We start from the raw sequence: 101,322 nt of genomic DNA, 5'->3' as shown, positions 1-101,322 counted from the left end.
CTATCTTTCTTTCTTACTAATCTATCTATCTTTCAAACTAACTTCTCTACTAATCTATCTTTCTTTTTAACTAATCTATCTATCTTTCTAACTAACTTCTCTACTAATCTATCTTTCTTTCTTTCTTTTTAACTATTCTATCTATCTTTCTAACTAACTTATCTATCTTTCTTTCATTTTAATCTATCTTTCAAACTAACTTCTTTACTAATCTATATTTCTTTCTTTCTTTTTAACTAATCTATCTATCTTTCTAACTTCTCTATCTTTCTTTCTTCTTAATCTATCTATCTTTCATACTAATCTATCTTTCAAACTAACTTCTCTACTAATCTATATTTCTTTCTTTCTTTTTAACTAATCTATCTATCCTTCTAACTAACTTATCTATCTTTCTTTCTTTTTAATTGATCTATCTTTCAAACTAACTTATCTATCTTTCTTTTTAATCTATCTATCTTTCAAACTAACTTATCTATCTTTCTTTCTTTTTAATCTATCTATCTTTCAAACTAACTTATCTATCTTTCTTTTTAATCTATCTTTCAAACTAACTTCTCTACTAATCTATATTTCTTTCTTTTTAACTAATCTATCTATCTTTCTAACTAACTTATCTATCTTTCTTTCTTTTTAATCTATCTATCTTTCAAACTAACTTATCTATCTTTCTTTTTAATCTATCTTTCAAACTAACTTCTCTACTAATCTATATTTCTTTCTTTCTTTTTAACTAATCTATCTATCTTTCTAACTAACTTATCTATCTTTCTTTCTTTTTAATCTATCTATCTTTCAAACTAACTTCTCTACTAATCTATATTTATTTATTTCTTTTTAACTAATCTATCTTTCTAACTAACTTATCTATCTTTCTTTCTTTTTAATCTATCTATCTTTCATACTAATCTATCTATCTTTCAAACTAACTTCTCTACTAATCTATATATCTATCTTTCTTTCTTTGTAATCTATCTATCTTTCATACTAATCTATCTATCTTTCAAACTAACTTCTCTACTAATCTATATTTCTTTCTTTTTAACTAATCTATCCTTCTAACTAACTTATCTATCTTTCTTTCTTTTTAATTGATCTATCTTTCAAACTAACTTATCTATCTTTCTTTCTTTTTAATCTATCTATCTTTCAAACTAACTTATCTATCTTTCTTTCTTTTTAATCTATCTATCTTTCAAACTAACTTATCTATCTTTCTTTTTAATCTATCTTTCAAACTAACTTCTCTACTAATCTATATTTCTTTCTTTCTTTTTAACTAATCTATCTATCTTTCTAACTAACTTATCTATCTTTCTTTCTTTTTAATCTATCTATCTTTCAAACTAACTTCTCTACTAATCTATATTTATTTATTTCTTTTTAACTAATCTATCTATCTTTCTAACTAACTTATCTATCTTTCTTTCTTTCTTTCTTTCTTTTTAACTAATCTATCTATCATTCTTTCTTTTTAACTAATCAATCTTTCTTTCTTTTTTTAACTAATCTATCTTCTTTCTTTCTTTCTTTCTTTCTTTCTTTCTTTCTAACTAATCCACCATTCTTCCTTTCTTCCTTCCAACTAATCAGTCTTTCTTTCTTTCTTTCTTTCTTTCTTTCTTTTTCAACTTTGTTTCTTTCTTTGTAATCCACAAGTCCTTTCTTTCTTTCTTTCTTTCTTTCTTTCCTTCCAACTATCAGTCTTTCTTTCATTCTTTCTTTCATTCTTTCTTTCTAACTAATCTTTCTTTTAATCTATCTTTCTAACTAATCTTTCTTTCTAACTAATCTATCTTTTTCTTTCTAACTAATATTTTTTCTTTCTTTATAACTAATTTATCAATCAAAATTTAAACTACTTTAAACTTCAAACTACTTCAAACTCCTAACTACTTTTATTTCTTTCAAACTATCTGGTCCGGCTTTCTCAAGCCAACTTAAAGTTTGTCTCAAACTTTTTTTCTAGTTATTCTTCTTCTTACTTCTTTTTCTGACCGCAAATTTTGGGACACTAACTCCTCCTAGACCGTTCAAGCTACATACTCCAAACTCGGGTCAGACCTTCATACTGTTCTGACTTGGTGTGCTATATCTTTTCAGACTGGTTTGACTTACGGTTTTCTTAAAAATTAATATTCAAAATCATAAAAATCCCATAGACTTTCATTGCAGACTGCTCAAATTGAGCCAAGACTACGGTAGCCCATTAGTGTACAAGCCAAAATCTCAAATCTAAATTCTCTGAAGCCCTAGACTCAATTAAACTACCATTCTATATCTATCTATCTATCTATCTATCTATCTATCTATCTTCAAACCTTATCTATCCATCTATCTATCTATCTATCTTCAAACCTTATCTATCTATCTATCTATCTATCTATCTATCTATCTATCTATCTATCTTCAAACCATATCTATCTATCTATCTATCTATCTATCTATCTATCTATCTATCTATCTATCTTCAAACGTTTTCTATCTATCTATCTATCTATCTATCTATCTATCAATCTGTCTTTCTTTCTAACTAATCTATCTATCTTTCTAACTAACTTATCGATCTATCTTTCTTTCTTTCTTTCTTTCTTTCTTACTAATCTATCTATCTTTCTAACTAACTTATCTATCTTTCTTTCTTTCTAACTAATCTATCTTTCTAACTAACCTATCTTTCTTTCTTTCTTTCTTTCTTTCTTTCTTACTAATCTTTCTATCTTTCTAACTAACTTATCTATCTTTCTTTCATTCTAACTAATCTATCTTTCTAACTAACTTATATTTCTTTCTAACTAATCTATATATCTTTCTAACTAACTTATCTATCTTTTTTCTTTCTTTCTTACTAATCTATCTATCTTTCTAACTAACATATCTATTTTTCTTTCTTACTAATCTATCTATCTTTCTAACTAACTTATCTATCTTTCTTTCTTACTAATCCATCTTTCTTTTTAACCCTCTGAGGTCTAAGGTGTTTTTGGGGCCCTTGGGATGTTTTGACATGCCCTGACATTAGTGCTTTTTTCAGTTATTTATAAACATGTTAATGGCAAAGGTGTAAATTCACTCTATATAGCACAAACAGGGCTAGCATAATATGTGAGCAACAAGTATGTAGATGTTTGTATTTTTAAGAGAATAATGTTTATGCGTGGTTATTGAACAAAATAAAAATGAAAGTTGCTGAAACAAGATCACAAAACTCATACTAAATATGCGTCAATAAGACTTTTGACAAATGGATGTTATCGCTTCGGGTTCTGGCTTCAAAATTATGTGAAAATAGTCTTGCTTTATCGTTCACAGAAAACAGTACATTGATTTAAATTGTGTAAGACAGGTTTTGCTTGCAAAGCCAATATGCGAGGTGGGCGTGAAGGAGGAGTGGTTTACACCTTAAAATACACCCACTTTGCATAATTAGCCATTCATTCAGGTGTGACACTGACTGAGCCACAATGCAATGACAAAAGATATATTTAGAAGAAGGCTTTTATTGACCATTTAAGATTTTGCTTACATCTATCTTGTAAATATGTTTTGCTATTTTATTAAAAAGGTTACAATTACAACAATAATTACAATTTCAACAATATTTCAAGTGTACTCTTTCTTTGTAAAAAAATGATTATAGGCCTACATTTTATCATATGTATTCATTAGTTTGAATATAGCCAACATTGGAACAGCTAACATCTTAGTTGATGACTTTATTTTTGACAAAAATTGTATTTTATATATATATATATATATATATATATATATATATATAGAACATATGAGCAGAAATTGCTAAACAAAAGCTTATTTGATGTGGCTGTATATTCTACAGTAAATAAAAAAAATAATCAGTCGGCTATAAACAAAGCAATTGTGAGCGATAAATAAACAAAAGTAAAGGCAGGTATCTCACAGTAAATGCTTATGCCCCGTTGATGCGGGCTCTAAGCGAATCAAATGTGAGCAAAAAAAACAACAAAAAAACATATCAGAATGATTTCTGAACTCTGATGGTTAGTGGAAGGTGGTCAGCAGAGCACACACATCTGAACACAGTCACACATCTTTATGCCACTCTTGAAAACAGTTCCTGTTCAGTTGAAGACATAAGTGAACATTGCATGCCTGGCATTTCCATGGTGTTAATTGCTTTTTACCACGCACTGCTTTGCAATGCACACATGAGCGGCGACCAACTGTGGCAACATCCCTGTCATCTGAAGTCAGCTCAGCTCCTGGAACCGGTACATGGTCACTATCGGTCCGTTTTGGTGCCGTTTTCTGTGACACACCACAGAGCTCTGTGATAAGTTGCTCCATAAACTCTTTATGGGACAAGTTACCATGTAGCTCTTTGTGCACAATGAAAGAGTTGGTGGAAGCAATGTCCAAGAAGTGTAGAAAAATCTTTCTGTACCACTTCATGGTTTTGTGCTGTGTTGTGTAATACTGTATCAGCTGATCAGACAGGTCAACGCCCCCCATGTGCTTGTTGTATTCAGTCACAGGTGCAGGACATGGAAATGTCTTTGTCCTCCATGTATCTTGCGTTTTCACCCTCCTCTGCGCAGTGTTTCCTGTATAAGCAGGATGGATGGTAGAACAGACAGATACCTCTCGTGTGTCCATCCACTTCACAAATACAAGAGGGCCATCGCGAATCCACCTGATGGATCCCCTGGCAGATTTTTTAGAGAGTGAATTAGCTGCATTCCGAGGGCAGTCCTTCCTGTTGTCCCTGTAAGTCCCACATGCACCAAACTTCATTGCAAACAAGTCTTTGAGGAGCTTTGGACTTGTATAAAAATTGTCCATGTACACATGGTACCCAGAACCTAAAAATGTGTGGTCTAAAAGAGATGTTACAGCATCATATGACAGTCCATGGCCTGTGGGAAAGTTGTTCTTTCCTGTGTACACAGAAAAGTCCACAGTGTATCCATTCGATGAGTCTGCAAGAACAAACAACTTGAAACCCCATCTGGTTGGCTTGGCTTTCATGTACTGCGTCATACCTGTGTGTGCTTTGCATGCCACCATTCTTTCATCCACAGCTAAGTTTCTTTTAGGATGATAGATGGATTTACAAGCCTGACGGATCGTGTCCATGAGAGGTTTGACCCTGCAAAGACGGTCATGTTCAGGTGTGCCCCTCTTTCTGTCATTATCCATATCTGCATCTGGGTGACTCATGTGCACATTCCATGAAATGATGCGGTATCTGTCCCGGGACATAACTGTAGCTGGAAAGGGTACGGAGAAAACACTGCTTTGCCGCCAGTAGTCGCTGATGGAGCTGACCTTCACCATGGCCATGTAAAATAGCAACCCAATGTAGCGATACATCTCACTGATGCTGACATCTGTCCATTTATATTTGCTGCCCTTTGCAGTTGCCTTGGCAGCCTGGGCATTGGTGTTGTGGCACAGAGTTGAGACAGCACTTTCTGAAAAAAATTGTTTGAATAGACTCATGGGTGAATGTGAGTCAACAGGGCTCAGTTGTGGTCCAGTTTCCCGTGCAGGACGGAAGCGCACAGTCTGTGGAACCATGTCAACATCAGTCTCTGTTTTCCATGCCAGAGTGGACTGCCTGTTGCTTGCCTGCTTGTTTGCCTTGGCTCTCTTCGGGACAGGTGCTTGGACATGTTCATTGTCACATCTGTAAAAAAAAAACACAAAAAAAAACAAAACAAAACACGTGAGCATGCTGATAACACAATCAAAGAAATTGTATTATCATTATCGATCACTAATGGCCATGGATAAAAAAAGACAACGTTTTTTTGTCATTTCACACAAGAATAGGTAGGCTACTTTTATATTATGACGCTGTAAACACAATCAGGCTACATTTCATCTGTAAAATATTACGTCTATGCACTTACTCAGTATGATTCTCCATCGCACTGAGAACTGAACGACACCTGCGTGGCCCTCTGCGGGGTGCTGGAGAAGGAGAGCTTGACACATTCCTAAAAAAACAACAACAAAGTAAAACTGTTAGCATACATTATTCAAAGTAAACTGATGAGCAATTGATGGTTATGGACACACAATGTTTTGTTGATAGGCCATAGGATGGAGAAATATCTATTTATGGGCCATAGACCGCGTCACCGCGAGTATCTGTTGATGGGCTATATACACCGCATGCATTTAGTGACGCACGCAATGAACGGATCGTTCGCGAACGATCACTACACTACATTTAAAAAATTTACACCTGTATTCACAAACATATGTGCATAAGGCAGTATTGAAGCATGATAAACTGTCATAGGCTAACCAAAACCGAACATTTATATAAAAATATAATGTATTTAGACAGTATCACATATTTTACCAGAGGCTGAAATATATTTGCACTAAATCACATTATATAAACTAAGTAGATATTCACAAACATGCTACATTACGCATAAGGCAGTATTGAAGCATGATAAACACTGTCATAGGCTAACCAAAACCGAACATTTATATAAAAATATAATGTATTTAGACAGTAGCCTATCACATATTTTACCAGAGGCTGAAATATATTTGCACTAAATCACATTACACCTAAGCAGATATTCACAAACATGCTACATTACGCATAAGGCAGTATTTTAGCATTTTAACCAGTGTCATAAGCTAATCAAAACTGAGTGAAATATATTTCATATACAAATATGTTTAAAGAGCAATATTACATTTAAAAAAGTTTACACTTGAGCGTATACACGAATGTTAGGGATATTGTAAGGCAATCGTTCCTGTAAGATGTCAAAAGCTAGCCAAAACTAGGCAAAATATAGTCTGAAAATTCATATGAGTTCTATATTATCAGAAAAATAATTATATAACAGTAAACAACTTACTCAGAACATGTATCCTCGGCGGGATCAATTCGCTCTTGAAAATGCACCCGTTCATCGTCCGAATTGCAATCTTCCTCTGAGGAAAAGGTGAATTCTTCCTCGCTGTCCAGAATCATCTGAAGGGCGTCTTTACCGGAGAAACGTGCCATCCTCGGAGCGCGATGAACTATCAGTGAATCGGATGAAGAGACTGTGTTTTTATGGCATTGATCGGGGGGCGTGTGCGATGCAAATAGATTACCTAAACTATTTACCATTTGAATAGCGCCGGGGGCGGGGCGGCCTCAGCTCATTATAGAGATAATGAAGCAGAAGGAAAAACGGTACCTCTCCTTGCTTTCAAACGGATTACATAAGCTGAGAATATTTGTTTTTTATATAAATTACTTCGTTTAAAAGAAGAGATTTCAAGCTTCATAAAGACATATATCACGTGTCTGTGTGAGAAGGATTCGCGGAGTTATTGTTCATTTTCGGACGCGTTTCAGAATGGACTACACTGGCAGAGAGAAGGCAGAACTCGCTTCGTGTTTATTTTTCTTTATTTGTCAAAAAGCAAAACACTTTGTTTTTATTGTGAGTATACACAAAAATAATACACATTTAACAGAATCGATTGATGTATGACACGTGTTTGTAATATCAAAGTCAACAGAGCAAAATTAATCTCTTTTGAACTGATAAAAAAAAAAGCGAGCTGGTATCGCCGGCGAGACAGCCGACTTCAGGGGGTTAACTAATCTATCTATCTTTCTAACTAACTTATCTATCTTTCTTTCTTTTTAATCTATCTATCTTTCAAACTAACTTCTCTACTAATCTATATTTATTTATTTATTTTTAACTAATCTATCTATCTTTCTAACTAACTTATCTATCTTTCTTTCTTTTTTAATCTATCTATCTTTCATACTAATCTATCTATCTTTCAAACTAACTTCTCTACTAATCTATATATCTATCTTTCTTTCTTTTTAATCTATCTATCTTTCAAACTAACTTCTCTACTAATCTATATATCTATCTTTCTTTCTTTTTAATCTATCTATCTTTCATACTAATCTATCTATCTTTCAAACTAACTTCTCTACTAATCTATATTTCTTTCTTTTTAACTAATCTATCCTTCTAACTAACTTATCTATCTTTCTTTCTTTTTAATTGATCTATCTTTCAAACTAACTTATCTATCTTTCTTTCTTTTTAATCTATCTATCTTTCAAACTAACTTATCTATCTTTCTTTCTTTTTAATCTATCTATCTTTCAAACTAACTTATCTATCTTTCTTTTTAATCTATCTTTCAAACTAACTTCTCTACTAATCTATATTTCTTTCTTTCTTTTTAACTAATCTATCTATCTTTCTAACTAACTTATCTATCTTTCTTTCTTTTTAATCTATCTATCTTTCAAACTAACTTCTCTACTAATCTATATTTATTTATTTCTTTTTAACTAATCTATCTATCTTTCTAACTAACTTATCTATCTTTCTTTCTTTCTTTCTTTTTAACTAATCTATCTATCATTCTTTCTTTTTAACTAATCAATCTTTCTTTCTTTTTTTAACTAATCTATCTTCTTTCTTTCTTTCTTTCTTTCTAACTAATCCACCATTCTTCCTTTCTTCCTTCCAACTAATCAGTTTCTTTCTTTCTTTCTTTCTTTCTTTCTTTCTTTCTTTCTTTCTTTCTTTCTTTCTTTTTCAACTTTGTTTCTTTCTTTGTAATCCACAAGTCCTTTCTTTCTTTCTTTCTTTCTTTCTTTCTTTCTTTCTTTCTTTCTTTCTTTCTTTCTTTCTTTCTTTCTTTCTTTCTTTCCTTCCAACTATCAGTCTTTCTTTCATTCTTTCATTCTTTCTTTCATTCTTTCTTTCTAACTAATCTTTCTTTTAATCTATCTTTCTAACTAATCTTTCTTTCTAACTAATCTATCTTTTTCTTTCTAACTAATATTTTTTCTTTCTTTATAACTAATTTATCAATCAAAATTTAAACTACTTTAAACTTCAAACTACTTCAAACTCCTAACTACTTTTATTTCTTTCAAACTATCTGGTCCGGCTTTCTCAAGCCAACTCAAACTTTTTTTCTAGTTAAGTTGGCTTGAGAAAGCCAACTTACTGAAATCCTATTTAAACTTATTAAGTTGGCTTGAGAAAGCCAACTTACTGAAATCCTATTTAAACTTATTATTAAGTTGGCTTGAGAAAGCCAACTTACTGAAATCCTATTTAAACTTATTCTTCTTCTTCTTCTTCTTCTTCTTCTTCTTATTCTTCTGACCCAAAAATGTTCAACTCTAACTCCTCCTAGACCGTTCAAGCTACATACTCCAAACTCGGGTCAGACCTTCATACTGTTCTGACTTGGTGTGCTATATCTTTTCAGACTGGTTTGAGTTATGGTTTTCTTAAAAATTAATATTAAAAATCATAAAAATCCCATAGACTTTCATTGACCAAAAGTCCATGTCTGTTTGAACTATGTTTAATGTAAACCATTGATACTCAATTAAGCTTTAAGCTATTTCTGTCTAACTAATAACTTATCTATCTATCTATCTATCTATCTATCTATCTATCTTCAAACCTTTTCTATCTATCTATCTATCTATCTATCTATCTATCTATCTATCTATCTTCAAACCTTTTCTATCTATCTATCTATCTATCTACAAACCTTATCTATCTATCTATCTATCTATCTATCTATCTATCTATCTATCTATCTATCTACAAACCTTATCTATCTATCTATCTATCTATCTATCTACAAACCTTATCTATCTATCTATCTATCTATCTATCTATCTATCTATCTATCTATCTATCTACAAACCTTATCTATCTATCTATCTATCTATCTACAAACCTTATCTATCTATCTATCTATCTATCTATCTATCTATCTATCTATCTTCAAACCTTTTCTATCTATCTATCTATCTATCTATCTATCTTCAAACCTTATCTATCTATCTATCTATCTATCTATCTATCTATCTATCTATCTATCTATCTATTTTCAAACCTTTTCTATCTATCTATCTATCTGTCTATCTATCTATCTATCTATCTATCTATCTATCTATCTATCTTACAACCTTTTCTATCTGTCTATCTATCTATCTATCTATCTATCTATCTATCTATCTATCTTCAAACAGTTTTTATCTATCTATCTATCTATCTATCTATCTATCTATCTATCTATCTATCTTCAAACCTTATCTATCTATCTATCTATCTATCTATCTATCTATCTATCTACCTATCTATCTATCTTCAAACCTTATCTATCTATCTATCTATCTATCTATCTATCTTCAAACAATTTTTATCTATCTATCTATCTATCTATCTATCTATCTATCTATCTATCTATCTATCTTCAAACAGTTTTTATCTATCTATCTATCTATCTATCTATCTATCTATCTATCTATCTATCTATCTATCTATCTATCTATCTATCTTCAAACCTTATCTATCTATCTATCTATCTATCTATCTATCTATCTATCTATCTTCAAACCTTATCTATCTATCTATCTATCTATCTATCTATCTATCTATCTACAAACAATTTTTATCTATCTATCTATCTATCTATCTATCTATCTATCTATCTATCTATCTATCTATCTATCTATCTATCTATCTATCTATCTATCTATCTATCTACAAACAGTTTTTATCTATCTATCTATCTATCTATCTATCTATCTATCTTCAAACCTTATCTATCTATCTATCTATCTATCTATCTATCTATCTACAAACCTTATCTATCTATCTATCTATCTATCTATCTTTCTAATCCATCTTTCTGTCTTTCATTTCTTTGTTTCTTTCTTTTTCTTTCTTTCTTTCTTTCTAATTAATCTTTCTTTCTTTCTTTCTTTCTTTCTTTCTTTCTTTCTTTCTTTCTTTCTTACTAGTCTATCTTTCCTTCTTTCTAAATAACCTCTTTCTTTCTTTCTTTCTTTTTTCTACCTACTCAATCTTTCTGTCTTTCTTTCTTTCTTTCTTTCTTTCTTTCTTTCTTTCTTTCTTTCTTTCTTTCTTTTTAACTAATCTATCTTTCTTTCTTTTTAACTAATCTATATTTCTTTCTTTCTAACTAATTAAACTTTCTTTCTTTCTTTCTTTTTAACTAATCTATATTTTTCTTTCTATTTAACTAATCAATCTTTCTTTCTTTTTAACTAATCTATCTATCTTCAAACCTTTTCTATCTATCTATCTATCTATCTATCTATCTATCTATCTATCTTCAAACTATTTTTATCTATCTATCTATCTATCTATCTATCTATCTATCTATCTATCTATCTATCTTCAAACTATTTTTATCTATCTATCTATCTATATATCTATCTATCTATCTATCTATCTATCTTTCTTTCTTTCTAATCCATCTTTCTCTTTCATTTCTTCGTTTCTTTCTTTCTTTCTAATTAATCTTTCTTTCTTTCTTTCTTACTAGTCTATCTTTCCTTCTTTCTAAATAACCTCTTTCTTTCTTTCTTTCTTTCTTTCTTTCTTTCTTTCTTTCTTTCTACTCAATCTTTCTTTCTTTCTTTCTTTCTTTCTTTTTAACTAATCTATCTTTCTTTCTTTCTTTCTTTTTAACTAATCTGTATTTCTTTCTTTCTAACTAATTAATCTTTCTTTCTATCTATCTATCCATCTATCTATCTATCTATCTATCTATCTATCTATCTATCTATCTATCTTCAAACTATTTTTATCTATCTATCTATCTTCAAACCTTATCTATCTATCTATCTATCTATCTATCTATCTATCTATCTATCTATCTTCAAACCTTTTCTATCTATCTATCTATCTATCTATCTATCTTCAAACAATTTTTATCTATCTATCTATCTATCTATCTATCTATCTATCTATCTATCTATCTATCTATCTTCAAACCTTTTCTATCTATCTATCTATCTATCTATCTATCTTCAAACTGTTTTATCTATCTATCTTTCTTTCTTTCTAATCCATCTTTGTCTTTCATTTCTTTGTTTCTTTCTTTTTCTTTCTATCTTTCTAATTAATCTTTCTTTCTTTCTTTCTTACTAGTCTATCTTTCCTTCTTTCTAAATAACCTCTGTCTTTCTTTCTTTCTTTCTTTTTTTCTACATACTCAATCTTTCTGTCTTTCTGTCTTTCTTTCTTTCTTTCTTTCTTTCTTTTTAACTAATCTATCTTTCTTTCTTTCCTTTTAACTAATCTATATTTCTTTCTAACTAATTAATCTTTCTTTCTTTCTTTCTTTCTTTCTTTCTTTCTTTCTTTCTTTCTTTCTTTCTTTCTTTCTTTCTTTCTTTCTTTCTTTCTTTTTAGGGCCCGAGCACCGATGGTGTGAGGACCCTCTTGGAATTGCTCTGTTTATTATTAGGGCCCGAGCACCGATGGTGTGAGGACCCTCTTGGAATTGCTCTGTTTATTATTATTATTATTATTATTAGGGCCCGAGCACCGATGGTGTGAGGACCCTCTTGGAATTGCTCTGTTTATTATTATTATTATTATTATTATTATTATTATTATTATTCTCCGCATTTAATCACATTTTTGAGGGCCTAAACATGCTCGAAAACTCACGAAACTTTGCACACGCGTCAGAACTGGCGAAAATTTACATCTGATATAGGTTTCAGAATTGGGCGGGGCAAAATGGCTCGATAGCGCCACCTATAAAAGTTCAACGGAGTGCGCCTCCCGCTATGTTCCACGTACGTTTACGAAATTCGGTACATACATGTAAGGACCTAATACCTACAAAAAAGTCTCTTGGAGCGTAGCCCTAAACACAACAGGAAGTCAGCCATTTTCAACTTCCTCTCAGATTTTTGTGCAGTTTTTGCCATTTTCATGCCTCGTACTTTAACGAACTCCTCCTACAGTTTTAATCTGATCATCTTCAAATTTGGTGAGTGTAATCTTAAGGCCTTTGCGACGTTAAATTGCGAAGATCTTGAGTTTTCGTCGAAGGGCGGGTCCTCGGCGGCCTGACAAATTTCGATGTTTCGCCATGAAACAGGAAGTTGCTGAAACTCAGGCATGGAATGTCCAATCTGCGCCAAACTTCACACGTTTGATAAGCGTTCTGTCCTGAACACATGACCATGCTCATATTCAGTTACAGTCATAGCGCCACCTGCTGGCAACAGGAAGTGACATGTTTAACACTGTTGTGAACTCCTGATAACATATAAAAAAGTGCCAGCAAGTGCTAAGCATGCTAACAACATACTAGACACATGCTAAAACATGCTAGCAAACACTTAGCTAATTGCTAAAGCATGCTATTACTGCAATTAAATAGGAATTTGCTGTAACTCAGGCACGGAATGTCCAATCTGCCCCAAACGTCACACGTTTGATAAGAGTCATGGCCTGAACACATCTACATGAGAATATTCAGTTATAGTAATAGCGCCACCTACTGGTAACAGGAAGTGTCATGTTTAACACGTTGATGCCGTTCTAGCAACATGTTAAAAATGCCATTGACTTCTAAACATGCTAGAAACATGTTAAAACATGCTAGCAAAACTTAGCTAAGTGCTAAAGCATGTTAATTCAATGAAACAGGATGTTGTTGTTATTCAAGAAGGCAATGTCCAATCTGCGCCAAACTTCACACTTTTGATAAGCGTTCTGTCCTGAACACATGACCATGCTCATATTCAGTTACAGTCATAGCGCCACCTGCTGGCAACAGGAAGTGACATGTTAAACACTGTTGTGGACTCCTAATAACATATAAAAAAGTTCCAGCATGTGCTAAACATGCTAACAACATACTAGAAACATGTTAAAACATGCTAGCAAACACTTAGCTTAGTGCTAAAGCATGCTAATACTGCAATTAAATAGGAATTTGCTGAAACACAGGCACGGAATGTCCAGTCTGCCCCAAACGTCACACGTTTGATAAGAGTCATGGCCTGAACACATCTACATGAGAATATTCAGTTATAGTAATAGCGCCACCTACTGGTAACAGGAAGTGTCATGTTTAACACGTTGATGCCGTTCTAGCAACATGTTAAAAATGCCATTGACTTCTAAACATGCTAGAAACATGTTAAAACATGCTAGCAAAACTTAGCTAAGTGCTAAAGCATGTTAATTCAATGAAACAGGATGTTGTTGTTACTCAAGAAGGCAATGTCCAATCTGCGCCAAACTTCACTCTTTTGATAAGCGTTCTGTCCTGAACACATGACCATGCTCATATTCAGTTACAGTCATAGCGCCACCTGCTGGCAACAGGAAGTGACATGTTAAACACTGTTGTGGACTCCTAATAACATATAAAAAAGTTCCAGCATGTGCTAAACATGCTAACAACATACTAGAAACATGTTAAAACATGCTAGCAAACACTTAGCTTAGTGCTAAAGCATGCTAATACTGCAATTAAATAGGAATTTGCTGTAACACAGGCACGGAATGTCCAGTCTGCCCCAAACTTCACACGTTTGATAAGAGTCATGGCCTGAACACATCTACATGAGAATATTCAGTTATAGTAATAGCGCCACCTACTGGTAACAGGAAGTGTCATGTTTAACACGTTGATGCCGTTCTAGCAACATGTTAAAAATACCATTGACTTCTAAACATGCTAGAAACATGTTAAAACATGCTAGCAATACTAAGCTAAGTGCTAAAGCATGCTAATATAATGAAACAGGATGTTGTTGTTACTCAAGAAGGCAATGTCCAATCTGCGCCAAACTTCACACTTTTGATAAGCGTTCTGTCTTGAACACATGACAATGCTCATATTCAGTTACAGTCAAAGCGCCACCTGCTGGCAACAGGAAGTGACATGTTAAACACTGTTGTGGACTCCTAATAACATATAAAAAAAATGCCAGTAGGTGCTTAACATCCTACCAACATACTAGAAACATGCTAAAACATACTAGTAAACACTATAAGTACTAAACCATACTATTACTGCAATTAAATATGAATTTGCTGTAACTCAAACATACAATATCCAATCTGCCCCAAACTTCACATACTTGATAAAAGTCCTGCACTGAACACATCTACAAAGCAATATTCAGATATATAACCCCACCTACTGCCAACAGAAACTGAACTGGTTAACACAGTAATGCAGTACTAACCACATACCTATTGTGTACTAAGCATGCTAAAAACATACTAAACATGCTAGCAACTACTATATACTGTATACCTCCTTAAATGCACATTGCCCAACCATGCTCTGTCTTCCTAAAGCCAACGAGTGACGATGGCACGGGTGCGAGGGCCCTTTCATCGCTGCTTGCAGCTTTAATTATTATTATTATTATTCTTCTCCGCATTGAATCGCATTTTTGAGGGCCTAAACATGCCCGAAAACTCACGAAACTTTGCACACGCGTCAGAACTGGCGAAAATTTACATCTGATATAGGTTTTCAGAATTGGACGGGGCAAAATGGCTCGATAGCGCCACCTATAAAAGTTCAACAGAGTGCGCCTCCCGCAACGTTCCACGTACGTGCACAAAATTCGGTACATACGTGTAATGACCTAATACCTACAAAAAAGTCTCTTGGAGCATAGCCCTAAACACAACAGGAAGTCAGCCATTTTGAACTTCCTCTCAGATTTTTGTGCAGTTTTTGCCATTTTCAGGCCTCGTACTTTAACGAACTCCTCCTACAGTTTTAATCTGATCATCTTCAAATTTGGTGAGTGTAATCTTAAGGCCTTTGCGACGTTAAATTGCGAAGATCTTGAGTTTTCGTCGAAGGGCGGGTCCTCGGCGGCCTGACAAATTTCGATGTTTCGCCATGAAACAGGAAGTTGCTGTAACTCAGGCATGGAATGTCCAATCTGCCCCAAACTTCACACGTTTAATAAGAGTTCTGTCCTAAACACATGACCATGCTCATATTCAGTTATAGTCATAGCGCCACCTGCTGGCAACAGGAAGTGACATGTTTAACACTGTTATGGACTCCTAATAACATATAAAAAAGTGCCAGCAAGTGCTAAACATGCTAACAACATACTAGAAGCATGCTAAAACATGCTAGCAAACTCTTAGCTAAGTGCTAAAGCATGCTATTATTACAATTAAATAGGAATTTGCTGTAACTCAGGCATGGAATGTCCAATCTGCCCCAAACTTCACACTTTTGATAAGTGTTCTGTCCTGAACACATCTACATGAGAATATTCAGTTATAGTAATATCGCCACCTACTGGCAACAGGAAGTGTCATGTTTAACACGTTGATGCCATTCTAGCAACATGTTAAAAATGCCATTGAGGTCTAAACATGCTAGAAACATGTTAAAACATGCTAGCAATACTTAGCTAAGTGCTAAAGCATGCCAATTCAATGAAACAGGATGTTGTTGTTACTCAAGAAGGCAATGTACAATCTGCGCCAAACTTCACACTTTTAATGAACGTTCTGTCCTGAACACATGACCATGCTCATATTCAGTTACAGTCATAGTGCCACCTGCTGGCAACAGGAAGTGACATGTTAAACACTGTTGTGGACATATAAAAACATATAAAAAAAAGTGCCAGCAAGTGCTAAACATGCTAACAACATACTAGAAACATGCTAAAACATGCTAGCAAACACTTAGCTAAGTGCTAAAGCATGCTATTACTGCAATTAAATAGGAATTTGCTGTAACTCAGGCATGGAATGTCCAATCTGCCCCAAACTTCACACGTTTGATAAGAATCATGGCCTGAACACATGTCCATGCTCATCGCAGTCGCTGCGATGGCGCATGCGCACGCAGCGACTGGCAGTGAATGAGTGTTCGGCGTCCTCGTGTATGTTTGATGACGTTTCTTTTGTTTTAGTGTCTTAAAAGTTTTTATCCGTTTTTATGTTTCTACTGAAGGAGTGCTCTTAAAGTTTTACATTTAGTCGAAATGGATGCTTTTTATCTTTTTGCGTTATGGCTTGTGATGTACTGAATGGCCGCCGGTAAAACTTGCGGGGCTTTATGCCAAGGGAGGACAACATATACGAGAGAGACATTGTTGCAGCTCAAGAACAGTAACCCAGCTCGGGAAAATCTAATGTTGAATGTACCAAATTCGATTCGAAGGGATTACCAGGAAGCAAGGGACACGGTAAAGAAAAGGAAAAGGGGCAAACGAGGCGGCGTAAAAACTCGCCTAAAGAAACAGCGTTTCAACCGGGCTCCATTGCCTTCGATGATTATGGGAAATGTACAATCACTGAGGAACAAAGTGGATGAGCTTCAAGGAAATGTCCGCTACCAAAAGGATTTTATGAACTGTTGTATTATGGCATTTACTGAAACATGGCTCACAGAGAGTGACCGGGACGTCGATTTGTGTATGGATGGATTCGGAGCCCCTTTTCGTTTGGATCGACTATCAAAGGTGACGGGGAAAACCCAAGGAGGAGGGGTATGTTTGTATGTCAACAAGCGATATTGCTCATGTGTTACTGTCAGAGAGCGTATTTGTACGCCTGATATAGAACTTTTATCGGTGTCCCTGAGACCGTTTTATCTACCTCGAGAGTTCCCTCAGATTTTTATTACAACAGTTTACATTCATCCGAAGGCGAACTCCGCGTCGGCTACTAGTACAGTATTTGATGTTGTACAGAGGTTACAGTCAATCTCACCGGAGGCACCAAATTTCATCCTTGGTGACTTTAATCATGTCTCCCTAAAACAGACTCTTAAAACTTTCCATCAGTATGTCTCCTGTCCGACCAGACGGGGAAAGACTTTAGATTTGTGTTATGGATCGGTGAGAGGTGCATACAAATCTATTCCTCTGGCCCCCTTGGGCTCGTCAGATCACAATTGTGTCCATTTGTTGCCTACATATAAGACTGTTTTAAAAAGGGAGAAAACAGTGACTAAGGACATCAGAGTGTGGTCAGAAGATGATGTGTCCTGTCTACAAGACTGTTACAGCTGTACAGATTGGGATATTTTTAAACAGGCCTGTGGTGACGATTTGGACTTAATGGTGGATGTTACATGCTCATATATGGCTTTTTGCAGGGACATGATAATCCCATGTAAAAAGGTCAAAATCTATTCCAACAATAAGCCCTGGGTTACTAAATCAGTAAAGTCCTGTTTACAAAGGAAAAAATTTGCATTTAAACACGGAACAACTATGGACTTACATGTGGCTACTAAGGATTTGAAGACTGAAATCCTTAAAGCTAAACAAAGCTATAAGGAAAAATTAGAAAATAAGATGGCATCCAAAAATCCTGGCTCAGCATGGGCAAATATGAAAACCATAGTAGGCCTTCAGAACTCAAACTGTAGCAATCAGGTTATTTTAAATGGTTTTAATTCTGATTTTGAACTGGCAAATGCACTAAACTACTTTTACTGTCGTTTTGACAATTTGGATTTCAGTAAAGAAATTCAGGAGTTGAATTTTAAATTAATGGATGATCAGCATTTTAACATCGACCTTCAGGAGGTTGAAAAAGCTTTTAGACTTGTAAAGGCAAATAAAAGCCCAGGTCCTGATGGCATCTGTGGCAGGCTATTAAAGTCATGTGCAAAAGAACTGAGCCCTGTATTTCATGAGATTTATAATAAGTCTCTGAAGACACAACATGTACCGATCCTCTGGAAGGATGCGGTGGTCATCCCTGTCCCTAAATGCAGTGGCCCTAAGATGATTAATGATTTTAGGCCGGTTGCTTTGACTTCCGTTTTAATGAAAATCTTTGAGAATATAGTGAGGTCTGAGATCCTAAGGTTGACCGAAAATAAATTGGACCCTATGCAGTTTGCATATAGACCTCACAGAGGAGTACATGACGCTACAGTCACAATGCTAAATTTGCTATTAAGACATTTGGATGGCCAGAGGACACATGCTAGACTTTTATTTGTTGATTTTTCTTCAGCTTTTAATACAATTCAACCACACATTTTAATCAAGAGGCTCTTAGATCAGTTTGCGTTAAGCAATAATTTGATGGGTTGGATTTTGGATTTCTTAACTAACAGAACACAGAGAGTCAGAGTTAATGGTGTCTTATCTGAACAGAGGAGTTCCTCTACAGGGTCTCCTCAAGGATGTGTGCTGTCTCCACTTTTATTTATTTTATATACAAATATGTGTCAAAGCATGTATGATAACAGAATTATCATAAAGTATGCGGATGACTCAGTTATTTTGAGTTTACTTAAGGAGAATGAGACCTCACATGGCCCAATTATTGAGGATTTTGTCAATTGGTGTGAGGAATCTTACTTACAGCTTAATATATCAAAGACCAAGGATATGATCATTGATTTTAGGAAAAGTACTCATCCAAGTGAACCTACCTCAATTAAAGGCCAAACAATAGAGTATGTACAATCATACAAATACCTTGGGACTATTATTGATGAGAAACTGAATTTTGAAAAGAATTGTGAGGCTCTGTGCAAAAAGGGGCACCAGCGTTTGTATTGCCTAAGGAAATTATCTGTGTTTAATCTTGACCGAACAATAATGAAAATGTTTTATCATGCTTTTATTGAATCTGTGTTGTCCTTCTCCACTGTAGTATGGTATGGTCATATATCCATAAAGGCAAAAAATCAGTTAGACCAGATAGTAAAATGGTCTGGTCGTTTGATAGGTGAGTCTAAACCAGGAGTGGCATCCCTGTATACCAAACAGTTACAAAGGATGGCCTTCTCAATCTTAGATGATGACTCTCACCCCCTGCACAGTGAGTTTCAGTTATTGCCGTCTGCGAGGAGGTATAAAGTCCCAAGGTGTAGAACGAAAAGATATAAGAGCAGCTTCGTACCAAATGCGATTAATATGATTAACAAAGTGTAGAGGTGGTTCTCAGAAATGTTGTACTAGGGTTTTATGATTTTGATCTGTTTTTAGTTTAAATTGGGTTTTTTTTTATTTTTATTTTTTTATTTTTTTTTATTTTTAAGTTGTTTGTTTTTAGGTTCTTTTTTAGGTTCTTTTACAAAGACCACATTTAATGTTTTGAGAGCACTTTACTCAGTATGAGTATTTACTTATTTGTCCCTATGTGTTGTGGAGTGTTCTGTGTTTGTGTGTTTTTGTATTGGATGCCATAGTCATTGCACTGTAAAACAAATTTACCTACGGGTACAATAAAAGTAACCTAACCTAACCTAACCTAACCTAACCTAAATTCAGTTATAGTTATAGCGCCACCTACTGGCAACAGGAAGTGACATGTTTAACACGTTGATGCCGTTCTAGCAACATGTTAAAAATGCCATTGAGTTCTAAACATGCTAGAAACATGTTAAAACATGCTAGCAATACTTAGCTAAGTGCTAAAGCATGCTAATTCAATGAAACAGGACTTTGTTGCTACTCAAGAAGGCAATGTACAATCTACCCCAAACTTCACACGTTTGATAAGAGTTATCTCTTGAACACATGTCCATGCTCATAATTAGTTATAGTCATAGCGCCACCTGCTGGCAACAGGAAGTGACGTTTAACACTGTTATGGACTCCTAATAACATATAAAAAAGTGCCAGCAAGTGTTAAACATGCTAACAACATACTAGAAACATGCTAAAACATGCTAGCAAACTCTTAGCTAAGTGCTAAAGCATGCTATTATTGCAATTAAATAGGAATTTGCTGTAACTCAGGCATGGAATGTCCAATCTGCCCCAAACTTCACACTTTTGATAAGAGTCATGGCCTGAACACATCTACATGAAAATGTTCAGTTATAGTAATAGCGCCACCTACTGGCAACAGGAAGTGACATGTTTAACACGTTGATGCCGTTCTAGCAACATGTTAAAAATGCCATTGAGTTCTAAACATGCTAGAAACATGTTAAAACATGCTAACAATGCTTAGCTAAGTGCTAAAGAACGCTAATTCAATGAAACATGACTTTGTTGTTACTCAAGAAGGCAATGTCCAATTTGCACCAAACTTCACACGTATGATAAGAGTTCTGTCCTGAACACACATCCATGCTCATATTCAGTTATAGTCATAACGCCACCTACTGGCAACAGAAACTGACATGGTTAACACAGTAATGCAGTACTAACCACATAATTATTGTGTACTAAGCATGCTAGAAACAGACTAAAAATGCTAGCAACACTTAGCTGAATCATGAAGCATGCTATTATCACCATTATACAAAACATTTTGTAACTGACTTTGACATACTCTTACTATATATACCTCCTTAAATGTACATTTCCCAACCATGCTCTGTCTTCCTAAAGCCACCGAGTGTTGATGGCACGGGTGCGAGGGCCCTTTCATCGCTGCTTGCAGCTTTAATTAGGGCCCAAGCCCTGAAAGGGCGAAGGCCCTATTGTTTTCGGTAGGATTATTAGGGCCCAAGCCCTGAAAGGGCGAAGGCCCTATTGTTTTCGGTAGGATTATTTATTAGGGCCCAAGCCCTGAAAGGGCGAAGGCCCTATTGTTTTCGGTAGGATTATTTATTAGGGCCCAAGCCCTGAAAGGGCGAAGGCCCTATTGTTTTCGGTAGGATTATTTATTATTATTAGGGCCCAAGCCCTGAAAGGGCGAAGGCCCTATTGTTTTCGGTAGGATTATTTATTATTATTCTTATTTTTCTGTCAACCTTTCGGGCACTTTTGAGACCCTTAACGTGCTCGAAAACTCTTGAAACTTTGCACACGGGTCAGAACCCGCGGCCATCAGGGCCGGGCTGAAGCTGGTACCCGGGCGTGGCAGGGGGGCTCGACAGCGCCCCCTTGAACGGGGTCCGAAAACTTGGTCCATAATTCAGACACGCTTGCATGTAATAATATGAAACTTGGTACACATATAGATCTCATCGGGCCGAACAACTTTCGTACTTTTACTTTTTACGCCAGCCCAACAGGAAGTCGGCTATTATGGGTTGTTTGGAAACGCATGCTGTGGAATTTAATGTACTCCTCCTAGGGAATTCATCCATTCGCCTCCAAACTCAGTCAGCATGAAGTCAAGACATTGAGGATGCTAAATTGCGGACAGATTTTTGATATCTCAAACGGTTTGGCCGTGGCGAGGACACGAATTGATGGCGAATAATGGAAACAGGAAGTGTGTTATAACTTCTGCATACATTAACTGATCTTGATTAAACTTCAGCAGTGTGTTCGTTGTAAGAGGCCGATCACATGGATGTGACTATTGTGAGTCAAAGTTATAGCGCCACCAACTGGCAGCAGGAAGTGTGTCCCTTTCAAAATGCTTTGAAATCACCCTCTTATTTTTACCCGATTTGCTTCAAACTGTATGTGTATAATGTAAACACACAGCAGATGTAGACCTGTGAAAGGATTTTTGATATCTTTAATACTGTTGCCATGGCAACGCTTCAAACTTTAATATTCTTTTTTGATGCTTTTGAGACTCTTAACATACTTGAAATTGGATGAAACTCGACAGACACATCACATTTATTAGCCCGTAGACATGTGCAAAGTTTCAGAAACGGGCGTGGTGAGGGGCTCAGTAGCGCCACCTTTAGTCATAAGTGGGGGCTTAGTTTTAAGTAGAGTCACAAAAATCGTTATGTATATTGTTCTCATCAAGCCGGACAACTTTCTAATTTATAGTCATAAGCTGTGACCAACAGGAAGTGAGATATTTTGGTTTGAATGTGATTTTTTGGAGAATTCTCTCCCTCTCTCTCTCTGCCTCTGCGTCTCTGTGTGTGTGAGGGGTGGGGGGATTTGTCTTTTGAGTGAGATTTGTTTAAAATTCCTGTTTTTCAAGGTTTCAGGGGCTTTTGGGGCCTTAAACGTGCTCGAAAACTCTTGAAACTTTGCACACAGGTCAGAACGTGCGGCCAACAGGGCCGGGCTGAAGCTGGTACCCGGGCGTGGCAGGGGGGCTCAACAGCGCCCCCTGGAACGGGATCCGAACACTTGTCCATAAATCAAACACACTTGCATGTAATGATATGAAACTCGGTACACATATAGATCTCATCGGGCCGAACAACTTTCGTGCTCTAAGTTTTACGCCAGCCCAACAGGAAGTCGGCTATTATGGGTTGTTTGGAAAACGCTTGCTGTGGAATGCGAAGTACTCCTCCTAGAGAATTCATCCAATCCCCACCAAACTCGGTGTGCATGAAGTCAAGACATTGAGGATTCTAAATTGCGGACGGATTTTTGATATCTCGAACGGTTTGGCCGTGGCGAGGAAACGAATTTATGGCGAGAAAAGAGAAACACAAAGTGGAATAACTTCTGCATACATTAACTGATCTTGATGAAACTTCAGCAGTGTGTTCGTGGTAAGAGGCCGATCAGATGGATGTAACTATTGTGAGTCAAAGTTATAGCGCCACCAACTGGCAGCAGGAAGTGTGTCACTTTCAACATGCTTTTGACAAAAGTGGGCGGGTTAGTTTTAACTACAGTAAAAAAAAAATAGTTTGTATATTGTACTCATCAAGCCGGACAACTTTCTAATTTACATTCATTAGCTCCGGCCATCAGGAAGTCAGATATTTTGGTTTGAATGTGGATTTCTTTGCAAAATCAGCCTCTGAATTTTTACCCAGTCCTGCTAAGTGGTTTATTTTATTCACACCAAACTTTTTCAACATGATGAAAATACATTAAAGATGCTAAATTGTGAACGGATATTGAATATCTCAAACGGTTTTGATATGGCGAGGGATTAAAGTAATGTCAAAAAAGGAATCAGAAAACATCTCATATCTTCTACAAATGTAATTATACACCGTTTATTTTTATATAAAATTATACAAATATTAGAACTAAACCCATTTTATTCTGTTTTTGCAATTCAAGAAGTATAAAAAAAGTTAAAAACAGGCTATTTAGTGCTATTTGGTTCAACAAAAAAGCAAACATAGGGCTATTCTGCCCTCTTGTGTCCAAAAGGATATACAAATAGTATATTAAACTTTTTACTAGGTAGGCCTATATTGTATTTAAATATAAATGTATTAGGTATATGACTGTGAGGATATTTTCCCATCGGTTAATCGACGTGTGACACGAGCGGGTGCTTTTAAATCGCTAATATAAAAGTGAAAGTAAAATTCGGACGTCCGCACGGACATTGATAATGGTGCACACACGTTGGAAAGAATGATACTTTTAAACATAACACTAAACCGCCATTAGGTGTCGCCAGGCGACCGTCTTAATGAGCGAGTCATTGATTCATTCATTCAAACGATTCGTTCGAATGACTGAGTCATTCATGATTGAGACAGATGTTTATGGATTGATCATTGAATCTTTGAGTCAACCGATTCGTTCAAAATGCTGAATCATTCAGTAATGAGAAAACAAGTTGCCGTGAGATGCGCGCACATATATATATATATATATATATATATATATATATATATATATATATATATATATATATATAGCTGCGAGCAGCGATGGAGGGCCAAAGCCGGCGGCACCGCCACCCCGGTGCCTTTAGGTAACTAAAGGCACCGGGGTTGCGGTGCCACCGGCTTGGGCCCGCAATCGCTGCTCGCAGCTATATTTATATATATCTATATTTATTCTTATTTTTCTGTCAACCTTTCGGGCACTTTTGAGACCCTTAACGTGCTCGAAAACTCTTGAAACTTTGCACACGGGTCAGAACCCGCGGCCATCAGGGCCGGGCTGAAGCTGGTACCCGGGCGTGGCAGGGGGGCTCAACAGCGCCCCCTTGAAAGGGGTCCGAAAACTTGGTCCATAAATCAGACACGTTTGCATGTAATAATATGAAACTCGGTACATATATAGATCTCATCGGGCCGAACAACTTTCCTACTTTTACTTTTTACGCCAGCCCAACAGGAAGTCGGCTATTATGGGTTGTTTGGAAACGCATGCTGTGGAATTAGATGTACTCCTCCTAGAGAATTCATCCAATCGCCTCCAAACTCGGTGTGCATGAAGACAAGACATTGAAGATGCTAAATTGCGGACGGATTTTTGATATCTTGAACGGTTTGGCCGTGGCGAGGACACGAATTGATGGCGAATAAGGGACACAGGAAGTGTATTATAACTTCAGCATACATTAACTGATCTTGATTAAACTTCAGCAGTGTGTTCGTTGTAAGAGGCCGATCACATGGATGTGACTATTGTGAGTCAAAGTTATAGCGCCACCAACTGGCAGCAGGAAGTGTGTCCCTTTCAAAATGCTTTGAAATCACCCTCTTATTTTTACCCGATTTGCTTCAAAGTTTATGTGTATAATGTAAACACACGGCAGATGTAGACCTGTGAAAGGATTTTTGATATCTTTAATACTGTTGCCATGGCAACGCTTCAAACTTTAATATTCTTTTTTGATGCTTTTGAGACTCTTAACATACTTGAAATTGGATGAAACTCGACAGACACATCACATTTATTAGCCCGTAGACATGTGCAAAGTTTCAGAAACGGGCGTGGTGAGGGGCTCAGTAGCGCCACCTTTAGTCATAAGTGGGGGGGTTAGTTTTATCAACACCAAACAAAACTTGGTATGTGTATTGTTCTCATCAAGACGGACAACTTTCTAATTTACATTAACGATCTCCGACCAACAGGAAGAGAGATATTTTGGTTTGAATGTGGATTTTCTGAAGAATTTTCTCTACCTCTCTCTGTGTCTCTGTGTGTGTGAGGGGAGGGGGGATTTGACTATTGCTTTTATATTGTTAAATCAAGGTTTCAGGGGCTTTTGGGGTCCTTAACGTGCTCAAAAACTCTTGAAACTTTACATACAAGTCGGAACCCCCTGCCATCAGGGACGGGTTGAAGCTGGTACCCGGGCGTGGCAGGGGGGCTCAACAGCGCCCCCTGGAATGGGGTCCGAAAACTTGGTCCATAGATCAAACTAGCTTGCATGAATTAATATGAAACTCAGCACACATATAGATCTCATCGGGCCGAACAACTTTCGTGCTCTAAGTTTTGCGCCAGCCCAACAGGAAGTCGGCTATTATGGGTTGTTTGGAAAACGCTTGCTGTGGAATGTGAAATACTCCTCCTAGAGAATTCGTCCAATCCCCACAAAACTCGGTCAGCATGAAGTCAAGACATTGAGGATGCTAAATTGCGGACGGATTTTTGATATCTCGAACGGTTTGGCCATGGCGAGGAAACGAATTTATGGCGAGAAAAGAGAAACACGAAGTGTTATAACTTCTGCACACATTAACTGATCTTGATGAAACTTCAGCAGTGTGTTCGTGGTAAGAGGCCGATCAGATGGATGTAACTATTGTGAGTCAAAGTTATAGCGCCACCAATTGGTAGCAGGAAGTGTGTCACTTTCAAAATGCTTTTGACAAAAGTGGGGGGGTTAGTTTTACCCACAGTTATAAAAATCAGTACGTATATTGGTCTCATCAAGCCGGACAACTTTCTAATTTACAGTCATTAGCTCAGACCAACAGGAAGTCAGATATTTTGGTTTGAATGTGGATTTCTTTGCTCAATCAGCCTCTGAATTTTTACCCAGTCCTCTTAAGTGGTTTATTTTATTCCCACAACACTTTTTCAACATGATGAAAATACATTAAAGATGCTAAATTGTAAACGCATAATAAATATCTCAAACGGTTTTGCTATGGCGAGGGATTAAAGTAATGTCAAAAAAGGAAACACTAAAAACCTCCTATCTTCTTAAAATGTAATTATACACCATGTATTTCTATATAAAATTATACAAATATCAGAACTAAACCCATTTTATTCTTTTTTTTTTCTATTTAATAATTGTTTAAGTTTAAAAACATCCAGAATGTTTTTTTTGTCCAAATTTTCTTTTTAAAATATGTCATTCATAGTGCTATACTGCCCTCTTGTGTTCAAAGTCAGGTAGGCCTATTGTATCTATATAAAATATACTAGGTACCGGTATGTGACGGTGAGGAATATTTTACCATCGGTTAATCAACGTGTGACACTGCTGGGGGCTTTTGAATTGCTAACTTAAAAATGAAAGTAAAATATGTTTGTCCGCACTGACATGGATAATGGTGCAGAGCGAGCGTTTTCAATTAATTCCTATGGAAGTAGGAATGAACTAAAAAACGTTCGCTCTTCTCTGCCCGTTCCTCGCCGTGGATGCACACCATATTTACAGTATATATATATATATATATATATATATATATATATATATATATATATATATATATATATATATATATATATATTTATTTATTTATTTATTTATTGTTACATATATATAATGTATATATTTTTTGTTACATTTATTTATATATATATATATATGAAGAGTTCAGATGCAAAAGCCTCTAAGTGCCATCTGAAATTTTCTTCTAGAATGATCATTTTTATCAAGCTTGTATATTTAAGTTCAGTAATTTCACTTAAATGACGATTAATAGGTAATTTTCATTGCCATTTAAGTGAAATTACTGAACTTAAATATACGAGCTTGATAAAAATGATCATTCTAGAAGAAAATTTCAGATGGCACTTAGAGGCTTTTGCATCTGAACTCTTCATATATATATATATATATATATATATATATATATATATATAAATATAGCTGCGAGCAGCGATGGAGGGCCCAAGCCGGTGACACCGCCACCCCGGTGGCTTTAGTGTAACTAAAGGCACCAGGGTGGCGGTGCCACCGGCTTGGGCCCGCAATCGCTGCTCGCAGCTATATTTATATATATCTATATTTATTCTTATTTTTCTGTCAACCTTTCGGGCACTTTTGAGACCCTTAACGTGCTCGAAAACTCTTGAAACTTTGCACACGGGTCAGAACCCGCGGCCATCAGGGCCGGGCTGAAGCTGGTACCCGGGCGTGGCAGGGGGGCTCGACAGCGCCCCCTTGAACGGGGTCCGAAAACTTGGTCCATAAATCAGACACGCTTGCATGTAATAATATGAAACTCGGTACACATATAGATCTCATCGGGCCGAACAACTTTCGTACTTTTACTTTTTACGCCAGCCCAACAGGAAGTCGGCTATTATGGGTTGTTTGGAAACGCATGCTGTGGAATTTAATGTACTCCTCCTAGGGAATTCATCCATTCGCCTCCAAACTCAGTCAGCATGAAGTCAAGACATTGAGGATGCTAAATTGCGGACAGATTTTTGATATCTCGAACGGTTTGGCCGTGGCGAGGACACGAATTGATGGCGAATAATGGAAACAGGAAGTGTGTTATAACTTCTGCATACATTAACTGATCTTGATTAAACTTCAGCAGTGTGTTCGTTGTAAGAGGCCGATCACATGGATGTGACTATTGTGAGTCAAAGTTATAGCGCCACCAACTGGCAGCAGGAAGTGTGTCCCTTTCAAAATGCTTTGAAATCACCCTCTTATTTTTACCCGATTTGCTTCAAAGTTTATGTGTATAATGTAAACACACGGCAGATGTAGACCTGTGAAAGGATTTTTTATATCTTTAATACTGTTGCCATGGCAACGCTTCAAACTTTAATATTCTTTTTTGATGCTTTTGAGACTCTTAATATACTTGAAATTGGATGAAACTCGACAGACACATCACATTTATTAGCCCGTAGACATGTGCAAAGTTTCAGAAACGGGCGTGGTGAGGGGCTCAGTAGCGCCACCTTTAGTCATAAGTGGGGGGGTTAGTTTTATCAACAACAACAAAACTTGGTATGTGTATTGTTCTCATCAAGACGGACAACTTTCTAATTTACATTAACGATATCCGACCAACAGGAAGAGAGATATTTTGGTTTGAATGTGGATTTTCTGAAGAATTTTCTCTCCCTCTCTCTGTGTCTCTGTGTGTGTGAGGGGAGGGGGGATTTGACTATTGCTTTTATATTGTTAATCAAGGTTTCAGGGGCTTTTGGGGTCCTTAACGTGCTCAAAAACTCTTGAAACTTTACATACAAGTCGGAACCCCCTGCCATCAGGGACGGGTTGAAGCTGGTACCCGGGCGTGGCAGGGGGGCTCAACAGCGCCCCCTTGAACGGGGTCCCAAAACTTGGTCCATAGATCAAACAGGCTTGCATGAATTAATTTGAAACTCGGTACACATATAGATATCATCGGGCCGAACAACTTTCCCCCGGTCAAGTTTTACGCCAGCCCAACAGGAAGTCGGCTATTATGGGTTGTTTGGAAAACGCTTGCTGTGGAATGCGAAGTACTCCTCCTAGAGAATTCATCCAATCCCCACCAAACTCGGTGTGCATGAAGTCAAGACATTGAGGATTCTAAATTGCGGACGGATTTTTGATATCTCGAACGGTTTGGCCGTGGCGAGGAAACGAATTTATGGCGAGAAAAGAGAAACACGAAGTGGAATAACTTCTGCATACATTAACTGATCTTGATGAAACTTCAGCAGTGTGTTCGTGGTAAGAGGCCAATCAGATGGATGTAACTATTGTGAGTCAAAGTTATAGCGCCACCAACTGGCAGCAGGAAGTGTGTCACTTTCAACATGCTTTTGACAAAAGTGGGCGGGTTAGTTTTAACTACAGTAAAAAAAAATTTGTTTGTATATTGTACTCACCAAGCCGGACAACTTTCTAATTTACATTCATTAGCTCCGGCCATCAGGAAGTCAGATATTTTGGTCTGAATGTGGATTTTTTTGCAAAATCATCCTCTGAATTTTTAGCCACTCCTCTTAAACTATTTATTTTATTCCCACCAAACTTTTTCAACATGATGAAAATACCTTAAAGATTCTAAATTATGAACGGATATTGAATATCTCAAACGGTTTTGATATGGCGAGGGATTAAAGTAATGTCAAAAAAGGAATCAGTAAACATCTCATATCTTCTACAAATGTAATTATACACCGTTTATTTTTATATCAAATTATACAAATATTAGAACTAAACCCATTTTATTCTGTTATTCTGTTTTTGCAATTCAAGAAGTATAAAAAAAGTTAAAAACAGGCTATTTAGTGCTATTTGGTTCAACAAAAAAGCAAACATAGGGCTATACTGCCCTCTTGTGTCCAAAAGGATATCAAAATAGTATATAAAACGTTTTACTAGGTAGGCCTATTGTATTTAAATATAAATGTATTAGGTATATGACTGTGAGGATATTTTCCCATCGGTTAATCGACGTGTGACACGAGCGGGTGCTTTTAAATCGCTAATATAAAAGTGAAAGTAAAAAACGGACGTCCGCACTGACATTGATAATGGTGCACGTTGGAAAGAATGATACTTTTAAACATAACACTAAACCGCCATTAGGTGTCGCCAGGCGACCATCTTAATGAGCGAGTCATTGATTCATTCGTTCAAACGATTCATTCGAATGACTGAGTCATTCATGATTGAGACAGATGTTTATGGATTGACCATTGAATCTTTGAGTCAACCGATTCGTTTCAAAATGCTGAATCATTCAGTAATGAGAAAACAAGTTGCTGTGAGATGCGCGATGGTTCGGCTGTGATCTTTGTTTAACTATTTATGCTGCTGAAACAGAACAAAAACAGTCAATATTGCATCTAAAATGTAAGTGACTTAATTGTAACTGTTTATTAACCTGTTGTATGAAATCAATGTCACAGTTTCAATCGTGATTGTATTCAGGAAATAGTAGCCTACTCGTCAAGTGAGGTTGCTTAACTCTGTTATAAAATATATAAAAACTCCATATTTGTAATTTTTATAGTCAGTATGTTGTTAACTGGGTTGCTTTTTTGTGTGCTGCGCACATTTGTTTACATTTCTCCTGGAGAAGCTGCATGAGCCTCAGCAGGGCAACCTTGTTACCATTGATCAGTAATACATTTTATTATTAACTGCTGATTGGAACTTAAAATGAATGTAATGAAATTAGAATAATCTCTCGTTTTAGTGATTCCCAAGTTATTTTTTTTTGTTCTTGACGTTCTAATCAGGCTATACTCTGGTCGGGCAAGTACAATTCTCTTTCAGGTAGGCCTATTGTATTTATATATAAATATATTAGGGATGTGACTGTGATAACATTTTCCCACCTATGGAAGTAGGAATAAACTAATACATTTTATTTATGTTTTTATGTGTCCACTGTTCAACTGCAACCGCGTCACACACACACACACACATTCCAGAATTGCAATCTTGTCATCGCAGCCTGTTCATTATAGCCCTAATACAATATAATAATAAAAATAGTCAACATAACATATACGAATTACACTGCTCTGTTTAAATAGTAAGTAGTACAATTTGTACCATTCACAGTAAGCAGAGCTCCACTGTGATGTTTCCAAGCACATTTTTGCGCGTGTGAAGAGGATGATTTTTTCCATCGATATTGGAACACGAGTGAAGTACAAAGCCTATAATAAAGAATAGTTTAGCATCCAAATACATCACAACTGTTGAAACGTTTTGATTCTAATGATAGGGTTACGTGAGCCCAACACTTACTTTCGTTTTCCGTGTGTGTGTGTGTGTGTATATATATATATAGAGAGATATAGATATAGATAGATAGATATTTATATATATATATATATATATATATATATATATATATATATATATATAAATATATATGTGTGTGTGTGTGTGTGTGTGTATATATATATATATAAATATAGCTGCGAGCAGCGATGGAGGGCCAAAGCCGGCGGCACCGCCACCCCGGTGCCTTTAGGTAACTAAAGGCACCGGGGTTGCGGTGCCACCGGCTTGGGCCCGCAATCGCTGCTCGCAGCTATATTTATTATTATTCTTCTTATTCTTATTTTTCTGTCAACCTTTCGGGCACTTTTGAGACCCTTAACGTGCTCGAAAACTCTTGAAACTTTGCACACAGGTCAGAACCCGCGGCCATCAGGGCCGGGCTGAAGCTGGTACCCGGGCTTGGCAGGGGGGCTCGACAGCGCCCCCTTGAACGGGGTCCGAAAACTTGGTCCATAAATCAGACACGCTTGCATGTAATAATATGAAACTCGGTACATATATAGATCTCATCGGGCCGAACAACTTTCGTACTTTTACTTTTTACGCCAGCCCAACAGGAAGTCGGCTATTATGGGTTGTTTGGAAACGCATGCTGTGGAATTTAATGTACTCCTCCTAGGGAATTCATCCATTCGCCTCCAAACTCAGTCAGCATGAAGTCAAGACATTGAGGATGCTAAATTGCGGACAGATTTTTGATATCTCGAACGGTTTGGCCGTGGCGAGGACACGAATTGATGGCGAATAATGGAAACAGGAAGTGTGTTATAACTTCTGCATACATTAACTGATCTTGATTAAACTTCAGCAGTGTGTTCGTTGTAAGAGGCCGATCACATGGATGTGACTATTGTGAGTCAAAGTTATAGCGCCACCAACTGGCAGCAGGAAGTGTGTCCCTTTCAAAATGCTTTGAAATCACCCTCTTATTTTTACCCGATTTGCTTCAAAGTTTATGTGTATAATGTAAACACACGGCAGATGTAGACCTGTGAAAGGATTTTTGATATCTTTAATACTGTTGCCATGGCAACGCTTCAAACTTTAATGTTCTTTTTTGATGCTTTTGAGACTCTTAACATACTTGAAATTGGATGAAACTCGACAGACACATCACATTTATTAGCCCGTAGACATGTGCAAAGTTTCAGAAACGGGCGTGGTGAGGGGCTCAGTAGCGCCACCTTTAGTCATAAGTGGGGGGGTTAGTTTTATCAACAACAACAAAACTTGGTATGTGTATTGTTCTCATCAAGACGGACAACTTTCTAATTTACAATAACGATCTCCGACCAACAGGAAGAGAGATATTTTGGTTTGAATGTGGATTTTCTGAAGAATTTTCTCTCCTTCTCTCTGTGTCTCTGTGTGTGTGAGGGGAGGGGGGATTTGACTATTGCTTTTATATTGTTAATCAAGGTTTCAGGGGCTTTTGGGGTCCTTAACGTGCTCAAAAACTCTTGAAACTTTACATACAAGTCGGAACCCCCTGCCATCAGGGACGGGTTGAAGCTGGTACCCGGGCGTGGCAGGGGGGCTCAACAGCGCCCCCTGGAACGGGGTCCGAAAACTTGGTCCATAAATCAAACACGCTTGCATGTAATAATATGAAACTCGGTTCACATAAAGATCTCATCGGGCCGAACAACTTTCGTGCTCTAAGTTTTACGCCAGCCCAACAGGAAGTCGGCTATTATGGGTTGTTTGGAAAACGCTTGCTGTGGAATGCGAAGTACTCCTCCTAGAGAATTCATCCAATCCCCACCAAACTCGGTGTGCATGAAGTCAAGACATTGAGGATTCTAAATTGCGGACGGATTTTTGATATCTCGAACGGTTTGGCCGTGGCGAGGAAACGAATTTATGGCGAGAAAAGAGAAACATGAAGTGGAATAACTTCTGCATACATTAACTGATCTTGATGAAACTTCAGCAGTGTGTTCGTGGTAAAAGGCCGATCAGATGGATGTAACTATTGTGAGTCAAAGTTATAGCGCCACCAACTGGCAGCAGGAAGTGTGTCACTTTCAACATGCTTTTGACAAAAGTGGGCGGGTTAGTTTTAACTAGAGTAAAAAAAAAATAGTTTGTATATTGTACTCATCAAGCCGGACAACTTTCTAATTTACATTCATTAGCTCCGGCCATCAGGAAGTCATATATTTTGGTCTGAATGTGGATTTTTTTGCAAAATCAGCCTCTTAATTTTTAGCCACTCCTCTTAAACTATTTATTTTATTCCCACCAAACTTTTTCAACATGATGAAAATACATTAAAGATGCTAAATTGTGAACGGATATTGAATATCTCAAACGGTTTTGATATGGCGAGGGATTAAAGTAATGTCAAAAAAGGAATCAGAAAACATCTCATATCTTCTACAAATGTAATTATACACCGTTTATTTTTATATAAAATTATACAAATATTAGAACTAAACCCATTTTATTCTGTTTTTGCAATTCAAGAAGTATAAAAAAAGTTAAAAACAGGCTATTTAGTGCTATTTGGTTCAACAAAAAAGCAAACATAGGGCTATACTGCCCTCTTGTGTCCAAAAGGATATAAAAATAGTATATAAAACTTTTTACTAGGTAGGCCTATATTGTATTTAAATATAAATGTATTAGGTATATGACTGTGAGGATATTTTCCCATCGACGTGTGACACGAGCGGGTGCTTTTAAATCCCTAATATAAAAGTGAAAGTAAAATTCGGACGTCCGCACGGACATTGATAATGGTGCACACACGTTGGAAAGAATGATACTTTTAAACATAACACTAAACCGCCATTAGGTGTCGCCAGGCGACCGTCTTAATGAGCGAGTCATTGATTCATTCGTTCAAACGATTCGTTCGAATGACTGAGTCATTCATGATTGAGACAGATGTTTATGGATTGACCATTGAATCTTTGAGTCAACATGCTGTTTCGTTTCAAAATGCTGAATCATTCAGTAATGAGAAAACAAGTTGCTGTGAGATGCGCGATGGTTCTGCTGTGATATTTAACTATTTTTGCTGCTGAAACAGAACAAAAACAGTCAATATTGCATCTAAAATGTAAGTGACTTAATTATAACTGTTTATTAACCTGTTGTATGAAATCAATGTCACAGTTTCAATCGTGATTGTATTCAGGAAATAGTAGCCTACTCGTCAAGCGAGGTTGCTTAACTCTATGTTATAAAATATATAAAAACTCCATATTTGTAATTGTTATAGTCAGTATGTTGTTAACTGGGTTTCTTTTTTGTGTGCTGCGCTCATTTGTTTACGTTTCTCCTGGAGAAGCTGCACGAGCTCAGCAGCGCAACCTTGTTACCATTGATCAGTAATACATTTATTATCTGACGTTCGTTGATTGCAACTTAAAATGAATGTAATAAAATTAGAATAATCTCTCGTTTTAGTGATTCCCAAGTTATTTTTTGTCATTGACGTTCAAATCAGGCTACTCTGGTTGGGCAAGCCAAATTCTCTTTCAGGTAGGCCTATTGTATATATATAGAAATATATTAGGGATGTCGGTTAATCGACGTGTGACACCGCTGGGGGCTTTTAAATCGCTAACTTAAAGTAAAATACAGATCGTCTGCACAGACTTTAATAATGGTGCTGAGTAGAGCGGCTTTATGCACAGCTACACTACTTCCTGAACTTCAGCCAGCTCTTTGTTTCCTGTCTGTCATTATTGGACAAACTGATTAATCCAGGTGTGCCTGACCTCAGTAACAATAATCAGACACACCTGGATTAATCAGTTTTTCCAATAATGACAGACAGGAAACAAAGAGCTGGCTGAAGTTCAGGAAGTAGTGTAGCTGTGCATAAAGCCCATTCCTATGGAAGTAGGAATTAACTAAAAAAACGTTCGCTCTGTTCTGCTTGTTCCTCGCCGTGGGCGCTCACAGTTATGAATGCCTGTTTAGCCAAGAGCTTTTAGTTTAATTTTAAAATGAACGCAATTTCGGGGGGTGGATTACTTGAATTTATTTTACAAAAGCACAATGTTGTGTTTTATTGCGAGTGTATATAAATATAAGTAAACACTTTGCAGTTTGAATGATGTCCTGTATGAACAAAATGATGTACCAATTATGTTTTTATGTGTCTACTGTTAAATCACACACACATTCCAGCATTGCAAACTTGACATCGCAGCCTGTTCATTATAGCCTTAATAAAATATTATAAAATAGTAAACCTAACATATACACACTGCTCCACACACACACACACACACACACACACACACACACACACACACACACACACACACACACACACACACACACACACACCAACAACAACAACAACAACATATTGTGCATTCCAGCATTGCAATCTTGACATCGCAGCCTGTTCATTATAGCCTTAATAATAAAATAGTCAACCTAACATATAAAAACACTGCTCTGTTTAAATATTCAGTAGTACAATTCATACTATTCACAGTAATCACCGCTCAACTGTGATGTTTCCAAGCACATTTTTGCGCATGTGAAGAGGATAATTTTTCCCTTCAATATTGGAACGTGAGTGAAGTACAAAGCCTATAATAAACAATAGTTTAGCATCCAAAAAAATTAATTATATATATATATATATATATATATATATATATAATTATTATATGTATAATAATAATATATATTAAAAATAGGGGAAAAAAGAATATACATATACATACATATATATATATATATATATATATATACACACACTTAAAAAAAATATATATATATATATATATATTATATATATATGTTCATTAATTTATCTATCTATCTATCTATCTATCTATCTATCTATATTTTTTTTTTAAGTGACAAGACAGAGAATACTACTTGTCTGATATATATATATATATATATATATATATATATATATATATATGTATATATTTTTTTAATATATATATATATATATATATATATATATATATATATATATATATAAATATAGCTGCGAGCAGCGATGGAGGGCCCAAGCCGGTGACACCGCCACCCCGGTGCCTTTAGTGTAACTAAAGGCACCAGGGTGGCGGTGCCACCGGCTTGGGCCCGCAATCGCTGCTCGCAGCTATATTTATATATATATATATATATATATATATATATATATATATTTTATTATTATTATTCTTCTTATTCTTATTTTTCTGTCAACCTTTCGGGCACTTTTGAGACCCTTAACGTGCTCGAAAACTCTTGAAACTTTGCACACGGGTCAGAACCCGCGGCCATCAGGGCCGGGCTGAAGCTGGTACCCGGGCGTGGCAGGGGGGCTCGACAGCGCCCCCTTGAACGGGGTCCGAAAACTTGGTCCATACATCAGACACGCTTGCATGTAATAATATGAAACTCGGTACACATATAGATCTCATCGGGCCGAACAACTTTCGTACTTTTACTTTTTACGCCAGCCCAACAGGAAGTCGGCTATTATGGGTTGTTTGGAAACGCATGCTGTGGAATTTAATGTACTCCTCCTAGGTAATTCATCCATTCGCCTCCAAACTCGGTCAGCATGAAGTCAAGACATTGAGGATGATAAATTGCGGACGGATTTTTGATATCTCAAACGGTTTGGCTGTGGCGAGGAAGCAAATTTATGGCGAATAATGGAAACAGGAAGTGTGTTATAATTTCTGCATACATTAACTGATCTTGATTAAACTTCAGCAGTGTGTTCGTTGTAAGAGGCCGATCACATGGATGTGACTATTGTGAGTCAAAGTTATAGCGCCACCAACTGGCAGTAGGAAGTGTGTCCCTTTCAAAATGCTTTGAAATCACCCTCTTATTTTTACCCGATTTGCTTCAAACTTTATGTGTATAATGTAAACACACGGCAGATGTAGACCTGTGAAAGGATTTTTGATATCTTTAATACTGTTGCCATGGCAACGCTTCAAACTTTAATATTCTTTTTTGATGCTTTTGAGACTCTTAACATACTTGAAATTGGATGAAACTCGACAGACACATCACATTTATTAGCCCGTAGACATGTGCAAAGTTTCAGAAACGGGCGTGGTGAGGGGCTCAGTAGCGCCACCTTTAGTCATAAGTGGGGGCTTAGTTTTAAGTAGAGTCACAAAAATCGTTATGTATATTGTTCTCATCAAGCCGGACAACTTTCTAATTTATAGTCATAAGCTGTGACCAACAGGAAGTGAGATATTTTGGTTTGAATGTGATTTTTTGGAGAATTCTCTCCCTCTCTCTCTCTGCCTCTGCGTCTCTGTGTGTGTGAGGGGTGGGGGGACTTGTCTTTTGAGTGAGATTTGTTTAAAATTCCTGTTTTTCAAGGTTTCAGGGGCTTTTGGGGCCTTAAACGTGCTCGAAAACTCTTGAAACTTTGCACACAGGTCAGAACGTGCGGCCATCAGGGCCGGGCTGAAGCTGGTACCCGGGCGTGGCAGGGGGGCTCAACAGCGCCCCCTGGAACGGGATCCGAACACTTGTCCATAAATCAAACACACTTGCATGTAATGATATGAAACTCGGTACACATATAGATCTCATGGGGCCGAACAACTTTCGTGCTCTAAGTTTTACGCCAGCCCAACAGGAAGTCGGCTATTATGGGTTGTTTGGAAAACGCTTGCTGTGGAATGCGAAGTACTCCTCCTAGAGAATTCATCCAATCCCCACCAAACTCGGTGTGCATGAAGTCAAGACATTGAGGATTCTAAATTGCGGACGGATTTTTGATATCTCGAACGGTTTGGCCGTGGCGAGGAAACGAATTTATGGCGAGAAAAGAGAAACACGAAGTGGAATAACTTCTGCATACATTAACTGATCTTGATGAAACTTCAGCAGTGTGTTCGTGGTAAGAGGCTGATCAGATGGATGTAACTATTGTGAGTCAAAGTTATAGCGCCACCAAGTGGCAGCAGGAAGTGTGTCACTTTCAAAATGCTTTTGACAAAAGTGGGCGGGTTAGTTTTAACTACAGTAAAAAAAAAATAGTTTGTATATTGTACTCATCTAGCCGGACAACTTTCTAATTTACATTCATTAGCTCCGGCCATCAGGAAGTCAGATATTTTGGTCTGAATGTGGATTTTTTTGCAAAATCAGCCTCTGAATGTTTAGCCACTCCTCTTAAACTATTTATTTTATTCCCACCAAACTTTTTCAACATGATGAAAATACATTAAATATGCTAAATTGTGAACGGATAATAAATATCTCAAACGGTTTTGATATGGCGAGGGATTAAAGTAATGTCAAAAAAGGAATCAGAAAACATCTCATATCTTCTACAAATGTAATTATACACCGTTTATTTTTATAGAAAATTATACAAATATTAGAACTAAACCCATTTTATTCTGTTTTTGCAATTCAAGAAGTATAAAAAAAGTTAAAAACAGGCTATTTAGTGCTATTTGGTTCAACAAAAAAGCAAACATAGGGCTATACTGCCCTCTTGTGTCCAAAAGGATATAAAACTAGTATATTAAACTTTTTACTAGGTAGGCCTATATTGTATTTAAATATAAATGTATTAGGTATATGACTGTGAGGATATTTTCCCATTGATTAATCGACGTGTGACACGAGCGGGTGCTTTTAAATCGCTAATATAAAAGTGAAAGTAAAATTCGGACGTCCGCACGGACATTGATAACGGACATTGATAAATATAGCTGCGAGCAGCGATGGAGGGCCCAAGCCGGTGGAACCGCCACCCCGGTGCCTTTAGTGTAACTAAAGGCACCAGGGTGGCGGTGCCACCGGCTTGGGCCCGCAATCGCTGCTCGCAGCTATATTTATTATTATTATTCTTCTTATTCTTATTTTTCTGTCAACCTTTCGGGCACTTTTGAGACCCTTAACGTGCTCGAAAACTCTTGAAACTTTGCACACGGGTCAGAACCCGCGGCCATCAGGGCCGGGCTGAAGCTGGTACCCGGGCGTGGCAGGGGGGCTCGACAGGGTCCGAAAACTTGGTCCATACATCAGACACGCTTGCATGTAATAATATGAAACTCGGTACACATATAGATCTCATCGGGCCGAACAACTTTCGTGCTTTTACTTTTTACGCCAGCCCAACAGGAAGTCGGCTATTATGGGTTGTTTGGAAACGCATGCTGTGGATTTTAATGTACTCCTCCTAGGGAATTCATCCATTCGCCTCCAAACTCGGTCAGCATGAAGTCAAGACATTGAGGATGATAAATTGCGGACGGATTTTTGATATCTCAAACGGTTTGGCTGTGGCGAGGAAGCAAATTTATGGCGAATAATGGAAACAGGAAGTGTGTTATAACTTACATTTACATTTACATTTACATTTATTCATTTAGCTGACGCTTTTTATCCAAAGCGACTTACAATTGCTATATATGTCAGAGGTCGCACGCCTCTGGAGCAACTAGGGGTTAAGTGTCTTGCTCAGGGACACATTGGTGTCTCACAGTGGATTCGAACCCGGGTCTCTCACACCAAAGGCATGTGTCTTATCCATTGCGCCACTACCACCCCTCACAATAGTCACATCCATGTGATCACATCCATGTATGCATAGTCACATCCATGTATGCATAACTTCTGCATACATTAACTGATCTTGATTAAACTTCAGCAGTGTGTTCGTTGTAAGAGGCCGATCACATGGATGTGACTATTGTGAGTCAAAGTTATAGCGCCACCAACTGGCAGTAGGAAGTGTGTCCCTTTCAAAATGCTTTGAAATCACCCTCTTATTTTTACCCGATTTGCTTCAAACTTTATGTGTATAATGTAAACACACGGCAGATGTAGACCTGTGAAAGGATTTTTGATATCTTTAATACTGTTGCCATGGCAACGCTTCAAACTTTAATATTCTTTTTTGATGCTTTTGAGACTCTTAACATACTTGAAATTGGATGAAACTCGACAGACACATCACATTTATTAGCCCGTAGACATGTGCAAAGTTTCAGAAACGGGCGTGGTGAGGGGCTCAGTAGCGCCACCTTTAGTCATAAGTGGGGGCTTAGTTTTAAGTAGAGTCACAAAAATCGTTATGTATATTGTTCTCATCAAGCCGGACAACTTTCTAATTTATAGTCATAAGCTGTGACCAACAGGAAGTGAGATATTTTGGTTTGAATGTGATTTTTTGGAGAATTCTCTCCCTCTCTCTCTCTGCCTCTGCGTCTCTGTGTGTGTGAGGGGTGGGGGGATTTGTCTTTTGAGTGAGATTTGTTTAAAATTCCTGTTTTTCAAGGTTTCAGGGGCTTTTGGGGCCTTAAACGTGCTCGAAAACTCTTGAAACTTTGCACACAGGTCAGAACGTGCGGCCATCAGGGCCGGGCTGAAGCTGGTACCCGGGCGTGGCAGGGGGGCTCAACAGCGCCCCCTGGAACGGGATCCTAACACTTGTCCATAAATCAAACACACTTGCATGTAATGATATGAAACTCGGTACACATATAGATCTCATCGGGCCGAACAACTTTCGTGCTCTAAGTTTTACGCCAGCCCAACAGGAAGTCGGCTATTATGGGTTGTTTGGAAAACGCTTGCTGTGGAATGCGAAGTACTCCTCCTACAGAATTCATCCAATACCCACCAAACTCGGTGTGCATGAAGTCAAGACATTGAGGGTTCTAAATTGCGGACGGATTTTTGATATCTCGAACGGTTTGGCCGTGGCGAGGAAACGAATTTATGGCGAGAAAAGAGAAACACGAAGTGGAATAACTTCTGCATACAAAAACTGATCTTGATGAAACTTCAGCAGTGTGTTCGTGGTAAGAGGCCGATCAGATGGATGTAACTATTGTGAGTCAAAGTTATAGCGCCACCAACTGGCAGCAGGAAGTGTGTCACTTTCAACATGCTTTTGACAAAAGTGGGGGGGTTAGTTTTAACTACAGTAAAAAAAAAATAGTTTGTATATTGTACTCATCAAGCCGGACAACTTTCTAATTTACATTCATTAGCTCCGGCCATCAGGAAGTCAGATATTTTGGTCTGAATGTGGATTTTTTTGCTAAATCAGCCTCTGAAGTTTTAGCCACTCCTCTTAAACTATTTATTTTATTCCAACCAAACTTTTTCAACATGATGAAAATACATTAAATATGCTAAATTGTGAACGGATAATAAATATCTCAAACGGTTTTGCTATGGCGAGGGATTAAAGTCCAAAAAGGAAACACTAAAAAGCCTCAAATCTTCTAAAAATGTAATTATATACCATTTATTTCTATATAAAAGTATACAAATATTACAACTAAACCCATTTTTTTCTGTTTTTAAAAAGAATTTTATTCTAATTTTATTCTAAAATTAAAAACAGTAAAGTAAAAAAAAAAAAAAAAGTCATGCATAGGGCTATTCTGCCCTCTTGTGTCCAAAAGGACATCAAAATAGTATATACAACTTTTTACTAGGTAGGCCAATATTGTATTTAAATATACATTTATTAAGTATGTGTCTGAGGATATTTTCCCACCGGTTAATCGACGTGTGACACGAGCGGGTGCTTTTAAATTGCTAATATAAATGTGAAAGAAAAATACGGACGTCAGCACGGACATTGATAATGTTGCACACACAAATCACACACACGTTGGAAAGAATGATACTTTTAAACATAACACTAAACCACCATTAAGTGTCGCCAGGCGACCGTCTTAATGAGTGAGTCATTGATTCATTCGTTCAAACGATTCGTTTGAATGACTGAGTCATTCATGATTAAGACATATGTTTATAGATTGATCATTCAATCGGGCAAGTAAAATTCTCTTTCAGGTTGGCCTATTGTATTTATATATAAATATATTAGGGATGTGACTGTGGGAAAATTTTCCCACCGGTTAATCGATGTGTGACATCGCTGGGGGCTTTTGAATCGGTAACTTAAAAACGAAAGTAAAATATGTTCGTCCGCACGGACATTGATAATGGTGCAGAGCGAGCGCATTGCAATCTTGATATCGCAGTCTGTTCATTATAGCCTTTATAAAATATAATAATAAAATAGTCAACCTAACATATAAAAATTACACTGCTCTGAATAGTATGAATTGTACTGACTATTTAAACACAGTAATCACCGCTAAACTGTGATGTTTCCAAGCACATATTTGCGCATGTTAAGAGGATAATTTTTCCCTTCAATAGTGGAACGTGAGTGAAGTACAAAGCCTATAATAAACAAATGTTTAGCATCCAAAAAATTTAATATATATATATATATATATAACAACAACAACAACAACAACAAAAAAAAAATATATATATATATATATATATATATATATATATATATATATAAACACACTTAAAAAATATATATATATATATATATATATATTTTGTTTTTGTTTTTGTTGTTATATATATATATATATATATATATATATATATATATATAAATATAGCTGCGAGCAGCGATGGAGGGCCCAAGCCGGTGAAACCGCCACCCCGGTGCCTTTAGTGTAACTAAAGGCACCAGGGTGGCGGTGCCACCGGCTTGGGCCCGCAATCGCTGCTCGCAGCTATATTTATTATTATTATTATTCTTATTCTTATTTTTCTGTCAACCTTTCGGGCACTTTTGAGACCCTTAACGTGCTCGAAAACTCTTGAAACTTTGCACACGGGTCAGAACCCGCGGCCATCAGGGCCGGGCTGAAGCTGGTACCCGGGCGTGGCAGGGGGGCTCGACAGCGCCCCCTTGAACGGGGTCCGAAAACTTGGTCCATAAATCAGACACGCTTGCATGTAATAATATGAAACTCGGTACACATATAGATCTCATCGGGCCGAACAACTTTCGTACTTTTACTTTTTACGCCAGCCCAACAGGAAGTCGGCTATTATGGGTTGTTTGGAAACGCATGCTGTGGAATTTAATGTACTCCTCCTAGGGAATTCATCCATTCGCCTCCAAACTCAGTCAGCATGAAGTCAATACATTGAGGATGCTAAATTGCGGACAGATTTTTGATATCTCGAACGGTTTGGCCGTGGCGAGGACACGAATTGATGGCGAATAATGGAAACAGGAAGTGTGTTATAACTTCTGCATACATTAACTGATCTTGATTAAACTTCAGCAGTGTGTTCGTTGTAAGAGGCCGATCACATGGATGTGACTATTGTGAGTCAAAGTTATAGCGCCACCAACTGGCAGCAGGAAGTGTGTCCCTTTCAAAATGCTTTGAAATCACCCTCTTATTTTTACCCGATTTGCTTCAAACTTTATGTGTATAATGTAAACACACGGCAGATGTAGACCTGTGAAAGGATTTTTGATATCTTTAATACTGTTGCCATGGCAACGCTTCAAACTTTAATATTCTTTTTTGATGCTTTTTAGACTCTTAACATACTTGAAATTGGATGAAACTCGACAGACACATCACATTTATTAGCCCGTAGACATGTGCAAAGTTTCAGAAACGGGCGTGGTGAGGGGCTCAGTAGCGCCACCTTTAGTCATAAGTGGGGGGGTTAGTTTTATCAACAACAACAAAACTTGGTATGTGTATTGTTCTCATCAAGACGGACAACTTTCTAATTTACATTAACGATCTCCGACCAACAGGAAGAGAGATATTTTGGTTTGAATGTGGATTTTCTGAAGAATTTTCTCTCCCTCTCTCTGTGTCTCTGTGTGTGTGAGGGGAGGGGGGATTTGACTATTGCTTTTATATTGTTAATCAAGTTTTCAGGGGCTTTTGGGGTCCTTAACGTGCTCAAAAACTCTTGAAACTTTACATACAAGTCGGAACCCCCTGCCATCAGGGACGGGTTGAAGCTGGTACCCGGGCGTGGCAGGGGGGCTCAACAGCGCCCCCTTGAACGGGGTCCCAAAACTTGGTCCATAGATCAAACAAGCTTGCATGAATTAATTTGAAACTGGGTACACATATAGATATCATCGGGCCGAACAACTTTCCCCTGGTCAAGTTTTACGCCAGCCCAACAGGAAGTCGGCTATTATGGGTTGTTTGGAAAACGCTTGCTGTGGAATGCGAAGTACTCCTCCTAGAGAATTCATCCAATCCCCACCAACCTCGGTGTGCATGAAGTCAAGACATTGAGGATTCTAAATTGCGGACGGATTTTTGATATCTCGAACGGTTTGGCCGTGGCGAGGAAACGAATTTATGGCGAGAAAAGAGAAACACGAAGTGGAATAACTTCTGCATACATTAACTGATCTTGATGAAACTTCAGCAGTGTGTTCGTGGTAAGAGGCCGATCAGATGGATGTAACTATTGTGAGTCAAAGTTATAGCGCCACCAACTGGCAGCAGGAAGTGTGTCACTTTCAACATGCTTTTGACAAAAGTGGGGGGGTTAGTTTTAACTACAGTAAAAAAAAAATAGTTTGTATATTGTACTCATCAAGCCGGACAACTTTCTAATTTACATTCATTAGCTCCGGCCATCAGGAAGTCAGATATTTTGGTCTGAATGTGGATTTTTTTGCAAAATCAGCCTCTGAATTTTTAGCCACTCCTCTTAAACTATTTATTTTATTCCCACCAAACTTTTTCAACATGATACAAATATATGAATGATGCTAAATTGTAAACGGATATTGAATATCTCAAACGGTTTTGTTATGGCGAGGGATTAAATTAATGTCAAAAAGGAAGCAGGAAACATCTCATAACTTCTAAAAATGTAATTATACACCATTTATTTTTATATAAAATTATACAAATATTAGAACTAAACCCATTTTATTCTGTTTTTGCTATTCAAGGAGTATGAAAAAGTTAAAAACAGGCTATTTAGTGCTATTTGGTTCAACAAAAAAGCAAACATAGGGCTATACTGCCCTCTTGTGTCCAAAAGGAAATCAAAATAGTATATAAAACGTTTTACTAGGTAGGCCTATTGTATTTAAATATAAATGTATTAGGTATGACTGTGAGGATATTTGCCCTTCGGTTAATCGACGTGTGACACGAGCGGGTGCTTTTAAATCGCTAATATAAAAGTGAAAGTAAAAAACGGACGTCCGCACTGACATTGATAATGGTGCACGTTGGAAAGAATGATACTTTTAAACACTAAACCACCATTAGGTGTCGCCAGGCGACCATCTTAATGAGCGAGTCATTGATTCATTCGTTCAAACGATTCGTTCGAATGACTGAGTCATTCATGATTGAGACAGATGTTTATGGATTGACCATTGAATCTTTGAGTCAACCGATTCGTTTCAAAATGCTGAATCATTCAGTAATGAGAAAACAAGTTGCTGTGAGATGCGCGATGGTTCTGCTGTGATCTTTGTTTAACTATTTTTGCTGCTGAAACAGAACAAAAACAGTCAATATTGCATCTAAAATGTAAGTGACTTAATTGTAACTGTTTATTAACCTGTTGTATGAAATCAATGTCACAGTTTCAATCGTGATTGTATTCAGGAAATAGTAGCCTACTCGTCAAGTGAGGTTGCTTATATGTTATAAAATATATAAAAACTCCATATTTGTCATTTTTATAGTCAGTATGTTGTTAACTGGGTTGCTTTTTTGTGTGCTGCGCTCATTTGTTTACAATTCTCCTGGAGAAGCTGCATGAGCCTCAGCAGGGCAACCTTGTTACCATTGATCAGTAAGACATTTATTATTAACTGCTGATTGCAACTTAAAATGAATGTAATGAAATTAGAATATTCTCTCATTTTAGTGATTCCCAAGTAATTTGTTTTGTTATTGACGTTCTAATCAGGCTATACTCTGGTCGGGCAAGTAAAATTCTCTTTCAGGTAGGCCTATTGTATTTATATATTAGGGATGTGACTGTGATAACATTTTCCCACCGGTTAATCGACGTGTGACACCGCTGAGGGCTTTTAAATCGCTAACTTAAAAGCGAAAATAAAATACAGATGTCCGCACAGACATTGATAATGGTGCGGAGTAGAGCGAGCATTTTCAATGTATTCCTATGGAAGTAGGAATAAACTAATACATTTTATTTATGTTTTTATGTGTCCACTGTTCAACCGCAACCGCGTCACACACACACACACACACACACACACACACACACACACACACACACACACACACACATTCCAGAATTGCAATCTTGACATCGCAGCCTGTTCATTATAGCCCTAATACAATATAATAATACAAATAGTCAACATAACATATACGAATTACACTGCTCTGTTTAAATAGTCAGTAGTACAATTTGTACCATTCACAGTAAGCAGAGCTCCACTGTGATGTTTCCAAGCACATTTTTGCGCGTGTGAAGAGGATGATTTTTTCCATCGATATTGGAACACGAGTGAAGTACAAAGCCTATAATAAAGAATAGTTTAGCATCCAAATACATAGCAAATATTGAAACATTTTGATTCTAATGAGAGGGTTACGTGAGACCAACACGGCTTACTTTCGTTTTTATTTTTACATTAAATTTAAAGGATTTGTTGTGGAATATTTTGAGTGTATCATAAAATCAGAATAAGGTAAGACAAGTAAAATTTCCCGTCTTTATTATATATATATATATATATATATATATATATATATATATATGTGTATATATATATATATATATATATATATATATATATAAATATAGCTGCGAGCAGCGATGGAGGGCCCAAGCCGGTGACACCGCCACCGGCTTGGGCCCGCAATCGCTGCTCGCAGCTATATTTATTATTATTTTTCTTACGACTATTCAGGCACTTTTGGGGCCCTTAACATGCTCAAAAACTCTTGAAACTTTGCACACGAGTCAGAACCCGCGGCCATCAGGGCCGGGCTGAAGCTGGTACCCGGGCGTGGCAGGGGGGCTCGACAGCGCCCCCTTGAACGGCGTCCGAAAACTTGGTCCATATATCAAACACGCTTGCATGAATTAGTATGAAACTCGGTACACATATAGATCTTATCGGGCCAAACAATATTCGTGCTTTAAGTTTTACGCCAGCCCAACAGGAAGTCAGCTATTATGCGTTGTTTGAAAAACGTACGCTCTGGAATTTAAAATACTCCTCCTAGGAAAATCATCCATTCGCCTCCAAACTCGGTCAGCATAAAGTCAAGACATTGAGGATGCTAAATTGCGGACGGATTTTTGATATCTCGAACGGTTTGGCCGTGGCGAGGAAACGAATTTATGGCGAGAAAAGAGAAACAGGAAGTGCTTTATAACTTCTGCATACATTAACTGATCTTGATGAAACTTCAGCAGTGTGTTCGTTGTAAGAGGCCGATCACATGGATGTGACTATTGTGAGTCAAAGTTATAGCGCCACCAACTGGCAACAGGAAGTGTGTCACTTTCAAAATGCTTTGAAATCATCCTCTTATTTTTACCCGATTTGCTTAAAACTTTATGTGTATAATGTAGACACACGGCAGATGTAGACCTGTGAAAGGATTATTGATATCTTAGATACTGTTGCCGTGGCAACGAATCAAACTTTAAGATTCTTTTCGGATGCTTTTGAGACTCTTCACATAATTGAAATTGCATGAAACTCGACAGACACATCACATTTATTATCCAGTAGACATGTGCAAAGTTTCAGAAACGAGCGTGGTGGAATGGCTCAGTAGCGCCACCTTTAGTCAAAAATGGGGGCTTAGTTTTTCCTAAAATCACAAAACTTGGTACGTATATTGTTCTCATCAAGCCGGACAACTTTCTAATTTACAGTCATTAGCTCAGACCAGCAGGAAGTCAGATATTTTGGTTTGAATGTGGACTTTCTGGAGAATTTTCTCTCTCTCTCTGTGTGTCTGTGTGTGTGTGTGTGTGTGGGGGGGGGGGGGGGGGGGGTTGTCTATTCCACATAATCTTTGTTTTTCAAGGTTTCAGGGGCTTTTGGGGCCCTTAACGTGCTCAAAAACTCTTGAAACTTTTCACACAGGTCAGAACCCAAGGTCATCAGGGCCGGGCTGAAGCTGGTACCCGGGCGTGGCAGGGGGGCTCAACAGCGCCCCCTTGAACACGGTCTGAAAACTTGGTCCATATATCAAACACGCTTGCATGAATTAATATGAAACTCGGTACACATATAGATCTCTTCGGGCCGAACAACTTCTGCACTCTAAGTTATTAGCTCCGCCCAACAGGAAGTCGGCTATTATGGGTTGTTTGGAAAACGCTTGCTGTGGAATTTGAAACACTCCTCCTAGAGAATTAATTCAGTCGCCTCCAAACTCGGGCAGCATGAAGTCAAGACATTGAGGATGCTAAATTGCGGACGGATTTTTGATATCTCAAACGGTTTGGCCGTGGCGAGGAAACGAATTTATGGCGAGAAAAGAGAAAAACGAAGTGTTATAACTTCTGCATACATTAACTGATCTTGATGAAACTTCAGCAGTGTGTTTGTGGTAAGAGGCCGATCAGATGGATGTAACTATTGTGAGTCAAAGTTGTAGCGCCACCAACTGGCAGCAGGAAGTGTGTCACTTTCTAAATGCTTTTGACAAAAGTGGGCGGGTTAGTTTTACCCACAGTTATAAAAATCAGTACGTATATTGGTCTCATCGAGCCGGACAACTTTCTAATTTACAGTCATTATCTCCGACCAACAGGAAGTCAGATATTTTGGTTTGAAGTGGGTTTTTTGGAGAATTTTCTCTCTCTCTCACACAGTGTTTTTTAAATAAGTTAGATTTTTTATATATATATTTTTATATTATATTATGCCTAAACATACCCAGTCACAAAAAAAATATTAAAGCTATTCTATGGCTTTATATCACCTTAACACGTTAAAGGGCTCATACTGTAGGCCTACATTTTGGCTAATTATTTCCAATGCTATCACGGATCATAACCTCATCATATAGAAACTGCCACTCAGAATACATACATAGGACATAAAGACATCATAGGGGATTGTGAACATATTTCACCATATTTCAACTTCATCTTCATTACATATATATATATATAAATATATATATATATATATGAAGAGTTCAGATGCAAAAGCCTCTAAATGCCATCTGAAATTTTCTTATAGAATGATCATTTTTATCAAGCTCGTATATTTAAATCCAATAATTTCACTTAAATGGCAATGAAGATTACCTATTAATTGTCATTTAAGTGAAATTACTGAACTTAAATATACAAGCTTGATAAAAATGATCATTCTATAAGAAAATTTCAGATGGCATTTAGAGGCTTTTGCATCTGAACTCTTCATATATATATATATATATATTTTTTTTTTTGTTACATTTTTTTATATATATATATATATATATATATATATATATATAAATATAGCTGCGAGCAGCGATGGAGGGCACAAGCCGGTGACACCGCCACCCCGGTGCCTTTAGTGTAACTAAAGGCACCAGGGTGGCGGTGCCACCGGCTTGGGCCCGCAATCGCTGCTCGCAGCTATATTTAGGGGCCAAGCACCGAAGGTGCGGAGGCACCTATTGTATCTGTTCCCGTTCTTATTAGGGGCCAAGCACCGAAGGTGCGGGCACCTATTGTATCTGTTCCCGTTCTTATTATTATTATTATTAGGGGCCAAGCACCGAAGGTGCGGGCACCTATTGTATCTGTTCCCGTTCTTATTATTATTATTATTAGGGGCCAAGCACCGAAGGTGCGGAGGCACCTATTGTATCTGTTCCCGTTCTTATTAGGGGCCAAGCACCGAAGGTGCGGAGGCACCTATTGTGTTTGTTCCGGTTCTTATTATTAGGGGCCAAGCACCGAAGGTGCGTAGGCACCTATTGTATCTGTTCCCGTTCCTATTATTAGGGGCCAAGCACCGAAGGTGCGTAGGCACCTATTGTATCTGTTCCCGTTCCTATTATTAGGGGCCAAGCACCGAAGGTGCGTAGGCACCTATTGTATCTGTTCCCGTTCTTATTAGGGGCCAAGCACCGAAGGTGCGGAGGCACCTATTGTATTTGTTCCGGTTCTTATTAGGGGCCAAGCACCGAAGGTGCGGAGGCACCTATTGTATTTGTTCCGGTTCTTATTAGGGGCCAAGCACCGAAGGTGCTAGGCACCTATTGTATCTGTTCCCGTTCCTATTATTATTATTCTTCCTTCTTCCGACTGGGAGTCTATGGCAGCCCATAGAACCGATTGCGGGAAAGTTGTTTTGGTTTGACATTCTGATAGAGGACAGTCCCAACATTAAATACACCAATTTTGGTGTTTCTAAGTCATTCCCTCTAGCGCCACCACCTGTCCAAATTTTCACTTTTATTTTGCTAATAACTTTTTAACCGTAAAGTCAAACAACAAAATTCCTTTTTCCTCTGATTCGTGAGCTCATGACTGTTCGATTGCACCCTATGACGTAATTTTCCGTCATAAAATATGGCCACCATCTTGAATTTTCCAAAACAGCTACTTTTTTGAACTCCTCCTAGGCCGTTGCTCCAATTTCCACGAAAATTGAATCAGATCATCTTCATACCATGCCGACAAAAAGTTATGGAATTCGTGTTGATTCATCAAACCGTTCTCGAATACAGCGCAAACAAATTTTACGTAGCGCTTGCGAAAATAGACACAAGCCTGTATCTCCGCAACGCTTTGTCGTATTCAGACCAAACTTGGTACATATCATCACAAGCATGACTTGAGGCTACATGCTGCGTTTCGGCGCAGTGCCACCTACTGGTCCGGAGATATGAAAAATGGCTGTTTTTGCTTATAACTTCTGAATGGTTTGTCCAAAAATCATAAAAGTGGTCTCGTTAGATTCAGGGCGTCATGCTGAGTCGACTGATATCCAATCTTCCCAGATCAGTCATTTTGGCTGTCGGCCATTTTGAATTATGTGCTAAAATGCTGTATTTTATGAACGCATGAACGGATTGTTACGAAACTCAGTATGGGTCATCAGCACGATGTCCTGAAGGAGCCTGAGAAGTTTCGAAACAGCGCCACCTAGTTGGGAATTTTTTTCCCCAAATGCTTATAACTTTGGGTGTGGTCGACTTATTTTCACAACAGTCATCTCTTTAGACTCCTGAATCGTTGCCGAGTCCAACGATACCAAACATTCTAGGTTTTGCCTTACGGTTTGTGTAGCGTTGTGATTTAGCGCTTAAAAAACATTTGGCTATATCTTCGAAACCGCTAGTCCGATCGAGACGAAACCACCGTCAGAAGTTTGGAAACATAGGTCGATAGCTAAATGCCAATGCCCAAATGCGAAAATATTGATAGTAAGGGGTAGTAAAATCCAATCAAAGTCATGTGTCAGTCATTTTTTACATGTTTTTTCATATAAATGTCTATAACTCCGAAGTGAATTGAGATATTTTGACCAAAATTGACACACATATGCATGGGCTCACTCTGAGGACACATAAAAAAAATGGTGGGACTGAGTCTCTTGGTGGCGCTATAACAGAACAAAACATGAAATTCCCATTGACTTCAATACAGTTTTGTGAATTAAAATTATATACTTAACAAATGCATTGGTGTAATATTATGAAACTCAGAATATGCCATCAGCACCATCCCCTGAAGGTACCCAAACTATTTCGAGACAGCGCCACCTAGTGATCAATTGTTATGACAAATTTTCCAAAAAGGCTAATAACTTTTGAATAAATCTGGCTTTTGAAATGCCACTGGTCTTAATAGATTCCTTGGGTCAAGCCGAGAACATAGATACCAAGTTTTCCTTATTTGGCTGAACTTCCTGTCCGCCATCTTGATTTTCAGTCAAAACCTACTTTTTCGAACTCCTCCTAGACCGTTTGTCCGATTTTCACCAAAATCGAATCGTATCATCTCCAGACTTTGCCAACTAAAAGTTATGGATTTCGTGTCGATAGACGAAACCGTTTTCGTATAGCATAGCAGCAAAGTTGAGGCATGATGCCAAAAGGACTATTCAGGCTTTATCTCTGCAATGCCTTGACATATTGACACCAAACTTTGTATGTGTCATTGTCACTTCACTCTAACCACATCACATCAGTTTTGTAACTACGCCACCTATTGGTCGAAAGTGATAATCGTATTTTGAATGACTTTTTATACGATTTTTCAGCCATTTCGCCTAAAATCCTCTTTAAATGTATTTAATTGCTCATTGTTGCAGTTGGTCTGACACCTTCAGCCATGTTGGCATATGCTGTCATCTGCTTGCGCTTGGCCCCGATAATTGCTGCTTGCAGCTATATTTATTATTATTATTCTGTTATTTCTTCCGACTAGGCGTCTATGGCAGCCCATAGAACCGCTTGCGGGAAAGTTATGAAATTTGGCACACTGGTAGATGACCATCTGAAAAGTCACCATAGCAAATTTGGTGTCTTAAAACCAATCCCTCTAGCGCCACCAACTGTCCAAAGTTTCACTTTTATTATGCTAATAACTTTTGAACCATTTGGCCAATCAACAAAAATTTTTTTCCCTCTGATTCCTGAGCTCATGACGATTCGATTGCACCCTATGACGTCATTTTCTGGCTTATAAATATGGCCGCCATTTTGAATGTGCTGAAAAAGCTACTTTTTCGAACTCGTCCTAGACGGTTTGTCCGATTTGCACGAAAATTGAACCAGATCATCTTCAGGCAGTGCTGACCAAAAGTTATGGAATTCAAATTGATTCGTCAAACCGTTTTCGAATAACGCTCGAACACATTTTACGTAGCGCTTGCGAAAACAGTCGTAGGGCTGTATCTCCGCAACGTTTTATCGGATTCAGACCAAAATTGGTACAGGTCATCACAAGCATGACCTGAGGCTACATGCTGCGTTTTGGCGCAGTGCCACCTACTGGTCCGGAGATATGAAAAAGGGCTATTTTTGCTTATAACTTCTGAACAATTTGTCCAAAAATCATAAAATTGGTCTCGTTAGATTCAGGGCAACATGCCGAGTCGACTGATATCAAATTTTACCATATCGGCCATTTTGACTGTCGGCCATTTTGAATTTTGTGCTAAAATGCTGTATTTTAAGAACGCATGAACGGATTGTTACGAAACTTGGTATGGGTCATCAACACGATGTTCTGAAGGAGCGTGAGAAGTTTCGAAACAGCGCCACCTAGTGGTGAATTTTTTTTTTCAAATGCTTATAACTTTGGGTGTGGTTGACTTATTTTCACCAAACTCATCTCATTAGACTCCTGAATCCTTGCCGAGTCCAACGATACCAAACATGCTAGGTTTCGCCTCACGGTTTGTGTAGCGTTGTGATTTAGCGCTTAAAAAACATTTGGCTATATCTTCGAAACCGTTTGTCCGATCGAGACGAAACCACCGTCAGAAGTTTGGAAACATAGGTCGATAGTTATATGCCAATGCCCAAATGCGAAAATATTGATGTTTAGGGGTAGTAAATTCCAATCAAAGTCATGTGTCAGTCATTTTTTACGTGTTTTTTCATATAAATGTCTATAACTCTGAAGCGAATTGAGATATTTTCATCAAAATCGACACACATATGTATGGGCTCACTCTGAGGACACATAAAAAAAATTGTGGGACTGAGCCTCTTGGTGGCGCTATAATAGAACAAAACATGAAATTCCCATTGACTTCAATACAGTTTTGTGAAATAAAGTGCTATACTAAACAAATGCATTAGTGTAATATTACAAAACTCAGAATGTGCCATCAGCATCATCCCCTAAAGGTATTCAAAATATTTCGAAACAGCGCCACCTAGTGGTCAAAACTTATAACAACATTTACAAAAAGGCTAATAACTTTTGAATAAATCTGGCTACTGAAATGCCACTGGTCTTAATAGATTCCTTGGGTCAAGCCGAGAACATAGATACCAAGTTTACCTTATTTGGCCAAACTTCCTGTCCGCCATCTTGATTTTCATTCAAAACCTACTTTTTCGAACTCCTCCTAGACCGTTTGTCCGATTTTCACCAAAATCGAATCGTATCATCTCCAGACTGTGCCGACTCAAAGTTATGGATTTCGTGTGGGTAGACCAAACCGTTTTCGTATAGCGCAGCAGCAAAGTTGAGGCATGATGCTAATAGCACTATTCAGGCTTTATCTCTGCAATGCCTTGACATATTGACACCAAACTTTGTATGTGTCATTGTCACTTCACTCTGACCACATCACATCAGTTTTGTAACTGCGCCACCTATTGGTCAAAAGTGATAATGCATTAAATCATATTTTTATTGACTGTTTCTATGATTTTTCAGCCATTTCGTCTAAAATCCTCTTTAAATGTCTTTAATTGCTCATTGTTGCAGTTGGTCTGACACTTTCAGACATGTTGGCATGTCTTGTCGTCTGATTGTGCTTGGCCCCGGTAATGGCTGCTTGCAGCTATATTTATTAGGGGCCAAGCACCGAAGGTGCTAGGCACCTATTGTTTTCGTTCGCGTTCTTATTATTATTATTATTAGGGGCCAAGCACCGAAGGTGCGTAGGCACCTATTGTATCTGTTCCCGTTCCTATTATTAGGGGCCAAGCACCGAAGGTGCTAGGCACCTATTGTTTTCGTTCGCGTTCTTATTATTAGGGGCCAAGCACCGAAGGTGCGTAGGCACCTATTGTATCTGTTCCCGTTCTTATTAGGGGCCAAGCACCGAAGGTGCGGGCACCTATTGTATCTGTTCCCGTTCTTATTATTATTATTAGGGGCCAAGCACCGAAGGTGCGGAGGCACCTATTGTATCTGTTCCCGTTCTTATTAGGGGCCAAGCACCGAAGGTGCGGGCACCTATTGTATCTGTTCCCGTTCTTATTATTATTATTAGGGGCCAAGCACCGAAGGTGCGGAGGCACCTATTGTATCTGTTCCCGTTCTTATTATTATTATTATTATTATTATTATTAGGGGCCAAGCACCGAAGGTGCGGGCACCTATTGTATCTGTTCCCGTTCTTATTATTATTATTATTATTATTATTATTATTCTTCTTCCGCTCTTGGAGTCTATGGCAGCCCATAGAACCGATTGCGGGAAAGTTGTTTTGGTTTGACATTCTGATAGAGGACATTCCCAACATTAAATACACCAATTTTGGTGTTTCTAAGTCATTCCCTCTAGCGCCACCACCTGTCCAAAATTTCACTTTTGTTTTGCTAATAACTTTTGAACCGTAAGGCCAATCAACAAAATTCTTTTTTCCTCTGATTCCTGAGCTCATGACGATTCGATTGCACCCTATGACGTCATTTGCCGTCATGAAAACATGGCCGCCATTTTGAATTATTCTCAAAACCTACTTTTTCGAACTCGTCCTAGACGGTTTGTCCGATTTGCACGAAAATTGAACCAGATCATCTTCAGGCAGTTCTGACAAAAAGTTATTAAAATCTAGTTGATTTGTCAAACCGTTTTCAATAAACGCTCGAACAAATTTTACGTAGCGCTTGCGAAAACAGTCGTAAGGCTGTATCTTCGCAACGCTTTATTGTATTCAGACCAAACTTTGTACATGTCATCACAACCATGACCTGAGGCTACATGCTGCGTTTCGGCCCAGCGCCACCTACTGGTCCAGAGATATGAAAAATGGCTATTTTTGCTTATAACTTCTGAACAGTTTGTCCAAAAATCATAAAATTGGTCTCGTTAGATTCAGGGCGACATGCTGAGTCGACTGATATCCAATTTAACCATATTGGCCATTTTGACTGTCGGCCATTTTGAATTTTGTGCTAAAATGCTGTATTTTAAGAACGCATGAACGGATTGTTACGAAACTTGGTATGGGTCATCAGCACGATGTCCTGAAGGAGCCTGAGAAGTTTCGAAACAGCGCCACCTAGTGGTTAATCTTTTTATTCAAATGCTTATAACTTTGGGTGTGGTCGACATATTTTCACGAAACTCATCTAATTAGACTCCTGAATCCTTGCCGAGTCCTACGATACCAAACATGCTAGGTTTCGCCTTACGGTTTGTGTAGCGTTGTGATTTAGCGCTTAAAAAACATTTGGCTATATCTTCGAAACCGCTAGTCTGATCAAGACGAAACCACCGTCAGAAGTTTGGAAACATAGGTCGATAGCTATACGCCAATGCCCAAATGCGAAAATATTGATAGTAAGGGGTAGTAAAATCCAATCAAAGTCATGTGTCAGTCATTTTTTACGTGTTTTTTCATACAAATGTCTATAACTCCGAAGCGAATTGAGATATTTTCACCAAAATTGACACACATATGTATGGGCTCACTCTGAGGACATGTAAAAAAAATGGTGTGACTGAGCCTCTTGGTGGCGCTATAATAGAACAAAACATGAAATTCCCATTGACTTCAATACAGTTTTGTGAAATAAAATGCTATACTAAACAAATGCATTGGTGTTATTTAATGAAACTCAGAAAGTGCCTTCAGCACCATTTCCTGAAAGTACCCAACATATTTCAAGACAGCGCCACCTAGTGGTCAAAAGTTATAACAAAACTTCTAAAAATGCTAATAACTTTTGAATAAATCTGCCTATTGAAATGCCACTGGTATTAATAGATTCCTTGGGTCAAGCCGAGAACATAGAAACCAAGTTTTCCTTATTTGGCCTAATTTTCTGTCCGCCATCTTGATTTTCATTCAAAACATACATTTTCGAACTCCTCCTACACCGTTTGTCCGATTTTCACCAAAATCGAATCGTATCATCTCCAGACCGTGCCGACTAAAAGTTATCGATTTCGTCTCGATTGACGAAACCATTTTCGTATAGCGCAGCAGCAAAGTTGAGGCATGATGCTATAAACACTATTCAGGCTTTATCTCTGCAATGCCTTGACATATTGACACCAAACTTTGTATGTGTCATTGTCACTTCACTCTGACCACATCACATCAGTTTTGTAACTGCGCCACCTATTGGTAGAAAGTGATAATGCATTACATCATATTTTTATTTACTCTTTCTATGAATTTTCAGGCATTTTGCCTAAAATCCTCTTTAATGTCTTTAATTGCTCATTGTTGCAGTTGGTCTGACACTTTCAGCAATGTTGGCATGTCTTGTCATCTGATTGTGCTTGGCCCCGCTAAATGCTGCTTGCAGCTTTAATTAGGGGCCAAGCACCGAAGGTGCGGGCACCTATTGTTTTCGTTCGCGTTCTTATTATTATTATTCTTCTTCCGCTCTTGGAGTCTATGGCAGCCCATAGAACCGATTGCGGGAAAGTTGTTTTGGTTTGACATTCTGATAGAGGACAGTCCCAACATTAAATACACCAATTTTGGTGTTTCTAAGTCATTCCCTCTAGCGCCACCACCTGTCCAAAATTTCACTTTTATTTTGCTAATAACTTTTGAACCGTAAGGCCAATCAACAAACTTCTTTTTTCCTCTGATTCCTGAGCTCATGACGATTCGATTGCATCCTATGACGTCATTTTCCGTCATTAAAATATGGCCGCCATTTTGAATTACTCTCAAAACCTACTTTTTCGAACTCGTCCTAGACGGTTTGTCCGATTTGCACGAAAATTGAACCAGATCATCTTCAGGCAGTGCTGACAAAAAGTTATTAGAATCTAGTTGATTCGTCAAACCGTTTTCGATAAACGCTCGAACAAATTTTACGTAGCGCTTGCGAAAACAGTCGTAAGGCTGTATCTTCGCAAAGCTTTATCGTATTCAGACCAAACTTGGTATATGTCATCACAAGCATGACCTGAGGCTACATGCTGCGTTTCGGCGCAGCGCCACCTACTGGTCCGGAGATATGAAAAATGGCTATTTTTGCTTATAACTTCTGAACAGTTTGTCCAAAAATCATAAAATTGGTCTCGTTAGATTCAGGGCGACATGCTGAGTCGACTGATATCCAATTTTACCATATCGGCCATTTTGACTGTCGGCCATTTTGAATTTTGTGCTAAAATGCTGTATTTTAAGAACGCATGAACGGATTGTTACGAAACTTGGTATGGGTCATCAGCACGATGTCCTGAAGGAGCCTGAGAAGTTTCGAAACAGCGCCACCTAGTGGTTAATCTTTTTATTCAAATGCTTATAACTTTGGGTGTGGTCGACATATTTTCACGAAACTCATCTAATTAGACTCCTGAATCCTTGCCGAGTCCTACGATACCAAACATGCTAGGTTTCGCCTTACGGTTTGTGTAGCGTTGTGATTTAGCGCTTAAAAAACATTTGGCTATATCTTCGAAACCGCTAGTCTGATCGAGACGAAACCACCGTCAGAAGTTTGGAAACATAGGTCGATAGCTATACGCCAATGCCCAAATGCGAAAATATTGATAGTAAGGGGTAGTAAAATCCAATCAAAGTCATGTGTCAGTCATTTTTTACGTGTTTTTTCATACAAATGTCTATAACTCTGAAGCGAATTGAGATATTTTCACCAAAATTAACACACATATGTATGGGCTCACTCTGAGGACACATAAAAAAAATGGTGTGACTGAGCCTCTTGGTGGCGCTATAATAGAACAAAACATGAAATTCCCATTGACTTCAATACAGTTTTGTGAAATAAAATGCTATACTAAACAAATGCATTGGTGTTATTTAATGAAACTCAGAAAGTGCCTTCAGCACCATTTCCTGAAAGTACCCAACATATTTCAAGACAGCGCCACCTAGTGGTCAAAAGTTATAACAAAACTTCTAAAAATGCTAATAACTTTTGAATAAATCTGCCTATTGAAATGCCACTGGTATTAATAGATTCCTTGGCTCAAGCCGAGAACATAGAAACCAAGTTTTCCTTATTTGGCCTAACTTCCTGTCCGCCATCTTGATTTTCATTCAAAACATAAATTTTCGAACTCCTCCTACACCGTTTGTCCGATTTTCACCAAAATCGAATCGTATCATCTCCAGACCGTGCCGACTAAAAGTTATCGATTTCGTCTCGATTGACGAAACCGTTTTCGTATAGCGCAGCAGCAAATTTGAGGCATGATGCTAAAAGCACTATTCAGGCTTTATCTCTGCAATGCCTTGACATATTGACACCAAACTTTGTATGTGTCATTGTCACATCACTCTGACCACATCACATCAGTTTTGTAACTGCGCCACCTATTGGTAGAAAGTGATAATGCATTACATCATATTTTTATTTACTGTTTCTATGAATTTTCAGGCATTTTGCCTAAAATCCTCTTTAATGTCTTTAATTGCTCATTGTTGCAGTTGGTCTGACACTTTCAGCAATGTTGGCATGTCTTGTCATCTGATTGTGCTTGGCCCCGCTAAATGCTGCTTGCAGCTTTATTATTATTATTATTCTTCTTCCGCCATGGGAGTCTATGGCAGCCCATAGAACCGATTGCGGGAAAGTTGTTTTGGTTTGACATTCTGATAGAGGACAGTCCCAACATTAAATACACCAATTTTGGTGTTTCTAAGTCACTCCCTCTAGCGCCACCACCTGTCCAAAGTTTCACTTTTATTATGCTAATAACTTTTGAAGCGTAAGGCCAATCAACAAAATTCTTTTTTCCTCTGATTCCTGAGCTCATGCCGATTCGATTGCACCCTATGACGTCATTTTCCGGCTTATAAATATGGTCGCCATTTTGAATGTGCTGAAAAAGCTACTTTTTCGAACTCGTCCTAGACGGTTTGTCCGATTTGCACGAAAATTGAACCAGATCATCTTCAGGCAGTGCTGACCAAAAGTTATGGAATTCAAATTGATTCGTCAAACCGTTTTCGAATAACGCTCGAACACATTTTACGTAGCGCTTGCGAAAACAGTCGTAGGGCTGTATCTCCGCAACGCTTTATCGGATTCAGACCAAAATTGGTACAGGTCATCACAAGCATGACCTGAGGCTACATGCTGCGTTTCGGCGCAGCGCCACCTACTGGTCCGGAGATATGAAAAAGGGCTATTTTTGCTTATAACTTCTGAACAATTTGTCCAAAAATCATAAAATTGGTCTCGTTAGATTCAGGGCAACATGCCGAGTCGACTGATATCAAATTTGACCATATCGGCCATTTTGACTGTCGGCCATTTTGAATTTTGTGCTAAAATGCTGTATTTTAAGAACGCATGAACGGATTGTTACGAAACTTGGTATGGGTCATCAGCACGATGTTCTGAAGGAGCGTGAGAAGTTTCGAAACAGCGCCACCTAGTGGTGAATTTTTTTTTTCAAATGCTTATAACTTTGGGTGTGGTTGACTTATTTTCACCAAACTCATCTCATTAGACTCCTGAATCCTTGCCGAGTCCAACGATACCAAACATGCTAGGTTTCGCCTCACGGTTTGTGTAGCGTTGTGATTTAGCGCTTAAAAAACATTTGGCTATATCTTCGAAACCGTTTGTCCGATCGAGACGAAACCACCGTCAGAAGTTTGGAAACATAGGTCGATAGCTATACGCCAATGCCCAAATGCGAAAATATTGATGTTTAGGGGTAGTAAATTCCAATCAAAGTCATGTGTCAGTCATTTTTTACGTGTTTTTTCACATAAATGTCTATAACTCTGAAACGAATTGAGATATTTTCACCAAAATCGACACACATATGTATGGGCTCACTCTGAGGACACGTAAAAAAATTGCGGGACTTGAGCCTCTTGGTGGCGCTATAACAGAACAAAACATGAAATTCCCATTGACTTCAATACAGTTTTGTGAAATAAAATGCTATACTGAACTAATGCATTGGTGTAATATTACAAAACTCAGAATGTGCCATCAGCACCATCCCCTGAAGGTACCCAAAATATTTTGAGACAGCGCCACCTAATGGTCAAAAGTGACAATCAATTAAATCATATTTTTAATTACTCTTTCTATGATTTTTCAGCCATTTCGCCTAAAATCCTCTTTAAATGTCTTTAATTGCTCATTGTTGCAGTTGATCTGACACTTTCAGCCATGTCTTGTCGTCTTATTCTGCTTGGCCCCGGTAATGGCTGCTTGCAGCTATATTTATTATTATTCTTCTTCCGCTCTTGGAGTCTATGGCAGCCCATAGAACCGATTGCGGGAAAGTTGTTTTGGTTTGACATTCTGATAGAGGACAGTCCCAACATTAAATACACCAATTTTGGTGTTTCTAAGTCATTCCCTCTAGCGCCACCACCTGTCCAAAATTTCACTTTTATTTTGCTAATAACTTTTGAACCGTAAGGCCAATCAACAAACTTCTTTTTTCCTCTGATTCCTGAGCTCATGACTATTCGATTGCATCCTATGACGTCATTTTCCGTCATTAAAATATGGCCGCCATTTTGAATTATTCTCAAAACCTACTTTTTCGAACTCGTCCTAGACGGTTTGTCCGATTTGCACGAAAATTGAACCAGATCATCTTCAGGCAGTGCTGACAAAAAGTTATTAGAATCTAGTTGATTTGTCAAACCGTTTTCGATAAACGCTCGAACAAATTTTACGTAGCGCTTGCGAAAACAGTCGTAAGGCTGTATCTTCGCAACGGTTTATCGTATTCAGACCAAACTTGGTATATGTCATCACAAGCATGACCTGAGGCTACATGCTGCGTTTCGGCGCAGCGCCACCTACTGGTCCGGAGATATGAAAAATGGCTATTTTTGCTTATAACTTCTGAACATTTTGTCCAAAAATCATAAAATTGGTCTCGTTAGATTCAGGGCGACATGCTGAGTCGACTGATATCCAATTTGACCATATAGGCCATTTTGACTGTCGGCCATTTTGAATTTTGTGCTAAAATGCTGTATTTTAAGAACGCATGAACGGATTGTTACGAAACTTGGTATGGGTCATAGGCACAATGTCCTGAAGGAGCCTGAGAAGTTTCGAAACAGCGCCACCTAGTGGTTAATCTTTTTATTCAAATGCTTATAACTTTGGGTGTGGTCGACTTATTTTCACGAGACTCATCTAATTAGACTCCTGAATCCTTGCCGAGTCCTACGATACCAAACATGCTAGGTTTCGCCTTACGGTTTGTGTAGCGTTGTGATTTAGCGCTTAAAAAACATTTGGCTATATCTGCGAAACCGCTAGTCTGATCGAGACGAAACCACCGTCAGAAGTTTGGAAACATAGGTCGATAGCTATATGCCAATGCCCAAATGCGAAAATATTGATAGTAAGGGGTAGTAAAATTCAATCAAAGTCATGTGTCAGTCATTTTTTACGTGTTTTTTCATATAAATGTCTATAACTCCGAAGCGAATTGAGATATTTTCACCAAAATTGACACACATATGTATGGGCTCACTCTGAGGACACGTAAAAAAAATGGTGTGACTGAGCCTCTTGGTGGCGCTATAATAGAACAAAACATGAAATTCCCATTGACTTCAATACAGTTTTGTGAAATAAAATGCTATACTAAACAAATGCATTGGTGTTATTTAATGAAACTCAGAAAGTGCCTTCAGCACCATTTCCTGAAAGTACCCAACATATTTCAAGACAGCGCCACCTAGTGGTCAAAAGTCATAACAAAACTTCTAAAAATGCTAATAACTTTTGAATAAATCTGCCTATTGAAATGCCACTGATATTAATAGATTCCTTGGGTCAAGCCGAGAACATAGAAACCAAGTTTTCCTTATTTGGCCTAACTTCCTGTCCGCCATCTTGATTTTCATTCAAAACATACATTTTCGAACTCCTCCTACACCGTTTGTCCGATTTTCACCAAAATCGAATCGTATCATCTCCAGACCGTGCCGACTAAAACTTATCGATTTCGTCTCGATTGACGAAACCGTTTTCGTATAGCGCAGCAGCAAAGTTGAGGCATGATGCTAATTGCACTATTCAGGCTTTATCTCTGCAATGCCTTGACATATTGACACCAAACTTTGTATGTGTCATTGTCACTTCACTCTGACCACATCACATCAGTTTTGTAACTGCGCCACCTATTGGTAGAAAGTGATAATGCATTACATCATATTTTTATTTACTGTTTCTATGTATTTTCAGGCATTTTGCCTAAAATCCTCTTTAATGTCTTTAATTGCTCATTGTTGCAGTTGGTCTGACACTTTCAGCAATGTTGGCATGTGTTGTCATCTGATTGTGCTTGGCCCCGCTAAATGCTGCTTGCAGCTTTAATTATTATTATTATTATTCTTCTTCCGCTCTGGGAGTCTATGGCAGCCCATAGAACCGATTGCGGGAAAGTTGTAATGGTTTGACATTCTGATAGAGGACAGTCCCAACATTAAATACACCAATTTTGGTGTGTCTAAGTCATTCCCTCTAGCGCCACCACCTGTCCAAAATTTCACTTTTGTTTTGCTAATAACTTTTGAACCGTAAGGCCAATCAACAAAATTATTTTTTCCTCTGATTCCTGAGCTCATGCCGATTCGATTGCACCCTATGTCGTCATTTTCCGTCATAAAAACATGGCCGCCATTTTGAATTATTCTCAAAACCTACTTTTTCGAACTCGTCCTAGACAGTTTGTCCGATTTGCACGAAAATTGAACCAGATCATCTTCAGGCAGTGCTGACAAAAAGTTATTAAAATCTAGTTGATTTGTCAAACCGTTTTCAATAAACGCTCGAACAAATTTTACTTAGCGCTTGCGAAAACAGTCGTAAGGCTGTATCTTCGCAACGCTTTATCGTATTCAGACCAAACTTGGTACATGTCATCACAACCATGACCTGAGGCTACATGCTGCGTTTCGGCGCAGCGCCACCTACTGGTCCAGAGATATGAAAAATGGCTATTTTTGCTTATAACTTCTGAACAGTTTGTCCAAAAATCATAAAATTGGTCTTGTTAGATTCAGGGCAAAATGCCGAGTCGACTGATATCCAATTTTACCATATCAGCCATTTTGACTGTCGGCCATTTTGAATTTTGTGCTAAAATGCTGTATTTTAAGAACGCATGAACGGATTGTTACGAAACTTGGTATTGGTCATCAGCACGATGTCCTGAAGGAGCCTGAGAAGTTTCGAAACAGCGCCACCTAGTGGTTAATCTTTTTATTCAAATGCTTATAACTTTGGGTGTGGTCGACTTATTTTCACGAGACTCATCTAATTAGACTCCTGAATCCTTGCCGAGTCCTACGATACCAAACATGCTAGGTTTCGCCTTACGGTTTGTGTAGCGTTGTGATTTAGCGCTTAAAAAACATTTGGCTATATCTGCGAAACCGCTAGTCTGATCGAGACGAAACCACCGTCAGAAGTTTGGAAACATAGGTCGATAGCTATACGCCAATGCCCAAATGCGAAAATATTGATAGTAAGGGGTAGTAAAATTCAATCAAAGTCATGTGTCAGTCATTTTTTACGTGTTTTTTCATATAAATGTCTATAACTCCGAAGCGAATTGAGATATTTTCACCAAAATTGACACACATATGTATGGGCTCACTCTGAGGACACGTAAAAAAAATGGTGTGACTGAGCCTCTTGGTGGCGCTATAATAGAACAAAACATGAAATTCCCATTGACTTCAATACAGTTTTGTGAAATAAAATGCTATACTAAACAAATGCATTGGTGTTATTTAATGAAACTCAGAAAGTGCCTTCAGCACCATTTCCTGAAAGTACCCAACATATTTCAAGACAGCGCCACCTAGTGGTCAAAAGTTATAACCAAACTTCTAAAAATGCTAATAACTTTTGAATAAATCTGCCTATTGAAATGCCACTGGTCTTAATAGATTCATTGGCTCAAGCCGAGAACATAGAAACCAAGTTTTCCTTATTTGGCCTAACTTCCTGTCCGCCATCTTGATTTTCATTCAAAACATACATTTTCGAACTCCTCCTACACCGTTTGTCCGATTTTCACCAAAATCGAATCGTATCATTTCCAGACCGTGCCGACTAAAAGTTATCGATTTCGTCTCGATTGACGAAACCGTTTTTGTATAGCGCAGCAGCAAAGTTGAGGCATGATGCTAAAAGCACTATTCAGGCTTTATCTCTGCAATGCCTTGACATATTGACACCAAACTTTGTATGTGTCATTGTCACTTCACTCTGACCACATCACATCAGTTTTGTAACTGCGCCACCTATTGGTAGAAAGTGATAATGCATTACATCATATTTTTATTTACTGTTTCTATGAATTTTCAGGCATTTTGCCTAAAATCCTCTTTAATGTCTTTAATTGCTCATTGTTGCAGTTGGTCTGACATTTTCAACAATGTTGGCATGTCTTGTCATCTGATTGTGCTTGGCCCCGCTAAATGCTGCTTGCAGCTTTAATTATTATTATTATTATTATTATTATTATTATTCTTCTTCCACTCTGGGAGTCTATGGCAGCCCATAGAACCGATTGCGGGAAAGTTGTAATGGTTTGACATTCTGATAGAGGACAGTCCCAACATTAAATACACCAATTTTGGTGTGTCTAAGTCATTCCCTCTAGCGCCACCACCTGTCCAAAATGTCACTTTTGTTTTGCTAATAACTTTTGAACCGTAAGGCCAATCAACAAAATTCTTATTTCCTCTGATTCCTGAGCTCATGCCGATTCGATTGCACCCTATGTCGTCATTTTCCGTCATAGAAACATGGCCGCCATTTTGAATTATTCTCAAAACCTACTTTTTCGAACTCGTCCTAGACGGTTTGTCCGATTTGCACGAAAATTGAACCAGATCATCTTCAGGCAGTGCTGACAAAAAGTTATTAAAATCTAGTTGATTTGTCAAACCGTTTTCAATAAACGCTCGAACAAATTTTACGTAGCGCTTGCGAAAACAGTCGTAAGGCTGTATCTTCGCAACGCTTTATCGTATTCAGACCAAACTTGGTACATGTCATCACAAGCATGACCTGAGGCTACATGCTGCGTTTCGGCGCAGCGCCACCTACTGGTCCAGAGATATGAAAAATGGCTATTTTTGCTTATAACTTCTGAACAGTTTGTCCAAAAATCATAAAATTGGTCTTGTTAGATTCAGGGCAAAATGCCAAGTCGACTGATATCCAATTTTACCATATCGGCCATTTTGACTGTCGGCCATTTTTAATTTTGTGCTAAAATGCTGTATTTTAAGAACGCATGAACGGATTGTTACGAAACTTGGTATGGGTCATCAGCACGATGTCCTGAAGGAGCCTGAGAAGTTTCGAAACAGCGCCACCTAGTGGTTAATCTTTTTATTCAAATGCTTATAACTTTGGGTGTGGTCGACTTATTTTCACGAGACTCATCTAATTAGACTCCTGAATCCTTGCCGAGTCCTAAGATACCAAACATGCTAGGTTTCGCCTTACGGTTTGTGTAGCGTTGTGATTTAGCGCTTAAAAAACATTTGGCTATATCTGCGAAACCGCTAGTCTGATCGAGACGAAACCACCGTCAGAAGTTTGGAAACATAGGTCGATAGCTAAACGCCAATGCCCAAATGCGAAAATATTGATAGTAAGGGGTAGTAAAATCCAATCAAAGTCATGTGTCAGTCATTTTTTACGTGTTTTTTCATATAAATGTCTATAACTCCGAAGCGAATTGAGATATTTTCACCAAAATTGACACACATATGTATGGGCTCACTCTGAGGACACATAAAAAAAATGGTGTGACTGAGCCTCTTGGTGGCGCTATAATAGAACAAAACATGAAATTCCCATTGACTTCAATACAGTTTTGTGAAATAAAATGCTATACTAAACAAATGCATTGGTGTTATTTAATGAAACTCAAAGCGCCTTCAGCACCATTTCCTGAAAGTACCCAACATATTTCAAGACAGCGCCACCTAGTGGTCAAAAGTTATAACAAAACTTCTAAAAATGCTAATAACTTTTGAATAAATCTGCCTATTGAAATGCCACTGGTATTAATAGATTCCTTGGGTCAAGCCGAGAACATAGAAACCAAGTTTTCCTTATTTGGCCTAACTTCCTGTCCGCCATCTTGATTTTCATTCAAAACATACATTTTCGAACTCCTCCTACACCGTTTGTCCGATTTTCACCAAAATCGAATCGTATCATCTCCAGACCGTGCCGACTAAAAATTATCGATTTTGTCTCGATTGACGAAACCGTTTTCGTATAGCGCAGCAGCAAAGTTGAGGCATGATGCTAAAAACATTATTCAGGCTTTATCTCTGCAATGCCTTGACATATTGACACCAAACTTTGTATGTGTCATTGTCACTTCACTCTGACCACATCACATCAGTTTTGTAACTGCGCCACCTATTGGTAGAAAGTGATAATGCATTACATCATATTTTTATTTACTCTTTCTATGAATTTTCAGGCATTTTGCCTAAAATCCTCTTTAATGTCTTTAATTGCTCATTGTTGCAGTTGGTCTGACACTTTCAGCAATGTTGGCATGTCTTGTCATCTGATTGTGCTTGGCCCCGCTAAATGCTGCTTGCAGCTTTAATTATTATTATTATTATTATTCTTCTTCCGCCATGGGAGTCTATGGCAGCCCATAGAACCGAGCGCGGGAAAGTTGTTTTGGTTTGACATTCTGATAGAGGACAGTCCCAACATTAAATACACCAATTTTGGTGTTTCTAAGTCATTCCCTCTAGCGCCACCACCTGTCCAAAATTTCACTTTTATTTTGCTAATAACTTTTGAACCGTAAGGCCAATCAGCTAAATTCTTGTTTCCTCTGATTTCTGAGCTCATGGCAATTCGATTGCACCCTATGACGTAATTTTACGTCATTAAAATATGGCCGCCATTTTGAATTTTTCTAAAAACCTACTTTTTCGAACTCGTCCTAGACGGTTTGTCCGATTTGCACGAAAATTGAACCAGATCATCTTCAGGTAGTGCTGACAAAAAGTTATGGAATTCAAATTGATTCGTCAAACCGTTTTCGATAAACGCACGAATACATTTTACGTAGCGCTAGCAAAAACGGTCGTAAGGCCGTATCTCCGCAACGGTTTATCGTATTCAGACCAAACTTGGTACTTGTACTCACAAGCATGACCTGAGGCTACATGCTGTGTTTCGGCGCAGCGCCACCTACTGGTCCGGAGATATGAAAAATGGCTATTTTTGCTTATAACTTCTGAACAGTTTGTCCAAAAATCATAAAATTGGTCTCGTTAGATTCAGGGCAACATGCCGAGTCGACTGATGTCCAATTTGACCATATCGGTCATTTTGGCTGTCGGCCATTTTGAATTTTGTGCTAAAATTCTGTATTTTATGACTGCATGAACGGATTGTTACGAAACGTGGTATGGGTCATCAGCACAATGCCCTGAATGAGCCTGAGAAGTTTCGAAACAGCGCCACCTAGTGGTGAATTTTTTTTTTCAAATGCTTATAACTTTGGGTGTGGTCAACTTATTTTCACGAAACTCATCTTTTTAGACTCCTGAATCGTTGCCGAGTCCTACGATACCAAACATGCTAGGTTTCGCCTTACGGTTTGTGTAGCGTTGTGATTTAGCGCTTAAAAAACATTTGGCTATATCTTCGAAACCGTTTGTCCGATCGAGACGAAACCACCGTCAGAAGTTTGGAAACATAGGTCGATAGCTATACGCCAATGCCCAAATGCGAAAATATTGATGTTTAGGGGTAGTAAATTCCAATCAAAGTCATGTGTCAGTCATTTTTTACGTGTTTTTTCATATAAATGTCTATAACTCTGAAGCGAATTGAGATATTTTCACCAAAATCGACACACATATGTATGGGCTCACTCTGAGGACACATAAAAAAAATTGTGGGACTGAGCCTCTTGGTGGCGCTATAATAGAACAAAACATGAAATTCCCATTGACTTCAATACAGTTTTGTGAAATAAAGTGCTATACTAAACAAATGCATTGGTGTAATATTACGAAACTCAGAATGTGCCATCAGCACCATCCCCTGAAGGTACCCAAAATATTTTGAGACAGCGCCACCTAATGGTCAAAAGTGACAATCAATTAAATCATATTTTTAATTACTCTTTCTATGATTTTTCAGCCATTTCGCCTAAAATCCTCTTTAAATGTCTTTAATTGCTCATTGTTGCAGTTGATCTGACACTTTCAGCCATGTCTTGTCGTCTTATTCTGCTTGGCCCCGGTAATGGCTGCTTGCAGCTATATTTATTATTATTATTATTATTATTATTCTTCTTCCACTCTGGGAGTCTATGGCAGCCCATAGAACCGATTGCGGGAAAGTTGTAATGGTTTGACATTCTGATAGAGGACAGTCCCAACATTAAATACACCAATTTTGGTGTGTCTAAGTCATTCCCTCTAGCGCCACCACCTGTCCAAAATTTCACTTTTGTTTTGCTAATAACTTTTGAACCGTAAGGCCAATCAACAAAATTCTTATTTCCTCTGATTCCTGAGCTCATGCCGATTCGATTGCACCCTATGTCGTCATTTTCCGTCATAAAAACATGGCCGCCATGTTGAATTATTCTCAAAACCTACTTTTTCGAACTCGTCCTAGACAGTTTCTCCGATTTGCACGAAAATTGAACCAGATCATCTTCAGGCAGTGCTGACAAAAAGTTATTAAAATCTAGTTGATTTGTCAAACCGTTTTCAATAAACGCTCGAACAAATTTTACGTAGCGCTTGCGAAAACAGTCGTAAGGCTGTATCTTCGCAACGCTTTATCGTATTCAGACCAAACTTGGTACATGTCATCACAAGCATGACCTGAGGCTACATGCTGCGTTTCGGCGCAGCGCCACCTACTGGTCCAGAGATATGAAAAATGGCTATTTTTGCTTATAACTTCTGAACAGTTTGTCCAAAAATCATAAAATTGGTCTTGTTAGATTCAGGGCAAAATGCCGAGTCGACTGATATCCAATTTTACAGTATCGGCATTTTGACTGTCGGCCATTTTGAATTTTGTGCTAAAATGCTGTATTTTAAGAACGCATGAACGGATTGTTACGAAACTTGGTATGGGTCATCAGCACGATGTCCTGAAGGAGCCTGAGAAGTTTTGAAACAGCGCCACCTAGTGGTTAATCTTTTTATTCAAATGCTTATAACTTTGGGTGTGGTCGACTTATTTTCACGAGACTCATCTAATTAGACTCCTGAATCCTTGCCGAGTCCTACGATACCAAACATGCTAGGTTTCGCCTTACGGTTTGTGTAGCGTTGTGATTTAGCGCTTAAAAAACATTTGGCTATATCTGCGAAACCGCTAGTCTGATCGAGACGAAACCACCGTCAGAAGTTTGGAAACATAGGTCGATAGCTATACGCCAATGCCCAAATGCGAAAATATTGATAGTAAGGGGTAGTAAAATTCAATCAAAGTCATGTGTCAGTCATTTTTTACGTGTTTTTTCATATAAATGTCTATAACTCTGAAGCGAATTGAGATATTTTCACCAAAATTGACAGAGATATGTATGGGCTCACTCTGAGGACACGTAAAAAAAATGGTGTGACTGAGCCTCTTGGTGGCGCTATAATAGAACAAAACATGAAATTCCCATTGACTTCAATACAGTTTTGTGAAATAAAATGCTATACTAAACAAATGCATTGGTGTTATTTAATGAAACTCAGAAAGTGCCTTCAGCACCATTTCCTGAAAGTACCCAACATATTTCAAGACAGCGCCACCTTTTGGTCAAAAGTTATAACAAAACTTCTAAAAATGCTAATAACTGTTGAATAAATCTGCCCATTGAAATGCCACTGGTATTAATAGATTCCTTGGGTCAAGCCGAGAACATAGAAACAGAGGCTGCGTTCCAAACCGCATACTCAATGAGTAGGTACTCAATTTCAATAAGTACTTACTTAACGAGCGCTAAAAGAGTAGGTACTTTATAGCCAGATCTCGTTGAGTATGAATGTGAACCGGACATCTGCCATGTTGACGTTATCATGTGACCTACGACGCGTTATCACACGCGCAACAACTTAAAAGATTTGAACGACACGTTTAATTCATCTATCTGTAAATATCTTGATATTGATTAAACTTGCTCATTTTGTGGTCTTTTTGAAGAAACTGCTGCCCATTTATTTTGTGAGTACATTTAGGGTTGATTTAAGTTCTTATATTTAACCCTACTAATGTGACCCACCGTTTTATCCTTAACGATATTTATTTTTATAACGAAATCCCAAAATTGTCATCTCTTGACTATGTTGTTGATTTCTTTATTTTATATCCAAACATTTTCATCCATAAGCAAAAGTGGCTTACTGCTTTGTTTTCCTCTTTTTCCTGTTAAATTTAACTCTCGTTTCATCCCTCAGGCTTATAAATAACAAAAAATGCATTTTTTAAATGTATTATATCATTAATTAAGAAAATATGTATTAAGATATTCAACCTTATAGGTTACTTTTTCTTGTGTATAAAATCTCATATTATGTTTGCAAACCCATGATATATATATATATATATATATATATATATATATATACATGCATATATATATATATACCTCATAACATCAGTAACTGGACAGCCCTACCTAGGACGGTTTTCCTCAGCGTTTGTAATGTCTGCACAAAGGAGACGTTGGGCAGCTGTGTGAAGATTCGCCTTTGGAGAAAACTGTTGATTTTATACTCGAAAAATTTAGGCTAAGTATCATTATTAAAAATTAATTTTACCCCAGAATGAATTGCATTGCTATCCCACCCCAAAACATACAATAACAACTTGTGCTGACCAATTAATTATATTACTTTTTACTGAAAATGATATAATTCAATAAAACAAACTAAATGTAATGTATGTCATTTGAAATAGCTATGTATGAATACACTCTAGATGTGTACGTGAACATATCTACATTTTCATTCAAACAATAAATAAAGCATTAATTAAATAATTATATTTTATTTACTGACAACAATGAGAAATATTACCGTAATAAATTAGTCAAAGAATGCATATACAAGTCAACACATGAAACAAAGCTTTATTCAAACTACAATCATGTATGTATATAGGCTACAGGCGCTGAACCCCACATCCTTCTGCCATCTCAACACAGCGGTTCCCATTCTGCGGCTTTATTCTGATGAATCAGCTGACCGCCAGAGGTGAGCCGTGCCTTTGTGTCGGAGGTTGTTGCGTGATGTGTTGTGCTTCACAATCTGAGGCAATAAGGGCAGGTGGAGTGATGGAGGGTCTCGTAAGGGCTGGTGGAGTGATGGAGGCTCTCGTCCATGGCACCATCTCCAGGATTCAGCTCTGGGCTCCTCATCCTCAGTGCTCACACCAGCCTGCTGACATTTCAGATCCTACAAAAATGCACAAACATAACACAAAAGCAGTCATTTAACCGCACAATGTCATTTGATTTCAGTATTATTTAGAAGACAAAAACGCTTTTTTTCCACAAATGTCGCCATCATCTTTCTTTGCAGGTCCTGCTCCACCACAAAAGATCTGCAGCAAATGCACAGAAATCAAGAATCAGAAAAGTGCTGTAATAGCTCTGTTTGAAATTACAATAATTAAAATAAACTACAACTTAAGATTTAAATATTTATTCATTTCTGTAATGTCACAAAGCCTTTGATGGCAGCATTCAGCTTCATGAGCCACTCTCCACCGGATAAACACACTGTTCATCTGTCCCTGTAACATCCAGACGAGATTCACATTACCTCTGTGATTTATGAACTCAACACTACATTTACATGTTGAGGTTGTTTTAACTTTTTATCCAACATAAATGTTCCTCAATTTATCAACAGTAATGGACAAATAAAATAGATAACTTATGTTTAGTTATAGATTTGTTCTACATAATAGCACACATCACTCAGATGCCTATTTCATATCTATTAGACGTAGTAATCTGCAATTCTTATAGAAGATTTTCTTGCCAGATATTAAATAGACATTTAGTAATTGTATTTAAGATGTATACGGTTTAAAATGTATGCAAATCCACTTTGGTGACGTATGTGTCCTTGCTGGAGCTCCTCTGTTAGCTACATAATAAAATGTGATTTACAGCAAAATCACAAATATAGCGTCTTTACATCTTCAACAATTCAACAGTTTACTGTACAGTAGTTCAACACATGCGATCATTTGTTTTAATACTCACATTTGAAAACAGTCTCGTCCGTCATCCTTTCCGTCACGTTCGAGTATGACCTATCCTTCTTCTTCTTTTTTATGACGTATCCTCTCGCGTGGCCTCCTGGGATAGAAGAGTATCCACGGATCAGCACTCAAAAATCTGGGCGGAAGCAGTAAGCCATCCGGGAACTTCTCGCCTACTCTTTTATGAATACTGATGTTTCGAACGTACTGCTTCCTTCACGTACTGTTTTCGCCTACTATATAGTAGGAAAGTAGGCATATTCGAACGCACTTAAGTCCGAATCTCGCGATAATTAGTACGTCACCCAGGTAATTCTCGCCTACTCTTTTGGATTCATACATACTTTTTCGCTCGCCTACTCTTTTTCCCATACTAAATAGTAGGGAAGTATGCGGTTTGGAACGCAGCCATAGTTTTCCTTATTTGGCCTAACTTCCTGTCCGCCATCTTGATTTTCATTCAAAACATACATTTTCGAACTCCTCCTACACCGTTTGTCCGATTTTCACCAAAATCGAATCGTATCATCTAGAATCACCAGACCGTGCCGACTAAAAGTTATCGATTTCGTCTCGATTGACGAAACCGTTTTCGTGTAGCGCAACAGCAAAGTTGAGGCATGATGCTAAAAGCACTATTCAGGCTTTATCTCTGCAATGCCTTGACATATTGACACCAAACTTTGTATGTGTCATTGTCACTTCACTCTGACCACATCACATCAGTTTTGTAACTGCGCCACCTCTTGGTCGAAAGTGATAATGCATTAAATCGTATTTTTATTTACTGTTTCTATGAATTTTCAGGCATTTTGCCTAAAATCCTCTTTAATGTCTTTAATTGCTCATTGTTGCAGTTGGTCTGACACTTTCAGCAATGTTGGCATGTCTTGTCATCTGATTGTGCTTGGCCCCGCTAAATGCTGCTTGCAGCTTTAATTATTATTATTCTTCCGTTTCTTCCGACTGGGCGTCTATGGCAGCCCATAGAACCGATTGCGGGAAAGTTGTTTTGATTTGACATTCTGATAGAGGACAGTCCCAACATTAAATACACCAATTTTGGTGTTTCTAAGTCATTCCCTCTAGCGCCACCACCTGTCCAAAATTTCACTTTTATTTTGCTAATAACTTTTGAACAGTAAGGCCAATCAACAAAATTCTTTTTTCCTCTGATTCCTGAGCTCTTGTCGATTCGAGTGCACCCTATGATGTCATTTTCCGGCATATAAATATGGCCGCCATTTTGAATGACCTGAAAAAGCTACTTTTTCGAACTCGTCCTAGACGGTTTGTCCGATTTGCACGAAAATTGAACCAGATCATCTTCAGGTAGTGCTGATAAAAAGTTATGGAATTCAAATTGATTCGTCAAACCGTTTTCGAATAACGCTCGAACAAATTTTACGTAGCGCTTGCGAAAACAGTCGTAGGGCTGTATCTCCGCAACGCTTTATCGGATTCAGACCAAAATTGGTACATGTCATCACAAGCATGAACTGAGGCTACATGCTGTGTTTCGGCGCAGCGCCACCTACTGGTCCAGAGATATGAAAAATGGCTATTTTTGCTTATAACTTCTGAACAGTTTGTCCAAAAATCATAAAATTGGTCTTGTTAGATTCAGGGCAACATGCCGAGTCGACTGATATCCAATTTTACCATTTCGGCCATTTTGACTGTCGGCCATTTTGAATTATGTGCTAAAATGCTGTATTTTAAGAACGCATGAACGAATTGTTACGAAACTTGGTATGGGTCATCAGCACGATGTCCTGAAGAAGCGTGAGAAGTTTCGAAACAGCGCCACCTAGTGGTGACATTTTTTTTCCAAATGCTTATAACTTTGGTTGTGATCGACTTATTTTCACGAAACTCATCTCATTAGACTCCTGAATCATTGCCGAGTCCCAAGATACCAAACATGCTAGGTTTCGCCTTATGGTTTGTGTAGCGTTGTGATTTAGCGCTTAAAAAACATTTGGCTATATCTTTGAAACCGCTTGTCCGATCGAGACGAAACCACCTTCAGAAGTTTGGAAACATAGGTCGATAGCTATACGCCAATGCCCAAATGCGAAAATATTGATGTTTAGGGGTAGTAAATTCCAAACAAAGTCATGTGTCAGTCATTTTTTACGTGTTTTTTCATATAAATGTCTATAACTCCGAAGCGAATTGAGATATTTTCACCAAAATTGACACAAATATGCATGGGCTCACTCTGAGGACACATTAAAAAAATGGTGTGACTGAGCCTCTTGGTGGCGCTATAACAGAACAAAACATGAAATTCCCATTGACTTCAATACAGTTTTGTGAAATAAAATGCTATACTAAACAAATGCATTGGTGTAATATTACGAAACTCAGAATGTGCCATCAGCTCCATCCCCTAAAGGTACCCAAAATATTTCGAGACAGCGCCACCTAGTGGTCAAAAGTTATAACAAAATTTCCAAAAAGGCTAATAACTTTTGAATAAATCTGGCTATTGAAATACCACTGGTCTTAATAGATTCCCTGGGTCAAGCTGAGAACATAGATACCAAGTTTTCCTTATTTGGCCAAACTTCCTGTCCGCCATCTTGATTTTCATTCAAAACCTACTTTTTCGAACTCCTCCTAGACTGTTTGTCCGATTTTCACCAAAATCGAATCGTATCATCTCCAGACTGTGCCGACTAAAAGTTATGGATTTCGTGTCGATAGACGAAACCGTTTTCGTATAGCGCAGCAGCAAAGTTGAGGCATGATGCCAAAAGCACTATTCAGGCTTTATCTCTGCAATCCCTTGAAATATTGACACCAAACTTTGTATGTGTCATTGTCACTTCACTCTGACCACATCACATCAGTTTTGTAACTGCTCCACCTATTGGTCGAAAGTGATAATCCATTAAATCATATTCTGAATTACTTTTTATATGATTTTTCAGCCATTTCGCCTAAAATCCTCTCTAAATGTCTTTAATTGCTCATTGTTGCAGTTGGTCTGACACCTTCAGCCATGTTGGCATATCCTGTCATCTGCTTGCGCTTGGCCCCGATAATTGCTGCTTGCAGCTATATTTATTATTATTATTATTATTCTTCTTTTTCTTCCGACTTGGTGTCTATGGCAGCCCATAGAACCGCTTGCGGGAAAGTTATGAAATTTGGCACCGTGATAGAGGACAGGCCAATCTGTCACCATAGCAAATTTGGTGTCTTAAAACCAATCCCTCTAGCGCCACCAACTGTCCAAACTTGCACTCATGTTTATGCTAATAACTTTTGAACCACAAGGGCTAGAAACAAAATTCTTTTTTCCTCTGATTCCTGAGCTCATGACAATTCGAAAGCACCCTATGACGTCATTTTCCGTCATAATATTTTTCCGCCATTTTGAATTTTCCGAAAAACCTACTTTTCCGAACTCCTCCTAGGCCGTTGCTCCAATTTCCACGAAAATTGAATCAGATCATCTTCAGACCATGCCGACAAAAAGTTATGGAATTGGTGTTGATTTGTCAAACCGTTCTCGAATACCACGCAAACAAATTTTACGTAGCGCTTGCGAAAACAGACACAAGCCTGTATCTCCGCAACGCTTTATCGTATTCAGACCAAACTTGGTACATATCACCACAAGCATGACCTGAGGCTAAATGCTGCGTTTCGGTGTAGTGCCACCTACTGGTCCGGAGATATGAAAAATGGCTGTTTTTGCTTATAACTTCTGAATGGTTTGTTCAAAAATCATAAAAGTGGTCTCGTTAGATTCAGGGTGACATGCTGAGTCGACTGATATCCAATTTTCCCTGATCAGCCATTTTGGCTGTCGGCCATTTTGAATTATGTGCTAAAATGCTATATTTTATGAACGCATGAACGGATTGTTACGAAACTCAGTATGGGTCATCAGCACGATGTCCTGAAGGAGCCTGAGAAGTTTCGAAACAGCGCCACCTAGTGGTTAATCTTTTTTCCCAAATGCTTATAACTCTGGGTGTGGTCGACTTATTTTCACAAGAGTCATCTCTTTAGACTCCTGAATCGTTGCCGAGTCCAACGATACCAAACATGCTCGGTTTCGCCTTACGGTTTGTGTAGCGTTGTGATTTAGCGCTTAAAAAACATTTGGCTATATCTTCGAAACCGCTAGTCCGATCGAGACGAAACCACCGTCAGAAGTTTGGAAACATAGGTCGATAGCTATACGCCAATGCCCAAATGCAAAAATATTGATAGTAAGGGGTAGTAAAATCCAATCAAAGTCATGTGTCAGTCATTTTTTACGTGTTTTTTCATATAAATGTCTATAACTCCAAAGCAAATTGAGATATTTTCACCAAAATTGAAAAACATATGTATGGGCTCACTCTGAGGACACATAAAAAAAATGGTGGGACTGAGCCTCTTGGTGGCGATATAATAGAACAAAACATGAAATTCCCATTGACTTCAATACAGTTTTGTGAAAGAAAATGCTTTACTAAACAAATGCATTGGTGTAATATTACGAAACTCAGAATGTGCCATCAACACCATAGCCTGAAGGTTCCCAAAATATTTCAAGACAGCGCCACCTAGTGGTCAAAATTTATAAACATTTCTCCAAAAAGGCTAATAACTTTTGAATAAATCGGCCTATCGAAATGCCACTGGTCTTAATAGATTCCTTGGGTCAAGCCGACAACATAGATACCAAGTTTTCCTTATTTGGCCGAACTTCCTGTCCACCATCTTGATTTTCATTCAAAACCTACTTTTTCGAACTCCTCCTAGACCGTTTGTCCGATTTTCACCAAAATCGAATCATATCATCTCCAGACTGTGCCGCCTAAAAGTTATGGATTTCGTGTCGATAGACGAAACCGTTTTCGTATAGTGCAGCAGCAAAGTTGAGTCATGATGCCAAAAGCACTATTCAGGCTTTATCTCTGTAATGCCTTGACATATTGACACCAAATTTTGTATGTATCATTGTCACTTCACTCTGACCACATCACATCAGTTTTGTAACTGCTCCACCTATTGGTCGAAAGTGATAATCCATTAAATCATATTTTGAATGACTTTTTATATGATTTGTCAGCCATTTCACCTAAAATCCTCTTTAAATGTCTTTAATTGCTCATTGTTGCAGTTGGTCTGACACCTTCAGCCATGTTGGCATATCCTGTCATCTGCTTGCGCTTGGCCCCGATAATTGCTGCTTGCAGCTATATTTATTATTATTCTTCATTTTTCCGACTGGGAGTCTATGGCAGCCCATAGAACCACTTGCGGGAAAGTTTTCAAATTTGGCACACTGATAGAGGAGAGTCTGAACTATCAGCATAGCAAATTTGGAGTCTCCAATTCATTCCCTCTAGCGCCACCAGCTGTCCAAAGTTGCACTCATGTTTATGCTAATAACATTTGAACCACAAGGGCTAGAAACAAAATTCTTTTTTCCTCTGATTCCTTAGTTCAAGACGATTCGAATGCACCATATGACGTCATTTTCCGTCATAATAATTTTTCCGCCATTTTGAATTTTCCGAAAAACCTACTTTTTCGAACTCCTCCTAGGCCGTTGCTCCAATTTCCACAAAAATTGAATCAGATCATCTTCAGACCATGACGACAAAAAGTTATGGAATTCGTATTGATTCGTCAAACCGTTCTCGAATACAGCGCAAACAAATTATACGTAGCGCTTGCGAAAACAGACACAAGCCTCTATCTGCTCAACACTTTATCATATTCAGACCAAACTTGGTACATATCATCACAAGCATGACCTGAGGCTACATGCTGCGTTTCGGCGCAGTGCCACCTACTGGTCCGGAGATATGAAAAATGGCTGTTTTTGCTTATAACTTCTGAATGGTTTGTCCAAAAATCATAAAAGTGGTCTCGTTAGATTCAGGGCATCATGCCGAATCGACTGATATCCAATCTTCCCAGATCAGTCATTTTGGCTGTCGGCCATTTTTAATTATGTGCTAAAATGCTGTATTTTATGAACGCATGTACGGATTGTTACGAAACTCGGTATGGGTCATCAGCACGATGTCCTGAAAGAGCCTGGGAAGTTTCGAAACAGCGCCACCTAGTGGTAAATTTTTTTCCCCAAATGCTTATAACTTTGGGTGTGGTCAACTTATTTTCACAAAAGTCATCTCTTTAGACTCCTGAGTCGTTGCCGAGTCCAACGATACCAAACATGCTAGGTTTCGCCTTACGGTTTGTGTAGCGTTGAGATTTAGCGCTTAAAAAGCATTTGGCTATATCTTCGAAACCGCTAGTCCGATCGAGACGAAACCACCGTCAGAAGTTTGGAAACATAGGTCGATAGCTATACGCCAATGCCCAAATGCGAAAATATTGATAGTAAGGGGTAGTAAAATCCAATCAAAGTCATGTGTCAGTCATTTTTAACGTGTTGTTTCATATAAATGTCTATAACTCCGAAGCAAATTGAGATATTTTCACCAAAATTGACACACATTTGTATGGGCTCACTCTGAGGACACACAAAAAAAATGGTGGGACTGAGCCTCTTGGTGGCGCTATAATAGAACAAAACATGAAATTCCCATTGACTTCAATACAGTTTTGTGAAATAAAATGCTTTACTAAACAAATGCATTGGTGTGATATTACGAAACTCAGAATGTGCCATCAACACCATCCCCTGAAGGTACCCAAAAAATTTCGAGACAGCGCCACCTAGTGGTCAAAAATTATATAAACATTTCCAAAAAGGATAATAACATTTGATTAAATCTGGCTATTGAAATGCCACTGGTCTTAATAGATTCCTTGGGTCAAGCCGAGAACAAAGATACCAAGTTTTTCTTATTTGGCCGAACTTCCTGTCCGCCATCTTGATTTTCATTCAAAACCTACTTTTTCGAACTCCTCCTAGGCTGTTGCTCCAATCTTCACCAAAATTGAATCGTATCATCTCCAGACTGTGCTGACTAAAAGTTATGGTTTTCGTGTCGATAGACGAAACCGTTTTCGTATAGCGCAGCAGCAAAGTTGAGGCATGATGGTAAAAGCACTATTCAGGCTTTATCTCTGCAATGCCTTGACATATTGACACCAAACTTTGTATGTGTCATTGTCACTTCACTCTGACCACATCACATCAGTTTTGTAACAGCGCCACCTATTGGTCGAAAGTGATAATCCATTAAATCATATTTTGAATGACTTTTTATATGATTTTTCAGCCATTTCGCTTAAAATCCTCTTTAAATGTATTTAATTGCTCATTGTTGCAGTTGGTCTGACACCTTCAGCCATGTTGGCATATCCTGTCATCTGCTTGCGCTTGGCCCCGATAATTGCTGCTTGCAGCTATATTTATTATTATTCTTCTTTTTCTTCCGACTTGGTGTCTATGGCAGCCCATAGAACCGCTTGCGGGAAAGTTATGAAATTTGGCACCGTGATAGAGGACAGGCCAATCTGTCACCATAGCAAATTTGGTGTCTTAAAACCAATCCCTCTAGCGCCACCAACTGTCCAAAGTTGCACTCATGTTTATGCTAATAACTTTTGAACCACAAGGGCGGCTAGAAACAAAATTCTTTTTTCCTCTGATTCCTGAGCTCATGACAATTCGAAAGCACCCTATGACGTCATTTTCCGTCATAATATTTTTCCGCCATTTTGAATTTTCCGAAAAACCTACTTTTCCGAACTCCTCCTAGGCCGTTGCTCCAATTTCCACGAAAATTGAATCAGATCATCTTCAGACCATGCCGACAAAAAGTTATGGAATTGGTGTTGATTTGTCAAACCGTTCTCGAATACCACGCAAACAAATTTTACGTAGCGCTTGCGAAAACAGACACAAGCCTGTATCTCCGCAACGCTTTATCGTATTCAGACCAAACTTGGTACATATCACCACAAGCATGACCTGAGGCTAAATGCTGCGTTTCGGTGTAGTGCCACCTACTGGTCCGGAGATATGAAAAATGGCTGTTTTTGCTTATAACTTCTGAATGGTTTGTTCAAAAATCATAAAAGTGGTCTCGTTAGATTCAGGGTGACATGCTGAGTCGACTGATATCCAATTTTCCCTGATCAGCCATTTTGGCTGTCGGCCATTTTGAATTATGTGCTAAAATGCTATATTTTATGAACGCATGAACGGATTGTTACGAAACTCAGTATGGGTCATCAGCACGATGTCCTGAAGGAGCCTGAGAAGTTTCGAAACAGCGCCACCTAGTGGTTAATCTTTTTTTCCCAAATGCTTATAACTCTGGGTGTGGTCGACTTATTTTCACAAGAGTCATCTCTTTAGACTCCTGAATCGTTGCCGAGTCCAACGATACCAAACATGCTCGGTTTCGCCTTACGGTTTGTGTAGCGTTGTGATTTAGCGCTTAAAAAACATTTGGCTATATCTTCGAAACCGCTAGTCCGATCGAGACGAAACCACCGTCAGAAGTTTGGAAACATAGGTCGATAGCTATACGCCAATGCCCAAATGCAAAAATATTGATAGTAAGGGGTAGTAAAATCCAATCAAAGTCATGTGTCAGTCATTTTTTACGTGTTTTTTCATATAAATGTCTATAACTCCAAAGCAAATTGAGATATTTTCACCAAAATTGAAAAACATATGTATGGGCTCACTCTGAGGACACATAAAAAAAATGGTGGGACTGAGCCTCTTGGTGGCGATATAATAGAACAAAACATGAAATTCCCATTGACTTCAATACAGTTTTGTGAAAGAAAATGCTTTACTAAACAAATGCATTGGTGTAATATTACGAAACTCAGAATGTGCCATCAACACCATAGCCTGAAGGTTCCCAAAATATTTCAAGACAGCGCCACCTAGTGGTCAAAATTTATAAACATTTCTCCAAAAAGGCTAATAACTTTTGAATAAATCGGCCTATCGAAATGCCACTGGTCTTAATAGATTCCTTGGGTCAAGCCGACAACATAGATACCAAGTTTTCCTTATTTGGCCGAACTTCCTGTCCACCATCTTGATTTTCATTCAAAACCTACTTTTTCGAACTCCTCCTAGACCGTTTGTCCGATTTTCACCAAAATCGAATCATATCATCTCCAGACTGTGCCGCCTAAAAGTTATGGATTTCGTGTCGATAGACGAAACCGTTTTCGTATAGTGCAGCAGCAAAGTTGAGTCATGATGCCAAAAGCACTATTCAGGCTTTATCTCTGTAATGCCTTGACATATTGACACCAAATTTTGTATGTATCATTGTCACTTCACTCTGACCACATCACATCAGTTTTGTAACTGCTCCACCTATTGGTCGAAAGTGATAATCCATTAAATCATATTTTGAATGACTTTTTATATGATTTGTCAGCCATTTCACCTAAAATCCTCTTTAAATGTCTTTAATTGCTCATTGTTGCAGTTGGTCTGACACCTTCAGCCATGTTGGCATATCCTGTCATCTGCTTGCGCTTGGCCCCGATAATTGCTGCTTGCAGCTATATTTATTATTATTATTATTCTGTTATTTCTTCCGACTAGGCGTCTATGGCAGCCCATAGAACCGCTTGCGGGAAAGTTATGAAATTTGGCACACTGGTAGATGACCATCTGAAAAGTCACCATAGCAAATTTGGTGTCTTAAAACCAATCCCTCTAGCGCCACCAACTGTCCAAAGTTTCACTTTTATTATGCTAATAACTTTTGAACCATTTGGCCAATCAACAAAATTCTTTATTCCTCTGATTCCTGAGCTCATGACGATTCGATTGCACCCTATCACGTCATTTTCTGGCTTATAAATATGGCCGCCATTTTGAATGAGCTGAAAAAGCTACTTTTTCAAACTCGTCCTAGACGGTTTGTCCGATTTGCACGAAAATTGAACCAGATCATCTTCAGGCAGTGCTGACCAAAAGTTATGGAATTCAAATTGATTCGTCAAACCGTTTTCGAATAACGCTCGAACACATTTTACGTAGCGCTTGCGAAAACAGTCGTAGGGCTGTATCTCCGCAACGCTTTATCGGATTCAGACCAAAATTGGTACAGGTCATCACAAGCATGACCTGAGGCTACATGCTGCGTTTCGGCGCAGCGCCACCTACTGGTCCGGAGATATGAAAAAGGGCTATTTTTGCTTATAACTTCTGAACAATTTGTCCAAAAATCATAAAATTGGTCTCGTTAGATTCAGGGCAACATGCCGAGTCGACTGATATCAAATTTTACCATATCGGCCATTTTGACTGTCGGCCATTTTGAATTTTGTGCTAAAATGCTGTATTTTAAGAACGCATGAACGGATTGTTACGAAACTTGGTATGGGTCATCAGCACGATGTTCTGAAGGAGCGTGAGAAGTTTCGAAACAGCGCCACCTAGTGGTGAATTTTTTTTTTCAAATGCTTATAACTTTGGGTGTGGTTGACTTATTTTCACCAAACTCATCTCATTAGACTCCTGAATCCTTGCCGAGTCCAACGATGCCAAACATGCTAGGTTTCGCCTCACGGTTTGTGTAGCGTTGTGATTTAGCGCTTAAAAAACATTTGGCTATATCTTCGAAACCGTTTGTCCGATCGAGACGAAACCACCGTCAGAAGTTTGGAAACATAGGTCGATAGCTGTATGCCAATGCCCAAATGCGAAAATATTGATGTTTAGGGGTAGTAAATTCCAATCAAAGTCATGTGTCAGTCATTTTTTACGTGTTTTTTCATATAAATGTCTATAACTCTGAAGCGAATTGAGATATTTTCACCAAAATCGACACACATATGAATGGGCTCACTCTGAGGACACATAAAAAAAATTGTGGGACTGAGCCTCTTGGTGGCGCTATAATAGAACAAAACATGAAATTCCCATTGACTTCAATACAGTTTTGTGAAATAAAGTGCTATACTAAACAAATGCATTAGTGTAATATTACAAAACTCAGAATGTGCCATCAGCATCATCCCCTAAAGGTATTCAAAATATTTCGAAACAGCGCCACCTAGTGGTCAAAACTTATAACAACATTTACAAAAAGGCTAATAACTTTTGAATAAATCTGGCTACTGAAATGCCACTGGTCTTAATAGATTCCTTGGGTCAAGCCGAGAACATAGATACCAAGTTTACCTTATTTGGCCAAACTTCCTGTCCGCCATCTTGATTTTCATTCAAAACCTACTTTTTCGAACTCCTCCTAGACCGTTTGTCCGATTTTCACCAAAATCGAATCGTATCATCTCCAGACTGTGCCGACTCAAAGTTATGGATTTCGTGTGGGTAGACCAAACCGTTTTCGTATAGCGCAGCAGCAAAGTTGAGGCATGATGCTAATAGCACTATTCAGGCTTTATCTCTGCAATGCCTTGACATATTGACACCAAACTTTGTATGTGTCATTGTCACTTCACTCTGACCACATCACATCAGTTTTGTAACTGCGCCACCTATTGGTCAAAAGTGATAATGCATTAAATCATATTTTTATTGACTGTTTCTATGATTTTTCAGCCATTTCGTCTAAAATCCTCTTTAAATGTCTTTAATTGCTCATTGTTGCAGTTGGTCTGACACTTTCAGACATTTTGGCATGTCTTGTCGTCTTATTCTGCTTGGCCCCGGTAATTGCTGCTTGCAGCTATATTTATTATTATTCTTCCGTTTCTTCCGACTGGGCGTCTATGGCAGCCCATAGAACCGATTGCGGGAAAGTTGTTTTGATTTGACATTCTGATAGAGGACAGTCCCAACATTAAATACACCAATTTTGGTGTTTCTAAGTCACTCCCTCTAGCGCCACCACCTGTCCAAAGTTTCACTTTTATTATGCTAATAACTTTTGAAGCGTAAGGCCAATCAACAAAATTCTTTTTTCCTCTGATTCCTGAGCTCATGCCGATTCGATTGCACCCTATGACGTCATTTTCCGGCTTATAAATATGGTCGCCATTTTGAATGTGCTGAAAAAGCTACTTTTTCGAACTCGTCCTAGACGGTTTGTCCGATTTGCACGAAAATTGAACCAGATCATCTTCAGGCAGTGCTGACAAAAAGTTATGGAATTCAAATTGATTCGTCAAACCGTTTTTGAATAACGCTCGAACACATTTTACATAGCGCTTGCAAAAACAGTCGTAGGGCTGTATCTCCGCAACGCTTTATCGGATTCAGACCAAATTTGGTACATGTCATCACAAGCATGACCTGAGGCTACATGCTGCGTTTCGGCGCAGCGCCACCTACTGGTCCGGAGATATGAAAAATGGCTATTTTTGCTTATAACTTCTGAATGGTTTGTCCAAAAATCATAAAATTGGTCTCGTTAGATTCAGGTCAACATGCCGAGTCGACTGATATACAATTTTACCATATCGGCCATTTTGACTGTCGGCCATTTTGAATTTTGTGCTAAAATGCTGTATTTTAAGAACGCATGAACGGATTGTTACGAAACTTGGTATGGGTCATCAGCACGATGTTCTGAAGGAGCGTGAGAAGTTTCGAAACAGCGCCACCTAGTGGTGAATTTTTTTTTTCAAATGCTTATAACTTTGGGTGTGGTTGACTTATTTTCACCAAACTCATCTCATTAGACTCCTGAATCCTTGCCGAGTCCAACGATACCAAACATGCTAGGTTTCGCCTCACGGTTTGTGTAGCGTTGTGATTTAGCGCTTAAAAAACATTTGGCTATATCTTCGAAACCGTTTGTCCGATCGAGACGAAACCACCGTCAGAAGTTTGGAAACATAGGTCGATAGCTATATGCCAATGCTCAAATGCGAAAATATTGATGTTTAGGGGTAGTAAATTCCAATCAAAGTCATGTGTCAGTCATTTTTTACGTGTTTTTTCATATAAATGTCTATAACTCTGAAGCGAATTGAGATATTTTCACCAAAATCGACACACATATGTATGGGCTCACTCTGAGGACACATAAAAAAAATTGTGGGACTGAGCCTCTTGGTGGCGCTATAATAGAACAAAACATGAAATTCCCATTGACTTCAATACAGTTTTGTGAAATAAAGTGCTATACTAAACAAATGCATTAGTGTAATATTACAAAACTCAGAATGTGCCATCAGCATCATCCCCTAAAGGTATTCAAAATATTTCGAAACAGCGTCACCTAGTGGTCAAAACTTATAACAACATTTACAAAAAGGCTAATAACTTTTGAATAAATCTGGCTACTGAAATGCCACTGGTCTTAATAGATTCCTTGGGTCAAGCCGAGAACATAGATACCAAGTTTACCTTATTTGGCCAAACTTCCTGTCCGCCATCTTGATTTTCATTCAAAACCTACTTTTTCGAACTCCTCCTAGACCGTTTGTCCGATTTTCACCAAAATCGAATCGTATCATCTCCAGACTGTGCCGACTCAAAGTTATGGATTTCGTGTGGGTAGACCAAACCGTTTTCGTATAGCGCAGCAGCAAAGTTGAGGCATGATGCTAATAGCACTATTCAGGCTTTATCTCTGCAATGCCTTGACATATTGACACCAAACTTTGTATGTGTCATTGTCACTTCACTCTGACCACATCACATCAGTTTTGTAACTGCGCCACCTATTGGTCAAAAGTGATAATGCATTAAATCATATTTTTATTGACTGTTTCTATGATTTTTCAGCCATTTCGTCTAAAATCCTCTTTAAATGTCTTTAATTGCTCATTGTTGCAGTTGGTCTGACACTTTCAGACATTTTGGCATGTCTTGTCGTCTTATTCTGCTTGGCCCCGGTAATTGCTGCTTGCAGCTATATTTATTATTCTTCCTTCTTCCGACTGGGTGTCTATGGCAGCCCATAGAACCGATTGCGGGAAAGTTGTAATGGTTTGACATTCTGATAGAGGACAGTCCCAACATTAAATACACCAATTTTGGTGTGTCTAAGTCATTCCCTCTAGCGCCACCACCTGTCCAAAGTTTCACTCATATTTTGCTAATAACTTTTGAACCGTAAGGCCAATCCACAAAATTCTTTTTCCCTCTGATTCCTGAGCTCATGACGATTCGATTGCACCCTATTTCGTCATTTTCCGTCATAAAAATATGGCCGCCATTTTGAATTTTCCAAAAATGCTACTTTTTCGAACTCCTCCTAGGCCGTTGCTCCGATTTTCACGAAAATTGAACCAGATCATCTCCAGACCATGCCGACAAAAAGTTATGGAATTCAAGTTGATTCGCTTAACCGTTTTTGATAAAGCCACGAACAAATTTTACGTAGCGCTTGCGAAAACAGACGTAAGGCTGTATCTCCGCAACGCTTTATCGGATTCAGACCAAACTAGGTACATGTCATCCCAAGCATAACCTGAGGCTACGTGCTGCGTTTTGGCGCAGCGCCACCTACTGGTCCGGAGATATGAAAAATGGCTATTTTTGCTTATAACTTCTGAACAGTTTGTCCAAAAATCATAAAATTGGTGTCGTTAGATTCAGGGCAACATGCCGAGTCGACTGATATCACATTTTACCATATCGGCCATTTTGACTGTCGGCCATTTTGAATTTTGTGCTAAAATGCTGTATTTTAGGAACGCATGAACGGATTGTTACGAAACTTGGTATGGGTCATCAGCACGATGTCCTGAAGGAGCGTGAGAAGTTTCGAAACAGCGCCACCTAGTGCTAATTTGTTTTTTTCAAATGCTTATAACTTTGGGTTTGGTCGACTTATTTTCACGAGACTCATCTAATTAGACTCCTGAAACCTTGCCGAGTCCTACGATACCAAACATGCTAGGTTTCGCCTTACAGTTTGTGTAGCGTTGTGATTTAGCGCTTAAAAAACATTTGGCTATATCTTCGAAACCGCTTGTCCGATCAAGACGAAACCACCTTCAGAAGTTTGGAAACATAGGTCGATAGCTATACGCCAATGCCCAAATGTGAAAATATTGATAGTAAGGGCTAGTAAAATCCAATCAAAGTCATGTGTCAGTCATTTTTTACGTGTTTTTTCATATAAATGTCTATAACTCCGAAGCAAATTGAGATATTTTCACCAAAATTGACACACATATGTATTGGCTCACTCTGAGGACACATCAAAAAAATTGTGGGACTGAGCCTCTTGTTGGCGCTATAATAGAACAAAATATGAAATTCCCATTGACTTCAATACAGTTGTGTGAAATAAAATGCTATATTGAACAAATGCATTGGTGTAATATTACGAAACTCAGAATGTGCCAACAACACCATCCCCTGAAGGTACTCAAAATATTTCAAAACAGCGCCACCTAGTGGTCAAAAGTTATAACAAAATTTCCAAAAAGGCTAATAACTTTTGAATAAATCTGGCTATTGAAATGCCACTGGTCTTAATCGATTCCTTGGGTCAAGCCGAGAACATAGATGGCAAGTTGTCCTTATTTGGCCGAACTTCCTGTCCGCATCTTGATTTTCAGTCAAAACCTACTTTTTCGAACTCCTCCATGACCGTTTGTCCGATTTTCACCAAAATCGAATCGTATCATCTCCAGATTGTGCCAACTAAAAGTTATGGATTTCGTGTCGACAGACGAAACCGTTTTCGTATAGCGCAGCAGCAAAGTTGAGGCATGATGCCAAAAGGACTATTCAGGCTTTATCTCTGCAATGCCTTGACATATTGACACCAAACTTTGTATGTGTCATTGTCACTTCACTCTGAACACATTACATCAGTTACGTAACTGCGTCACCTATTGGTCGAAAGTGATAATGAAATCATATTTTTTATTACTGTTAATGTGATTTTACAGGCATTTTGCCTAAAATCCTCTTTAAATGTCTTTAATTGCTCATTGTTGCAGTTGGTCTGACACCTTCAGCCATGTTGGCACATCCTGTCATATGCTTGCGCTTGGCCCCGATAATTGCTGCTTGCAGCTATATTTATTATTAGGGGCCAAGCACCGAAGGTGCTAGGCACCTATTGTTTTCGTTCGCGTTCTTATTATTAGGGGCCAAGCACCGAAGGTGCTAGGCACCTATTGTTTTCGTTCGCGTTCTTATTATTAGGGGCCAAGCACCGAAGGTGCTAGGCACCTATTGTTTTCGTTCGCGTTCTTATTATTATTATTATTATTATTCTTTTTCTTCCGACTTGGTGTCTATGGCAGCCCATAGAACCGCTTGCGGGAAAGTTATGAAATTTGGCACCGTGATAGAGGACAGGCCAATCTGTCACCATAGCAAATTTGGTGTCTTAAAACCAATCCCTCTAGCGCCACCAACTGTCCAAAGTTGCACTCGTGTTTATGCTAATAACTTTTGAACCACAAGGGCTAGAAACAAAATTCTTTTTTCCTCTGATTCCTGAGCTCATGACAATTCGATAGCACCCTATGACGTCATTTTTCGTCATAATATTTTTCCGCCATTTTGAATTTTCCGAAAAACCTACTTTTTCAAACTCCTCCTAGGCCGTTGCTCCAATTTCCACGAAAATTGAATCAGATCATCTTCATACCATGCCGACAAAAAGTTATGGAATTGGTGTTGATTTGTCAAACCGTTCTCGAATACCACGCAAACAAATTTTACGTAGCGCTTGCGAAAACAGACACAAGCCTGTATCTCCTCAACACTTTATCATATTCAGACCAAACTTGGTACATATCATCACAAGCATGACCTGAGGTTACATGCTGCGTTTCGGCGTAGTGCCACCTACTGGTCCGGAGATATGAAAAATGGCTGTTTTTGCTTATAACTTCTGAATGGTTTGTTCAAAAATCATAAAAGTCGTCTCGTTAGATTCAGGGTGACATGCTGAGTCGACTGATATCCAATTTTCCCTGATCAGCCATTTTGGCTGTCGGCCATTTTGAATTATGTGCTAAAATGCTATATTTTATGAACGCATGAACGGATTGTTACGAAACTCAGTATGGGTCATCAGCACGATGTCCTGAAGGAGACTGAGAAGTTTCGAAACAGCGCCACCTTGTGGTGAATGTTTTTTCCCAAATGCTTATAACTTTGGGTGTGGTCGACTTATTTTCACAAGAGTCATCTCTTTAGACTCCTGAATCGTTGCCGAGTCCAACGATACCAAACATGCTAGGTTTTGCCTTACAGTTTGTGTAGCGTTGTGATTTAGTGCTTAAAAAACATTTGGCTATATCTTCGAAACCGCTTGTCCGATCGAGACGAAACCACCGTCAGAAGTTTGGAAAAATAGGTCGATAGCCATACATCAATGCCCAAATGCGAAAATATTGATAGTAAGGGGTAGTAAAATCCAATCAAAGTCATGTGTCAGTCATTTTTTACATGTTTTTTCATATAAATGTCTATAACTCCGAAGTGAATTGAGATATTTTCACCAAAATTGACACACATATGCATTGGCTCACTCTGAGGACACATAAAAAAAATGGTGGGACTGAGCCTCTTGGTGGCGCTATAATAGAACAAAACATGAAATTCCCATTGACTTCAATACAGTTTTGTGAATTAAAATGATATACTAAACAAATGCATTGGTGTAATATTATGAAACTCAATTTGTGCCATCAGCACCATCCCCTGAAGGTACCCAAAATATTTCGAGACAGCGCCACCTAGTGATCAAATATTATGACAAAATTTCCAAAAAGGCTAATAACTTTTGAATAAATATGGCTTTTGAAATACCACTGATCTTAATAGATTCCTTGGGTCAAGCCGAGAACATAGATAGCAAGTTGTCCTTATTTGGCCGAACTTCCTGTCCGCATCTTGATTTTCAGTCAAAACCTACTTTTTCGAACTCCTCCAAGACCGTTTGTCCGATTTTCACCAAAATCGAATCGTATCATCTCCAGACTTTGCCAACTAAAAGTTATGGATTTCGTGTCGACAGACGGAACCGTTTTCGTATAGCGCAGCAGCAAAGTTGAGGCATGATGCCAAAAGGACTATTCAGGCTTTATCTCTGCAATGCCTTGACACATTGACACCAAACTTTGTATGTTTCATTGTCACTTCACTCTGAACACATTACATCAGTTTCGTAACTGCGCCACCTATTGGTCGAAAGTGATAATCAATCAAATCATATTTTTTATCACTGTTTATATGATTTTACAGGCATTTTGCCTAAAATCCTCTTTAAATGTCTTTAATTGCTCATTGTTGCAGTTGGTCTGACACCTTCAGCCATGTTGGCACATCCTGTCATATGCTTGCGCTTGGCCCCGATAATTGCTGCTTGCAGCTATATTTAGGGGCCAAGCACCGAAGGTGCGGAGGCACCTATTGTTTTTGTTCCGGTTCTTATTATTAGGGGCCAAGCACCGAAGGTGCGGAGGCACCTATTGTATCTGTTCCCGTTCTTATTATTAGGGGCCAAGCACCGAAGGTGCTAGGCACCTATTGTTTTCGTTCGCGTTCTTATTATTATTATTAGGGGCCAAGCACCGAAGGTGCGGAGGCACCTATTGTATTTGTTCCGGTTCTTATTATTATTATTATTAGGGGCCAAGCACCGAAGGTGCGTAGGCACCTATTGTATCTGTTCCCGTTCCTATTATTAGGGGCCAAGCACCGAAGGTGCGTAGGCACCTATTGTATCTGTTCCCGTTCCTATTATTATTATTATTCTTCATTTTTCCGACTGGGAGTCTATGGCAGCCCATAGAACCACTTGCGGGAAAGTTTTCAAATTTGGCACACTGATAGAGGAGAGTCTGAACTATCAGCATAGCAAATTTGGAGTCTCCAATTCATTCCCTCTAGCGCCACCAGCTGTCCAAAGTTGCACTCATGTTTATGCTAATAACATTTGAACCACAAGGGCTAGAAACAAAATTCTTTTTTCCTCTGATTCCTTAGTTCAAGACGATTCGAATGCACCATATGACGTCATTTTCCGTCATAATAATTTTTCCGCCATTTTGAATTTTCCGAAAAACCTACTTTTTCGAACTCCTCCTAGGCCGTTGCTCCAATTTCCACAAAAATTGAATCAGATCATCTTCAGACCATGACGACAAAAAGTTATGGAATTCGTATTGATTCGTCAAACCGTTCTCGAATACAGCGCAAACAAATTATACGTAGCGCTTGCGAAAACAGACACAAGCCTCTATCTGCTCAACACTTTATCATATTCAGACCAAACTTGGTACATATCATCACAAGCATGACCTGAGGCTACATGCTGCGTTTCGGCGCAGTGCCACCTACTGGTCCGGAGATATGAAAAATGGCTGTTTTTGCTTATAACTTCTGAATGGTTTGTCCAAAAATCATAAAAGTGGTCTCGTTAGATTCAGGGCATCATGCCGAATCGACTGATATCCAATCTTCCCAGATCAGTCATTTTGGCTGTCGGCCATTTTTAATTATGTGCTAAAATGCTGTATTTTATGAACGCATGTACGGATTGTTACGAAACTCGGTATGGGTCATCAGCACGATGTCCTGAAAGAGCCTGGGAAGTTTCGAAACAGCGCCACCTAGTGGTAAATTTTTTTCCCCAAATGCTTATAACTTTGGGTGTGGTCAACTTATTTTCACAAAAGTCATCTCTTTAGACTCCTGAGTCGTTGCCGAGTCCAACGATACCAAACATGCTAGGTTTCGCCTTACGGTTTGTGTAGCGTTGAGATTTAGCGCTTAAAAAGCATTTGGCTATATCTTCGAAACCGCTAGTCCGATCGAGACGAAACCACCGTCAGAAGTTTGGAAACATAGGTCGATAGCTATACGCCAATGCCCAAATGCGAAAATATTGATAGTAAGGGGTAGTAAAATCCAATCAAAGTCATGTGTCAGTCATTTTTAACGTGTTGTTTCATATAAATGTCTATAACTCCGAAGCAAATTGAGATATTTTCACCAAAATTGACACACATTTGTATGGGCTCACTCTGAGGACACACAAAAAAAATGGTGGGACTGAGCCTCTTGGTGGCGCTATAATAGAACAAAACATGAAATTCCCATTGACTTCAATACAGTTTTGTGAAATAAAATGCTTTACTAAACAAATGCATTGGTGTGATATTACGAAACTCAGAATGTGCCATCAACACCATCCCCTGAAGGTACCCAAAAAATTTCGAGACAGCGCCACCTAGTGGTCAAAAATTATAAAAACATTTCCAAAAAGGATAATAACATTTGATTAAATCTGGCTATTGAAATGCCACTGGTCTTAATAGATTCCTTGGGTCAAGCCGAGAACAAAGATACCAAGTTTTTCTTATTTGGCCGAACTTCCTGTCCGCCATCTTGATTTTCATTCAAAACCTACTTTTTCGAACTCCTCCTAGGCTGTTGCTCCAATCTTCACCAAAATTGAATCGTATCATCTCCAGACTGTGCTGACTAAAAGTTATGGTTTTCGTGTCGATAGACGAAACCGTTTTCGTATAGCGCAGCAGCAAAGTTGAGGCATGATGGTAAAAGCACTATTCAGGCTTTATCTCTGCAATGCCTTGACATATTGACACCAAACTTTGTATGTGTCATTGTCACTTCACTCTGACCACATCACATCAGTTTTGTAACAGCGCCACCTATTGGTCGAAAGTGATAATCCATTAAATCATATTTTGAATGACTTTTTATATGATTTTTCAGCCATTTCGCTTAAAATCCTCTTTAAATGTATTTAATTGCTCATTGTTGCAGTTGGTCTGACACCTTCAGCCATGTTGGCATATCCTGTCATCTGCTTGCGCTTGGCCCCGATAATTGCTGCTTGCAGCTATATTTATTATTATTCTTCATTTTTCCGACTGGGAGTCTATGGCAGCCCATAGAACCACTTGCGGGAAAGTTTTCAAATTTGGCACACTGATAGAGGAGAGTCTGAACTATCAGCATAGCAAATTTGGAGTCTCCAATTCATTCCCTCTAGCGCCACCAGCTGTCCAAAGTTGCACTCATGTTTATGCTAATAACATTTGAACCAAAAGGGCTAGAAACTAAATTCTTTTTTCCTCTGATTCCTTAGTTCAAGACGATTCGAATGCACCATATGACGTCATTTTCCGTCATAATAATTTTTCCGCCATTTTGAATTTTCCGAAAAACCTACTTTTTCGAACTCCTCCTAGGCCGTTGCTCCAATTTCCACAAAAATTGAATCAGATCATCTTCAGACCATGTCGACAAAAAGTTATGGAATTCGTATTGATTCGTCAAACCGTTCTCGAATACAGCGCAAACAAATTATACGTAGCGCTTGCGAAAACAGACACAAGCCTCTATCTGCTCAACACTTTATCATATTCAGACCAAACTTGGTACATATCATCACAAGCATGACCTGAGGCTACATGCTGCGTTTCGGCGCAGTGCCACCTACTGGTCCGGAGATATGAAAAATGGCTGTTTTTTTCTGAATGGTTTGTCCAAAAATCATAAAAGTGGTCTCGTTAGTTTCAGGGCATCATGCCGAGTCGACTGATATCCAATCTTCCCAGATCAGTCATTTTGGCTGTCGGCCATTTTTAATTATGTGCTAAAATGCTGTATTTTATGAACGCATGTACGGATTGTTACGAAACTCGGTATGGGTCATCAGCACGATGTCCTGAAAGAGCCTGAGAAGTTTCGAAACAGCGCCACCTAGTGGTAATTTTTTTTCCCCAAATGCTTATAACTTTGGGTGTGTTCAACTTATTTTCACAAAAGTCATCTCTTTAGACTCCTGAGTCGTTGCCGAGTCCAACGATACCAAACATGCTAGGTTTCGCCTTACGGTTTGTGTAGCGTTGAGATTTAGCGCTTAAAAAGCATTTGGCTATATCTTCGAAACCGCTAGTCCGATCGAGACGAAACCACCGTCAGAAGTTTGGAAACATAGGTCGATAGCAATACGCCAATGCCCAAATGCCAAAATATTGATAATAAGGGGTAGTAAAATCCAATCAAAGTCATGTGTCAGTCATTTTTTACGTGTTGTTTCATATAAATGTCTATAACTACGAAGCAAATTGAGATATTTTCACCAAAATTGACACACATATGTATGGGCTCACTCTGAGGACACACAAAAAAAATGGTGGGACTGAGCCTCTTGGTGGCGCTATAATAGAACAAAACATGAAATTCCCATTGACTTCAATACAGTTTTGTGAAATAAAATGCTTTACTAAACAAATGCATTGGTGTGATATTACGAAACTCAGAATGTGCCATCAACACCATCCCCTGAAGGTACCCAAAATATTTCGAGACAGCGCCACCTAGTGGTCAAAAGTTATAAAAACATTTCCAAAAAGGATAATAACATTTGATTAAATCTGGCTATTGAAATGCCACTGGTCTTAATAGATTCCTTGGGTCAAGCCGAGAACAAAGATACCAAGTTTTTCTTATTTGGCCGAACTTCCTGTCCGCCATCTTGATTTTCATTCAAAACCTACTTTTTCAAACTCGTCCTAGGCTGTTGCTCCAATCTTCACCAAAATTGAATCGTATCATCTCCAGACTGTGCTGACTAAAAGTTATGGATTTCGTGTCGATAGACGAAACCGTTTTCGTATAGCGCAGCAGCAAAGTTGAGGCATGATGGTAAAAGCACTATTCAGGCTTTATCTCTGCAATGCCTTGAGAACAAACTTTGTATGTGTCATTGTCACTTCATTCTGACCTCATCACATCAGTTTTGTAACTGCTCCACCTATTGGTCGAAAGTGATAATCCATTAAATCATATTCTGAATGACTTTTTAATGATTTTTCAGCCATTTCGCCTAAAATCCTCTTTAAATGTCTTTAATTGCTCATTGTTGCAGTTGGTCTGACACCTTCAGCCATGTTGGCATATCCTGTCATCTGCTTGCGCTTGGCCCCGATAATTGCTGCTTGCAGCTATATTTAGGGGCCAAGCACCGAAGGTGCGTAGGCACCTATTGTATCTGTTCCCGTTCCTATTATTATTATTAGGGGCCAAGCACCGAAGGTGCTAGGCACCTATTGTATCTGTTCCCGTTCCTATTATTATTATTCTTCCTTCTTCCGACTGGGAGTCTATGGCAGCCCATAGAACCGATTGCGGGAAAGTTGTTTTGGTTTGACATTCTGATAGAGGACAGTCCCAACATTAAATACACCAATTTTGGTGTTTCTAAGTCATTCCCTCTAGCGCCACCACCTGTCCAAATTTTCACTTTTATTTTGCTAATAACTTTTTAACCGTAAAGTCAAACAACAAAATTCCTTTTTCCTCTGATTCGTGAGCTCATGACTGTTCGATTGCACCCTATGACGTAATTTTCCGTCATAAAATATGGCCACCATCTTGAATTTTCCAAAACAGCTACTTTTTTGAACTCCTCCTAGGCCGTTGCTCCAATTTCCACGAAAATTGAATCAGATCATCTTCATACCATGCCGACAAAAAGTTATGGAATTCGTGTTGATTCATCAAACCGTTCTCGAATACAGCGCAAACAAATTTTACGTAGCGCTTGCGAAAATAGACACAAGCCTGTATCTCCGCAACGCTTTGTCGTATTCAGACCAAACTTGGTACATATCATCACAAGCATGACTTGAGGCTACATGCTGCGTTTCGGCGCAGTGCCACCTACTGGTCCGGAGATATGAAAAATGGCTGTTTTTGCTTATAACTTCTGAATGGTTTGTCCAAAAATCATAAAAGTGGTCTCGTTAGATTCAGGGCGTCATGCTGAGTCGACTGATATCCAATCTTCCCAGATCAGTCATTTTGGCTGTCGGCCATTTTGAATTATGTGCTAAAATGCTGTATTTTATGAACGCATGAACGGATTGTTACGAAACTCAGTATGGGTCATCAGCACGATGTCCTGAAGGAGCCTGAGAAGTTTCGAAACAGCGCCACCTAGTTGGGAATTTTTTTCCCCAAATGCTTATAACTTTGGGTGTGGTCGACTTATTTTCACAACAGTCATCTCTTTAGACTCCTGAATCGTTGCCGAGTCCAACGATACCAAACATTCTAGGTTTTGCCTTACGGTTTGTGTAGCGTTGTGATTTAGCGCTTAAAAAACATTTGGCTATATCTTCGAAACCGCTAGTCCGATCGAGACGAAACCACCGTCAGAAGTTTGGAAACATAGGTCGATAGCTAAATGCCAATGCCCAAATGCGAAAATATTGATAGTAAGGGGTAGTAAAATCCAATCAAAGTCATGTGTCAGTCATTTTTTACATGTTTTTTCATATAAATGTCTATAACTCCGAAGTGAATTGAGATATTTTGACCAAAATTGACACACATATGCATGGGCTCACTCTGAGGACACATAAAAAAAATGGTGGGACTGAGTCTCTTGGTGGCGCTATAACAGAACAAAACATGAAATTCCCATTGACTTCAATACAGTTTTGTGAATTAAAATTATATACTTAACAAATGCATTGGTGTAATATTATGAAACTCAGAATATGCCATCAGCACCATCCCCTGAAGGTACCCAAACTATTTCGAGACAGCGCCACCTAGTGATCAATTGTTATGACAAATTTTCCAAAAAGGCTAATAACTTTTGAATAAATCTGGCTTTTGAAATGCCACTGGTCTTAATAGATTCCTTGGGTCAAGCCGAGAACATAGATACCAAGTTTTCCTTATTTGGCTGAACTTCCTGTCCGCCATCTTGATTTTCAGTCAAAACCTACTTTTTCGAACTCCTCCTAGACCGTTTGTCCGATTTTCACCAAAATCGAATCGTATCATCTCCAGACTTTGCCAACTAAAAGTTATGGATTTCGTGTCGATAGACGAAACCGTTTTCGTATAGCATAGCAGCAAAGTTGAGGCATGATGCCAAAAGGACTATTCAGGCTTTATCTCTGCAATGCCTTGACATATTGACACCAAACTTTGTATGTGTCATTGTCACTTCACTCTAACCACATCACATCAGTTTTGTAACTACGCCACCTATTGGTCGAAAGTGATAATCGTATTTTGAATGACTTTTTATACGATTTTTCAGCCATTTCGCCTAAAATCCTCTTTAAATGTATTTAATTGCTCATTGTTGCAGTTGGTCTGACACCTTCAGCCATGTTGGCATATGCTGTCATCTGCTTGCGCTTGGCCCCGATAATTGCTGCTTGCAGCTATATTTATTCTTCCGTTTCTTCCGACTGGGAGTCTATGGCAGCCCATAGAACCGATTGCGGGAAAGTTGTAATGGTTTGACATTCTGATAGAGGACAGTCCCAACATTAAATACACCAATTTTGGTGTGTCTAAGTCATTCCCTCTAGCGCCACCACCTGTCCAAAGTTTCACTTTTATTTTGCTAATAACTTTTGAACCGTAAGTCCAATCAACAAAATTCCTTTTTTCTCTTATTCCTGAGCTCATGCCAATTCGATTGCACCCTATGACGTCATTTTCGTCATAACAATATGGCCGCCATTTTGAATTGTCCTTAAAAGCTACTTTTTCGAACTCGTCCTAGATGGTTTGTCCGATTTGCACGAAAATTTAACCAGATCATCTTCAGGCAGTGCTGACCAAAAGTTATGGAATTCAAATTGATTCGTCAAACCGTTTTTGAATAACGCTCAAACTAATTTTACGTAGCGCCTGCAAAAAAAGTCGTAGGGCTCTATCTCCGCAACGGTTTATCGTATTCAGACCAAACTTGGTACATGTCATCACAGGCATGACCTGAGGCAACATGCTGTGTTTCGGCGCAGCGCCACCTACTGGTCCGGAGATATGGAAAATGGCTATTTTTGCTTATAGCTTTTGAACAGTTTGTCCAAAAATCATAAAATTGGTCTCGTTAGATTCAGGGCATCATGCTGAGTCGACTGATATCCAATTTTCCCAGATCAGCCATTTTGGCTGTCGGCCATTTTGAATTATGTGCTAAAATGCTGTATTTTAGGAATGCATGAACCTATCGTTACGAAACTCGGTATGGGTCATCAGCACGATGTCCTGAAGGAGCCTCAGAAGTTTCGAAACAGTGCCACCTAGTGGTGAATTTTTTCCCCCAAATGCTTCCAAATGCTTCTAACTTTGGGTGTGGTCGACTTATTTTTACGAGACTCATCTCATTAGAGTCCTGAATCGTTGCCGAGTCCCACGATACCAAACATGCTAGGTTTCACCTTACGGTTTGTGTAGCGTTGTGATTTAGTGCTTAAAAAACATTTGGCTATATCTTCGAAACCGCTATTCCGATCGAGACGAAACCACCGCCAGAAGTTTGGAAACATAGGTCGATAGCTATATGTTAATGCCCAAATGCGAAAATATTGATGTTTAGGGGTAGTAAATTCCAATCAAAGTCATGTGTCAGTCATTTTTTACTTGTTTTTTCATATATATGTCTATAACTCCGAAGCGAATTGAGATATTTTCACCAAAATCGACACACATATGTATGAGCTCACTCTGAGGACATGTAAAAAAAATGGTGGGACTCAGCCTCTTGGTGGCGCTATAATAGAACCAAACATGAAATTCCCATTGACTTCTATACAGTTTTGTGAAATAAAATGCTATACTAAACAAATGCATTGGTGTAATATTACGAAACTCATAATGTGCCATCAGCACCATCCCCTGAAGGGATCCAAAATATTTCGAGACAGTGCCACCTAGTGGTCAAAAGTTATAACAAAATTTACAAAACTGCTAATAACTTTTGAATAAGTTGGCCTATTATAATGCAACTGGTCTTAATAGATTCCTTGGGTCAAGCCGAGAACATAGATACCAAGGTTTCCTTATTTGGCCTAGCTTCCTGTCCGCCATCTTGATTTTCAGTCAAAACCTACTTTTTCGAACTCCTCCTAGACCGTTTGTCCGATTTTCATCAAAATCGAATCGTATCATCTCCAGACTGTGCTGACTAAAAGTTATGGATTTCGTGTCTATAGACAAAACCGTTTTCGTATAGCGTAGCAGCAAAGATGAGGCATGATGCTAAAAGCACTATTCAGGCTTTATCTCTGCAATGCCTTGACATATTGACACCAAACTTTGTATGTGTCATTGTCACTTCACTCTGACCACATCACATCAGTTTTGTAACTGCGCCACCTATTGGTTGAAAGTGATAATCCATTAAATCATATTTTGAATGACTTTTTATATGATTTTTCAGCCATTTCGCCTAAAATCCTCTTTAAATGTCTTTAATTGATTGACCAAGATGGCGGCGCACACAGTTGCAGCGGCTCAGTGCTTTCCCTGTTGGTACTTTTTACGAATGTGTGTGTGTATAGTGTTCTGTATCCAGTCTTTTTATTGTACAAACAACACTTACAGCCGACATGATCTATGGAAGTTTGGCATTTGTAGCAAACAGAGCATTTCCACTGATTTTCACCGCTCACACAACATTCCTCCGGATATCGCGAGGTGCCCTGGTTCTCCGTGGATTATCATCCCAGCGGGCAGGCGGAGAAGGCGGCGCAAAGAGAGGAAACAAAAGCGGGGCTGCAGGGCCGGTGCGCTAACAAGGCTACGAAGGAAGCCACACAAACCACCGCTTCCCAGCATCTTCCTCTCCAATGCAAGATCACTTGTTAATAAAATGGATGAACTGAGGCTTCAGGTTGCAAAAAATAATGCCATCAAGAACAGTTGCATCCTGTTGATCACGGAAACCTGGCTCCACTCACTCATCCCGGACTTAGCTATCCAGCTAGCAGGCTACACAGCACAGCGCCAGGACAGGACAAGTAACTCTGGTAAGAGCAGAGGAGGGGGGCTGTGTGTGTATGTCAACAACTGCTGGTGTACTAACACAGTGATATTGGACAGACATTGCTCCCCAGATTTGGAGTATGTGACTATCAAATGTCGTCCAATTTATCTCCCTAGAGAGTTTACTGTTGTCCTGATTACTGCTGTTTATATTCCGCCCGATGCTAACGCTAACTCAGCTCTCATACTTTTAAGTGGCAGCGTTAGCAATCAGCAGAGTAGGTATCCTGATGCAGTGTGTATTGTTGCGGGGGATTTCAACCACGCAGAATTAAAAGCAGTGCTCCCAAAATTCCATCAGCACGTAAAGTGTGCAACCAGAGGAGCTAATACATTGGACAAGGTCTACTCAAACATCAAGCGGGGCTACAAGGTCAATCCATTACCACACCTGGCCCAGTCTGACCACCTGTCACTGCTGTCA

General features: G+C 38.5%; 1 protein-coding gene and 2 long non-coding RNA genes across 3 annotated transcripts; 1 reads left to right on the top strand and 2 right to left on the bottom strand.

Moving 5' to 3' along the window:
• Nucleotides 1–3,818: 3,818 nt before the first annotated feature.
• Nucleotides 3,819–26,922, bottom strand: LOC309481275 (piggyBac transposable element-derived protein 4-like). The gene is made up of 4 exons (XM_082146150.1): nucleotides 26,830–26,922; nucleotides 6,870–7,610; nucleotides 5,895–5,981; nucleotides 3,819–5,668 (listed from the first exon to the last, which is right to left on the bottom strand). Exons 2-4 carry the CDS (start codon nucleotides 7,124–7,126, stop codon nucleotides 4,063–4,065), a joined length of 1,950 nt encoding a protein of 649 aa, XP_082002276.1. The 5' UTR covers nucleotides 7,127–7,610; nucleotides 26,830–26,922; the 3' UTR covers nucleotides 3,819–4,062.
• Nucleotides 26,923–55,066: 28,144 nt separating this feature from the next.
• Nucleotides 55,067–91,728, top strand: LOC309480368. The gene is made up of 3 exons (XR_014199597.1): nucleotides 55,067–55,161; nucleotides 89,150–89,265; nucleotides 91,640–91,728. It is a non-coding gene; the product is annotated as an uncharacterized lncRNA (long non-coding RNA).
• On the bottom strand, nucleotides 72,076–73,653 carry LOC309480414. Its single transcript, XR_014199639.1, has 2 exons — nucleotides 73,251–73,653; nucleotides 72,076–72,772 (listed from the first exon to the last, which is right to left on the bottom strand). It is a non-coding gene; the product is annotated as an uncharacterized lncRNA (long non-coding RNA).
• Nucleotides 91,729–101,322: the final 9,594 nt, after the last annotated feature.

This window comes from Leuciscus leuciscus, assembly GCF_965113295.1.
Source record: "Leuciscus leuciscus genome assembly, chromosome: 18".
In the NCBI taxonomy this organism is placed as follows: Eukaryota; Metazoa; Chordata; class Actinopteri; order Cypriniformes; family Leuciscidae; genus Leuciscus; species Leuciscus leuciscus.
This window is presented reverse-complemented; position numbering and strand designations above follow the sequence as displayed.

What these genes read in the sequence shown, in the direction of transcription:
- LOC309481275 (XM_082146150.1), bottom strand. Translation starts at nt 7,126, where the DNA reads ATGGTAAATAGTTTAGGTAATCTATTTGCATCGCACACGCCCCCCGAT. An exon ending in GCCGAGGATACATGTTCTGA is followed by an intron (nt 5,982 to 6,869) that starts GTAAGTTGTTTA and finishes TTGTTTTTTTAG; the next exon opens with GAATGTGTCAAGCTCTCCTT. An exon ending in GCGATGGAGAATCATACTGA is followed by an intron (nt 5,669 to 5,894) that starts GTAAGTGCATAG and finishes TTTTTTTTACAG; the next exon opens with ATGTGACAATGAACATGTCC.